Source organism: Hyperoodon ampullatus (assembly GCF_949752795.1).
Source record: "Hyperoodon ampullatus genome assembly, chromosome: 15".
In the NCBI taxonomy this organism is placed as follows: Eukaryota; Metazoa; Chordata; class Mammalia; order Artiodactyla; family Ziphiidae; genus Hyperoodon; species Hyperoodon ampullatus.
This window is the reverse complement of record NC_136928.1, coordinates 35,226,107-35,360,765: the sequence shown is the minus strand read 5'-3', so window position 1 is coordinate 35,360,765 and position 134,659 is coordinate 35,226,107. Positions and strand designations below refer to the sequence as shown.

General features: G+C 36.5%; 3 protein-coding genes across 4 annotated transcripts; 2 read left to right on the top strand and 1 right to left on the bottom strand.

Moving 5' to 3' along the window:
* The first annotated feature begins 13,314 nt into the window (after positions 1–13,314).
* On the top strand, positions 13,315–42,611 carry LOC307064478 (UTP--glucose-1-phosphate uridylyltransferase). The gene is made up of 6 exons (XM_079721073.1): positions 13,315–13,358; positions 14,430–14,557; positions 15,402–15,509; positions 40,313–40,498; positions 41,832–41,965; positions 42,476–42,611. Exons 2-6 carry the CDS (start codon positions 14,444–14,446, stop codon positions 42,498–42,500), a joined length of 567 nt encoding a protein of 188 aa, XP_079577199.1. The 5' UTR covers positions 13,315–13,358; positions 14,430–14,443; the 3' UTR covers positions 42,501–42,611.
* A 160-nt stretch (positions 42,612–42,771) lies between these two features.
* Positions 42,772–50,137, top strand: UGP2 (UDP-glucose pyrophosphorylase 2; the record flags this gene model as incomplete). Its single annotated transcript, XM_079721071.1, has 5 exons — positions 42,772–43,188; positions 44,331–44,528; positions 45,079–45,321; positions 48,468–48,572; positions 49,687–50,137. The coding sequence occupies 5 exons, from the start codon at positions 42,772–42,774 to the stop codon at positions 49,792–49,794; spliced, it is 1,071 nt and encodes a 356-aa protein (XP_079577197.1). The 3' UTR covers positions 49,795–50,137.
* Positions 50,138–51,522: 1,385 nt separating this feature from the next.
* On the bottom strand, positions 51,523–123,420 carry VPS54 (VPS54 subunit of GARP complex; the record flags this gene model as incomplete). 2 transcript variants are annotated; one of them, XM_079721069.1, is made up of 22 exons in its annotated part: positions 51,523–52,158; positions 56,313–56,407; positions 58,330–58,437; positions 67,831–67,911; positions 68,023–68,144; positions 68,724–68,811; positions 69,713–69,818; positions 72,307–72,370; positions 75,111–75,223; positions 75,824–76,005; positions 76,849–76,978; positions 82,768–83,108; positions 89,918–90,014; positions 93,242–93,297; positions 95,603–95,710; positions 96,675–96,801; positions 104,308–104,693; positions 108,078–108,209; positions 110,278–110,312; positions 113,064–113,142; positions 121,693–121,934; positions 123,285–123,420. In XM_079721069.1, 22 exons carry the CDS (start codon positions 123,418–123,420, stop codon positions 52,053–52,055), a joined length of 2,934 nt encoding a protein of 977 aa, XP_079577195.1. In that variant the 3' UTR covers positions 51,523–52,052. The 2 variants fall into 2 exon arrangements, with proteins under 2 accessions (XP_079577195.1, XP_079577196.1); XM_079721070.1 differs by having other exon boundaries at positions 121,693–121,898.
* Between the last annotated feature and the right edge of the window lie 11,239 nt (positions 123,421–134,659).

The following is a 134,659-nucleotide window of genomic DNA, read 5'->3' as shown; positions in this document are numbered from 1 at the left end:
GGCCATCATTTGGCCCTGCGCATAAAAATGCCCTAGTAGGTTTTACATCACTTTATTAACTCTAATTTGAGTTTTGTGTAATAAAGAGAATTTGCCTGCATTATTATGAAAACAGATGGGACACTTATGTCTGCCTTTAGCACTAAGCTCAGAAATGTCACTTGTCATTAGACTTTTAAATTCATGTTATGCCTTGTATGTGGTAAGAGATGCTTCTGTTCAGGTTGAATAAATATCTTAGTCAAGAATAGAGAGTAGAGGTAACTGTCAGAAGTTTGCTGGACTTTGTAACAACAATATTTAATTACCAGCAAGCCAGTATTGCAATAATATGCTAGAGAAAAGTGGACAAGTCACTTCTTTAAAAGTTAAAAATATTATTAAACTCCAGGTGTTCCTCGTTGTTACGCTTTAGCGCAGCCTACAGAGATGGTGCATGTTGACTAATGTCTCGTCCTTTGCTGTTTGTTAATGGCTAATTGTTTTCAGGAGATTCTAAATAAAGTGGCAATACCTGTGTATGTTGTTCCTTTCCCTTGTCATCACTTTTTTTTTAAAAATCAGCTTTTTATCTTGAGATTTTTGGAAAAGTTGCACATATGTCAAAACTAAGAAATTATCACAAGTACCTTACTATTAACTAAACTACAGACCTAGACTACTTTTCCATGATTCAATCCAACATTGCATTTAATTGCCATGCAATTTGCTCTAAGTGGTAGTTTTCTTTTTAAATTGGCAATTTTGCACAAAAAGATGACACCTCTCCCCTCCAAAATTTTTTTTAACACGATTTTGCTCCTGTTTATCACTGTTTAGATTTGTACTTCAAGTGTAAACTCTGTATGTTTAATTAACTCTGCTGCATTGATCAGTGATAAACTTTATTGGGTAATGATTCTGCTGTCTCCACAGATCAGTTTTTAAGTGTAAGCGTTGGGATTTTTGTCTTTGAATTTTTTTTTGGTAGCAAAGATCAAATTGTTTGATCTTTGCTGTAGCAATAATTGATATTTCCACTCATTGACACTTAGCTTGTGCCACTTCATAAGGAAAAGATGAACAAAACATTATGCCTCTAAACTGTTTTCATATGTTTTCATTTAAGCTTCACAAGAGCCCTGAGAGGTAGTAGATTTTAATCATGACCTTACAGGTGAGAAAATTTAAGTATCTTATCCAAAGTTCACAGCTAGTAAGCACTGAAATTCATATATAAATGTGTCTTAAACCCTTGTCCTTTTCAGTACCTTTTATTGCCTCTTATGTTAAAAAACTTATCAGGAACAATGGCTTCTTTCCCCAGCTAGACTATCAGTTCCTTGTGGGCAAAGATAATATTATATTCCTGGGGGAAATACAGTGTCTTGAAGTGGTGGATGCTCTGAAAGAATCTGTCATGGATGACAAATGAGAAATGCAGATTTTCCATGTACTTTTTAGTAGTTTAGCCTACATCTTTTTTTTTTTTTTTTTTGCGGTACGCAGGCCTCTCACTGTTGTGGCCTCTCCCGTTGCGGAGCACAGGCTCCGGACGCGCAGGCTCAGCGGCCATGGCTCACGGGCCCAGCCGCTCCGTGGCATGTGGGATCTTCCCGGACCCGGGGCATGAACCCGTGTCACGAACCCGTGTCCCCTGCATCGGCAGGCGGACTCTCAACCACTGCACCACCAGGGAAGCCCCTAGCCTACATTTTTGGTTGTAGTTTATTAACACCTCTAACAAATGTTGAGAAAGATAAAAGGGATGGACCTAGGTTTGAATCCTGTTACTAACAGGTGATCATAGACAACTTTTCTGAACCTCCGTCTCTACTTATATAAACATTGGGTATTAGTACTTTTGCCAAAGGGTTTTTGAGAAGCTGAAATGAGATTAATTACGTGAATGCATTTAGATGGCCAGTAAATTTTAGTTTCCTTTTTAAAACGATGGTAGCTTTTTGGATAGCATTGCCACTATAAGTATAACCGCATGTCACAAACAGAAACAATGCACCTATGACAGTTCTTTATTTTCCTATTCCAGGTTTGGTGTTCAGGCCTCCAGCAACTTGGGAGTTGATATATATATATTTTTTAAAGTATGGGGTTGGAGGGGAAAGCTTGAACAGTGATGTGAATACATAATTGGTGACAGTTTTTGTTTCAGTCCAATCAACAACTAAAATTATGAGCTCTTACAATATGCAATGTACTGTATTGGGATTTCTCCTGTATCCCTTATGGCTGGCACTTGAAATTCAGATCTGGGTATTATACCTGTGTGTTGTGTACACGTGTTTGAATGTCCTGGAACCTGGGGTTGCTATTCTCGGCTTGAATCTCTTCCCTCAGATCTAGGCAATGTGCTTTATAGCAGTGGTCCCCAACCTTTTTGGCACCAGGGGCAGGTTTTGTGGAAAACAGTTTTTCCACGGATGGGGGCGGGGCGACGGTTCAGGGGGTAATGCGAGCAATGGGGAGCAGCAGATGAAGCTTTGCTCCCTAGCCTGCCGCTCACCTCCTGCTGTGCGCCCGGTTCCTAACAGGGTTGGGGACCCCTGCTTGACAGGAAAGCTAGGCATGTCCATTCTCAAGCACTTTGTAAGTTATTAGGTGGAAATGTTCAATTAATACAAATACTTAATGTCAATAGGCAGGAGAATTCCCAGTATGTATTCCTTGGCCAAAAGAAGGTTCATCTTGCTTTGGGCATCTCCCAAGTCTTTGTTTCTCAGGCACTTAGAATTCCTTCTCATAGGAGGACTCTTTACTGGATCTCTGGCTTAATTCCTTAGCTGGTGTATTCTGCCCTCAGGTCACCTTCTGTCTGCCTGTGAAATTACATCTCCATTTGCTAGTTTTCTCCATCCCAGGGGTTGTTGCAGGGCCCACAATTTTTCTAAATAAATGTGACTACTACTTAAATGAGAAAGGGCCCCTTGTCACAGTTGGAGGTGACACCTCCTCCTGTGACCCTGCTGGGTCATCAGCAGCTGTGACTTTTGTTAAGTTAGTATGTTAGTTAGTCAGTGCCATTTGGAATTTGGCTTTTCAAAAGTTCTGAGAGCTATGGGGCAATCTCCCTACATGATTTGAAATTTATAAATGGCACTGGGCCTACTGTCATCTAGCCAGCTAAGGCCGTGTTATGTACTTATACTGTAATTTAGAGGAACTTTTAAAAATTATTTATTTATTAAAAAAATTATTTTTGGCTACATGACATGCAGGATCTTAGTTCCCCACCAGTGATCAAACCCACGCCCCCCTGCAGTGGAAGCATGGAGCCTTAACCACTGGACCACCAGGAAAGTCCCTGGAGGAACTTTTAAAAAAACTGTTTGCCTACTTAAATTATATAAAAATGTCCCTTAATATTCTTAAATTGAGGTAGTTTCTTATATTTCAAGGGAAGCCGTTTGAGTACCTCTGTGTCACTTAAAAAGTATTTCAGATTTTCCATTTGTTGGAATTCTCTTTTAGTGACTTTTTTTTGGTGATTCTTGTTTGGTCAGTGGAACGTAGCCAGGGAAGATTAGCTGAACTAATTGTAACAGGAGGGGTCTCAGATGAATACAGGGGTGAGAAGCATTCTGGGGCCTGGTTCTTCTCAAATCCTAAGACTAAATTTAGCCTGTTGCTGATTATTTAGATGACTAGGATGTTTTCAGCCCAGGAAGGTTGTGGCATGGATTTGAGGCAGGACTAGAGGTGGCAAAGCAATGACTAAGGCACACTTCTCATTTTTTAAAAATGTAGCTTAGGATTCACTATGTTGCTAGAGAGACAGGGATTTCGTTAAATTGAGAGTCACAGTTATAAATGGAAAATTAAAAGAAATTCAAAGAGTTGAGCTGATGAAAACTTTGTTTTCCAACATGGATCTTGTAATCTCTTTGGTTAAATTGTCTTTGTTCTTGATAACTGGGTCTTTCTTCTAGTAAAATGGATGATTTTCATTTGTGAAAGCCCACTCAGGGAAAAAAGAAATTAGACATTAGAGAAATAAGAAATATTAATTGGTACACTTCTTGGAAGTGCCATTTTAATATTCTGAAGATAAATTGAAAAATTAAAAGGAAATTGATGTTAATTTTGGACAGTAGGTGTTTTCTTGTAATATCAGTTAACATTCACTTCACATTCTCTGTGTATTTTTCTTCATAGAAAATTGTAGTAACTTTATGAATTGTAGTGACTTTAATTAAAAGAATGGGATACTTAATTTGTGTGAGGAAAATTAGTTGGCCTAATAATGAAAATATTCTGGGTCAAAGAATAATATATTGTAATTTTCCAGTTTCCACCATGTTGAATTTGGTACTTTTTGTGGAAGTGCAGATATTAGGAGTTCCCAAAAAGTCAGATATATCCATTACTGAAAAGTTAATATAAACAAATACTTAAAAGTTAAACTAACTCTGGATTATCTGTAAAAATGAATAATTAAGAGTTGACTGTATTAACTTTATGTAATATGATTCATCCTGATATCCAGAATTTATGCCGGTGGAGAAAATCCCAGCAATATTAGAATAAAATTGTGGGGGAGATCCTCTGAAGGTCTGGGATTTAGTGAATGTGGAAATATGATTCACTTACCACCCTTTTGATTGCTTCGGATCTCTTTAGAAGCTTGGTTTTCTAGACTGGTGTCCTTTTTACACAGCCTACGGTTTCTTTTCTAAACTATCATGTTTTGAACTTGGTGTAATCGTGTTTGAATTGTGGACATTTTGGTCTCGGGTAATTTGATGAATTGTCCCAGGCACAGTGACTATTAGTTGAAACCATATGTCTTAGGTCTCTAAAATTGTACTACCAGGCGTGCATCTTTCTATTAATAACTTACTAAATTCTTTGCAAGTTGGCTTGCTAAGTTATTGAAAGAAAATTAAACTTTATGTGTTTTTTGGTTGGGTTTATGTGTGAGAAAGGGGATAGTACTCCATTTGAAAGCTGTTTTCCAGTTCTCTTAACTGGTAAGCAAGCGTCTCCTTCAGTTCGTTGCAAAGTAATTGTCTAGGATTCAAATTCTGCCTCTGCCAACAGTCCCATTGTTTACTTTTCTCCGTCATTGCCAAATGAAATCCATTGTGCCCCCAAACCATTTTGACAATTAAGAAGTGTTTTTGAGAGCCATGGAGAAATTGGCTATGTTGTCTTAGTTAACATATAAACAACAAAATGTTTTGTTTTCCAAACCATTGCTAGATATTTGTTAGTTTTTTTAATGTAAATCAAGAAAGTTCCCTGTTTCTCTGTGATTTCTACTTGTATCTTAAAAAAAAAACCCACTATTCGTTATACTCATGTACATGAAATAGTCATGTTATGCTTAGTCTACTTTTTAATTGTTAGACTATTCTAGGGGACACTCCCTTTAACAATAGTTCCACTTGCTCTTTGGCTGCAAAGGTAATTGAAGTTTGTGTTTTTCTCTGGTTGCTGCCCTGGCAAAGACTGATGTGATTTTTCATTTATGTTATAACCCTGCCTAGAATTTTAAAGCTTCCAAAGGGTGTAGGAAAACCAAATAACACGGTTCTGCACTGTTGCGGGTTCATTTACGCCGATGGTAAAATGCTTAGGCCTGGTAATAAAATATTTATAGAGTACATAAAAGCTTTGTTCGATTTTTCATTGCCCAGAAAATAAACAATATAGAAGGAAAAGTTGAAGCGCACAAGAGAATGCTTATTCTGATATGCAGTTTTCACTTCACGCAGTAACTTCACTTGATAGACATATTTGGGTTTTTGCAGTTTTCATTCAGATTTGGTGGCATACAGCCTGGGGGTGGTAAACTACATAATGCACCACTGTAACAGAGAAAGGGAGAACTTCCTCCAGGAAGGAGAGGCAGGGCGCCTCGCAGCAGGGTTGGGATTCTTGCTTGGCTGCCACTGTGACCTTAGGCAAGTCAGCATCTCTAGGCTCTGTTTCATCTCCAAGATAAGGGAATTAGACTCACTGACCTTAAAGCCTTTCCAAGGTTAAAAATTTTATCTAAATGCACATGTATCAAATTACACGGCAGGTCTGTCAAATCATTTTTTGGTCCTTGATGGTCATTTTATGTTGTATCCCTTTTCTCTCCTCTCAACAAATGGGAAATGGATGTGATAGGCCCCTTACCATCCATTAAACTTGTTGCAGAGTGATATTATTTAACTAGTTGGCACATCTCTCCTGAATGTGCTGTCTTCCAGAAGTGATATTCTCTGGTTTTTTTTGTTTTTTGTTGTTGTTGTTTGTGTTTTAAGAGCTACTCTGTTGTATGAGAGCAAGGTTAATCTTAATTATTAATGAGAAGTCTGGTTTATGTATAAATTCTAACAGTTAAAAAATTTTTTTAAGCAAGCAATCCATGATTAGCAAAAATCTTGATTATCAAGTAGCTCTGCATGTTCAGTGCTGGAACAGTTCTCAAAAGCCTAGTACCTTTTAATTTTTGTTAATCAAAAATCATTTATTAAGCATTCATGTGGCTGTGACCCATGCAAGTGTTAGGATGTACATGGCTGAATCATTTAAAAATCTGTGTAAATGTAAACAGTCATACTATAGTTTATAAGCTAAAATAATATTGACTTTAATACTGAAAGATCATATAAAATTGTATAAGACGAACTAATTGATTTTTCTTTATGATTGAATGATACGAACTTTATTTTTCTGTGTTTTTCCTAAATGAAGCTAAATTTGAATATATAAATTGCCCAATTTTGTTTAATCTCTAAAGTTAATGAAAACACTATGGTGACATTTATACACAGTAATAAAAATTGAAAGGAAATTTAGAGGTCATTTTGTCTAAACTGACTACAGGTTTGGAATTTCTTTGACCATATCCCTGATACTTGACTGTTCAATCAGCCTCTGCTTGAGAAGCCTTAGGTACTTCAGGTACTCAAGACACAGCCCATACTTTTCTTAGCCCCACTTCTCCATGACTGGAAATCATAGCTCTTGAACCCTTTCTCTTTGGCCTTACCGGGTACTACCTCCACTGGACAGGACTCTACCTTCTTTATACCCAGCACATTGCAGTATCATAATAGGCTCTTACTCATTAATTTAATAAACATTACTTGAGTATCTACTAGGTTTCAGGCTCTGTTTTATGAATACATTGGGTATACAGTGGTGAACAAAATAGATACAATATATTCTTGGATATTGTTGGGTAAGATATACATTGAATAAATTTTAGAAAGTATGATGTCATAAAGGGGAGGTTCAAGGATCTACCATATGAGCATGTAATGGGCAACCGTGCTTAGTTTAGAAAGATTTCTAGGAAGAGATTACATTTAAATTGAACACACAAATAATATATTACTGGCTGTTCAAACCACTAATATGAGAAGTTATGTCTTTATCTCCATTATACATTATCAGGTGCCTGTACTGTGCCAGGTGTTGAGGTAGGTGTAGGAAAAAAAGTTGAATAACACTATATGGCTTGTGCCCTTAAGGTGATACAGACAGACATCTCAGCAGAGAATTAAAGTTTTGGGGGTATTTGATATGTGTCTGATACAGCGCAGATTAAAACCTCCACGTAGCCGAGTTGTGGTAGAAAGGAAGACCTCTGAATGTTCAGAAGCCACCACCTAGAACACAAGGAATGCCACCTCCACAATAGCAGACGCTATTCAACTTACAGAGTTTGAGCTTTTGGGGGCTGAGGGATCAGGGAGTTTCCCGGGTGTTGGGATGATTCTCATGACTTTGGAATTCACAACTGGGCCTTTAATTTCTATTTTTCTCTCCTCATTTCTGCCTACCCTTCTCTAAAAGTTTTGAATTACACTTGAGATATGTGTTTTGGAACAGTCTTATAATAGTTAGGATGGTTTTAATTTCATAGAGCAGAAAAATACCAACTCAGTTGGCTTAAAAAATGAGAGACTTACATCACAGGAATCTTGAAGTAGGATGTTCCAGGGTTGGTTGATTCCGTGCAAAGACTGCATCAGTCTTTTCTTCCTTCTCTTCTCTTAAGTATATTTGTCTCGTTCTTGGGTCAGCTTTCTTCAAAGTCACTAAATGGCAGAAAAAACTGAAGGTGAGGGGTAGACACATACTCATTGTGGCCAGGGATGGAAAAGATACTATTTTTTCCTCAGGTGTCTCTTTTTTCAGTGAGGAACGCCTTTATCCAAAGTCCTTTGCGAACTATATCTTTGTTGCTCACTGGCCAGAATCATTTTATGTTTCACATTTAAACCAATCCCTGGGAAGGCTTTGGGCCAGTCTGGGCCTGGTGCCATTTCTGAAGGCCTTGGGGCAGAGAATAGGTGACCAGAATAGCAATGGAGTAGGAAGACGATTGATATGCATGGCTGATACAAACATGTTCAAATAAATGGAGTAGAGTCTATATCAGAGCTACTCAAGGCAATACTGGCTGCATTCAATTATTTGAAATGCATATTCTCCGCACTCCAGACCCAGAGGCAGAATCTCTGGGAGGTTGCCCAGGAATCCATGTTTTAACAAGCCCTCCAGGTGATCTGTATGCATATTAAAGTTTTAGAAGTACTACTGAGACAGGAACTTGGAGCCTTTAGGCATTTTGCTTGAGCACTTTCTTTAGCTTTGGCTACTCAGAAAAGTACTTCAGCTTGGCTTTTAAGGTATGCCTGGCTAAGGAATTTGTATTTCTTTCCCATCAAATGAAAATCCCATCAAATGGAGAAGTGACATGATCAGAGTTGCAGTTTAAGGGAAGGAATCCATTCTGCCTGGTACCACCAGATTAGAGTGACAGATGGGTAGACTAGTTAGAAAGCTGTTGTCATCATGACCAGGAGAGTGAAATTAAAGTAGCAGTAGTGGGAATGGAAAGCGATGAATGGAATGGTGGCAGTTCAATTAGGAAGTTTGGTATTGGATTGGATGTAATGTGAGGGGAAAGGAGGGAAGAGCCAACTGTGACTGAGATTTCTAGGTCACCTCGGAGTGACTAGGAGAATGTTAATGCCATAGGGTGCCGGGGCAGGAGGGGTGGAGGCAGGGAGATGAATTTAGTTTAGATGATGAGTTTTGTTTTGGACATGTTGAGCTTGAGGTACCCAGCTGGGTATCCAGGTGCAAAAGGTCTAGAAGGCAGTAGGGAATGTGAGCCTGGAGCTCAGAAAAAAAAAGAAGATCAGGATGAGAGGCATGTATTTGGGAGTTATCAGCAAGGAGATCAATAAGGGAATAATTGAGGGGGAAAATGGTCTGAGGACAGAATCTTAGGAAACCCAGGGAGTAGGAGAAGAAAGAATGAGCCAGTTATGGAAACTGAGGCATGGTTAGAGAGGTAGGAGAAGATGTAGGATAATACTGGGCGGCTGAATCCAAAGAATAAGAGCTTTTCTAGAGGAATATTCGCAAACAACTGGTTTAAAGGACTGCAGTAAGAGCCCGGGAGAGGCTGGTTAGCTTTAATAAGTCATAAGTCTACTCAGCATATGTCCTTGGCTTTATTCGTGGTTATTTCCAGTTGCCACTACGTTCTTAGAGTTTCGTACTTATTTGGCTCACAAGTCATTTGCTGGTTTAAGATTAAGTGAGCTTGCCAATTCTATGACTTTGGGTACCTTTCATTGTGGGTTTCCAAGGAAGGTTGGGACTAATCAGATCTAACGAGTGGTGGGAGGTGGCCTGGGAGGGAGGGCTCCTCACCTTCTTAGTTGCTCTAGGTGTTATCTCTGGCCTGCTCCTTGTGAAGCTAGCTTTCTGCTTTGGAATGTGAAGTTGTTTTGTTTGACAGTATCAGGATGTCAGGGAAGGGTATTATGTACACTTCTTAGTTGCTGAAATGGATAAAATGAAATAACTGAATTAAGAAACGAAAACAATCACTTGCTAGTCTCCTACTTCTCAATTCTATTCCTTTCCTCTTCTCTTCCCCTCCCCCCTTTTTTGGCTCCAGTTGGATAGGGGAAAGTCGATGGTGTTGAAATCTTTGTTTTCCTAAACAGGAAAGAATTAGGCAGTTGAGGTGCGGGAAAAGTTACGAAAAAGCTACTGCTTGTTCTATCCCCAATTTACTAAATCGTCATTAAGTCAACTAAGACAGTTCTAGTAAACCCAGTTTCATGTGGTAGGGAGGTTCCTGTCTGTTCCACTGGGCATAAGGACATTCTGATAGACATGCTTGCAGAGGAGAGTGTTATTTGGGGATTTTGTGCCAAAGATTAAAGAGAGCCAGACTAGGAGGGAAAAAATGAGCAGGATATTTCTACCTCACTGTGGTGGAATTGGGCTCAGAATAAATTGGCTTTGCTTACAGCATTAGCCTGCTCTGTGACCTTGGGTAGGTCATTTAACTTTTCACCCTCAGTTTCCTCATCTGTAAAATGTTGAGGGTAGATTAAATGCTCTGTCTCTTGTCTAAAAATGTTTTATGATTGAGGTAATGAAATGTTTGATTTCTAAAACGCTCTTTCTGTCTAAAGTGGAGGGGGATCAATTCTCTATTGCTAGGAAGTGAGGTGGTACAAAACATCTTAGGAGGTTAGAAAGCTTGCATTATTCAGTGGATTCTTTAATTGACCTTCCATTAGAAACACAGCTGCCATTGCCAGAAGTGTAACCTGAGAATGGTAAGTCCAAGAAAGCTTCTGAGTTCTATACTTCTTTTCCTACCAGAAATTCCAGACCTTTCTTAAAAAATTCAGGATGGATAAAAGAGGTCACTGCAAAGGGAAATGGTTTCTAGCTCCATGCTTCCTAGTCTGTGCCAGGTGCTTAAGATTGAAAATTCTTTATTCCTTAAAAGCCCTTACTTATTCTTTAATCACTTAAAATCAGAACTTCATAGTAGCACTTTGCCCAGGGGAAGGGGAAGGAAAGAGCAGTGGAATGAGGTGGAAAAGGTAATAGGCTTATAACGTTTTTTGTTGTAAAAGCTGTTAAGATTTGTAGAGGGGTAGAAGGAATACAAGTTGTTCTTCATCTGCATTTGGTGCTATATCAAACCAATCAAAGTTAGGGATATTTGTCACAACTCGAGGTTTTTTTTAATTAATTTATTTATTTTTGGCTGCGTTGGGTCTTCATTGCTGCACGTGGGCTTTCTCTAGTTGCTGCGAGAGGGGGCTACTCTTTGTTGAGGTGCGCGGGCTTCTCATTGCAGTGGCTTCTCTTGTTGCGCAGCACGGGCTCTAGCCGTGAGGGTTTAATAGCTGTGGCTCGCAGGCTCTAGAGCACAGGCTCAGTAGTTGTGGCACACGGGCTTAGTTGCTCCGCGGCATGTGGGATCTTCCCGGACCAGGGCTGGAACCCGTGTCCCCTGCATTGGCAGGCGGACTCTTAACCACTGCGCCACCAAGGAAGTCCCTGTCACAACTCGAGTTTGAATCTGTGTCTGGGTTTTTTTGAATCTGTGTCTGAAGATTGGACCTGCTGCAGCTGGCAAAGATCACATGTAGTATTAAATGTGAGTCTTTCAACTAACCTTTCTTTGCTAGGCTTGGAAGGGAGGAGAGTAATATGGGTTCTGTGTGTTTTGACCTTAAATCACATACATTGATAGGTTGTTGTTCTGCAGAGGGAGTCTCTAAAGTTTGGTGGGGTTTTTTTTTGTTTTTTTTTTTCCCCTGGTCTGTTCTCATGTCTCAAACAGCTACTGCAGTTATTTTTAAACTTTGTAGTTACATTTAATTTTATCTCACATTTGTTATTTTCCCAGAATATAAAGTAAGTTAAATGTTTCTATCACTATTTGTAGGAATATGACTGTGCATGCTGGCCTTCAGGATCTAACTTCAACAACAAAACAGCAAGTCTTGTAGATGTTTTTGAGTCTAATAAAAAACTTACTTTTAAAATTGTTGTACAGTTACTTTTGATCTATTTTGATCAGTCTGTGATACAGAATCAAATGATATATGTGTTCTTTAGAGGTTTTATATTTAGTAGATTTTTCTTCCAAATCAATTCTTAAACATTAATATGGGAGTTGGTGGGGGACTTAACGTGTGACTTTAAATTACAACTAAGTCAGCCAAAGGATGACATGTATGGTTGATGTCACATTAACTTTAGTTTTAAATGTTCTGTAGGAGTTTTTAATTCCCTATCATAGTAATGATAGTAGTCCAAACCCCGAAGTGCATTGGGCTTGAACCTCTGAATGCTGTGGACCCATTAGAAGACTGGTTTGGTTTTTTTTGTTGTTTTTTTTGCAGTACGTGGGCCTCTCACTGTTGTGGCCTCTCCCGTTGTGGAGCACAGGCTCCAGACGCCCAGGCTCAGCAGCCATGGCTTACGGGCCCAGCCGCTCTGCGGCATGTGGGATCTTCCCGGACCAGGGCACGAACCCGTGTCCCCTGCGTCAGCAGGCGGACTCTCAACCACTGCGCCACCAGGGAAGCCCTAGAAGACCGTTTTTTGATTGTCACAAATTGTACTGTCTAAAAACATTCTTAAGGTGATTGTCTTAAAAAAAAAAAAAAGTCTCCAAAGACAAAATAGGAACAATTATTATAACAGAAAATAATTATGGTCGAAATGTCTGTGGTTCCTTGGGAATGCTGTGCTTTTTGTGTTTTCCATCATTAGTGCAGTTTGAATGAATGTATATAGTTCAGAGGTCTTCGTATTTGCATTTTAAAATTAGGTAAATGACCTCAACTTTCAAGCTTGAATTCATTTTTAATTTTAATTTTATTTCATACAATGTGTAGACAGTTACCTGTTCTCTGCATTTATAAGTATAAACAATATAAGTCTGTTAATTCTGTAATTTTGTAATTATGTAACTCTATCCTATCCTTAAAACATTTAAAGTAAACCCTTTATGTGCAAAAAAAAAAGTTATGCTAACGTGTTCATCCATTGTCATCATCTTTTACATGTTATAATCAAATTGCTACTTACTAGTTGAAACATATCTTTATGTTGTTTATGGAACATACAGGTGTGTGTTTCTTATGATGTTTCTTAGCTCACAAAGAAGTTATTTATGAACTACAGTGTAGGTCATTTTGGTAGTTTTACTGGAGTCCATAAACTTAAGCCTTTAAGAAAAGCAGTTAGAAAACACTATTTTAGGATTAGATTGTGTGCTTTCACCAAATTCCCTTGTATTTTTTTTTATTTTAATGTGTTGGAAATTGTGTATATACTTTTTTTTTGAAGAGCTATGATAAATAACTCATTTGTTAACATTTTTCGGTGTTTGGGAAAGGCTATCTACATTAAATTACCTCAGGAATTACATATTTACTAATTTTTAATAGTACTTTACTAATTTCTGCTCTCAAAACTATCTTTAAAATATTGATTATGTTGCCTTTAATTCTGTCTATATGCTTCCTTCTGCCCAGATAACAAATGAAGGAATTTATGGTATGTGGGAGTGTTTTTAGGTATGTTGAAATATGGTTTTGCTAAATTAACCAACATTTGTAGAACTAACTAGCTATCAAAAGAAATGTTTGAACATAAGCTTCAAAAATACATTTATAAAATAAGATTGAGTTAGGTATTGAGGATAAAGGGGGGGGTGAACAATAATCCAATTGTTCCTTATTTTACAAGAAGTAGGCAAGATAATTTCTGTCTAGATAATGAAGGATGTAAAACAACCTTGTTGGCATTTTCCTCCTAAGGTACTTGGGCCTGGGATGTTTTCTTTTTCTGCGTTTTTCTTTGTTTGTTTTCATCTAACAGGCATTTTTGTCACCTTTAGTGAGATCTATCTGTCATAGAGGTGCCCAGCTATGCCAAAAGTCCTGATAGTCTTGTCCAGCACACATGAGCAGTGAAAAGTTTGGCTGAAATTAGGAACCAGAAACAGGGAGGCAGCCCTGTGTCCTTCTCCTTTTAAAATGAAAATTTTGATGCCAGGAAAGTAGAGGCACTTTGGAATAGCCAATATCTCTCAAGGGGTTCTTCTTTAGGGAGGAATATGAACTAGAGTGGCTCCCCTTCTAAAATGGAAAGGATTCCTTAAATTTTTCATCTGTCCTGGAGGAGGAAGGAGTCAATTTGGCTTCAATTGCCAAACCCTTCAGTTCTCTTATGAGGCAGCAGTTCCATAAGGACAGGTTCTGTAAAATATGCCCTTATTAATGTTATTCCAGGTGTTCTCATTTTTTTCCGGCTTTGACAGCTAGGACGGAAACATCAGCGGAGATGGAACTATATGCTCAAATGAAGATTAATCCTTTTACTTCCACCTGCTTCATCTCCCCAAAAGTGTTTAGTATTTTAGATACACCTGTAAAGCATATAGATGTACCAAACAGATTTGAGTGCATATGATTATTGAGTCATAACTAGTTTACAATGCTAAAATCCTCCTGGAGATTGGTGGGACCAGAAGATTGAGCCCTTTTCATTTGCTGGCACACCAGAAATAAATTGGTTGTGGTTTACCAGCTGTTTGAATGGCTGTCTGAGTTCTCAGTCTGTGGTTTTTATATTTTTGTTTTAAGATCTCAGCAAAGCAATGTCTCAGGATGGTGCTTCTCAGTTCCAAGAAGTCATTCGACAAGAACTAGAATTATCTGTGAAGAAGGAACTAGAAAAGATACTCACAACAGCACCATCACATGAGTTTGAAGTAAGGACCCTACACTGTTTTCGCTTTCATCCATCTACATACTGAGTTGCTATTGCTGCTACTGATCATCTAGCCTGAAATAAGCACAAGATGTAGTGATATATTTTAAAAATTAGGATTGCTCAATAATTAAGGATTTTCAATATTTGCCCATTATAAAACCATTGTCTTTTTTATTTTTTAAATTCTGGTAAGTTTCTAAAGTTTGAAAGAATCAGAACAAAATTACAATTTATGTGATCTGTGTTTTGGTATCATTGGATGGAAAAATGGATACCAGTGTTCAGTTAAAATTGTGAGAAGTTAATTGATCAACCTTATATCCTGCATGCCTTTTCCAAACAGCCAGTTCTAACAGAACTGTGCTACTCTGACAGCTATGATAGAGGTTTCCCAGAATAGGCAGGTGTTTACTTTTCTACTTATAAGTCAATAGGTTATCCTTTTCATTTTCAAATTTCAATTTATACTTAATGTTTTGAGGTTAGCTGTTTTTTGCTCCTTCTTGTTCTTTCGGTGAAGATTAATTGTCACTTAAAAGAAGTAGAGAAATACATTGGTGAGTAAATGTAGAGAACCAGTTGGAATTCCCACAGGCCAAATGGTGTTCAGATTACATGATACAGGTGGGAGATGGGGAGTTTACTTGTATTCCTTTAAGTGTTGTTCCTATTAGCTTTTTTCCTCTTTAGTTTTAAATTGGGGTGTAAAAAAGTCTCTGCTGTACTCCATGTTTAAAGGTATAAGAATTTCACTGAAAGGTATTTTAAATGTACAATATATGTCTGTTTTTATTAAATATTAAGTATTCTGCTAGTTATAACAACGACTTCTATTCTCATAGCACACCAAAAAAGACCTTGATGGATTTCGGAAGCTATTTCATAGATTTTTGCAAGAAAAGGGACCTTCTGTGGATTGGGGAAAAATCCAGAGACCTCCAGAAGATTCGGTAAGTTTTGGATAAAATGTAGGAAAATTTAAGGTAATTTCAGACACTGGTTTAACTTTTGGGGGTGGGATACTATAGGGTACCTGTAGGAACCATCAATTCAGACATTGAAACTACAGAGATAGCCTGCTACTACTTTCCTTTCTTTTAGACCCATCTATCCAGTCCTGCGGAGCACTTATGAAAGTCTAATCTCCCTATAACACTACCTCATAACTTAACATCCTTGAATGTGAGGCAGTTCTTTTGTTCAAACACATGGTAAGAGCTTCATTATGTTTTCTTCCTTCTATCTCCAAACCATCTGATTTCTCATTGCCTATAGGGTCATGTACAGTCATTGTCAGCTACTTAAAGCTCTCCCTGTGCTTTCAACCCATCTTTCTAGCTGTATTTCCCTTGCCTGCCTTTCTTGAACCAACCCAGCATTCCCTTCACATGCATAGTATTTCCCTGCTTCTAGACTTCTGTGTATGTTGTTTCCTTGGAATGCTACGGGCTCTTCACCTATCAAAATCCTGCTCATTCTTTGAGGCTCAGTCTAAATGACTCCACCTCTGTTGTCAGCTCCTAGCAGAAAGCTGCACTGAAGAGGTGTAATGCGTTAGTATCGGAGGTTCAAATCCTAGCTCTACTGCTTTTGAGCTTTGTGTAAAATGAGAATGATACCAAATGCTTTCTGTACTTCACAGGGTTGTTATGAGACTGTCTTAAGAAACATATGGAAACATGTTAAACCATGAAACATTTTGCAGATGTTCGTGGTTATTTCTATCTTGCTGTGGTAGTAAGCCAGCCTAATTAGTAGCAGTTGTTTGTATGCATGTGTTGTCTTCTTACTAGTCTTTGAGGCCAGGAGACCATGTATCCTGAGTTGAATGATTGATGTAAATTAAGTGATTGTTTCAGGGACAGGTTTGGTTAACACAGTGACCTTTCTTTCCTTTCCTGTCAGCAGTTTTGACCACTGCTGCTTGTGGCATTTTTCACTGAAGGTAGAAAAGGCTTGATGGAGTGGAATAATTGTATGTAGATAGTTTATCTCTTATGTATCTGTAATCTTAAATAATCTAATATTGGTTTAAAAACAGGGCTGTTTTAAGCAGGAGTTTGGCAAACTACTGTCTGAGGGCTGCACCACTGCTTGTGTTTTGTAAAGTTGTATTGGGACATAACTGCATGCATTCATTTGTATACCATATCTGGTGGCTTAAGCTAATGGAGTCCCTCATATTTCTTCCAATGAGAAAATCTTAAATGTAGTTCCTGGTGAAGAGTACTTTTTTCCCTATATGTCAAAATTGTCTTTCAGTTATAAAACTTTTAAAAATTATAAAATTTTAAAATTTTATAATTTTTAAAAATTATAAATTACACGCTCATGGTAAAAAAAGAAAACAAAGCAAAAAAAAAAAAAATCCCACCTAAGCGTTCACCTTGAGGAGTCTCTCATTTTTGATGTTGAAGTTAAAATTCCTCTTGTCTGTAGTGCTTGCCAATTACAGTGTGTATATACATATATTTTTTTCTTTAGTGTCTTCTATTTTAGTCTTTGATTTCCTTCGCTCTAGTGATATACTGTGATTTATTTTTCTGCTTTTAAGTGGTAGAATTAATCATATTTTCTCCTGAAAAATTATTTAGAGCAATCTTCTGGATAGGTATATAACTTTAAAAAGGAACTAGTTGTAAATTCAGTCAGATTAAAAAAAGAATGTTTGGGAGTAGGCCTAAAATTATAATAAAAAATTTATGCGTTATGTATTTTCCCACTTTAAATACTTAATATTTTTGCTAGGTATTTATTCCTAGTTGAAATGACTTTACTTTTCTGATTAATGACAGACCTGGGGATAAAGGTGTGGTTTTCTTCTTAATTCTTGCAGACTTGGGAATTTCTTTTCTCATTACATAAACTTAACCTTTTTTTTTTTTTTTTTTCTTGCTGTACGCGGGCCTCTCACTGCTGTGGCCTCTCCCGTTGCGGAGCACAGGCTCCGGACGCGCAGGCTCAGCGGCCATGGCTCATGGGCCCAGCCGCTTCACGGCATGTGGGATCTTCCCGGACCGGGACACGAACCCTTGTCCCCTGCATCGGCAGGCGGACTCTCAACCACTGCGCCACCAGGGAAGCCCAAACAACCTTTTGATGATTGAGCCTACCTTGAAGGAAGGCACAAAAATGTATTACTTTCAGTATATTTTATGATTCAGGATTCTGCTTTGCCAATGGAGAAATCTGCCTTTGTGTATTTTGAGAGAAGATTATGATACATAGTAGGGTTTCTTGGCGTGGGGATTGGAGTGGGGGGGAGGAAGCAAGTAGAGGGATCAGAACCACCTAGGGATTTTTCCAGTTCAGTGCCACCATTCCAAACAAGGTCTTGACAGATCCTTTCAGGAGGCTATGCCCCTGCAGTGAGCTGTAGTTACTGATAGGAATGCTGAATTGATATAGAAAAAAAAAAAAAAAAAGAAAGAAATAGAATATAGAATTCTGGATATAATATGATTTTATGAAGTCTTTTCTCTTTCTGTTTATAAAAATGTAAGTCTCCGTTAAAAATATGTCTTTGGGCTTCCTGGTGGCGCAGTGGTTGAGAGTCCGCCTGCCGACGCAGGGGACACGGGTTTGTGCCCCGGTCCAGGAAGATCCCCATGCCACGGAGCGGCTGGGCCCGTGAGCCATGGCCGCTGAGCCTACGCGTCCGGAGCCTGTGCTCTGCAACGTGAGAGGCCACAGCAGTGAGAGGCCCGCGTACTGCAAAAAAAAAAAAAAAAAAGTCTTTATTTTAAAGCCTAGGTTGTGAGCATCTTTTAAAAAATGTTCTTATAATCCCATGTGCCCTTAATGTTGAGGGTTGTGAAATGCAGAGGGAAAAAATAAGTTTGCTCTTTTAACTATGTTATGAGCTTCTTGAGGGCACAAATGTGTCTTATATACTCTGTATGTTAACTATTAGCTTTAGCAAGTAGTTCTGAGAATACAAATTATAGGTTAATATTCATTCGCCTTGCTTCCGCTACACGCCTCCGGCTCCCTCCCTCTCCCCCCGACTCCCAGGCTTTTTACTCTCTGGTCATAGAGATTATATAGAGGTCAGTTTTCCTTTCAAAACACAACATTATTTAGTGAACATAGGGTGGTTTTTTTTTTAAGCATTTTTAAAAATTTGGTTTTGGCTGCGTTGGGTCTTCGTTGCTGCGTGTGGGCTTTCTCTAGTTGTGGCAACCAGGGGCTACTCTTCGTTGCAGTGCGCGGGCTTGTCATTTCGGTGGCTTTTCTTGTTGTGGAGCGCGGGCTCTAGGCACGCAGCCTTCAGTAGTTGTGGCACACGGCTCAGTAGTTGTGGCTTGAGGGCTCTAGAGCACAGGCTCAGTAGTTGTGGCACATGGGCTTAGTTGCTCTGCGGCATGTGGGATCTTCCCAGACCAGGGCTCGAACCCGTGTCCCCTGTGTTGGCAGGCAGATTCTTAACCACTGCGCCACCAGGGAAGCCTGAACATAGGTTTTTATTTTTTAAATGCAGGTGATACTGTACCCTCTTAACTAAAAAGAAATTATCGTCAGAGAATAGCCATTTAGAGTGACATTTCTCATGTCATCCTTGCATATAAACATTGTCATGACAGAGGATCTATATTTTTGTGTAGGAGTTGGCCACCTTGTTTTGTAAATAAAGTTTTATCAGAACACAACCACACTTACTCACTTACATATTGTCTGTAGCTGTTACAATGCTGTGATACTACAATGGCAGAGTTGAATAGTTGTGATGAAGACCATACGGCTTACAAAACCGGAAATACTTCCTTTCTGGACCTTTATGGAAAAAGTTTGTTGACCCCATTTTAGTATATTTATTTTTAGAAGATCTTCAGTAGTTTACTTCTTTGGTCCCCAGAAAACTGACCTCAAATGCCTTTTTCAATTCAGATGATTACATTTGAGGTAAAACTATCTTTTTGTAAATACTAGATTGGAGGATATACTTATAGAGAGACACTGAAATTTTATGTTGTCAAGTTTTACTTACTCATTCTTGCCTACTGTGTTGAATACTTCATTTTAGCTCTGTCAGTGAGCACATATATATATATTTTTAATTGAGGTATAACTAACATACAACATTTTATTACTTTCAGATGTACAACATAGTGATTTAATTTAACATTTGTATGCATTGCTAAATGATCACCACTGTAAGTCTAGTTACCATCTGTCACCATACAGAGTTAATACAATGTTATTGACTGTACTCTCCATGTTTTACTTTACATCCCCATGACTTATTTATTTTATAACTGAAAGTTTGTGCTTCTGGATCCCCGTCACTCATTTCACTTCCTCTTCCCCTTTGGCAACCACCAGTCTGTTCTCTGACATACGTATTTTTTTTTGAAAAGCCTATTGAGCCCATATTTTATTGAATTATGCTTAGAAGAAGAATGCAATTTATGGAGTTATGCCATGGATAATGCTTTGCCCCCATTTTGTGAGTGTTAATCTTGATGATTACATTCATTTAGTTATCTTGATATTTAGCTACTTAAGGAAAGTTTTTTAAAAAATGTATTAAGGTTAATGTTTTCGACTAGCAAGGAGGGACCAGTCAGCATGTACAGCTTCATTGGGCCATTTAATTGCTTTCTAGAGAGGCCGTAAGAGTGTCTTTTTCCTTGCCAAGCTTAATGTTTGAGCTTAAGTGTTGAGGATGGAGAGGGATGGGAAATAGATAAAAGAGATGGGAAGATACAGAGCCTACTCAAGAAGGTACTGGGACCGACGGGTTCTTTTGAGCCCTAACTTAAAACCTGTTATCACCTGGCTGGCCATGACCTCTGGTGACAATAAAGTACATTATCATTCATATGAAAAATATTCTCTAAAGAAGGCTTTTTCATTTAGATAGGAACACAAAGTCCCTGGTTGATTTATGATTGTCATTGTTCTTGTTTTAAAGTCCTCAAAAGGGTAAGGGTGTATTTGTGAATGGGGAGGAGTTATATAGGGTCAACTCTTTTTGTTTGTTTGAGACAGAGAATTGGCATGAAAAATATCGTATCAATGTGGTATTTAGCTTCAGCAGATTTTTTTTGTTTTGCTCCACAAAATAACTGAGAGCTTTTCTTACTCTTAGTCTTATCAGTACAAAAACATTAAAACGTGTTTAAATATAATAATAAAGCATTCTGAGAAAGTTACAGTGTACGTGTACAGAGTAAAAATACAGATTTTTAAAATTTGTCTTTTGGAAGGTGAATCATAATATATTGTGCAGCTAATGTTTGCACATCTTTTTTTTTTTTTTTTTTTTTTTTGGCGGTACGCGGGCCTCTCACTGTTGTGGCCTCTTCTGTTGCGGAGCACAGGCTCCAGACGCGCAGGCTCAGTGGCCATGGCTCACAGGCCCAGCCGCTCCGCGGCATGTGGGATCCTCCCGGACCGGGGCACGAACCTGTGTCCGCTGCATCGGCAGGCGGACTCTCAACCACTGCCCCACCAGGGAAGCCCCTTCCACCTGCTCTTTAATCTTCCTCCGTAAAACTTTTTTTTAATAGTCTCTGGCCTTTCCCCCCTGCCCCACCTTCATTTCTCCAGGGCTGCTCCAACAGTGTGAATTATATAATTAAACTAACAATGTACACTGCTTTAATCACTTTAATCACACTGCTATTTAGTACCTTAGAGTTTAAAGCTAGTATGCATCATAAGTAGGATTTGGTGTTAGAGGCTTGAGTGTTATTTTTTAGGAAATTTAGGATTGTCACAGTTATTTTGAAGCATCTTTTGTCCACAGACTAACAGGAGGGTTGACTTATAGGGGAAATGTACGGTGATTTTAGTGAAGAGCTAGTCCTAGTCACATAAACAGATTGGCTTTTGGACTTTGCATCTCTTCTGTTAGAATTCCTTTCCAACTCTCTGGTCATCACCCTTTGTCCTTTCTAATCCATACTGAAGTGGAATGTTCTTTGAAAACTACCACCCTAGCTGATAAGGATATGGGCCAAATGTCTCACAAGGTTGACTAATTTTATGGTTTTAGCTCACTTCTATAAAGGGGTGATGTACATATACCTGTTTGTAGTATTTGAATTTTTTTTTTACCATCTGTATATATTTTGCCTTTAACAGTTAAAAAAATATCTAAAAGTCTTTGAACTTCCTAGAGTGTCTATAAAAAAATTCTCAATTATAGTAAGGGTTAGGGAGCAGTTGGCACGTCTCTTCAGTTACCTCCTACTTTGTAGGATCATTTGCCATCTGTAATCACTCTGATTCTTGTTTTTGTCATTTAGGTTTTCTGTCAGTTCTTTTACTGTCATCTCTTCTCTAGTTTATCAGGTTTAAAGTATACAGTTGTAATAAGACTATTATGATTTTAAATCTCTTCAGCATTTTGGAAGTTGCTACAATTTTTTCCTTAATTTATTTATTTTTTTATTATTATTTTTTGGCTGCATTTGGTCTTAGTTGCAGGGTCTTTGTTGAGGCATGCAGGCTCTTCGTTGTGGTGCGTGGGCTTCTCTCTAGTTGTGGCGTGCTGGTTTTCTCTCTCTAGTTGTGATGTGCAGGCTCCAGAGCGTGTGGGCTCTGTAGTTTGTGGCACACGGGCTCTCTCCTTGAGGTGCACAAGCTCAGTAGTTGTGGCTCAAGGGCTTAGTTGCCCCACGGCATGTGGGATCTTAGTTTCCTGACCAGGGATCGAACCCACGTCCCCTGCATTGAAAGGCAGATTCTTTACCACTGGACCACCAAGGAAGTCCTGGAAGTTGCTACAAGTTTTAATGGGAGGGCAGTAAGTATGGGACTTTGAGAGGCAAAAATATTGAGGGTAAGAAACAAAATGCTATAGGTAGGTAAACACATGAGAATTGAATAAGTTAACAACTTACAATATGTGTTTAAATAAACTTTTAATTTTAGAATAGTTTGATTTTTGTTACTTGAATTCATTTTTAAACTTCCTGCTGAGTCAAAGGAAGCACAAAATAATTGCTAAAAGTGCTTATGGAATGTTTCTTCCATGCTCAGAAAAAAAAAGATAGCTGAGAAGAAACATAGAAATGCCAGAGGGGTACCTATAACTAGACTAAATATGGAAAAAGGCAGAAGTAAGCCATTAAACAAAGATTTCTTTTTATAGAAAGGCTTGTGAAAGACAAGTGTCTTCATTGTATATAGTCCTAAAGCCCTTGGGAGATTGGAAAGTTTTCTATTATTTCAAAAGAGCATGAAACAAACACTATTCCAAAATTTTTTGTTTTTTAATGAAGCAAAGCATTAAGGATTTTTCATTTAAAAATTTCATAAAAACCTGTGTATGTGCAGCTCTGTATTCTGTAGTTAATGCTTATTTTCAGTGTTGGGGTGCTTATGTCAGATGTACTGAATCCTTTGTGTTTGTTATCTCATTTAATATTCACAACAGACCTGGAAGATAGGTGCTATTATTATGCTCATTTTAAAAAGAGGAAGCTGAAGTTCAGAGTTAGTAATTCGTCTAAAAGGAAGAGCCCTGGTATGAACCAGGTGGCAGGCTCCAAAGACCTGTTTCTTTCATATCCTTTAGTAACAATAATGGAGCTCTTCAAGGAGTACAGCCCTATTTTCATCTCCAGTGCGCAGAATGGGGCCTACTTTATGTGCTTATCAGCAACAGTAATAAGAGCAATAACAGCAGACATTTATTCTGCGCTGATGTGCCAAGCATGTTCTCAGCTTTCACATGCATTTCCTTACATGATCCTCAGATGAGTCTAGGAGCTCGCTGTTTTCTCTGTTTCACAATTGAAAGCTCTGAGACTGGGTGGTTTACTTAACTATTAAGTAAGTGGCAGAACCAGAATTTAGGCCCAGATCTGCCTGAGACCAGGCTGTTAACCACTCTGGTATGTTATAGAGCAATCACCAGTTGCCATCCATGTTTGAAAGGAACTTGAAAGTGTTTAAAGCGTGGCTTTTCCATCATTTCTCCACCTTTCCTTGAGTAGAACTGTTGAGTAGGCTCCACTCCTTCCCTTAGAGCTTCAGATATCCTCACTTGACTTTGAAGTTCTAACAGCAACACATTTAACAAATATTTATTAAATGGGTACTGTGGGGTAAGCATTTATCTAGGCATCAGAATACAAGTGAACAAGATAGACAAGGGCCTAACACTCAGTGGAGCTTCATTCTGGTAGAAGAGAGAAAACATAAATGTGTAAAGAAATAAGATTATTTTAAAAGACTCATTTCCCATTGCTGCTGTGCTGGCCCAGGTTTACCTCAGCAGTCACACCTCTCCCCCTGGCTGAAGACAAGGGTCTCCTTTACTCATTACTTTTACTCTACAAATTTATCAAATATCCACTATTTTAATTATTGGGAATGCAAAAATAAAGACAATCACTGCTCTTAAACACCTTACAACTTTGTGCAATGCTTCCCAACCTTTCCCATGTAATAACATACACAGAAAATGAATGGGGTAAATACAAGAGGCTGTTTAAAGCTGGGAGGAGGGCTTTGGCTGCCTCAGGGTCTGTGTAGCTGCCTGGAGGGCTAAAGGAATGAACAACACAAGCATGCAATAGCAAACCAATTTTGAATATTTGGTTTAGTGGGGAGATGTTTACACAAAGTTACATTTATAGTACAGTAGGATAATAGCTATGAAGGTAGTTTCAGAGACAGTTCACTAACGCACTTCCATCCTAGAGCGATTAACTGGTGTTCTCCATTTTCTTTGAATGCTTGGGTCTACTCTTAATCATCCTAAGTTCTTCTCTTACTAAGTGGAGTGGTTTGTTCACCAAAACTTGATAGTGTTTGTTCCCAAACCTGTTCATACTAGTTATAGTTTTGTAATGACATAATGAAATTAAATTTTATGAATGAAATGGGCTTAAAAAATTTATTTCCATGAAAATTGAGTTGAATGCTTTGAGAAAGTTGGATAAAGATGAGTAGCCAAAAAGAAAAAAAAGTATTGTTAAATTAGGTGAGGGCGAGATAAGTATGAATCTTCTGCACGCAGATTGTTTCACAGTTGACTAAGATCTTGGTCCACTTTGAAGAAACAAAACTGGAAAATCACAGATGGTATCTTATTGGTGTGGTTTACATAAGTTGACAGAGCTCTGGTCAGCAGATCCATACCATACCAAAGGAAAAGATCTCTGTGAACGACTGTACTATTTATTATTTGTAAAAAGTTGAAATAGTTTATGTACCTAAAACTTCTTCATTGTTCTGTGTTTGAACTTGTTTTTTAAATCTACTGTCTACCTATCTAGAACGTTTTAGATAAGTGGGTTCCTGGTACATGTAGCAAGTGTAGCAGGAAAGAGCAGTTGGGGAGTTGGAAAGTCCTAAGCAAGTTAGGGGTGAAGAGGTGACATTAGAACTGAGTCTACACAAGGTAAATAGGGACCATGTCTACAGTTCATTGTCGATTTGGAGGGATCCATTTGGCTGAACTAAGAAGGTGCTGGAAAATAGAGGAGATGAGAGGTTATATAGCAGGCTTTATATAGCAGGCTAGTTGAAATGTGTTTTTAGGAGGTAAGTGAGGAGTGGCTCTCTCACTCTGAATTACATAGGAAATTCCGATTTCTTATAGTTCTTGGTTCCCACTGAAGAAATGGCTACTTTTAATTTTTCCTGTTTTGTTTTTCTTTTTTCAACACCCTTTATCAGGGCTAGCAGTTTAGCTTCCTTGCAGTTTAGCTTCTATACATTAATGATGTGTATTGAGCAATTTTTTATAGTTTAGAACTTCTAATCTCATGATTTTGAGCTATAATATTCTTAATCATATACTTATTCAACAGGTATGTGAGAAATTACCTCATGCTCAGTGTCAGTCATTAATATATTCCACCATTACAAAACCACCTCCCTATGTATACTGAATTCATTCTGCCTTCAGTGTACTTAACAGTTTTTTTTTTTTTTCCAGTTTACCTGTAATGGCAGGGAGGTCAAGAATACAGACTCCAGAGATTTAAATCCCAGCTTCATTACTTCTTAGCCACGTAACATTCAGCAGGTTATTTAACTGCTTTACGCCCAGTCTCCTCACTCATAAAAAGTAGACATAATGAAAGTAAGATTTTAATGAGTATTATTGAGAATGCATGTAAAGCATTTACTGTGTGCCAGGCACTCTGATAAAGACTCAGTAAATGTTTACTATTGTTGTTATACATTCAATAAATATTTACTGGTGGGGCTCCCTGGTGGCGCAGTGGTTGAGAGTCCGCCTGCCGATGCAGGGGACACGGGTTCATGTCCCGGTCCGGGAAGATCCCACATGCCGTGGAGCGGCTGGGCCCGTGAACCATGGCCGCTGAGCCTGCGTTTCTGGAGCCTGTGCTCCGCAACGGGAGAGGCCACAACAGTGAGAGGCCCGCGTACCACAAAAAAAAAAAAAAAAAAAAAAGAAAATATTTACTAAGTACCTCTTAGATGTCAGGTGCTATCCTGGACACAGTGAAAACAACAGAATTGTATTAAGGTTACAGATGGTATTTCTTTTTTAAGTTCTGTAACTTTTCTTATTTAAATATTCTTTGTCTTTGGTTATGAATATATATTTATTTGTTATCAGTATATTTAATTTGATATCTGTTTCATTTATGGTCATGAATACTTTAATTCTTTCTGTGTGTCTTATTTTTTGCAAAATATTCCATCAAGTAGGTGAGCCATAATTTACATCCCTGTAATTCTCTTGTATCAAATGTGTTGGTAGTTTGCAATTTTTGTTGTAATAGATAAAGCTCATCTATCTCTAGTGATTTTTCCTGATTGCAGAGATAAATTCCAGGAAATTCTTTAACTTTCTGGATTACAGGAAGTCTGTGCTCCTTAGTAGCTGTAAGGCCAGTGAGGATAAGCAACATAATGTTCTCTGTTATGAAAATGATTAGCTGTACTATTCTGTTTTATTAAAGAGTTTTATTGAAGATCCACGTAGTGAAAGCCCCAGGGTGGTGTATATAGATTATCTTTAACCAGCAACTCCATCCATGTTTATAGATTTTTTTTACCTACTAATCTCAAGATAGATGTGAAGCCTTGTTTCAAAGGACTATTGTAGCTATTAAAAGAATTGGGCACCCATTCTCATTTTGTGTGGACATTTAGGTATTTAAAGGATTTGTGTGTTCGTTGTGGGGTGTCAGGTTTAGTGAGCAGGGGAAGTTTTGCAGAGCGTTCTTGGCATTAGATTGTTAAAGCTTAGGTGAAATTGTAGGAAGGTTGGTGGATGACCATTATAAGATTCTTTGATCATCTATCATTGGGCGTGGCAGAAGTTGGGAATTCAAATGTTTTTTCTTAATTTTTTGATGGTAGGAAATAAAATAATGAATCTAACTCATCACTTGAAGGAAATATAGTAGTAAAAACAGTTGACAGAAGTGTGAAAGTTGGGAGTTTGTACAAGTGTATCAGTGTGTGTTACTTCTGGAAAGTCTCCTGTAGTTGGGCATGTAGGTTGACTCTTATTTTTTTCCTATTATAAAAACTCTGTAATTAATATACTTATATATAAATCCTTGCATCTCAGAATTATTTCTAAGAATAAATATTCAGAAATGATGTTGTGTTTGGAGGATATAAAGCTTTTAAAGTTTCTTATTAGACATTTCAAATTCCTTTCCAGAAAGTATATCAGTTTGCACTCCTAGTCACATTAATTTATTGGATCAACAGCTATATTTTGAGTGCCAACTGTATGTTAGTAGAGAACCATACTGATAAAGCCCTACCCTCATCTAGTTTTTAGTTCATAATCTAGTGGAGGCGTGGATAGTAAAAGACATGTAATTTCAAGTAGTGATAAGTGACATGAAAAAAACAAAGGTAAGGATATAGGGAATGAGGGAATAGAGGTAATATTTTAGAGAGGGTAGGCAGAGAAAGGAAAGGCCTCTCTGAATTAGCATTGAGTAGAGACCTACAGTCTATTGTCAGTCTTGCTACATTTATTAAAGCATTGAGTATTACTGTTTTTAAAAATATTTGCCAGTTGAGATGAAAAATATTTTAAAATTTTTATTTGATTATTAGGTTGAATTTTTTCTTTGGCTTATTTGTGTTATGTTAGTTGTTTGTATTAATTTAATATGGAACCATCCTTTTATTTGTAATAATTGGTTATTGGACTTTGAATTGCTATGATCCTTACCTTTATGTAACAAAAAGGCACAGTATTCAAGTTTGTCTCCCCCGAGAGGGCAGTATGAGACTTAAGATGAAAATAAGTGATTTTTATGATTCTAGCTCCTGGTAATAGTTCTTTCTGAGATTTTTATTAAGGTTGACTTTAGTAACTGAGGTAGCAGATTGTAGTGAAGGATATTGTGCATGAGTTATTGGGTTGGTACTGATGAGTGTAATTGTTTAGAAAGCAGTGTTGCTGCCAAGATTTCTGACTTTTTCTTTGAAAGGACCTGTTTACTTACTCCCTCTTACAAATTTTTGCTTTTGGACATGTGTGGACTCAGTGTATGAATAGGACAGTTGATTTCCTCCACTACTGGAAAAATTACCGTTTTCCTGTCTGTAAGGTCTAGTTGACATGTAATTTAGAATAATTAAAATTAATTTAAAAAGAAACAAAGATGTGGGAGTTAATATCAATAGCTGACAAAATTAAAATATGTACTTGATTTGATAGTTTGTCTTGTGTTCTTATAATTTCTTAAGTGAAAGAAGACGAAAGAACTTTCTTAGGAAATGTACTTTTCCAGGCTTAGCTTATAATGTTTAGTATGTGATCGTTCTGTTTGTTTCCTATCACAGAGGGATCATTTTATAATTACTACACTAATATTATGGCCTGTAAAAATGATTTTTTATGTAGTGCAAAGTCTTAGATTTAGGTTTTCTTTATCAGAATTGTATATAATGTTGGCTAATTCAGTACTTTTTTATAAAATTAAAATAATGATGTTTGTAATCAGGTTTCTAATTAGTGATGACACCACTTTTGTTTGAAACTTAGTATTTAATAAGACAACAAATAAGTTCCAGAGAATGGATTTCATTTATTAATAGCTGTTTGTTCCATTTATTTATTCACTTATTTACTCAACAAATATGTGAGTGCTGCTAATGAGCATGACACATAATTAAAGGTGATAGATATGGTAGGGGGAGTACCATATGGCAGTTACTGCCTTCCTGGAGATATGGAGCATTGAACAGACGATTTGGAGACAGTATAATAATTACTGATAGAAGCTGGTAGTACCTGAAGCAGGAAGTGGGGGCTTTGTCAGACTCCCTCCTGGTCATATGAGTATCACAAAAAGTGATTTTGCTATGTGGTTCTCTGACACCTTGACAGGGTGTATATGTGTACCTGCACATATACACCCACACAAAAGACTAACTTTTTAAAAAATTCTTTTAATTGTGGTAAAATACACATAACATAAAATCTACCATCTTGACCATTTTTAAGTGTACACTTCAGTAGGGTTAAATATATTCCCATTGTTGTGCAACCAATCTCCAGAACTTTTTCATCTTGCAAAACCAAAACTCTATACCCATTAAACAACAACTCCCATTTCCCTCTCCCCCGAGCTCGTGGCAACCACCATTCTGCTTTCTGTCGCTATGAATTTGACTACTCTAGGTACCTCATATGAGTAGATAAAAGACTTTTTAATCTTAGGTTTTCCTTCTGTTGTTTTGAAAATTGCTGAGTTCTGCTACCAACTACACATCCTTGGTTTTGCTTTCTTGGATGAATATGCGGGGATACAAAAGCCTGGGGGATTGTTCTGTGGCAGCATTGTTGCCAGCCGAACTGCAAGCTGACACGGCCTGAGGGAGCGCCTGCTCTCTGGCCATCCTGAGAAGTCATCAGGCAGCATGGAGCCAGGTTAGGAGGAGCAAAGTTTGGAAAGGCAGAGATATTATCAAAACCACAGAAGACGGTCTTAAACCAGGGTTTGGCAGACCTTTTCTGTAAAGGGTCAGATGATGAATATTTTAGGCTTTGTAGTCTGTGTAGTCTGTGTCGTGATTGCTAACCTCAGCCATGGTAGCATAAAAGCATCCATAGACGATATGTAAATTAACGAGAGCGGCTGTGTTCCAGTAACACTGAAAACAGGTGGCAGTTCTGACTATCCCACAGACTATAGTTTGTTGGCCTCTGTCTTAAAGTATCCTCAAGGTACACATAACTGGAGAGAGACGGGGTGGAACCCATACCTGGGAGATCACTGAGCTGGTTTGTGACTCGGAGCAGAGAGAGAAATTGAGTTTTATCAAATTTTTTTGCTGTATTTTATCAAATTTGTGCCATCGATTATAAGTTGTACCTTTTATGTACAACTAAGAAAGAAAAAGAGTGCAACCAATTAATTTTCAGATCCCGTTGGTTGTATGATGCATCCTGGTTTCAGAAATGTTCAAGTGTGGGGTGGGGTGGAGAGTGTGTCTGGATCAGTGATGTAGTGATAGCACAGCCAGCACCTGTGTTCTTACTGTGGGCCACACATTTTGCTTAGCACTTCTCACGTATTGTCTCATTTATCCTCATAACAGATCAATGAAGTAGATGAAAAAGACTTTGAACAGAAAAATAATTTGCCATAATAAGCAGTGGAATCCAGGATCCAAACCCAGGCAGCCTGGCTAAAAGCCTGTGCTCTCAGCTACTTTACTATCCTGCCTCATTCAGTTCTGGAGCAATCTTTTTATCAAATGATAAAATTCATGCTGAAATTGATGTAGTTTATTAAAATGATTTGAATCAGGTCATGGAGGAACCAGCAGCTACATCATTTCCCTTTAGCATGGCCTTGCAATTTCAGACATTTCTCAGGGCAGCCAGAGTACTGGTTTTCATCCATTACGTGCCCGCTGGTGCCCTCAAAGAGGAATTATTATTTATGAACCTCTTCTGGAAATGTTTTTAAAATGATAAAGTTTCCAAGCCAAACAAAACTTGTGCTGGAAGAAAAGTCTTGGTGCTGTGTGCACAGTAGTATCTGTGATGCCAGCCAGCACTTCTGGTCCTGCTACTGCAGAGGAGAGTAAGCACCACATACACTGTAATTCATCCTCTTCTGCATCTGTGAGCGTTGCATCAAAGATGGTGCAGTCCTGCATGAGTAAGGCAGACTTCACCGAAGATGACCTTACTGACTTTTGAAGATACAGAAAATGTATGAGCCATTGAGTTCTCGAAGTCTTGGAGAATTCTGGTGTTCCTAGCACAAGCCTGCATTCAACTGACAGAGCAAGCTGTGAGAGCTTGCCTTGGAGAGAGTCGAGGTTTTTAGTACTCAGGATCATCAAAAAAGAAAGTCAAAACTGAATGGCAGTTAAAGATGGCAGGCATCTCAAAGTCCATCTACAGTGTCAACTTCTAATTCAAGCCAAACAGAAGCCTTTTCATTGAAATTCAGTTTGGAGAGTTAGTTTATTTTTTCCTTTATTTGCATGTTAACTTTCACTGGGAAATAAACAGCATCTCTTATAGAGATTATTTTTATATTCTGTGAATGAAATTTCCACATTTGTGAAGTTTTGTTTCTTGGGGGGATGGCATTGCACTTTCCTGAAAGAGAGTCCATTAATGTCTGATTTTCACAAGTGACTGATAGCTCATAAAGCCTGAGAATCACTGCTCTGAACTGAGATGTGGAAGATGAAGAAAAGGCATTTGGTGAAGTTGAGTTTGCATGAGGGGGAAAGTGCAGAGACTTGCAAGCAAGAGATGTGGCACATTAGAGAGCCCAATGCTGCATGTCCCTGGAGAACAGTGTGTAGGGAGAGTAGGAGAGCAGAGAGCAGAAGGAAGAAAGGGCCGAATCATTACAGACCTTGTATACCATGTCTTCTGTTTGGGATTCAATCCAGCTACACTTAATAGTGAAACTCAAAATAATAGAGTAAATGTAGAGAGACACAATCCAGAGCTAGTGTGGCAACCTGGTGGTTATCAGGAACCTGCCCTTCTCTGTCTTGCCACTCTGCTATTCTCACCATATCTCCTTATGGTCCCCGGTGGCCACCTGAATGAACTCTAGTCATTGTGTCTTCGTTCCAAACAGCAGGAAGGGGGACGAGGGGCACAACCCCTGCCCTTTCACAGAGACTTTCTGGAAATCTTTCAACTCACTTCCAGTTAGTCACAGTGACCAGCACTTTGGCACAAATACCTGCAAGGGAAGCTGGAAATGTGGTCTTTTTGGGGGGGATGGTGGTGTGCCCAGCTGACAATCAGGGTTCTGAAATGGAAGGGGAAAAATGATGTTGGGGTAGGCAGCTAATGATCTCTGCCATGCCATGCCATTGCTTTGCTTTGTGAATGACGTAATTAGGAGAGAAACATCTTCAAATTTTATTTTCTAGAAGATCACCACCTGCAAGATAGAGGGTGGGTTGGAGGGAGGTAAGGGGACCATAGAGACCACTAGATGAGAGGTGAGTGGGATGCTGACTGTGACAACAGAGACAGTTTCCTGAGGCTGACAGGACTTGGTCATTGATCAGATGTGGGCAAGCTCTTGGCTTGGCAGTTGGGTGTGTCTTGGTGCCATAGAGACAGGAGCAGATTGCTGGAAAGAGGAGGTCTACTGAGAAGGGGCTTGAAAAGGAACAGGAAGAAAGAGGAGGAAAATAGAATGCGGTGTTTCAGAAGTCAAGGAGAATAGAGCATTTCAAGATCTAGGGAGTGGTCAATTGTGTCAAATGCAGCTGAGAGCACAGTTAGAGAAGTACTGATGTTACGGATAGGATTTAGCAATTAGAAGGATGTTGATGACCTTGGTAAGAGCAGTTCATTGAACTATGGGGAAAACCAGATTGCAGCACGTGAGCGAGTGAAAGGGAGGTGAGGAAGGAGAGGTGAGTGCAGCAACTTTTTCAAGAAGCTTTGCCTTTAAGAAGATGGAGAAAAGAGGGATGTCAGTGTGGAAAGGGATGAGTGAGTGTATGCATTGCTGTTTTCTTTGTTTTTTAGATGTCATATATTTGAATTTGTTCATGCTGATGGAAAGGAATAGAGAGGGAGAGGTTCATGCTGAGCCTGGGAGATTGATGAAACGGGGATCTTGAGATGGGCACTGGCAGAGAGGTTGCCTTAGGGTCGGGGACAGCTCTTCCTGTGACGAGAAGGAAGGGGGAGCAGCAAAGGTGGAGATGCAGGGAGGTCCCGAGGATCTGATCTGGTGGCAGAAGGTCGAGGCATTCCCATAGAGGATGGCTTTATTTGCTCTATGAAGAGCAGTTGAGCGTATCTCGGTGGCCGTAACTTGGTGGCAAGTGTGTTGGTGGAGTATGTGATGATGTACATGATTTGCCAGCTTTTACTGAATGAGAAAACAAATCTCTGGATTAGGTATGATTTTTCTGTCATTAAATTAATTGGTAGGAGCTTTCAAATGACCCAGATTTTGGACATTACCTTTAGAAATGTGAAGTGAAGAGACAATGTGAGCCTTGGTACACAAAGGCTGTGCAGTGAGGGTTTGGTGAATAAGCTGATGTTCTTGGAACACTTCCTGTACATATGGAGCGTCATTTCAAACTCTTTTTTACTGTTACACAGCTCTTTTCTTTCAGGCAAACTTGCTTCTGTTGAAAAAAAAAATTTCAGATTGCAATAATCACACCCTTGTGAACCGTAACAGGGCAGCACTGTTAGCTTGTCTGGCACCGTCTCCAGGAATAGCACGAATATGCTACCAAGGACCAGGTTATACTGTTGCTAATGGGAACATGTCTCCATGACGGTGTGATGAATTCAGCTTTTCTGATAACTGAAAAGTAAGTTGTGAGCAGACTTGGCAAGATACAGATCACATTAGACAGTTTTTAAACGATCTGTTTAAAATCTTTCAGTTTCTGCAGAAAAACTAGATTGACATCCTAGAGGGAAAATGTTGTTTAAAGTATGTTCTTTCATAGATTGCCAACTACTTTCTTTTGTTCATTCCCCAGAGGAAGTTGGGTGTTTGACCCATTCTTTTCTCCCAGTGAGAAGAGAACATGAGGGGCCTCGTCTCCGCTGCGCATTTTGAGGGAGTCTCATGCGGTTTGCCCCACCTCACCTTTAGGGGTTGCCCTGCTGTATATTTATGTGCAGCAGAGGTCTTCTTAGAATACTGAATTCTATTCATGTCTGAATAGAGACATGAAAGAGAAACAGGGTGATCAGGATTGAAAGCACAAAGATAGCACTAGTCACTGACTAAAGGGATTCAGAGTAACATCAAGGCCACATCTGGCAGTGCATGGTACTCCCTGTTGTCTCCCAACACCTTCCATCTTTGCCTGAATGGATGTCTTTGTGCATTCTCCTGGGGGAGCTGAGGAGAAGAAAGTGGAGCACAGGTCTAATAATGTTTCTGTGACTAGGTGTGTCCAGCATAACTTCAGCTGTTGCCAAGCAACCTTCTAACACAGGTCCCCTTGGCTTGTGGAAATAAACCGAGCTCTGTGGGATTGCTTGGTGAGGTCCCTGGTGGAGGGTGTGGATAGCGTCACCAACAGAGAGAACTTTTGTTGGCATGTAGGGTGATTTGTGTGATGGGAAGCTGAGCTTACCACCTAATTTAACCTGTAATAAGCTGTAGACCAAAAGTGTCCTGCCTTCCTGGACCCACACAGTCGGTGCCTTCCTGTGTGTCTGTGTCTGCGTGTGGGAGTGTTGTGGGTATAAGTCGAAACCTAAGTAAAAGTGGAGGCTTCGAACAGCAACACTAACTTGATGACTCTGGACATCTTTCCCCTGGCTGTACCTTGTTACTTCACACCTTGTGACTTCTTCCCTTTCTCTCCATAGTCCTTTTCTTGTTAACAGTCAAGTTCCTCAGTGGTACTGGTATTTAATTAGCTGCTTTTAAGAATTAGATATAGCAAGACAAGTAGGTGTTACTGAAAGCACCACCTAAAGAACCATGGTTCCTTGACATTTGTAGGGTGACTCCCTGCCCACTTAACTTGGGGTACAAGGTTCTAAATATGGCACTTCACAGAGAATTCTGGGCCCTAACCTGAATGGTAAACAAGTCTTTCTACTTATGAGTTGCCTGGGCCTGTACCCAAAAGTCTTCATTAGCTCAGTTTTGGAATTTAGTGTTATGCTTGGATCAGCTTGTTTTATTTCACTCCAAATATTTGAAAAGTAATTCAGAAGTACATTTTAAATTTAAACTCAAGTTCTTAAGATACCAGTCTTGGGAAGATTTGAATTAAAACTAAAAGTATACTTAATATACCTTTTGGCTGAAGGCCAAATAGCCTAGTGTTAAAATCATTATGAGGCTAAGACCTTTTATTTATCACCATTATAGAATAAATTTGGGGGATACAAGAAAAAATTTGTTTAGCCTCCATAGACTCAGTCATAAGGAATTGTCTTCTTAAAGCATTCTAGTAAAATGCATGTTTTGAAGATTGATTAGTGGGAACAAAACGTATTTTTTCTCTAAATACTTTATATTCTTTATGGTATGTGGATCAAAGATGTTTTATCATGAACATACATGACTTTGGAGGGTTTCTTTCTCCTGGTGAAACTTTAAGGCAACAAGGTTGACATTTGGTTTTTAATTCATCTGCACAGGAGGTGAAAAATCCCTATTAGTACTTTTTCTAAAAATGGTTCCTAAACCTCACTTTGTTTAATGCTTGTTAGTGTTAGTATACCAAACAGTTCTTCAAAGAGTAGAATTAAGATATAATCCAGTTTACATTATTCTGCCTGATATTATTATTATTTAAATTTGTGTAAACATTTGTTGGCTCAAAAAGGAAATTACGTTCTTCCTAAAGATATCTGATATACTCAAGTGTAGTGTTTATGTGTTTGGTTGAATGTCTTGTGATGTGATGTCAGTGACATTAAAGTGAAAAAAAAAGATTGTATTGAACAAAGAAGGATTTTGGCAGAGTTTTATTAAAACGAATTGAAACGTAATTCTCATCCCTCAGTTGATTTTTTTAATAGACCATCTAGAACTGCACATGCCACTAGCCATGTGTGTTGATTTACATTTAATATTAAATAAAATTAAAACTTCAGTTCCTCAGCTGCATTTAGCACTGGAGAGTGACAGTGAAAAAAATGCCATCCTATTGATCTTTTGACTACATACTTAAATTTCTTTTTACATTGTTTACATTTTTGTAAAGTTTTTGCCTTGAAATGACAGGCCGCCCATCCCTCAGAGATACTAGTAAATTCACAACTCAGGTGTTGAGCAGTGTCTGAAACCCCAAGCCCTGCCATTCTGTCCTGTTTTCATATGTATCCAAAAGATTAGCGTTTCCTTAGATTTATACTTTTAGAACTGTGGTTACACCTGTAGTGTTCTTTTCATTCTTTTAATTCAAAGTTAAGAGAGTATTGTTATGTTCATTAAATTCAAATAAGAGAATCCATTTTCTGATTTACTAAACTAAGACTTCAGAACATGTATTCTATTCCAGTTTTAATACCTGCAAATGGAATAAATAAGTTATTAAAGGCTCAATTTGCCATAGAATTTGCCAACCTGTACCTGTATTCCAGTTCTTCATATCAGTCCTGCCTTCTCTCAGATCTGTTGCATACACACACATTAACTTTATTAAATAAAAACATGTTTCTGGAAAAACCTGCATTAATTTGGAATCTCCTCAAACATATAAGCCACTTTAAAAAAAGAATGCTAAATAAACCTTGAGGACATTGTGCTAAGTGAAATCAGTCAGTCACAAAAAGACAAATATTGTATGATTCTGCTTGTCTGAGGCATCCAGAGTAGTCAAACTCATGGAGACAGAAAGTAGAAGGGTGATCGCCAGGGGCTGGGGAAAGGAGGGAGTGGGGAGTTGTTTTCTAATGAGTATAGCTCCAGTTTTGCAAGATGAAAGAGTTCTGGAGATTGGCTGCACAATAATGTGAATGTACTGAATACTACTCAACTGTACACTTAAAAATGGTTAAGATGGCTATAAGATGGTTAAGATGGCTAATTTTATGCTATACATATTTACTACAGTTTTTTAAAAAAGAATGTTATAAAGCTGGTTCTCCGACTTAAGGTTTTCTTTGAGAGTGTCTTGGCTCTTCCTGGCCCTTTGTGTTTTCATACATACATTAAATTGGCTTGTCAGTTACCACACAAAAAACCCTTGAGATTTTTATTAGGATTGCATTGATCAGTTTGGGGAGAATTAACATCTTTACATTAGCAAGTCTTCTAATTTACGAACATGATAAATAAATCCCTGAATTTAGTTAAGTCTTTTAATTTTTCTCAAAAATGGGTTCCGTGTATATAATCTTACGTATCTTTTGTTAGATTTACTGCTAGATATTTGCTATTTGCTATTTTTGATGGTTTTATTATAAAAGATACCTTTTAAATCAATTTTATTTTCTAATTTTTTTACATGTAGAAGCAGTTAATTTTTTACCACCTTTAAACATTTTAAAGCATACAATTCAGTATTGTTAAGTACATTCATATTGTTGTGCAACCAACCTCCGTAACTCTTTGATCTTGCAAAACTAAAACTCTCAACCCATTAAACAGCAACTCCCCGTTCCTGTTTACCACCCTGCTACTTTCTGTCTCTGAATCTGACTGTTTTAGGTGCCTCATGTAAGTAGAATCATACAAGTATTTGTCTTTTTGTGACTGGCTTATTTCACTTAATATAATGTCTTCAAGGTTCATCCATGTTGTAGTATGTATCAGAACTTCCTTTCTTTTTAAGGCTGAAAAATATTCCGTGTGTGTATATACCACATTTTTTTTTTTTATCCATTCATCTGTTGATGGACATTTGAGTTGCTTCCATTTTTGGCTATTGTGAATACTGCTGCTAAGAAGGTGAGTATACAAACATCTCTTGAGAGCCTGCCTTCAATTCTTTGGGGATATACCCAGAAGTGGAATTGCTGGATCATATAATTCTATTTTTAATTTCTTAGGAACCACCATATTTTTTTCCTTAACAGGTGCACCATTTTACATTCCCACCAACAGTGCACAAGGGCTCCAAAAGCAGTGGCTTTTTTTTTTTTTTTTTTTCTAATTTTTGACTGTGTTGGATCTTTGTTACTGTGCGCGGGCTTTCTCTAGTTGTGGCGAGCAGGGGCTACTCTTTGTTGCGGTGCACGGGCTTCTCTTTGCGGTGGCTTCTCGTTGCGGAGCACAGGCTCTAGGTGTGCGGGCTTCAGTAGTTGTGGCACGTGGGCTCAGCAGTTGTGGCTCACCAGCTCTAGAGCTCAGGCTCAGTAGTTGTGGCACACGGGCTTAGTTGCTTCGCGGCATGTGGGATCTTCCTGGACCAGGGCTTGAACCCATATCCCCTGCATTGGCAGGCAGATTCTTAACAAATGCTCCACCAGGGAAGTCCCTAAAAGCAGTGTTTTTTTGTTGTATTTTTAATACTGACCATGTATCTTCAATGTTGCTATGCTCACATTATCCTAACAATTTATTTGTGAGGTCTTTGGATTTTTCGACATGTAAAATCATATCATCTGTGAATAATGACAATTTTGTCTCTCAATGGATACGTAAACTGAATACTACATGGCAGTGAAAAGTGAATGTATTATAGCTGCATGCATTAATGTGAATAATTCTTAAAACATAACATTGAATTAAAGAAGCAAGTCACAAGAGGATACTTTATAGTATGATTCAACTTATTTAAAAGTTTAGAGACAAAATTAAGTAAAATATTGTTATCATTATGAATGCATACATAGGTGGTAAAACTACAGGGAGTCAAAGTCAAGGTGGTTGTTACTACTAGGGGTGGAAGAGGAATATGATCAGGGACAGATGCATGCAGGCTTCTACGCTATGGCAGTATTCTTTTTAAATTTAGGTTATTCTTTCTACCATGTATGTGTATTTTATAAACTTTTGTATGTGTGATATTTCACAATGAAAGTATTTTTAGGTGAAATTGGAAAACATAGGCCTGTCTCACCATATGTAGAAAAAAAAATTTGCTTCTATGTATTCTATTTTTTTTTTAAGTATTCAAAGAAACATTAAATAGGTAAAAATATTTCCATACTAAAACAGTTTTACCTAAAATGAATACATGAACTAGGGGTTTTTAGTTAAATTGATTTTCACACCCTTGTGAGGCTTCTGTAAATATCAGACTCTTTTCTGGGAAGTCAGAAGTAACTGCTAGGGACTTGCTTGGTGGCGCAGTGGTTAAGAATCCGCCTGCCAATGCAGGGGACACGGGTTCGAGCCCTGGTCCGGGAGGATCACACATGCCGTGGAGCAGCTAAGCCTGTGCGCCACAACTACTGAGCCTATGCTCTAGAGCCCATGAGCCACAGCTACTGAGCCCCGTGCACCGCAACTACTGAGCCCACGTGCTGCAACTACTGAATGAAGCCTGTGTGCCTAGAGTCCATGCTCCACAACAAGAGAAGCCACCGCGATGAGAAGCCCGTGCACTGCAACGAAGAGTAGCCCCCACTCGCCGCAACTAGAGAAAGCCCACGCGCAGCAACGAAGACCCAACACAGCCAATTAAAAAAAAAAAAAAAAAAAGTAACTGCTAAATGGAAATGGAAATTCTTGGCTTTTAAAAGATAATTGGAAAATAATTGGCTTGGTCCCATTTGCTAATAACTCTTTTGAGTAGATATAATGTGCCTAAGAAATTCTCAGTAATAGATACTTGAAGTGTATGACCAGGAATCCACATTTGACATGTATGTATTTTTGACCAAGTATAAAGGGATTTTTGCCTTCACAGCCTGATCACTGAAATGTGAGCCCATCAACTCCTTTTCCAGTCATAGACTTTATTCATCATACACACACACATACACACACGCCATCACACACACCTACATGTAGTAGAACATGAAAACAGCAAAGTGTATGATAGGGTTTTATTTTTTCAGTCCCCTCAAGTGTTATCTATCCTCCACCATCATGTAACCAAAGAGTACATTTGATGACCTATTTCATTAAAGAAAAATAACAACAAATGTTCTTCTGTAAATGGATAGAAAATATACTGTGATCTTTTTAAAAACTTTCATTCTTGTTATAAGATGTTTAGACTTGCTTGTGCCTCTTCTTTAAACAGAAGAATTTGAGCTTCCACTGTGTCATTGTTCCTTCCCTGTGAGGGATAAATTGAAGGTGAAGGTTCTGTGCTCATTTCGAACTTGTTTTACTGTTTACACAACTCATTTTCTTTCAGGCAAACTTGCTTTTGTTAAAAAAAAAAAAAAAAAAAGTCTTTCAGATTGCAATAATCACACCCTTGTGAACCATAATAGAGCAGGTACTGTTAGCTTGTTTTGAGTATTTGGCACTGTCTCCAGGAATAGCATGAATATATTACCAAGAACTGTGTGATCATATATATACTTCTCCAGAACTGAAGTAGATTCATAGTGTACCAGAAATAGTCACAGATTTGATGAGTTTTGTGCACCCTATTTGCTATGTTGATGCAAATTGAGAATTCTGAGTTTTTGAAGGTAGTCCAAGAGACTTAGGTGTTCTCACCAGCCAGACAAATATTTGTAGACTGTAACTTTTCCCCCTCTTGTACTCCATTGTACTGTAAATGAACCGCTGAACTACTTCTGTGTGCAAGGGAAGTTGCCAATGAGAACTTGATTTTGAACCAGAAGGGCCCTGGACATTAAAGGAAATGTAGTTGAAACTTTCTACAGAGAAAGCAGACCTCTTTAAGGAAGCATGGAAATAATCTTGGTATTGATTTGGTTCAACCTTTTATAAAGCTGTTTGAATTAGTCTATAATTTTTTTTTTTAATTTCAGATTCAACCTTATGAGAAGATAAAGGCCAGGGGCTTACCTGATAACATATCTTCTGTGCTGAACAAGCTGGTGGTGGTGAAACTCAATGGTGGTTTGGGAACCAGCATGGGCTGCAAAGGCCCGAAGAGTCTGATTGGTGTGAGGAATGAGAATACCTTTCTGGATCTGACCGTTCAGCAAATCGAAGTGAGTAGTAGCTGTTAGCCTTTCTCGTGAGCTAACAAAATCATTTTTAGTTTTTAGGGTATTGTAAATGTTACCTTATAAAATAACAGATGTGGATTTGAACTAGTCAAGGAGCTTGCTATCTTTAGTCTCTTTATTAGTGTATAAAAAAGGTTTGGTGTTCTAAGAGCAAAGCCTTAGGGTGATGTAAAAGCTTTTGATCTTTAAATAGCATTTGTGGCGCTGAAATCTCTGGATCTCTTCGGATTCTCCTTTGATCTCCCCACCTCTCTCCCCACCTTTCTGTCTAGTGGTAGCCTTCATCACAGCTGGGATGATCTGGCTTTATTAACCCCTTTTGGGAGGCTGGGGAGAATTTCATGTATCTGGTTGGGCACCGTGGATGCTAAGAACTGTTGTTGGCTTCTCTCTTGATCATAGTCCATAAAGTCATGAATCATAGACCATAAGCTCTTCAGGGGCAGTGGCCCTATCTTTTTCATCTCTTTATCCCTAGTGTCTCATACGGTGCCATCAACCACAATAATAATAGCAGTAGCAGTGGCTAACATTTATCCAGCACTTACTGTACACCAAGTGTTATTCTGAGCTCTTTACATGAATTGACTCATTTGTTCTTCTCCACAACTCTGTGAGATAAGCACTATTATCATCCCCATTTTACAGATGAGGAAACCAAGATACAGAGAGGTTGATTTACTTGCCCAAGGTTCCCTAGCTAGTTAGTAAGTGCAGAATCAAACTCTGAACATAGGACAGTCTGACTTCTAATACCCTATTTTCTTCTCACTCTGTTGCCTCTTAGCCCTTCCTAGAGATGGAAAAGATTTCACTTGGGATAAAATTACAATTCTTAACATGAATCCTGAGAATAGGGAGACATGTCTTTGTAACATTTGTACTTTCATCTCCACAGTGCTTTTGGACACAGAGTAAATGCTTAGTCTGTGTTTGCCCATCCAGCAAGGCCATAGGGCATTGTGGCTGGGCATACAGCTGCAGAGTCAGACTGCGGGGGTTAGGGGGGCAGTGTCCTTGTTTTGCCACTGACCTGCCACCTCTCTGGGCCTCAGTTTAACCATCCATAAAATGCAGACAGTAGTTTCTATCTCATAGGGTTGTGACTTAATGAGCAAGTAATTTTGCTAATCATGATGAATTGATTAGCAAAATGTCTTATGCTAAATAGTTATATTTTATTACAAATCTATATATTTTACTACTTATAGATGATGTTTTGGACATCTTGTGATTAACCACAGAGAGTTTATTTTACACTTTGAAGCAAAAGAAAAGTAAGTCTGGGTAGTCTGATTGTCGTTTTCTTCCCTAGCATTTGAACAAAACCTACAATACAGATGTTCCTCTTGTTCTAATGAACTCTTTTAACACGGATGAAGATACAAAAAAAATACTACAGAAGTATAATCACTGTCGTGTGAAAATCTACACTTTTAATCAAAGCAGGTACAAGGAGTAAAAAAAATTAACTCTGGGGGATGTTATTCCTGGGAAAGAAGGACTTCTTTGTTTTGTTTAAACAGAGCAGCCTCAAGATGTACAAGTGCCAAAGACTGTCTGCAAGTGTTTAATGCCTTTAAAGGCTGAACATTTGTTAATAGATATTTGATAGTTGCAATCACTCTGTGGTTATGTAACTTGGACTTCTTAAAAGAGAATCTGCCTGAGATACTGGTTCTCGCCAGTGGTAGGAAGCAGACATCCCTGAGTACTAACCTGCTGTTGATTTTCTGGGAAAGTACTAACCTGCTATTGATTTTCTGAATATATCTGTTGGTAAGAATGGACACCATTTCCCAAATAGGTTTTCAGGGAAAAGAACAATCCCACCACCAAATAAGTTTGAGAAAATTTACTTAATACGTCTCTCCTAAGAAGTCATAAAACATATTAATGTCTTAAAAATATGAGGTGTCCCCCATCTGCATGACCATGGAATACTTTTTTTTTTTGCAGCAAATATTACTATCTAGGAAGCTGATTTTTTTTGATCAACACAGATAATGAGAGATTTTCGTAAATGGATTCACTTATGGGCTTCCCTGGTGGCGCAGTGGTTGAGAGTCTGCCTGCCGATGCAGGGGATACGGGTTCGTGCCCCGGTCCGGGAGGATCCCACATGCCGCGGAGCGGCTGGGCCCGTGAGCCATGGCCGCTGAGCCTGCGCGTCTGGAGCCTGTGCTCCGCAACGGGAGAGGCCACAGCAGTGAGAGGCCCGCATACAGCAAAAAAAAAAAAAAAAGGATTCACTTATGATCAAATTACTACTGAAAGGGAGGGAAGTTTTATTTAACTTTAAATGCATTATTTTACTTGAAGGTCTGGAATGCTCTAAAGAATTGATACTGAAAAAGAACTTTTTCTTTTTAAGGTACCCGAGGATTAATAAAGAATCTTTACTACCTGTAGCAAAGAATGTATCGTTCTCAGGGGAAAATACAGAAGCCTGGTACCCTCCGGGTCATGGAGATATTTACGCCAGTTTCTACAACTCTGGTTTGCTCGATACCCTTATAGGAGAAGGCAAAGAGTATATTTTTGTGTCCAACATAGATAATCTGGGTGCCACCGTGGATCTTTATATTCTTAATCATCTAATGAACCCACCCAATGGAAAACCTTGTGAATTTGTCATGGAAGTCACAAATAAAACACGTGCAGATGTAAAGGTAAATACTGAGAGGAAGCAGTTTGGGGATTCACATCTTCACATTTCATAGTTCAAACTTTTTGTTGGAAAGTTTCTGTGTTTAGAAACTTGATAACATCATTGTAAGCTAGAGTGGGATAGTACTCTAGAGTACCCTAAGTTCCATCTGATATAACAGTGTGTATATAAACCCAGGTTTAATAGTAGTAAAATCATCTTTATTTTTTGAATAATGTGTATGGGCAATTTTAACTGAAAACAGCTCCACATATATTTATAGGATAATCTGAAACATATGTGAAAACACTTTCAGTAACTTTGTTCAAACCATTAATATTCTTCTAGTTTGGTGCTTAAGTGTTTTTTATTTAATTATTCCTTTAATGAAAATTTACTTTTTCTATTTCTACAGTATGTATTTCTCTCTGTATATTTTTTTATCACTGTAATATCTGTTGTTGTAAAAAAAAAAAAAAAAAAGCAGTTTGATACAAAGCAAAAATTTGTTTTTTTCACTTTGCATGTTTAGTGGTGATGACACTTGGCCTTTGATGGAATGGTACACAAGGTTTTCTCCTTACCCTCAGGGAGTAAGAAAAGTGGGCAATGTGTGAATACTAATATGGTTGGTCCCGGGGCTGGGTTCTATGCCTCTTGCAAATGACCCCCTCACACATGAGTAGACGTCCCTTCCCTCTTCCCACACTGCCATGGCCTCTAGGCTAAGGCCACTCAGAGGTACCTTCCCCTCCACTTGTGCCTGTCTTGACTTTACTCCCCTTATCTTAGAGGTAGTCAGAGCAGGGTTGTGAGGTGGTAGGATCGGTTGTTTGGTAATGGTCGGTGGTTTGAGAATAAGAGGAATGTCTGTTCTTGAAGGAATTCTTTGGGAAGTGAGCAAGACTCTGATGTACTCCCAGGGCTTTTATTGTGGACAAGAGGGCATGTATACAGTATGACAGACAACCTGAATTATTTTCTTTGGTTCTATTTTAATACATGTGTTGCTTTGTATCACAGATCGAATCACTGCCAATGCTTTTTATTTCTGGGGGATTTTGTCACGAGTGTCTTTTCTATATCGTTCGTAGTCTGTAAACAATGTAGTATGGCTGTAATTGGGAGAGATGTGGAGGCACTCACTCTTCTCTGCCTTTCTAGGGTGGGACACTCACTCAGTATGAAGGCAAATTGAGACTGGTGGAAATTGCTCAAGTGCCAAAAGCACATGTCGATGAGTTCAAATCTGTATCAAAATTCAAAATATTTAATACAAACAACCTATGGATCTCTCTTGCAGCAGTTAAAAGACTGCAGGAGCAGAATGCTATTGACATGGAAATCATTGTAAATCCAAAGGTAAGCCAAAGTTGCAGGCCATCAGGCTCCCTGGTTCCGATCACAGCATGCTACACACAGACCCACTGCCCACTCCCTCTGGCCCATCTATTCCATGGGTCACTGCTTTTCGCCTAGTTAGTTTCTTCAGTTCCTGGCCCTGTCTTTCAGAGTCGACACCCATCCCTTTAGTGTGCCAGGCGAGCCATGGTGCCCTTACTTGACGCTGGGCTGTGGTAGTGGCAAGAGCACTGGGCCCAAAAGTACAGGGCCCACCTCAGTCCTGTTGCTCTGGTACTGATAGGCCTTTTGGTCACAGGCATCTGTGTGGGTTTTCTGAACCTTCGGTTCTTTCTCATAAAATAGAAATGTTAACCGAGAAGAGTTATGAAGCTGAAAAAGATCACATATATATAAGCACCTGGCGTATGGTAGATGCTTGAGAAATGTCAGTTCTCAAAATCCAGTTTCCTTCAATGGATCTCTGAAACCACTCCCCAAGTATTAACTAGCCCTTGTGGAACTAAGTTGCTGAAACCTCTGTCTCTCTGTCCTGCTCCCTTTCTTACAGACTTTGGATGGAGGCCTGAATGTCATTCAGTTGGAAACTGCAGTAGGGGCTGCCATTAAAAGTTTTGAGAACTCTCTAGGTATTAATGTTCCTAGGAGCCGTTTTCTGCCTGTCAAAACCACATCAGATCTCTTGCTTGTGATGTCAAACCTCTATAGCCTTAATGCAGGATCTCTCACAATGAGTGAAAAGCGGGAATTTCCTACAGTGCCCTTGGTTAAATTAGGCAGTTCTTTTACAAAGGTACGTAATTATAAAGATGATATACATGTAGATTTGTATTTCTTAAATGTGTAATTATAAAGATATGATACACATGTGAATTGGAGTCTAATTACAGTCTTTGCTGCTGATCTATTATATTCCTCCATCTCTATTGTCTTTTAAAGGAAGTCAATCATAGAAGGTGAAAATGTAACTCATTTTTTAACCAACTGCTATTTTCAAGACATTTTATCTTATGTCTCGTCTAAGACCATTACTGTTTCCATCAGTGAGAGAATGTTAATTCTAGTTTCACAAAATGTATTGAGCCTCTACCGTGTGTAAGGCAGTGTTCTAGGTGCCAGGTATTTAGCAGTAAATGAAACAGACTAAAATCTTTGCCTTCCTGGATATTCTAGTGGGGAAGGATGATAATAAGCAAGTAAGACAAATGTATAGTATGCTAAATGATGGAAAATGCTAAATAAAGCAGGAGTAGGGAATGTGTGGGTGTGGCAGTGGTGGTGTCATTTTACATTGGGTGGCCAGAGGGCCTCACTGAGAAATTGAGTACACCATGCAGGTATCTGGGGCAAAAAGCATCCTAGGCAGGAGGAATAGCAAGTATAGTAAAACCGACCCTAACATGATAAGTGGAATCCAAAACATTTAATCACATAAAATGCTGTGAGGTTAATGAAGTGACAGGGTGAGCTTTTGTGGCTGGCATGTAGAGTCCTGCTATGCTATCCAAGTCTATTCTAGTCCTGGTTGTGGTTTAGTGTCACCTGGTGCGGATGTGCATACTTGCCCTTATATATCCGGGGCTGTGATTCTGGGTCTTACGGCTGGGCTAGAATTTCCAAGATAGCATCAGGCATTTTAGAAGTCTCCCTGGTCTTTCGTGCCTCCCTCATCTGCCTGGTTGGGCTGGGAAAATCCTGGTGCTACAAGGACCCACCATCTGCCCACATCCTGAGGTAAGATTGCTAATCATTTTCCACCTAGCCTCATCTTCTCTTCCTACTCTTTCTAGCCTCTTCCATACCCTGCAGGAGATAAGAACTTTAGCTGCCTCAATTTGAGAACAGGGCTGAGTGGGCAATGGCTACTTGCTCTGAGGAAGAACATGTCTTACGGACACTAGAGCACAGTGAGCAAGTGAGGGATGGCAGTGGGAGATAGTTGGTCAGAGAGATAACAGGCCGGATTGTGTAGAAGCTTGTAATTGAATATTGGGAGTGTGGCTTTTTTTTTTTTCTTCTGCGGGATGAGAAGCCATTGGAGAATATGAGCTGAGGGTTCAAGCTGACCAATCTGGTGGGCAAGGGTAGAATCAGGGAAACCAGGGAATAAGCTGTTGCTGGAATCCTGGCTTGGACCAGGGGTGGTTGCAGGGGAAATAGTGAAAAATGTTGATATTATATTTTGAAAGTTGTACCTACAACTTGCTGTTGGATTAGGCAGGAGGGTGAGAGAAGAGAGAACGGTAAGGATAGCTCTAAGGTTTTTGGCCTGTGCAACTGGAAACATGGAATTGCCATTTACTGACACACAGGAAGGCTTGGGTAGAGTAGGTTTAGGGGGAGCAGAATGGGGAGTTAAATTTTGGAGATACTGTACTTGGACCTTCAAATGGAGAAGCTGAGTGTATGAGTGTGGAGGAGAGATCTAGAAAAGAGGTAAATTTGAGGGTTGTCACTTTATAGCTGGTAATTAAAGCCATGAGATAAGGATCACCTAGGGAGTGAAAGGGGGGCGGGGAGTCCAAGAACTGAGCCTTGCGGGACTGTAAGGCTTAGAGGGTGGGGATGAGGTGGAGGAAGCAGCAAAGATGACTGAGGAGTTGCAGATGAAGAACTGGGCAGAAAACCATGAATGTGTGTGGCCTGAAAGCCAAATGAAGAAAATGTTTCAAGAAAAGAGGGACTAATCATTTGTAGTCAAGTGCTGCTGCCGATTCAAGTAAGATGAATGAGAACTTACCATTAGATATAACAGTTGAGAGGTTTTGGAGCCTGACTGGAATGGATTTAAAAGAGAATAGAAGAGAAATTGGAGATAGGACTGTAGGAAACTTACTCAAGAGTTTTGCTTTAAAGAAAAACAGAAAAATGGAGCTATAGGTAGAAAGGGATGTAAGATTTTACAGTTTTGTTTGTTTTTTTTTTGTGGTACGCCGGCCACTCACTGTTGTGGCCTCTCGCGTTGCGGAGCACAGGCTCTGGACGCGCAGGCTCAGCGGCCATGGCTCACGGGCCCAGCCGCTCCGCGGCGTGTGGGATCTTCCCAGACCGGGGCACGAACCTGTGTCCCTTGCATCGGCAGGCGGACTCTCAACCACTGTGCCACCAGGGAAGCCCTACAGGTTTTTTTTTTAAGTTGAGAGAATTTATAGCATGTCTTATACATTGATGGGAGTTGATACAATCAAGAGGGAAGGAACATTGAAGAGGGAGAAGGAATTGCTGGACAGTATCCTCGGGCAGTAGCCATAAGAAGAGTTAGCCTTAAGTTGGAATAGAAATGGTCCAACCCCAGTACTAGGAGGGACAGAGTAATGGGCTAGAGGGCAAGTGGGTGGTGGTGGTAGAAGCCAGTGGAAGTTTTCCTGTTGCTTCTGTTTTTCTCAGCAAAATAGGAAACAAGGCCATACAGGACTATTTCTAGTGCTGGTAAATCTAAGGAAATAATAAGAGGCAAAGATAGTGATCATTTATAATGATAATTTGTGCTGTTGCTCTTCCTGAACTATATTCCTTCTTCTCAATCCTACCCATCCCATAAAACCCAGCTCCAGTCTAGCTTGCTTCGAACCATGATGATCTCTCTTTTTCCAACTAACTCCAGATTATGTGAACCACTCATCTGGCTCTTAGCATGTTGGTTGTTTATCTTTTTATTTAATTACTGTTTTTTTAAATGTCTGATCTACTCAGCTGTAGTGTAAATTGCTTGATTGTAGGGACAATGTTCATATTTCCTAGTCTCTCCTGCACTGGATATATAAATTCTCACTGCACACACAGTGAGTGCTTAATAAACAGGGTTCCTCCCGTAGAAGGCCTGAGCTTGGCTATAAAAAGAATGTTTTACAGTTCAAGCAAACTATCTTGTTAATTTAATCCCTGTTTTTCTGTTAACCCATTTTTGAAACAATTTTTATGTTTACATTTTTCCTTCAGGTTCAGGATTATCTAAGGAGATTTGAAAGTATACCAGATATGCTTGAATTGGATCACCTCACAGTTTCAGGAGATGTAACATTTGGCAAGAATGTTTCATTAAAGGTGTGTGGTTATGATGAAAATTACAGTTCTTATAGCTTTACAAGACAGGTTTCATCTTCTAGTCCTAAATTTACCTTTATTTTAAGGAATACTTCTTAGTTTGTACCAGATTGTTTATAAGATATGCATTTTAAAAATGAAATAGCTTACTACAATATTTAGTATTAATACTGTTTTCCATAAATATACAACATAGTTAAAATATAATTGTTGTGTATAGGCATTTTGTGGAATATAGCATTCAAATGGAAAGCAAACACTATTAAATAATTGAATTGGTACTATTTTATTGAAATTGACAATATTTAAAATAGAATCACTGATAAATTAGCATTAGTTAACTAAAGATGACTATTTGAATCTGAGTGAAAGTAGAAAAAATGACAGCTTCATTTATAGTGATTATAATCTATTCTTGTTAATCTGTTATCAGTATGAAGATGTTCATTCACATTACTGTAGTGCTTGGGTACTTTGATGAGTATCATTCCAGCCTAGCATAAGAAATAGGAAGGACTATGGGTATGAGTATTGAAGCTCAGAACCAAAGATTCAACAGTTTTTTCCTAATCAAATATTTTTTTAAAATTCCATACCTAGATTTCATGTGTTCTTCCTATTAAAGCTACTTACAGATCTTGGAAAAAAACAAAACAACATATATATAATTATTGCTGATACTGCTTCATCTAAACAGTTTTACTTAAGACATGAAATATAAATCATTGAACTGTTCTTTAAAAAAAAAAAAACCCACACCTGTATGTAAATATAAACCAAGCACCTTTCAGTTTACGAAGGTAGATAATGCTGGTGACCTTGCAAGTAGTTCTTGGAAAGGGCCCGCTATTCTGCGGCGCTGGCCTGCTTCCCACTGCTCGATTCCTTGCCTCCTTATCAGAGATGGTACCACAGCTACTGCCAGTATTGTGACAGGACACATTACAGTTTTCCTTAATGTGTTATTTGTTTTTCATGTGTAATATTGTTTATAAATACACTTACTCCATTGTAAGTGAAGTTCTACATAAACTTGATAATTGTAAGACAGTCAGTTGCATTTTCAGCTGCACTTGCAAGTATACTCTTGTTTTTTGTTTTTCCTGTCACTTAGGGAACGGTTATCATCATCGCAAATCATGGTGACCGAATTGACATCCCACCTGGAGCAGTATTAGAGAACAAGATTGTATCTGGGAACCTTCGTATCTTAGACCACTGAATGAAAAATATTGTGCACTTTATACTAATTATGGGTTAAAAACAGTTTCTTACAATGAAGTGTTCTGTAGGATTATAAAATAGGCAGGTACTTACTATGTTACTGTATCCTGCAGTGTTAATTTTTAAGTTGAGTTTTCTGCGGTATGCTTTTAGTCTGTGAAAAGCACAGGTGGAAGCAATACTTTTCTTTTTGAAGAAGATCCTGAAAGTTAAATTCATCTTAAAGTGCAATATTGTTTAATCTTAAAACTGGGTAGCTCTGCTGGAAAATCTTTTAACAGAGGCCTCAGTGATGGTCACTTTGAACTGTTTGTGGTTTTAAAAATAAAGCTGTGAAGCAATCCATGTGTACACTTATACTTTTCAATGCTAACTAACTTTATGAAATGGTGAAGAAAAATGGTTTACTCTTGCTAAACAACAGTTACTCTGTCAGTTGGAAGACTTGCTCTTGGAACATTGAAGTACTCACTAGCCAGTTACCTAACAAATCCAGTTTTTGCATTTCTAAGAATCTTAACCACATAATTATTTCCACAGGAATTAAACTTGAAGGTATGTAATATCTTTCATCCAGTTCTAAAGCTGGGATGCCTGCCATGCTCTCCATAGACTCTCCATTTATTGAAACAAAGTGGTGTTTCTTTTCCCAGCTGAAGGGGGTGGGGTGGGTAGAGGTAGGGCGTTTCTTTCACATCCTTGTTCTCTAGTATAGCGGGGTGGGGTATAACCTTATAAAAAGTTCCCTTTCCTTGAAGCTTCACTTGTTGAAGCTTGCTTGTTGTTACTGAAAAATGTTCTTGAATAACCCAAATCAGGTCTGCTGGTAGTCTGAATTTCAGCTTTTCTCTAAGAATCAGTTACATTTTCCAATTCTTCCATACTTGTTTTTGAGTAAGCTGCCTGTTTAATAAGTTTACTGTATACTATTAAAAAAAAAGTTGTCTTTTAAAGTCTGGTAATTCTTTACAGCTTTATTTTAGACAGTTTAAGAACCAATGACATACCTCTGTAATAATGATAAAGGAGAGAATTCCTCTTAGGAAACCAAAGAGCACAAAATAAGACTATTTCATTGTACATAATCACCACAAGGTTAGGCACTCTGACAGGGTTAGGCAAGATTCCTGGTGTGAAGTGAGGCACAGGCACTTTCATTTATAGAGTGCTGCTGATTCTAATTTTGAAGGTAGGTGTTATAAAAGTCTTTTTAAATAACTTACTCATCACCTTATATTTCTGGCCCCAACACAGCAGCCTATATTTTAACAGTTCTATTTCTCCCTGGTCTTTGTTCATATACACATTGAAAGTTACTTACAAATAAGAACCCAAGGCAGGGGACATACTTCAATGTTATGAGGAGTTCTCATTTTAACATTTAGATAAGTAGGCAGAATATATGAAAATGTATTCTTACCTCTGCTAGAAATAAAAAGGAAAAACACCCCAACCCTGCATAGATGCTTTTATAAAAATACAGCTGTTAAACTGCAGGCTTTCATACACCACATCTGAAAAGTATTTAAATTAGTAGTTGCATAAATGAACACCAAAATCTTACTCTTTAATTATTACTTATGATCAGTCTTTCAAGTATTTAGACTATTCTGGAAGGCTTTACGCAGTTGACATACAGTGGTGATGATGATAGATTAAATATGTGACACACAAAGCCTGAAACTTGACATTGGTCACTAAAACAAAAACTGAATTCCTAAATCCAAGCAATCAAAAGATGTTTATTTTTATAGAAAGATCTGTAAAAAAATAATTTTTCAAACAGCTTTACTTTCATAGAGAAAACTTTCTACAGAGGTTGAGTAAGATTTTAATATTTTAAATTGTACCATCATTAAATAAGGTGGGACACCATATGAATTTCATTGCACTGGAAGAAATGCAAAGCATTTTTTAATATAAAGTATACAGAGCATTCTAGTCAACTACAGCTGTGTTACAGCTATGTGTTCTTTTGGATTTGGTCCAAAGAAACCTGAGTCTGTTTCCAGAGAGAATGAAAAATATTATAGACACCTGATCAGTTACTCCTCACTGAAGGAAGCACACAGATGGCATTCCTTGTAGATCCCAGTGAATCCCAGTTTCCCAACACTGATACTTTCCTTTTCCCCTTCCCTTACCCCAGTTCACTTTGGGTTCCAGGTTCAGTTCTTGAATCACAGGCATCCATATTTTCGTCACAAACATACACATCCCATGGTAAGATGAACTACCCAGTTTTCCAGTATGTCATCACCTTTTCTGTTCCCAGATCTCGGCCATATTTAGGTCCAAATCTTTAAGGCCTTTTAAGGCTTGAAGATTTCCAGTGTAAAAAGCTACATCTGCTGTGACCAACCTAAACATTGGAAAGAAAATTATTTTTAATCTCATGTTTTCTTTTCAAATAAAGTAGCAATGCTCACAGAGTAATCTGAGTCCTATCCTAGCTGCTAGACTATGATTTAAAATTTGGACCAAATGTCAATATATTTCTCTCAGCATGATTCCTACTATCATATAGTCAGATCATTTAATGTTCTCAACAGTGTTGTTTTGAAAAGGAATAAACCAATGCAGGTTGGACTGTTTCATAATTAATTCTGCCCAGTAAAAAATTTATCTTAGAACAGTATGAAATAGAGAAAAATAACAAGTTAAACTTTTTTTTTTTGATCAGTTCTCACTAGAATAGAGTATACATGTATATGACTATTGAACTCAAGGTAAAGACAGACAGGGTTTCCTGAATGCCATCCTAAGAAGTTAAATGAAGGCTGGGACTCATGTGTTAAGCGCTACTGGATACAAAACTTGCTACTGACAATCAATGTAACAATACTTGACAAAAAGTAAGAATTATACTTCAAGTATTTAGCTGTCACATTAATGCCTATCCTTGAAAAAACACTCGTGTAAAGAATTCTCAGATGATAAACAAATACCAAAGCTCCACACACAAAAAATAGGGACTTGTCTGATTAGACGTGTATGTTGACAGATTTGGCCCATGGAGAATCAAATAGGAGATCTTGATTTAGTAGTTTGTAAAAGGAGGAAATGCAGCTTTGATACTTTAAAGAGCATGTAAGTTCTGGATTGCTGGACCACAAGGGGGCAAAGGTATTTTAAGCACCCTTAATATATGTATGAGTCTAATATATAAATACATTCGTACTTATGTACTTAATGTTTCAGCTTTTGTCACATGGCAGAATTCAATAAGGACCATATTTTTGTTTGAAACTCATCTGGGTCAAGGTGCTTTAAAATCCATAAAAAGAGTCTAAATTAGTAAGTACGCTGAAACTGACAGCAATGGCTCAAAAAAGAACAGTCTTGAGGCAAGGCTCCCACATGAAAAATTAAAATTAACAGAAATCTCCATTTTAAAATATCAAGTTATGTTTAATAAATAACTACTTACAGTCTATACAAGACAGTACATAGAAAATATATGTTTTACATCAAAGTTGAAAATATTTGTTTGATAAAAGAACGTAAAAGAAAAGCAGATATTTGCAATATATATAACCAATGAAGGATCAGTTTGAGGGCATATGCAAAAATCTAAAATCAGCAAGAAAAAGATAATACCCAAGATAAAAAATGGGTGAAGAATACGAAGAGGAAAAGACAGATGAGAACACCTGAATGACAAATATGTGAAAAGATGATAAACATTAGGAAATGCAAATCAAAACAAAATACCACTGTATCCCATTAGACTGGCAACAATTTTAAAAATCTAACAGCAAATGTTGGCAAGATGTGGAATAAAGGTGGGAATATAAACTTGGTATAGCCACTTTGGAGAACATTCTGGCAAAACCTAGTAGAGTGAAAATGTACATGTGATCCACTCCTATGTACATACCCTAAGAAATGATCACACCATTACACATGTATAAGGAAAGATCTTCACTGTGGCATGATTGTAATGGAAGAAAGTAATGACCTAAAATCGATCACCAGGTGAAATGGAAACATTATGGTTGATTGATGTGGGAGAATGCAATAAAGCAATCAAAAGTAAATTTCTGTATATCAACATAAACAATGTCAAGTGGAAAAAAGCAAGCAGCATATGTACAATATACCATGTAAGTAAATTCATAAAACAGCTCCACATTTTTTTTAGATAAAGAGACAATAAATGAAAAGGACTTAAAGGATATAGACCAGATTTACTAGAAACATTGCCTAAGGGCTGGAGGAAAGAGAAAAGGACTGGAGATGGGGTCAAGGGGTACTTAAGCTCCATTTGGAATGCCATTTTTTAAAAAAAATGAACATTTTTTTTTCAACTGAAAATGACAAATGTTAATAATGATCAAATCTAAGTAATAGGAATACAAATATTATTCTTCATATGTCTATTTTAAAAGTGTCTTAAAATAGAGAAAAAAATCACATTAAAAAGAAAAAGTGCAGGACTGGGGAGGAGAAGGAATAGCGAGCAACTGCTTAATGGGTCTGGGATTTCCTCTTGGGCTAGTAAAATGTTTGGAACTAGACAGAGCTGGCAGTTGCACCCAGGTGGCGGCTGTGAAGACACTAAGGACCACTGAATGGTTAACTATAAAATGGTTAATTTTATGTTATGTGAATTTCACCTCGAAAAAAAAGTAAAATTTTAGAGCCATTTCAGGAACAAAAATTCCTTTTAAGCATGTAGTTTATTATGTCTGGCTAGAGTCAAGAGAGAAATTTTCAGGGAATTCTTTCAAGTGATCGCTCAAAGACATCGTTTGACTTACACAGTATTAGTGTCTTTAAAAGTATGTGACAACGAAGATCTCTAAGGTGGTACCAACCCCCAAATAGCTTTATTAACAAAGAAAATAATAGGTGCTGAATTAACTTGGATGCTTCAGAACTACTGGTCTGAGAAAAACCAACCTGCGAGATTTAGTTACATGAATAAAAGAAAAGTATGAGTGGAATGGGCCTTTAATTAGCTTTTTATGAATAGTTTCTGAGAGGTATTTGATATTTGTTATACTGTCTTTGAAATTTTCTGTGGCTGTGAAATTTTTGAAAATAAATCTTTTAAAAAAAAAAAGAAGAATCAGGTAATAATCAAAAGAGAGAATCAGATTTTTGCATAAAACTCTTAAATTCAGCCTGGCTGACAAATTCAGCAGTTTGAAGCTTCCACATAGTTTTGTGCAAAATCAATTCATTGTACTCTCCAACAACACAGGTTTGAAGTGCGTGGGTCCACTTATACGCAGATTTTTTAAAACAGTAAATACTAGAGCATTACATGATCTGCAGCTGGTTGAATCTGTGGATGTAGAATTGTTGACACAGAGGAGCCCTGTATATAGAGGGCCAGCTCCCTAAGTTACACTCAGATTGTCAACTGCTGGAGGGCCGGCACCTCCAACCCCCACCCCATTCCCCTCTTGCTCAAGGGTCAGCTGTACTTCTTTTCTTTTTAAGGGTAGGGCCAACTTCTGACTCCAAAAGATGTTTTTTACATTTGTTCCTAAAAGTTTGAAACTTAAGCCTGAAACTCCTTTAAAAGGGAATATAATATTCTATTCTTAAAAATCCATGGAACAGGTAACACACTACAGAAATCATATAAAGGTGTACCTACATGAACAGTGCTTTGCACTTTGTATAATCTTTAAACCCATAACTTTATCTACATTGCTCTTAACAAAAATTCTGTGACAGAACTTTTTATCATCCGTATTTTAAAATCTAAGAATAGGGCTTCCCTGGTGGCGCAGTGGTTGGGAGTCCGCCTGCCGATGCAGGGGGCACGGGCTCGAGTCCCCGGTCCGGGAAGATCCCACATGCCGCAGAGCGGCTGGGCCCGTGAGCCATGGCCGCTGAGCCTGCGCGTCCGGAGCCTGTGCTCCGCAACGGGAGAGGCCACAACAGTGAGAGGCCCGCGTACCGAAAAAAAAAATAAATAAATAAAATAAAATCTAAGAATATTAAGACTCAAGGTAAGTGATTTGCCCAGTTATAGAGCTAGTAAGTGGCAGAACTTGACCCAAGTTTTCTGATTCTAAATCTATTTTGCCAATAATACATATAATTTGTTCAATGGCTTACAATAAAATATGTATACACTTATTTTTTGTAACCCTGTGAAGGAATTAAGGCAGATTTTATGGTTCTCATTTGATAAATAAGGCACAGAGGTTAAGTGACTTTCTCACGGTCATACAAAGTAGGACTTTGAGTTCTGTCTGGATAGGTGAAGACTACTGGGTGACTTAAGGAGGTGCTAGTAATGTACACTGCCTCAAAATGGACATAAAAGGTCAGTTAACTAATTCATCATCTATAAAACACTTTAACACAGATAGATAGATATAGATATAGATATAGATATACATCACCTCCACAGAGGGAAAAAAGGCAAAAGTTTGCTGATTTTACAGCCTGAGGCCCTGGCAAGATTATAGTGGAAAAGGACAGCATAATGAATAAAAACCAATCAAACAGTTCAATATGGGAGTATGGGGTAAAAACATGTTGAAAACATACCCATTTTGAGGTCCTCCATCATTTATCACATTTAAGTGAGATAATTGCTTTTTCAAGTGGAGTTTGTAACTTGCATTAATTCTTAAAAATAACATCTGGAAAAGAAATAAAACTCAGTTTCTTAAAGGTCTATTGACATAGAAGACAAAAGTAAGTAATCACTATTATTTGCAGAAAAATTTAAAAAACCTTTTGCTTTGGCATATACTTTTAAAATGCTTCTCTGAAAGTATTTAATTGCTATTTCAGTACAGTTTTTCTCCCTAGTTGGATAAAAGCTCTTTTTGCTCTTTTCAGTAGTACTTCTTTTAGTGATATGACTTATCACTGCCTTTTGCCCCTTAGTAGAAATCCTCTGGCATGTGTAAATGGGATCAACCATACAGGTGAAAAGAATAAAAAGAGACAGAATTCTGCAATGTATCGATATTAACTAGGAACTTGATAGAGAAAAAAGTCACAATGGTAAAGGCAAGGCTACTGTTATCTTTCCCAATTACTTGGAAGTATTTTATTGCTTCACATGCAGATTTTTAATGCAATACTTCTTTGGAAAATGCCTGATCTGAAATTATATACAATTAATCTATGGAAACAATTTTGTGAAATATATTTCCCATGGGAAAAAATATATAAAGTCATCTATGGAAAAGTTTTATGGAATTACTCGTACTCAAGTGACAATAATGACATAAAATCTATAATTTGTGCCCAGCTTGACAAGAGTTCCCTTTAAATGATGATGCAGATAAAAATACATGAAATACCTATATACCCAACTCCTGGACCTGGCTAAGCCTTGTTCTAGAATTAGAACTCAAATGGCAAATCCAGAAGGTCAGACTGTCAGAGGTGGGGGATCTTACATGTGGAATGAAAAGGATGGCTTGGCTAGGAAGACTGAGAAAGGAAGAAGAGACCCTAGTGGGTGCTCCATATCTCAAGGCTCCTCCTCAGTCCTCAGAGAGCCCCAAAGGCGCTGGATGATATTTAATCATAAAGATGGTATGATTAATGAAAACCTAGGGAAGCATGAAAAAATGGTAATAGCTAGTATAGGATGGAAGTCTGAGGTGGCATGAGAAAGGAGACCAGCAGGCGCAAGAGCAGGGAAGAGACACTGAAAAAGCTACTCTCTGCTCCCAAATACCATTTCCAAGCACTCAACCAATTAGAGACAAACTGAAATATTGGTAAGAAACTTGTCTAAATAGCAAAAATCCCAGTGAAAGCTAAGATCATTAGTCATGTAACAACTAGGCTTGTACTAATTATAACATTATATCATTCTACAATTAGACTTGAATGAAATCACCTGGTATAAAGGGAACAAACTAAAGTGGGTAAAGAAGACTGGAAAAAAAGAAGTACTGGAACCTTTAAAGTACTAGGCGAGGGAATCGAGGGAAGTCACGGGTAGGAATGTCACCAAAAAGTGAAGAGAACTCTGATAATAGTGTAGGGAAGACAGTAGAGACAGGGTGGATACTTCAAAAGTAAGAGGTGCCAAAGACTACCCATTTTGCTATTTTTCCTGATCTGTGCCTACTACACATCATTTATGCTGATCTAACAAATATTAATGTTAAGGCATATTGATTGAGTTACTTTATATGTCATCTCATTATTAAGTCCATCACTAATTCCTCCCCTATCCAATTTGGATTATAATCACAGTGAGTAATATATTCTACTATTCATTGATAAATGCTAATCCTGATTTTCAAACTAATAATGTAATAAATGATGTCAGTAGAATCTGGGACCTCTGATGACCCAATGGGCAAATGAAAATCTGCTTTTTAGAATGGCTGACTACACAGCAAAGCTACGATTGCTCTGGCCTGTCAGGGCAAGGAGCACTTTGAAATCAAGTCAATATAACAACTGGAAAAAATAACAATAATCATACTGGAATACGAACTAAGCTTAACTGTGCCAAAAGTACATAATAAAAACACTCCAATTTTGCATGCATATTATGTTATATATAATAGTTTTAGGAATTACTACTCACTTGTGTTTGTTCTTCTGGAAGGAGATCAAATATAGCTTCATGCATTTTTGCCATTTGCTTACAAATATTCCTGAAACAGGCAGAAGGAACGGGAGCTTTCACTTCATACTGGCAGGGAAAAATAATGAGAATTATATTCATGTCCTCTGGATTGTATATTGTCCCCACTGTTCCCTAAAACATATATTTTCTGCCTCTACACATCTAACTCTTCAACTGTGATCTGTGCTACTCATGCAAATCTCAAAAACTTTTCATTAAAAAGCTTAATCTATTTTGAAAGAGCCAGCATAATTTAGTGGCTAAGAACACAGGTGGCTTCCCTTCTTAAGATGGACTGCTTGGGTTCAAATCCCAACTCCTAAAATTCTTAGCTATGTGAGATGGGGTGAGTTACTTCTCTATATTGGGTGAGATATTTCTCTATATCTCAAAGGGTGTGCTGTGAGGATTTTAAAAGATGGCTCATAAGAACTCAAACCAGTGCTTGATACCAAGTAGGTACTCAAAAAATGTTAGCTACTATTCTGGCTTAATATACGATAATGAATCATTAAAGTAGGTCCTCCAAATTAACAGATTATTTTTTTTGTTTGTTTGTTTTGTTTTGTGGGTTTTTTTTGCGGTATGCGGGCCTCTCACTGTTGTGGCCTCTCCCGTTGTGGAGCACAGGCTCCGGACGCGCAGGCCCAGCGGCCATGGCTCACGGGCCCAGCCGCTCTGCGGCATGTGGGATCTTCCCGGACCGGGGCACGAACCCGTGTCCCCTGCATCGGCAGGCGGACTCTCAACCACTGCGCCACCAGGGAAGCCCAACAGATTATTTTTTAAACATGATTTTAAGAATGCGTTCAACATGATCATATCTGAAATCAATATAACTGGTAGAATTAAAATGTTCTTTTTCTTTGTAGGTGGGCCAATATAGTAATCATATTTACCCTAAGGTTAAGAGAAGACTTTTTCAGGCTCGAACTTTTTCAGGTTCGAGCCCTGGTCTGGGAAGATCCCACATGCCATGGAGCAGCCCGTGCACCACAACTACTGAGCCTGCGCTCTAGAGTCCATGAGCCACAACTACTGAAGCCCGCATGCCTAGAGCCCATGCCCGGCAATAAGAGGAGCCGCCACAATGAGAAGCCCGCGCACCGCAACAAAGAGTAGCCCCTGCTCGCCACAACTAGAGAAAGCCTGAGCGTAGCAATGAAGACCCAACACAGCCAAAAATAATAAATTTAAAATAATAATAATAATAAAGAGAAGACTTTTTCAATGTTCTATACGGAAAATTTTAAATTAGGTAAATTCACTTACTATTCTTACATCTGGAACAGTATACTGATATGATTTAGATAACCATCTTTTAGCACACATTTTAGAATTCACAGCTTAAATTATATATCATTTTCATTTATAAGACAAATTTGGGCTAAATAATTATATTTTAGATGCACTAATCTTATATAGTTTATTAAAACGATGAGTTCCAATATACTGCTGCAGCAGAACCATGTGGAAGTCACTGTGTGACTGGACCAAGCAAAGTCGTGACCACTCAAGGGTTTGTCTCTCTTCAGCCTAGAGTTATATCAAACATCCCCTTATCTTTTTTATTAATAACAGTTTTAAGATATAATTCACATACCATAAAATTCACCCCTTTAAAGTGTACAATTAACTTTTTTTAGTAAACTCTTAGTTATACAACCATCACCACTAATTCCCAAACATTTTCATCACCCCAAGAGGAACCCCATACCCATGAGCAGGCACGCCCCATTCCCCCCTCCCCTCAGCCCCTGGCAACTACTAATCTCTAGAAATGGAATCATACAATCTGTGGCTTTTTGTGACTGGCTTCTTTCACTTAGCATGCTTTCAAGGTTCATCCATGTTGCAGCATGTGTCAGTACCTCATCTTTTTTATGGCTGCATGATATTCCATTGCATGAATATACCATAGTTTATCCAATCAGCAATTAATGGACATTTGGGTTATTTCTACTTTTTGGCTATTATGAATAATAATGCCATGAACATTCATGTACAGATTTCTGTGTAGACAAATGTTATCAATTCTCTTGGGTATGTACCCAGAAGTGGAATTACTGGATCATATGGTAACTCCATGTTCAACCTTTTGAGGAAATGCCAAAATGTTTTCCACAGTGGCTGTACCACTTTACAATCCCACCCAGCAGCATATAAGGGTTCCAATTTCTCCATATCCTCACCAACACTTGTTATTATCTTTTTTATTTTAGCATCCTAGTGGGTATGAAGTAATATCTCACTGTGGTAATATCCCCTTATCTTAACTATCCCCCTGTCCTGGGTTGAATAATATCTTCTCCAAATTCATGTTCACTTAGAGCTTCATAAGGTCACAGTGGATTAGAGTGGGTCCTAAATCCACTGATTGGTGTTTTTATAAAAGAAAGGAAAGGGAAATTTAGACACAGAGACACACAGAGGGAAGATGACCACGTGAAGACAGAGGCAGAGATTGAAGTGATGCATCTACAAGCCAAGGAATGCCAACAACTGATAGCAAGCACCTGAAGCTAGAAAGGGGCAGGGAAGGATTCTTTATTATAGCCTTCAGAGGGAGCATGGTCTAGGGACACTTCTATCCTCCAGAACTACAAGAGAATAAATTTTTGTGTTATAAGCCACTCAGTCTGTGGGAATCTGTTATGGCAGCCCCAGGAAACTAGCATACCCCCAAAACCTTCCTTCATCACTGCTTTCCCTCAAGATACTATCCTTTCCATCTGACCTTCACCACACGTTTCTTCAATCACTTAAACTTGATACTGTACTTCTTTATTCTCAACCCTTAAAGTTTGGTTCTTGCCACCACCCAAACTACCTTCCCTCCGCCATTAACAATCTTCTGAAATTTCTCTCTGGAAAAATCACTAAAGAGGTCCTAATTTCCAAATTTAGTAACTTTTCTAATTTCCCTTCCTCACTGCTCTGCAGTATTTCACACAATCTCACACTTGAAACACTATCCTGGTGCAGTACAATGCTTTCCCAGTTCCTCCCCTCCTAACCTTCCCCTTCTTCTATTTCCTGTCTCCTAAGTGCAAAGCTGCTTTAACATTAATACTCCCTTATCGTCCTCATTTTTCTCTCATCAACATCGTTCAGTCTCATAACTTCTAATATATCTCTAGTTCTGAATCACTTTATTATGTCACACATTTGTTACATGTTCCAATCCATAACTGAGTTTACCATGAGCTTTCCCAAACCTGCTCCTCTTACCTGTTTCAATTACTTTTCCTGGTATTACAATCCTCCTGATCACACAGCCCTGAAATCTCCAACTCAGTTTTTATTCCTTCTTTTCCTTGTTTCCTTGTATTAAATCAGTGACTAAGTCCCATCAAATATACTTTCATATTATTTTACACATTAGTTAGTACTCTAGGTCAGAATTTCTCAACCTCTATAATACTGACATTTTGGACTAGACAATTTTTTGCTGTGAGGGTTGTCCTGTGTATTGTAGGATGTTCAGCAGCATCCCTGGTCTCTACTCACTAGTTACCAGTATCATCCCACTCTAAGTTGTGACAACCAAAAATGTTCCCAACATTTCTGAATGTCCTCTGGGGACAAAACTGTCTTAGTTGAGAAACCCCACCCTAGGTGAGGCCTCAGTACTTCTCATGTGAAAAAATATAGCATTTTAACAAATCCAGATATTACTTCAACAAACACTTAATAAAACTTCCTGGCACACAGTAAGCTCTGAATAAATATTTTCCTGGATGTGTATATGTATGTATGTACATATGTGTGTGTAAATGCACATAGGTATGTACATATGTGTATGTGTATAAGTGTATGTGCATGCTTGAACAAACATGTCAGCTGAAGTGTACAAAGATGAAACAGAGATAGTCCCTTTGGGGAGCTGGCTGTCCATTGTTCCAGACAAACAACACCAAAGTTCATTGGTGTTCCAGAAAGTGGACACTACATTCTACAGGAACAGGGGTGAAGAACACGTAGGTGACAGCAGAGATGGCTTTCTAGGAGCACACTCAGGCTGCTGAGTCTTCAAAGGAAAAAAATTAAGTGAAGGTATTCCAAATAGAAGACATGCCACAACACCTCAAATCCATTCCACATACTATCTGATTAACCCTTCTAAAGCACTGGGTTGGCCAAAAAGGTCATTCGGGTTTTCCCATATGATGTTACGGAAAAACCCAAATGAACTTTTTGGTCAACCCAATACAATTCTAATCAAGTGATTAGTTTAGAAACTTTTGGGTTCTGTTTCTGTTTAAAATTTAGAAAGCTGCAAGAGAATGTCATTACTACCCTAACCACAAGAAAAAAAATGGGAATAATTTATAAGACCATAACATTTCTTGAACCTATCAGAGAACAGAGGTTACAGGAACCAAGGGAACTAATTCCAAAGAGTAACAAGGCCCCCTGAGGAGGGACGGGACACAGGGATCACTTTCAGCAAAGCATAGGAAGAAGAGGTGACCACCCTAGAAGCAAATAAGAAAACAACTAACATTTTAACAATTTCCCAAAGGCCATATAGACTAGCATATGTTCACAATAAGAGAGAACCCTAGCTACAAGGGAAGTTTCCACTCACAAGCTCTCCATGGGTCTCTAGCAGGTGTTCACAAGCAACACTGGGGTCAGGGCAGGAGACCATAGAGAGTCACTCTCAGTAACACAGGCAAGCAGGAGGTGACTGGCTGCCACCAGGGAAAAGGAACAAATACCACCCACTCCCCCAAACCTCCTTGTATACAGGGCAAAAGCTTAAGTCACTGAGAAGGGACTCTTTCGTCCCCAAGGCCACTGTGTGAGGGGTAGAAACAAAACATGCCTGGTTCTGAGGAAAGGGAGAAAAACATCTTAAGCCCAGAATCCTACACCAATCAAAGCAGAGGCTGGGTACAATTGGAGGAGGAGTGAAAACACTGAGAAGGCTCCACATCCAAGGACTCACATTACCTAATTTCAAGACTTATAATAATGCTACAGTAGTTAAGACAGTGTGTTACTAGTGTAAAGACAGACATATAAGTCAATAAAACAGAACAGAGAGTCCAAAAATACAGCCACACAAAAATAGTCGACTGATTTTTCAACAAAGGTATCAATAGAGAAAGGACAGTCTTTTCAACAAAAGGTGTTGGAATTATCCCAAAAAATGAACATTGATTCATACTTCACACTATATAAAAAAATCAACTAAAAATAGATCATGGACTTATATATAAAACCTAAAACAATAGTGCTTCTAGAAGAAAACACTGGAAATTATCTTTGTAACTTGGGTGACAAAAAGTTATTGGGATAAGACACAAGAAGCATGAATAATAAAAGAAAAAACTGATAAACTGGAGTTCACCCAAGTTAAAAACTGCTCTTTTTAAGACACTTAAGTAAATGAAAAGGTAAGCCATAGACTGGGAGAAAATACTTACTTGATAAAGAACTTGTATCTAGGATATATAAAGAACTCTTAAAACTCAATAAGAAGATAACCCAATTTTTTAAAATGAGCAAAAAAATTTGAACATTTTGCCAGAGAAAAAGTATGGATGGCAAACTAACACATGAAAAGATACTCAACATATTGGTCATTATATAAATTAAAACCACAATGAGATATCACTCAATACAGACCTACTTAGAAGACTAACATTAAAAAACAGAGAGACAATAGAAGGTGCTGGTGAAGATAAAGAGTACCTAGAACTCTTGTACATCACAAGTAGAATATAAAATTGTATCATCACTTTGGAAAATAATTTGGCAGTTTTACATTTCTATGCCACCATCAATATACTCCAAGGTATTTACACAAAAGAAATGAAAACACATGTCCACACAAAGATGTGCCCATGAATGTATATAGTGGCATTATTCATAACAGCCAGAAACTGGAGAAAACCCAAACAGCTATCAATTGATGAATGGATAAACAAATAATACTACATCCATACAATCGATATCACTCTATAATAAAAATGAACAAGCCATTAACACCTGCTATAACATCCATGAATTTCAAAAGCGTCATGCTAAATGAAAGGAACCTGGGACAAGAGGTTACATTCTGTATAATTCCATTTATAGGACATTCTGGAAAAGGCAAAAGTATATGGAAGAAAATCAGATCAGTGGTTGTCATGGTTTGGGGATGTCGGGAAAAGGATTAACTGCAAAAATGCCAACAGTGATGGTACTGTTCTGTATCTTGATTGGTAGTTCTACTACATATACATGTTAACATCCACCAAATTATATACTTAGAAAGGATGAATTTTACTGAATGTAAATTATACCTCCATAAACTTGACTTAAATTGCTTAGCTTTCCATTGATAGTCAAAGCTCTGAACTATCTTTCCAACATATCTCCCACTCCTGGGTTTACCCACCCTAATACATTAGCTAAATGGAATTACTTACCTTTGTTATTATTAATAACAACAGCAAAAGCATTAGCAGTCAACATTTATTGGAACTGGCTATAGTCAGATACATGATAAAAGAAAAGTGCTCCACATATATTATCTCATAAATCTTCACTACAAGTTTACGAGGCTTTATTATTATCCTCATTTAGAGATAGGAACCGAGGCTTAAGGAGATTAATAATTTGCCCGAGGTTCTTCAGTGACTGTGTGACAAACATGGAATTTGAATTTAGGTCTACCTGACTCCAAAACCCAACACTAAACTTCCTTCTTAGGATTCCTACCAACATGTCTGTTCATGCTGTAACCTCAGAGTATCTCTTCGCCTCAACTTCATTTGCTCTAATTGTATCTATCTTTAAAAGCAAAACTTATATGCATGCCTCATCCATAAAGCTTTCCCAGATCTCCCTCCCCAGCTGACAACCATCTCTTTCAAAACAATAAAAGCTCCAATAGTATTGAATCGATTCCTTACTTACGATATTTTAATCTACCTCCTGTTAAAGTTATTGATATAATTATCCTACTAGATATTTTACTATATGAGGACAAGATCAAAGGCTTTTTCACCCTTGTGTATCATTGTTAACCTAACACGATTTAACTCAATGAATGAATGAATGGTGGCTGGGACATTAGTCTAGCCAGTAGTATAATTAAATGTTAATGTTTCATTCTACCCAAGGAAAGGTACCCTTGTTTATTAGCTTCTTAGAATCAGCCTATATTTTATTACTGTGTTATTCTTCTTTCCCCAAATTAAAATTCCTGATAAGAAAATGAAAAGCGAAAAATTGAGAGACTAACCCAAATCAAACACTGTCTGCTATTTTGGTGTGAATTAAAAACAGGGCCAAACTCCTGGGCAATCCATGGAAGCAAGTAGGGCAGGGAGTGGTAAAGAGAGACTTGATAATACAGGGAAAATGTAACATGTCAGGGTAACAGGAAAAGTCATCAGTGAGGAAGGTAGCAGAGAAAACACTAAGTTACAAATGTCTAGGCACACTCTTGAGATTTAAAAAATGACATAAAAAATGGGGAGGGAGGTGTTTGAAATTTATAAAAGAGTTAAGAGACATAATAACCAAATGCAATATGCAATTTTGTTAGGTGTGATATAGTAGTGTGATTATATAAAAAAGTATCCCTCCCTAGTTTTTAGAAATATACACCCAAGTATTTACGGATGAAATATTATAGTGCCTCAAATTAACTATAAAATATTTTAGCAAAAAAAGAAAAATGTTAATGACTGTTAATTATAGGTGATAAATATATGGGAAGCTCATTAAATAATTTTCTTTATTTTTCTTTACCAAAAAGAAAGAAAGAGAGAAAAAAGAATGCAATGAATTGTCACAGGAAAAAGTCTAGCCATAGTCCCAATTCCTGTTCATAGACTTTGGATGACCAACATGATAGAAAAAAGTCAAGGTTTTAAGAGTACCAGCACTTTTTTGGTTTTGCTTCATTCTACTCCCCAGCTTATTACTAGTTTCACTATTTAATATTTACCTTACTCTACATTATTAGGTGTTAAATCCTCTGCCTTGTTAGATGATAAACTTCTTGAAGGTAGTCAGTGCATTATTCATTGACTTTTGGTACACAGAAGAATGTCATGTATCAAAAAGGAAACTGGTGGAATAGAACTGCTTTTGCATTTAGCTTGTACTTGGCAACCATGAAGAAAACAGAGAATTTCTAACCAATAATTTTTCTCCATACAAAACTAGAAACTTAGAAGGCATAAAATAACATAGGTATGTTTGCACATAACTATAAATTCCTTAAGATTCTTAAAAGAAAAGCATAAAGCATCTATACTATATACTAACTACGTCAGAGTTTCTCAAAGTGTGGTCTGGGGACACCTGGGAGTCAGAGGCTCTTTCAGGGAATATGTGAGGTAAAAACCATTTTCATAATAATACTAAGATTAAGATTATTTACTTGCAGTCTCTCATGATTGAATGGTGGGGATTTTTAGATGACCTGTGATGTCATTCTGAAGGCTAATCAAACGTGTGTTTATGTATTCTTGTGTTTTAAATTTTTTTTTAGTTTTAATTTCTAATATGGTACTTACTGATAAGTATATTTGCATAAAAAAAGCTCTTTGGGGTCCTCAATTATTCTTAAGAATGTAAAGGGGGTCCTATGACCAAAATGTTTGAGAACTTAACATTAAACAAATGCAATCTTATTTTCCAATCACTCCTTCTCACTGTCAACTTCAAAGATTTGGGTGTGAATGGGCACCACTTTATCTTGTCTTTTTATAATTTTTATGTGCCTGCTGCTCTTGCCATCTCAGAATCTGAAGGATCCAAGTAGAAGGAAAAGCACATCAAAGGGTCTTGCTTTATAAGATTACTCTAAAAATACTCTGGGGCAAAAGTATAAACTAAATAAACGTTCAAACTTTCAAGGTATGAGACTTCTGCTTTCTCTCTAAGACATGTACTGAATAATTTAGGGAAAGGAAAGAGTGAGGGATAGGGCAAAAGTGACTAGGGCTGATTAAGTGACATTTTTCTGAAGATACCCTCCCAGTGCAATTGAGAATTTTTTGGAAAACAGTGCTCCTTTTAATGACCTATGTGGAATGGGAAGCAAATAAGAAACAAGTACTGAAATTGAATATCTATGACGGAAGTAAGAGAGCACCTCAGGCTCTGCCTTCTTAGCCTGGAAAATAAAATAACACACTTTACCACAAATAATTTAATGTTTATTTTCTCAATTCTGTCTCTGGAAGGCTTTCAGACTAAAATATGCTTTGAAGATAATTTTCAATGCAGCTAATATAAAATTACTTCTATATAGGGTTTCTATCATCCTTGAAATCATCTTCCCCCACCCCTACCCCCAAGTCCCTTAGGAAATGAATATCAACTATTTGGGTGATCTGAACATTTGAGTTTTTCCCTAAACCCGGAACAATTTTGATTTGTTAGACAACTGTGAAAAGTCACAACGCTTTCAAGCAAAGCCTAATAATTTCCGTAAATTATTACCTTAGATAACAGCTTGTCAAATAAGCTATCCATTATCGCTACAAGCTTAGCTGATATTTCAGCTATGTGGTCATGGTAGTCCTGTAATGAGAAATAACGTTGTATTTTAAAGTCCCTGGGACACATCTAAAACACTTAACAATTAAGGAGTTAAATTTATGAAACTCCAGGAGAAAATACACGGAGAGGTACCTTAGTGATATGATCAAAATGCCTAAGCATACTATACTGCTTAGGCTGCAGTCGAGCTTCAAAATGAGCCCTGATCACAGGAATGTAGTGCACGATTAACTGCAAACAGCGTGAAGAAAGAGCTGAAGATCCGGGAGGTAGACATACCATGGAGAAAAAGAAAGGTATTAGCTGGTATTTAAGGTATTTAATTACCTATCAAATTATGTAAAAAATATCAATTAATTTTATACAGACCCCAGTTTATTACATAAATGAAGAACAGTAACAGGAAGCAACGTATTTCATATTTTTTGTTTAAGAAAATCAGTTGGTATTGAATGATGTAATGAATTATGCTGCTTTTCCAATGGACTCAAGTTGTGAGTAATACTGGCATGAGGAAGCTAATGGGACAACAGATTCTCTTCTGACATTCAGATACCTTTCACCCCATATATACATACGTACTTCATACGTATTACATTTTAACATTTTTTTACAATAGTGCAACTTTCTAGTAACTTATATTTATTGGAGTGAAAATTCCTCATAACATTTCTCCAGAAGTTATTTTTCAGTTATGGCAATACATAAGAAAGTGACATTGTTACTTTTAGAGGCTTTAGTTAGAGGCATAAAAACATCAGGTATAATAAAACATAAGTATAGTGACATCACTGTAATGCCTCAGCATGTGAATTAAATGCAGAAATCCATACCCAAATTTTTTGTAGTTATTGTTTTTAGTCCAACAACTTGCAGTGCACCAGCTCCAAGAACTAACTGGCAACTTCTTGAATTGAAGTACTAACAAAGGAAGAAAAAAAAAACCCAACAATTTATTAAAAACTATTCTTTATATGCTGGCAATGTGTTAATTCTAAAAATACATTCCTCTTTCCTCTCATTGAAGGACCAAATGAGTTTTTCTAGTAGGAGCAATTAGGATCTGTTTATGTAATGACCAAAAAAAAAAAAAAAAGGCAAGGGGTGTTCCCAAATGATAATATTTACAGTCTGGTAGGGAAAAAGTTGAGAAATTCTAAAAATCAATTGTTCAGAAATTAATCTTTAATTGGCATTCACAAAACTAGTTGTTTCAGTCATACTAATTGGATAGTCCTACTTTCGAAAGGGTAACAAAATCTTTCTGAACTAAAATATGACAAGTTAACTTTGGGACAGAATTAATTGATAGATTAGGTATTTGAATTTGAAAAAAATAAAGCGTTTTCTGTAGGCTAGCAGTTTAAAATATCTGTTAATATGAAATGGCTGAATAACACTATCACCACAGTTTCATTTTACATCAATGGTTCTGAAATAATGATTTAAGAAAAATCTCTAACCTTAGTGAGATGAATTTTGTAAAGTTCAGTGAATTCCTTCCATGCACATTTGAAACCAGTCCAGGTTTTTTGACCTAAGTGGCCTCAGTCATGTTCAGCACCTAACGAACAAATCATCTCCTGTCTCCGATATCATTAACAACTCTATGGGTGTAATGAGGAATCACTAAATGTGGAGTGAGAAGGAAGCAGGTGGCCTCCTTCAAATAACATGTTGTGTTCAACCACAATCAAATGTCACAAAATTAATGTCTTAAAGATAGCTTAACCTTGAAATGTCTTAGAGTTGGAAGATTACTCACGCCCTAATGAATTACTTCTTCCAACTATTTTTTCCATAGGAGTGAAATCATACACACCTTCAATAAATCTGATAGACGAGTGAGCATGTCAGTAGTAACAGATGGGATATTATCCACACACTGGCAATATTCAAGGATAATTCTTATCAACAGCAATACGGTTCTACAAAAAAAGAAAGATGACCCAGTAGACACTCAAAACAAGAAAAATCAAACTGATTTGGCATATAAAAATCAATATTGATCTTGGTAACTGTTAAATTATGTGTTTTACCTATAAGTGCAACAGAGTAGGGACTTAGGGTAAGGCAACAGAAAATCCCTAGAGTGTAAAATTAAGGAGGCACTCAATTTCAGGGTTGTGCAATTGCAAGGTAATCACTTGCATGACACTGAGAAAGGGTACCTCCTTAAATTTTGTGTTGTGAGCACATCACTCTCTGTGTGACATTCACACTAAGGTAAGTCTCTTCCATAAGGCAGATATCCCATTCCTTGGCCAATTTAGAAACACTGAAAAAAGCTTAACCAGTGTTTCTGATTATGTAGTAGGTCCTCATAAATGTTGAATTAACGAAGGGAACCTAGTCTAGATTTTCTTAGTGAGATGAAGGATAAACTGTGGCTTCTAAGAACAATATACTTTCAAAGAAGTTTATTGGTAAATCACAAAAGCTTCTCCAAAGATGAGAAAGTTATCAGCTCATTATCAGGACATGTCATAAGCTAAAAAGAGGCACTATCGGGAGGTTAAATAAGGTTGAAACTAAGGGAGAAAGAGCCATTCGTTACAGCACATCTAAATTCAATGAGATCCTCAGAAATGAGTGATCCATGTAAACTAATGTTTTATGAAAGTCTGAAGAGAGCAGTGATTCAAGAAGAAGAGTATCTAGCCTTTATAACAGCTTAATTGTCAGACCATATATTACTCTCCATGCATAGTCCTAGAGTCTGCTTTACTGGGCAGGAGTCCATTGCTTATCTTTTGTAATTTTCTCTCTGAAGATATAATACTCCACCTTTAGCCAGGGAGTTCAGTTTTTTGGCAGAAGCCTCTTTGCCTAAAGAGTAAGAAAGCCAGATAGCTAGAGGGGACCATTTCCATCAAGCAAGGGAAGAGTAACAAGACACAGTCCTTCCTCAGTATCCACAGGGCATTGGTTCCAGGACATCGCATGGATACCAAAAACCATGCATGCTCAAGTCCTTTATATAAAATGGCATAGTAAAGTCTTCCCTCTATATCCGTGGGTTCTGCATCCTGGTTGGTTGGATGTGGAACCCATGGATATAGAGGGCCAACTGCAATGGGTAATTAAGGAAAGAAATCATGATTAGATTGAAGGACTAAGATTATAGGGAGGCTGAAAAAAGCTCTGTCCCACCAGAAATGGAAAAGAACTCCAGAGAAGAAAGGAATGGAAGCTTTAGCTTACAATGGGTGCACTCCAGAGTTGTGGATAATATACAGGTTGAGAAAAAGCATTAATTCTATACACACTATTTGAGTGCTTATTAGGTGCTAAGAAAAATTAAAATGGTAAGATATGATCCCCATCTTTGAGGAATTCAGAGACTAACCAGAAAGTGCCATGAGAGAGGCACAGAGAGTTACAAAGAGAGGATCATTCATTCTTCCTGGAAAGGATGACTATTTCAGAAAAGACTTACTTAGTGACAAGAAACAAAGAAGTGAAAAAGAATTCTGGTGTAGATATTGGGAGCTAGATTTTTATTCTAATTCTGGCTCCATTTGGGTAATTTTATATTAACTACTTGAACTTCTAAGCTCCAATTCTCTTAACTGTAGAAAGGGAACAATAATCCCTGAAATGTCTATTGTACAAATGGTTGTAGAGATCAAATGAGATCATATATATGAAAATATCTAAACTATGAAGTGTTATTAAAATTAAAGTATGTGAAGATATTATCTTAACTACCCATTTAATAAAAGGCATATAGTACTAGACAAACAACACTGGAATTTACATTTTTCTTAGTTAACTTGAATTTGAAATACTGTTTTTGGTAAAAGACCTAATGACAAATGATGATAATGGAAATAACTACCAACAACTATCAACTTCTTGTTAGGTACTAGAACTGTGCTAGATTCTTTACATGAATTACCTGTTTAATTTCACAATAATTCTAAGTATAGTACTATTATCCACATTTTGTTTTATAAATAAGGAAACTGAGGCACACAGAGTAACTTGCCCAAGGCCACAAAGTAACAGAGCTGCTGGGACTCAAACCTAAGCAGTCTGACTCCAGAGCTCACAACTTCAACTACTATGGTGTATACTACACACTAAAGAAGTTGCAGGAAAAAAAGACAGAAAGAGCTTGAGACACTTATAACATCATGGAGCCGCTATAGCACCCTTGGATTATGAACCTCTAGGTTCTTGTTACATGAGAAAAATCAACCAACCCCTTTTTTTGTTAAGCCAGTGTAGTCCTAATGGATACAGAATACTACAAAATATAGAAAAATAAAAAGGAATCCATAAAATTTCTTTAAAATTCTTTGTAAGATTTACAATTGTTAATCCAAAATTTCCAATTCACATCAAGGGGTAAATAAAAGACCTAAGTTTTAAATACTTGATTCAACTAATGAAGAAAAACGTGTCACTCACCCAACAACAGCATACTGTTGTCCCTCGACAATGAGAACTTCAGCTGGTTTCCTTTCTTCTGTAGCTAGAGAGTAAAGCGAATAAAGAGACATGGGTATAAGATGAAACAAAATATTGGATAAAAAATTTAAACTGGACAAAACTGAAAAATTTCCTATTCAGGGCCTGAAACTATCTCATTTCTGCAAATAAATCTACTTCTTGGGAAACAATTCAGCACAAAGTAAATAAAGTATACTGCATTTGGAATCAGAGAAATCTGGATTTGAACTCCAGTACTGCCAATTACTGAATGCAAGACTAGGCCAATTACTTCTTTTGAATCTCAATATCTGTATCCATTAGACATGGACAACAATATCTACCTTTCAGTGTTGTTACTGAAAGAGATAATGCTTACGAACTGGCTATCCTCTAGGTCTGGCACATGGCAGATGATCGATAAGAAGTAAAGGAAAAAGAATGTTATTAGTTGGGAAAGGCAGAACTAGCATTTCAACTGGTTATCTTTTCTTTATTATAACCCTTAGAGTACAACTTAATTCCTAAATTCAATGGAGAGATTATGTATTACTTTTCAAGATTTTAATCCAAAAGTTACTTTATTTTCGGCATGTGGTATTTCTTATCATTAAAAAACAAAATTCAGCATATTGAGGTGAAAAGAACAGTGGACTGGATTACTGTCCTGAATCAGCCAAATTAAACAGATTACCATGCGCAAGTAAGTCATCGTGCTTCCCTAAGCTTCAAATCCTTTTGTTCTAAGACATTAAATATCTACTTCCTCATCTCTTTCAAGGAAAGAAATTCAGTGTGATATAATTTCCAATCACAATTCACTCTGTATGTCAGATTAAGTTTTTTTGAGGACAGGGGTTGTGTCTTAACCAATTCTCAATACTGCAGAGAAATGGCTTAGCACAGTAGTTAAGAGGAAGGGCCCTAAAGTCAGTCTGCCTGCAGCTGGATCCCAGCTCTACCACTTCCTAGCCAGGTAACCTTAGGCATGTTGCTTAACCTCTTTGTGCCTCAGTTTCCATATTTGTTAAATGGGAATACTAACAGTGTCTAGCTCATGGATCTGTAAATGAGATAACTATGTAAAGTGCTTAGAAAAAACTGTCTAGCATCAGGTAAGCATCAAATTAATATGAACTGCTATCCATTAAACTTCATCTCCCCAGTGCCTAGCTAAGTAGCTAGTAACTCAATAAATAGATGATGGGTGCATGAATAATAACCAAGGATCCTTAACTCTGCATGAACTAGTAAAATGTTAATGGATTTCTAATAGCATATCCTTTCTTCTTTCTCAGAGGAAAACAAAAGACAGAAGCAGGGTATATGGACTACCCTGATGGTACACTGGTTAAGAATCCACCTGCCATTGCAGGGGACATGGGTTGCAGCACTAGTCCAGGAAGATCCCACATGCTGCGGAGCAACTAAGCCCGTGCACCACAGCTACTGAGCCTGCTCTCTAGAGCCTGCGAGCCACAACTACTGAAGCCCGCGTGCCTAGAGCCCGTGCTCTGCAACAAGAGAAGCCACCACAATGAGATGCCTGCACACCACAATGAAGAGTAGCCCCCGCTCGCCGCAACTAGAGAAAGCCCGTGCTCAGCAACGAAGACCCAACACAGCCAAAAATAAATAAATAAACAAAAATTTATTAAAAACAACAACAAAAAAAACCACTTTAAAAATTATTCAAGAACTTCATAATTTCAAATCTGGTATTACAGGATGAGTTGTACATAAGTTTTTATTATTATTATTATTTTTTTTTTTGGCGGTATGCAGGCCTCTCACTGTTGTGGCCTCTCCTGTTGCGGAGCACAGGCTCCGGACGCGCAGGCTTAGCGGCCATGGCTCATGGGCCCAGCCGCTCCACGGCATGTGGGATCTTCCCAGACCGGGGCACGAACCCATGTCCCCTGCATCGGCAGGTGGACTCTCAACCACTGCGCCACCAGGGAAGCCCAAGTTTATATTATTAACCCATGACAATGCCACTTTAACTGATATACAAAAATATCTCTAGCCACTGCATGTCTTTCATAAGAGACCCAACTGACATTTGATACAAATGACAATTTTCTTCTTGAAACTCTAATTTTTTAACTTCTGTGTTTTTCTGGATTGTCCTACCTCTCTGCCCTTCCTTTGTAGTCTCCTTCATAGTTTTCTTATTCTACAGTTCTTTATATTTTGGTTTTCTCTATCATATCACTACTACATTACTTGTGATTGATAATAAATATATTTTTCATCAGACTTAGACCTTTTAACGTAAAATTATACCTCTTACCTATGTCTCAACATTTGACACATAGTAGAAGCATACTAGTGTCCAATAAAAGAATACATGTCTCTAAACAATATGGTACAGTGGTTAAGAACATAGCTATGAAATTATATAAAGCTGGTTTCAAATCCCAGATCTTTATTTGTACCAAATTCCTTAACCCCTGGAAGCCTCATGCCTCCTCACTATTAAACAAGGTAACAATAGTATCTTTATTATAGGTTGTTGTGAGGGTAAACTGGAGTAATGCATGTAAAGCACTTGGTCCACTTGGATATGGTTAATATCCATTTGGATATGGTTAATACTCAATAAATATCTGAAATTATTATTATAAATTACCACATACTTTTCCAATCAACTACTTACTAAGCTGGGAGTATTAGTTCTAAGCTTCCCAAGAGGCACTATCAATTAAAGAAATATTAAGCACTCCTACAAAATGAACAAACAATATAAAATTGAAAGAGAGTGTGTGAAAGAGTACACATACCCCCTGATTTCTTTTCAGGTAAAGCAATCTTTCCATCTGCTATAGAATCAACAAGATCCTGAAATTCTGCGGGAACATCAGCTTGCTTCCAGCGCTCATTGTCTAAGAGGAGGCTATTCAAAAGTAAAAAGAAAGGAAGATAAACTTTAATAATATGTCAACACCATCTCCTTGGGTGAAAAGAAAAGGAATAGCTGAGTGAGTACATAAGACTTTTGTTATATATTTAAGACTACATGTATCTTAGTTAAATTCAAGTAGAGCCCATGCAATACAAGGCATTGAGTTTTTAAATAATAATGGCCATTACCTGTTGTTAGTATGTAAGACTTTAAAAAGTGCTGAACACCTTAATAAACTGAAATCATTCATAAATGGTATGAATAGTTTCAGAAAATATTTCTCTTTTTATGTCTCTTAGCCTAGTCAGGAAGAGTGGTAAAACATAATTAACTTCACTTTGAGTGGGAAAGGAAAAGTCAATCTATTAGGATCTTCCTGGTAAGTACTTTAATGGAACTAAACATTCTAACTACACTTTCAAAAGCCAAGAAATGTGATTTTAATTCCACAATCTGTCTTTAATTAAAAAGAAAAAAATCTGTCAGGGGTTTTAACTGGACAATTAATGAAGTTTCCTCTTTTAAATATAATTGTGTTTTGTAAAGAAAAGGGAAAAAAAATGAAGAACAGAATGGACATGGCAATAATACCTGAGCTTGGTTTTTCTCTCTTCATGAAACCTGTTTACAAATTTATTAGCTTGGCTCTGAAGTGCTCCAAGTAATGACATGCTTTTTCTTCCACAGATCTGTTCAGTTTCTAAAATGAATGTTTCCATTAATCTGGAAAGTGTTATGAATTCTGTGGAATTTAGCTTCTCAAGAAAACCATCCTAAATTTTAAAGATAACACAAAAATCATGATAGTATAACACCAAATATGGATGAGCTATAAAACTAACTTAAACAAACATTAATATTAATTGTTTTTATAATAGTTGTAGTAATTCCTAAAAATTATTTTAAAACAATTTTAAATGAAATTTCCCAATACTTTAGTCCCAGAAATCAACCATAAAAAGTTTAAGATGTTTAAATTTTATTCTGATCCCTTTGTAATACAGTAGCTCAAATAAATTCAGATCATACTATACAATTTTCATACTATTGGAGTACAACTAATTTTCTTAATAAATTATTTGGCTAGGTATACACATATATATGTATAAAACAGCATATTAATTTCAAATTAATTATTAAGGTATTATATTTCAAAATAAGTCTTTTAATCCTTTATTTGAAAAGCATGCTTAACTTTTTCTATTTCTTTTTTTTTTTTTTTTTTTTTTTTTTTTTTTTTTTTGTGGTACGCGGGCCTCTCACTGCTGTGGCCCCTCCCGTTGCGGAGCACAGGCTCCGGACGCGCAGGCTCAGCAGCCATGGCTCACGGGCCCAGCCGCTCCGCGGCATATGGGATCCTCCCAGACCGGGGCACGAACCCGTATCCCCTGCATCGGCAGGCGGACTCTCAACCACTGTGCCACCAGGGAGGCCCTCTATTTCTTTTATTTGGATTATTTTGCATTTCAACATCTCCTTAACAGACCACACCAGTACCTTATTAAGTGTTAAAAATATGCATTATGTGGAATAGGGACACAAGCGAGGATATATTCCAGATCTTTAAAACAATGTTACTATGTATAAAATATCTAAAGTTTATCAAAACAACTAACCTTTGCTCTTGACATGAGAAATTTGACAGCTCGATCATGGCATATATCTGAGGCACTATATAATAACTCCTGGACATTATTTGCCAGCTTTCCCAGCTCTAAGTCAGTTAATTTCATGTCTTCATTGACCCTGAAAATGATAGAAAGAGATTAAGTCAAGGAAAGTTGTGAACACACTGTTCGCCATAGATGACCTACCAATAAAAAACAAAAAGCTGTAAAATTTACATTTGAGGGAAAATTCTGTGATGTATCATATACTTTTATTTTTGTGGTACAGCATCACATAAACAAGCTCAGATAACACAAATATATTTTACCCTAATCTTATATAAGAATAATTTTCTCTCTCTGCTGTAGTATTTTTAATACTTAGTTCAGACTCTGACTGGAAATTCTGCAAAAACTACAGCAAAAGAAATTCTCGTTAGGTACAAGGGCGTAGCTGTGGCAGGTTGTGCACAGGTGCCTAGGATGACATGGTGGAAGGAAGAGGAAAGGAATGGAAAGAAGGAACAAACAGGCCCTCTTTTTACTTATAATTATGAATGACTATTAATAGTCAGATCAACTGAACTAATATTTCCTGAGTATTTACTGTGCTTAACTACTATGCACTGGAGGGAATACTATTCTCAAGAAACTTACAATTAAATAGGAGTATTTATAATATGTAATGCATTTATTCCAGTTTTGAGGAAGAAATGTAAGACTTCCTGTTTTTTATACATTTTTCCCCAGGGCATGTATAAAGACCACTGATTCTGTGCCAACAAGTCAGTTTAGTGTTATCATGAACCAAGTGAAGTAACTTAGCATAATTTTTCTCCATTTCAGTTGAATTAAAATAACTTTCAAAGATATTTCAAAGAGGATCTGATGTATATTAATTTGAGGCAAACCACTACTCTCACTGGGTTAAGGTATTAAAGAAAGTTATTAGCTGCTATCCTTTAAAGTTATATCATTAAATTTAGTTACTAGTGCTTTAAAATAATGGATGGATAAATATTTTTTAAATACACTCAGATACAGTATCTTGCTTGGTTCTCACACTCTGAGGCAGATAGATAAATTTCTACTTTACAGATGAGGATACTGAATCTTGAAAGTTTAAGTGATCTACCCAAGGTCAGAAGGTTAAGAGGGTGGGACTAGAACCCAGAATTAGTCTAATTCTATTTCTAATCTGATAAGCTTCTTCTACTGTAACATTTCCTTCTATATAAACAGTCCAAGTGCTATTTCAATACCAGCTCCCATAAAACTGTTGGCTTAAATTTCAAAGTTAAAATTTTATTTCAATTGTAAATTCAATTTTCTGAAGGATTTCTAAAATTTGCCCCTACGTAAGGGAATAACTAAGAATTTGGAACTATTACCAATATGCCACCAATTCACAAAGATATAAACAGGAAATAGCAAAAAAAAAAAAAACCCAACTAAAGTCTTTAAGAAAGTAGGGTGACAATCCAAAAAGCTAGGAAGTTTGGTTTTCTAAAAAAAATCATTTATTTGTTTGTAATTTTTCTTTTTAAAAAGATTTTTAAAAATTTAAGTCTAATGGATCTCTTTCACGTTAATAGGGAAAAGCAAAAAACAAAAAACAAAACCTCACAAACACGATCCAGTAATTCTACTTCTGGCTATGTACACAAAAGAACTGAAAGCAGGATCTCAAAGAGATATATTTGCACACCCATGTTCACAGTAGCACTATTCATAACAGCCAAGAGATGGAAGCAATCCAAGAGTCCACTGACAGATAAATGGATAAAATGTGATATATACATACAATGGAATATTACTGAGCCTATAAAAAGAAGGAAATTCTGACACATGCTACAACATAGATGAACCTTAAAGACAATATGCTAAACAAAAGGACAAATACTGTTTGATTCCACTTATATGAAGTACCTAGAGTAGTTGAACTCATGGAGACAGAAAGTAGAAGAGTGGTTGCCAGGGGATTGGTAGGGAAGGAAATGGGGAGTTGTTGCTTAATGTGCATAGGATTTCAGATTTGCAAGAAGAAAAAGATCTGGAGATTGGTTGTACAACAGTGTGAATATATTTACCACTACTGGACTGTGCACTTAGAAATGGCTAAGATGGTAAACTTTATATGTTTTTATTTTAACCACTATTTAATTTAAAATAAAAAATTTTAAAAACCTACAAAACTTTCTAATCCTTTCCATTATTTTTCCTTTCCCATTTCCTGCATGGTAAATTATTTACTCTTTTGTGCCCATGTCTGCATTGGAATAAACTTACAAAGTTGTAGATTATTTTGATAATGTAAGAAAATATGGAAAATCTACCACTAACATAGATAAAAAATCAGACATCATTTCTGCATGTACTGCATCTATGACACAATTACATACTGCAAAAACACTTGATACAAGAAAGAACTAGTTAGGGTCACGTGTATAAATATACTCAATCAATCCACTGCCCCTTGGGGGTGGGTAGTTCCCAGACATTTATGTGCCTATGAAACACAGAAGAAACCACCTACAGAACCTCTATTATCATGCTATGGGAGCATGCCATTGTGGAAAGCCAGAGAAGCTCCAGAGTGTATAGTGAGCCACAATGGAGGTGGGAGGGGAGGGATAAAAACTATGAGGCTGCATTTGATTTAAAGGAATTTCAAATAGTACAGCAGATTTCTAGCTATCTTTTAATATCGTTTCTCACTTCTGCCATAATAGTTTCAGCTATCAAATAGCCAACAAGCTATAGACTATTTCTCAAGCCTCTCTTACAGCTAGATATAGACATGTGATAATATTCTAGCCACTAGGATGTGGAACTGCAAATTCTGAATTGTGCTCTTAAAAAGAAAGAAAGGATAAAACATGAACAAATTTATGTGAAAGCAACAGGGAACTAACAAATCTAAAAGGTATATGAATTTGCAACATAAATAAGGCATATTGGAAGAAGAATAAAAGGTAGGAGAAATTACCAGATATTAAGACTAATTAAAAAGTGATCATAGGGCTTCCCTGGTGGCGCAGTGGTTGAGAGTCCGCCTGCCGATGCAGGGGACACGGGTTCGATCCCCGGTCTGGGAAGATCCCACATGCCGCGGAGTGGCTGGGCCCGTGAGCCATGGCCGCTGAGCCTGCGCATCCGGAGCCTGTGCTCCGCAACGGGAGATGCCACAACAGTGAGAGGCCCACATACCGCAAAAAAAAAAAAAAAAAAAAAGCGATCATAACTAATACAATTTTACTTAATGGTACTGGTGCAAAGCAGACAAGTGAACAAAACAGAATCTAGAAACAGACTCATACATATATGAATATTTAATTTAAGACAAGAGTGGCACTATAGAGCAACGGGTAAGACAGTCTTTTCAATAAATGGTGTGAAGTTAAAAAGATATCTCCATGAGGAAAAAGACAACAACCTCACACTATACACAAAAATCAATTCCAGATGGATTGTGGATCTAAATGTGAAAGGGACAGCAACAAAGCTTCCAGAAAAAAACATAAGAGAATATCATCAAAGTCTTAGGTTAGGGAAAGATTTCTTAAATAGGACACACAAAAAAGCACAAACCATAAAAGGAAAGATTGAATCATAAGATATTAAAATTAAGAACTTTTGTTCACCAAAGACCCCAATAAGAGAGTGAAAAGTCAACCCACAGAGTGGGAGAAGATACCTGTAGTACGGACAACTGACAAAGGGCTGTGCTGGGACTACATAAAGAACTCCCATAAATCAGTAAGAAATAAAAGGTAAACCAATAGAGAAGTGGGCAAAGATTTGAATAGGGCCTTCACAGAAGAGGATATCCAAACAGCCAATAAATATATGAAAAGTGCCCTCTTACCAATCATCAGGGAAATAAAAATTTAAACTACTATACCTGTGACATATCCACCAAAATGTCTAACATGTAAAAGACTGACAATACCAAGAGTGAATGAAGATGTGGAGTGATAGGAACGCTTCCACACAGCTGATAGGATTGTAAAGGAGTACAATCCTTTGGGAAATTGTTTGGCATTAGTTAAACTGACTATTCACAATACTTATTCATTCCTAGGTATATATTCAACAGAAATACTTATGTCATGTACACTGAAGACATCTACAAGAATGTTCACAACAATCAAACTGAAAATAATCCAAATTTCATCAACAACAAAATGATAAATACATCGTGGTATAGTCAGAAGTGGAATATTTATGCACAAATAAACTACTGCTGCACACAACTACTTAGAAAAATATCACAAATATAATGTGGAATGAAAGAAATTAGAGACTAAAGAACATGATTCCATTTATGGTTCCATTTACATAAAGTTTAAAACCTGGAAAAACCAATAGTTTTAATGGTTTTTTGGGGGGGAAGTGAAAGCATAGTGGCAAGGGGGGGCTTCTAGAGAGCTGGTAATGTTCTATCTCTTAACCTTGGTGATTACACCAGGGTGTTCATTTTGTTATAATAAATTGAGCTGAACACTTAAAACTGGTCCATTTCCCTATATGTATATCACATTCCAATTAAAAGGTTAAAACAAAACAAAAAAGTAAGGAGAGTACCAGCCTTTGTCCTCTCCTTCCTGCTGCTACAGATTGAAATGAGATGATAAAACCTCCTAAGACACAGAGGGAAACTACACAATGAGATGGCAGAGCTACCTTCTCAGCTCTGGACCTCCTACCTCTGAATTGTTACAGGAGAGAAACAAAATTCTATATTGTTTAAGCTACAGATGTTTTTACATCTCTTTTAACAGCAGTTTTAGACTGAACCCTAACTAATAAATGTGAAAATATAAGCCAGAACAGAGAAGAAAAAATTTTATTCATATGTAGTTCAGGGTTTGATTGATTGATTTATGGTGGGGAGGGGGAGGTATTAGAGCTGACTTTATACCATAACTGCAACCTTTATAAGCTCCTGGGCTATAAGCTGACTTACATCAAAATGAACAAAAGTACTGAGTTCTTATTATTCTTAATAATAACAAAATACAAACAATGTTCTTGGACCAGAAAGATTTTATTGGCTCTTTTATTTTTGTTCTTCCTATTCAGAACATTATTGGGACAACTGGTGAACTTTGAATGGGGTCTGTGCATTAGATGGTAATAATGCAGCAATGTTTTCTTGATTTTAATTGGTATACTAAAGTTATTTAAGAGAGTGTTATTGTATTGAGGAAATATACACTGAGGTATTTGGAACATCAAGTCTGCAACCTATTGTCAAATAATTGAGAAAAAATTTTAACATGAGAGACAAAGAAAGGAGAGACGAAAAGAGAGCGAGAAAGAGAGAGGAACGGAGAAAGAGGGCAATGTGGTAAACCATTAACTGGGGAAGCAAGGTGGAGGATATATGAGAGTTTTTTGTACAATGCTGACAACTTTTCTGTAAATTTGAAATTATTTCAAAATAAGTTTAAAAGAGTAATATTTAAAAATATTTAAAAAGTGCGACCCACTTGGAAATTCATGTCTGAAAAACTGAAAATTGTAAATCAAACAGATTTTCACTATATACAAAATACAAAGGTGACATAGTAAAAGAAAGAAACATAACCAAGGAAATACTGACCTGAGTTCCAGGACAGGTTCTGCCACTAATGACTTTAAATAAGTCACCTAAACTCTCCAAATTGAGGGCATTTAATTAAATCGTTCCTTCCCAGCCTTAAAATTCTACAATTCTCAATTACTTCCAATGCTCATCTCCTTACCTTGCATACATTTTCAAAAAGATACGTTTCAGAAAATTAATTTATTTTTGTTAAATTAAATTCCAAAAGACCAAAGTGTACACGGTTTCTCAATAAACTGAATAATCAATCTTATTGGAACCATTAATAAGATGACTCAAAATCTTGTTAACTTGGCAGCAGTAGTCACCATACTCACATAATATCCACAGCTCCCGGAGTAACAGATGATGATGTCTGCTCTTTGCTGGATGAAGAATCAGTAGTACATTCTGGTTCGGATACCGAATCACTGCTGCAGGGCTCACTATTTGGAGATGCATTTCTTTGAGAGGTAGTGTCAATTGCTATAGGTGTTAATTCACTCTCACTGAATGCATCGCTTATAAACATGCCTTCATGGATTAAATAAGCCACCTCTGTGTCCAGTGAATTGTCTTTTGCAGCATTCTTCTGCTGCGAAATCTCCTCCAATTCTCTAGTCCTTTGGTTTTTGTCAAGAACTGAGAGAACAACACTGTGAATGATATTTAACGTTGCCTACAAGAAAACAGGATACATTTTTAAAGGATTTAAAATATTTTGTACCTAAAGGTTCCAAAAGTGAACTGTGTATGTACTTTTGAACATCTGACAAATGAGTCAAGGTCATGCATATCAGAATTTCTTTTATTACACAGTAAAGGTGACTTGTGAAAAAGAATTGCTCAAGAGAGATGGGTTCCCTAAAGCTTAGACATAGGGCTCCATTTACAAATTAATTTTGTAAATGGAAATCTCTCTAAAATATACTGCATATTTCTCTAACTTCTTAAATAGGTTACACTAAACATAACTTGCCTGTCAGAGGATCATATTCGTTAATTGATGTGCTTTCTTTTCTATTTTTCTTAAAGGGGGGGTGTTTGGAACAGAGCAACCAGTATTCAATCATCTATGCAACAAATATTCACTATGTTTTTTTTAATTAATTTATTTATTTGGCTGCATTGGGTCTTCATTGCTGTGCACGGGCTTTCTCCAGTTGCGGCGAGCAGGGGCTACTCTTTGTTGCGGTGCACGGGCTTCTCGTTGCAGTGGCTTCTCTTGTTGAGGAGCATGGGCTCTAGGCGCACGGGCTTCAGTAGTTGTGGCATGCGGGCTCAGCAGTTGTGGCTCACGGGCTCTAGAGCGCAGGCTCAGTAGTTGTGGAGCACGGGGTTAGTTGCTCCACGACATGTGGGATCTTCCCGGACCAGGGATCAAACCCATGTCCCCTACATTGGCAGGTGGATTCTTAACCACTGCACCACCAGGGAAGTCCTGCTTCTTAAAAGTGTTTTCTTAAAAGGAAAAAACAATCCGTATTCCTTACCATACCTACCCTTAAATCCATCTCTCTCTCCTCATCTTACACCTTTTTCTCACTCATTCACTGCTCTCCAGAAATTCTGGTTCTCTTCCTATTCTTCTAAATTCCACTGTTCCCATCTCAGTGCCTTTGTTGTTTCCTCTGCCTGGAACGTTCTTCACCTTGATGTTTGCACACGTTTCCTTCTCATCACTCAGGTTCCTGCACAACTGTCACTTCCTCAAGAAGCCTCCGGGATGTCCCTGGTGGTCCAGTGGTTAAGACTCCGTGCTCCCGATGCAGGGGGCACGGGTTCGATCCCTGGTAGGGGAACTAAGATCCCTCATGCCGCACGGCAAAAAAATAAAATAAATAAATAAAACTGAATCAAAAACAGCAGAAAAAGAAGCCTCCTATGACTCCTTCCAGCAACCCTATCCCATTCACCAGTTTTTTTAAAATAACAGTTACCACTATCTTTTTATTTTTTTAATTCTAGGTCTCTTTCCACTACAATGTTAGCTCCATGAGATATTATATCCTACTGCCTAGAATAGTAAGTACTGGGCACATAGGAGGTACTTAATAAATACTGAAAGCTAGATGAATTAAGAGTAAATTTATGTAAGTCAATGTCTTCATGGACTACTAAGAAGCAGGGGCTGCATTCCTACTTTAACATTCATGGTTGCGTTCTTGTAATTTGTTGCCCTTTTCTCAAAACTCTTGATTTCTTTTTTAGGATCTACATGGTTCTAGGCAAGCAGACTCCAACTTTAAGTCTCCAAAGATAGGATAAGGGTCTAAGCTAGTCCAATCAGCTAATGGAACCACCTGAGCTTAAAGCTAAAGAAGATACACAGAAGACAGACTGAGAGAAACACAGAGAAACAAAACCAAGGCTTGATAACATCATCAACCTCTCTATCAAGCACCTAAAGGCTGACCTACCTATGGATATTTTTCAGTTATATGAACTAATAAACTCCCTTAATTGTTTAAAACACTCTGTGTTTCCCATTATTTGGAATTAAATGCACTCTAAGTGATACAATATTCCATACAGTATATGAGAGATTCTGAGCCTTCGAGTGTCTGTGGATACTGCATATTTTCTTTCTCCATTGAACAGTAACTTCTCTATTGTCACAAACTTGCTCCTTGCTACACTCCTCCATTGCTGCTTTTAATCCTCACTACTGTCTCATCTTAATCTTGATGTGCTTTCTCCCCCATCTTCATTTTGCCTTTCTTCTTCCTTATTTCTTCTCTCTTGATGATTTTCTTTCTTAAAAAATTTTTTAATAAAAAATGGTCATGGTCTTTGGACATGGTCTTTCTCTCCCCAACAACTATTCTATACCTCCCCCATAGGAATACAGCTATGCAAAACTGAGTCCACCTTCCGGCTTCAGGTGTTAGTCCTGTGTATCCCACACAGTATACTCCCAACCTCCTCGCCACAGGATTAGTTCAAAAGTGAGAAGAAAATCCAGACCCAAAGCAAGCAGTGCACAGCATTGTCCTGACCACAGTAACCTAAATCAGCCCAGTGGATTAAAACCAAGGACTCTGATGATTGAAGAAAAAAAAATCTTGTTCTAGGAAGTAGAGTATACAAATGTGGAAGACCTAAAACTGTTATATATAGCCATTTTGCTATAATTACGTTGGGTACTTTGAAGGTGAAGCCAACAAAGAGGAGGTAGAAGTGAATTAAAACAGAGAAACTAAGCAAGAAAACCATGACCACGTCATAACTGAAGCCTATCCTCGTTTTGGACTATTTTAAGTTCCCCAAGCCAATACATTTCTTTTATTGTTTAAATTAGTTTCATTTGAATACTCTGTCCCTTTTAACTGACAACATCTTAGCTAATACAATAAACTTTCCATATACAGTGTAGCAGGTGTTCTCTTAAGGGTTCTTCTTCACTGTTTTCACCATACCTACAGTTTTAAAGGTTTGCTGATTATTTTTTTCCAAGACCAGAGCCATTCTTGCTTAAGGATGCCAGAAGATTTTACAATATATAGTAGATTCAACAGTAGGTACGTGATTTATTCTCTGAACTTTCATATTGCAGCAGTTTACAGTCAAGTTCATGTTCAAAGACCAGAACCACTAAAATAAATTTTTCCAGTCTTGAGAATAATGAATGAAATAATCTGGTAAGCATATTGATAAATCTTTAAAATGATAGTCCAGAATTATTTGTCCACATAACAAATTGAAAATTTAAGAGTTAAAAATTTCTTTAAAAAGAATGTAAGCTTGCATTTAAGGATTATTTTCTTTTTTAGCTATACAAATCATCTTAAACTATGGGATATAAACAATAAACAAGAATTCTAATAAAAACACAAAATACAATTAATGCCCAGAGATAAACCCATGCACTCATGGTCAATTAATCTACAACAAAGGGCAAAATACAGCAAGAATATACAATGGAGTAAAGACAGTCTCTTCAACAAGTGGTGCTGGGAAAACTGGATAGCTACATGTAAAAGAATGAAACGAGAACACTCTCTGACACCACATTAAAAAAAAAAAACCTCAAAATGGATTAAAGAACTAAATGTAGGACCAGATACTGTAAAACTCCTAGAAGAAAACATAGGCAGAACAGTCTTTGACATGTTGTAAATCACAGCAATATTTTTGGGGACCTGTCTCCTAGAGTAATGGAAATAAAAACAAAAATAAACAAATGGGACCTAATTAAACTTAAAAGTTTTTGCACAGTAAAGGAAACCATAAACAAAATGAAATGACAACCTATGGACTGGGAGAAAATATTTGCAAATGATGCAACTGACAAGGGATTAATTTCCATAATATACAAACAGCTCACACAGGTCAACATCCAAAAAAGCCCCAGACAACCCAATTAAAAAATGGGCAGGGCTTCCCTGGTGGCGCAGTGGTTGGGTGTCCCCCTGCCGATGCAGGGGACAAGGGTTCGTGCCCCGGTCTGGGAAGATCCCACATGCCGTGGAGCGGCTGGGCCCGTGAGCCATGGCCGCTGAGCCTGCGTGTCCGGAGCCTGTGCTCCGCAACGGGAGAGGCCGCAGCAGTGAGAGGCCCGTGTACCGCAAAAAAAAAAAAAAAAAAAAAAAAAAAAATGGGCAGAAGATCTAAATAGACATTTCTCCAAAGAAGACATACAGATGGCCAACAGGCACCAGAAAAGATGCTCAATATCGCTAATTATTAGAGAAATACAAACCAAAACCACAATGAGGTATCACTTTACACCAGTCAGGATGGCCATCATCAAAAAGTCTACAAATAGTAAATGCTGGAGAGAGTGTGGAGAAAAAGGTACCCTCCTACACTGTTGGTGGGAATGTAAATTGGTGCAGCCACTATGGAGAACAGTATGGAAGTTCCTTAAAAAACTAAAAATAAAGTTACCATATAATCCAGCAGTCTGACTCCTGGGCATATATCCAGAGAAAACTCTAATTCGAAGAGATACATGCAACCCAATGTTCATAGCAGTACTATTTACAATAGCCAAGACATGGAAGCAACCTAAATGTCCATTGACAGATGAATGGATAAAGAAGATGTGGTACATATATACAATGGAATATTACTCAGCCGTAAGAAAGAATGAAATAATGTCATTTGCAGCAACATGGATGGGCCTAGAGATTATCATACTAAGTGAAGTAAGCCAGAAAGAGAAAGACAAATACCACATACCACATGATATCACTTATATGTAGAATCTAAAAAAACTGATACAAATGAACTTATTTACAAAACAGAAATAGACTTACAGACATAGAAAACAAACTTATGGTTACCAAAGGGGAAAGAGCTGAGGGGGTGGTGGTGGTGTGGCCGGTGGGGGGGAGGATAAATTAGGATTTGGGGGTTAGCAAATACAAACTACTATATATAAAACAGATAAACAGTGGTCCTACTGTATAGTACAGGGAACTATATTCAATATCCTGTAATAAACTATAATGGAAAAGAATATGAAAAAGAATATATATATGCATAACTGAATCACTTTGCTGTATACCAGAAACTAACACAACATTGTAAATCAACTATAGTTCAATTAAAAAAAAGTAATACCTCTTTTTGTAGAAAACTTAGGAAAAACAGAAAAGAATGAATCACTAATTTAAATTATACATAATCCTACCACCTGAAGATAACCACTAAAAAGACAAGCTGTCTCTTTGTCTATGGAGATGAAGAGGTAAAAAAATCTTTCTAACACAGCTAAGAGCAGACTATATATTTAAGTAGGTCTCTGTCTTGCTTTTTAACTTAATGTTATAATGTATGTATGCATTTTCTTCAATCATTAAAAATCCTTGCCTGCATGATATTCCATGATAGTGAATATACCAGGCATAACTTATTTTACCATTCCTCTATTGTTAGACATCACAGTTCTTTCCAATTTGTAGTTATTTAAAAATTCTTCATTAGGGCTTCCCTGGTCGTGCAGTGGTTGAGAGTCCGCCTGCTGATGCAGGGGACGCGGGTTCGTGCCCTGGTCTGGGAGGATCCCGCATGCCGCGGAGTGGCTGGGCCCGAGAGCCGTGGCCGCTGGGCCTGTGGGTCCAGGGACTGTGCTCTGCAGCGAGAGGGGCCACAACAGTGGAGAGGCCCGCATACCGCAAAAAAAAAAAAAAAAAAAAAAATTCTTCATTAAAAATGTACAGCTGTAATTAACATTATTTTTCAGCAAAATCATGCCCTCAAGGAACCACAAACTTTTTCAAAGAAAAAAGTACTATATTTAAAGATTAAACATCATCTTCAAAGATGTTTTACAACAGTTTAAGTGGCCTAAATGTGAAAATAAGAAGCTACAATTAGGACAAATCACTGTTCCCATATTGTACATACATCAAATAATAATGTGGCTTAGTTTAACTGATATAGAACCTAAAAGTAAGATAGCTACTTAAAAATAACTGGCAAAAAGTTGGCCAGTTCTAACTATGCAATGTAGGAGTTCTATATATCCAGACATGTGTGTGATAAGGTCATGGTAGGAATCTAAGAAAAAGTGAAAACAAGGCCTCGTTACTGTGCAATCCACAGATAAAGGTTTGCTATCTATCACTATCAATGGATAGGATCAACATTTTGGTAGGAGCCTGAATTAAGTATAGTGAATCACATTTTATAAAACTTTTCCCACTCTGACTAGAAAGCTTATGTATGTAACTTAGAGCATGTCAATGTCAATAAGGAAGTCATATCATAGATAAGTACAAAAGTCCCCCAGATCATTTTTAACATGAAACTCAGGAGATGCCAGGGATGTTAACTAGGACATAAATACAATACTGACACCTGATAATTCAAAGAATATCACATTTCACAAACAACCTGTTATACTCAGTAATTCCTAATAACTGTCTTATTAAAACACAGTTATGACATGTTGGTAATCCCAACCAACATGTATTAGAGTCTGTGCCTTTTTTCTTCTGAAAAATGCTGTGTGGCATGTGTTCTTTTCCTTATAATGACTAGATTAAAATTAAGTTGTTTGACCAAAGGGACAAAGTAATTAAATCCATTCATGATACATGAATGGATTCCAGATTGAAAAATGAAAAAAAACCCTGCAATAAAGAACATTAGTAGAGCAATTTAAATATGAACCATATGTTAAAAAATACCATTAATCAACATTAAATTCCTAGAAAAATTAAGTGGTTTGGGATAGATTTTTGAGTGTTTCACAATATTGTAATTCTAGATAATCTACACAGATTCAAGCATCACAAAAGGAAATATTACTGTATAATATTTAATGCCAAGTAAGCATCATATTTCTTTTAAAATAAAACATATCATCCAAAATTATAAAAAGGTACCAAAATACTCTGAAGCACTTCAAATCTAATTTAAAACCCTTTAGAAAAATTACAGAAACAAAGAAATTTTGTTTTATTCTAATTTTCATATCTAGAAAGATGACTTAACTTTAGGGATATTCTGGACAAACTGATAAACACATAAGCTTACCTTAACTCTCCGTAGGAAAATTGTAAACTTAGAGAAAATATCCTTTAGCAGATCAAACCACTGAAGAAAATTCAACATTCTCATCTGATCTGCAAGCCTAGAAAAAAAAATTCAAACAAAAATAATGACTGTCTTCAGGCCAACATGGTATTATCTACAAATTGGAGGAAACTACACTAAATACTAGCAAGAAAAGAATAATAAAATGCAATTTCATCTAGATACCTAGCTAAAATTGTAAAATTGAGATGAAGATGTCAATTACTAAGCAACTTCTCCTTGTTTAAACATCTCTAAGACTAGTCAAGTACACTGACTTATGAATCTTATCATGTAGTAATTCCATGTGAACATGCTTCGTGACCATTCGCTGAAAAAGCATAGAGAAATAAACTAATTTTGGTTAAATATGGAAAAGATATATTCTGGAATAAAAATAGAAACATAACATCTCCCTTAATAAACAAGCCTCTTCAATAAGTGGCGCTGGGAAAACTGGACAGCTACATGTAAAAGAATGAAATTAGAACACTCTGTAACACCATACACAAAAATAAACTCAAAATGGATTAAAGACCTAAATGTAAGGCCAGAAACTATCAAACTCTTAGAGGAAAACTTAGGAAGAACACTCTATGACATAAATCACAGCAAGATCCTTTTTGACCCACCTCCTAGAGAAACGGAAATAAAAACAAAAATAAACAAATGGGACCTAATGAAACTTAAAAGCTTTTGCACAGCAAAGGAAACCATAAACAAGACCAAAAGACAGCCCTCAGAATGGGAGAAAATATTTGCAAATGAAACAACTGACAAAGGATTAATCTCCAAAATTTACAAGCAGCTCATGCAGCTCAATAGCAAAAAAACAAACAACCCAATCCAAAAATGGGCAGAAGACCTAAATAGACATTTCTCCAAAGAAGATATACAGATTCCAACAAACACATGAAAGAATGCTCAACATCATTAATCATTAGAGAAATGCAAATCAAAACTACAATGCGATATCATCTCACACCGGTCAGAATGGCCATCATCAAAAATCTACAAACAATAAATGCTGGAGAGGGTGTGGAGAAAAGGGAACCCTCATACACTGTTGGTGGGAATATAAATTGATACAGCCACTAGGGAGAACAGTATGAAGGTTCCTTAAAAAACTACAAATAGAACTACCATACGACCCAGCAATCCCACTACTGGGCATATACCCTGAGAAAACCATAATTCAAAAAGAGTCATGCACCACAATGTTCATTGCAGCTCTATTTACAACAGCCAGGACATGGAAGCAACCTAAGTGTCCATCGACAGATGAACGGGTAAAGAAGATGTGGCACATATATACAATGGAATATTACTCAGCCATAAAAAGAAACGAAATTGAGTTATTTGTATTGAGGTGGATGGACCTAGAGTCTGTCATACAGAGTGAAGTAAGTCAGAAAGAGAAAAACAAATACCATATGCTAACACATATATATGGAATCTAAAAAAAAAAAATGGTCATGAAGAACTGAGGGGCAAGACGGGAATAAAGACGCAGGCCTACTAGAGAATGGACTTGAGGACATGGGGAGGGGGAAGGGTAAGCTGGGACAAAGTGAGAGAGTGTTAGTGTATATATGGACATATATACACTACCAAATGTAAAATAGATAGCTAGTGGGAAGCAGTCGCATAGCACAGGGAGATCAGCTGGGTGCTTTGTGACCAGCTAGAAGGGTCGGAGAGGGAGGGTGGGAGGGAGGGAGATGCAAGAGGAAAGAGATATGGGGATATATGTATACGTATAACTGATTTACTTTGTGATAAAGCAGAAACTAACACACCATGATAAGGCAATTATACTCCAATAAAAATGTTAAACAAAATAAAAATAGAAACATAACATCTCCCTTAATAAACTTAATAACCTACTTTTCTAACTACAAACTAAAAAGTACTCTTCCATATATGAAGGATCATGTGGCATGGTGGCTAAGAGCATGGGCTCTTAAGCCACAGTGCCTTGGTTCAAGTTCCAGCCCTGACACTTACTAGTTGTGTGACTCTGGACAAATGACTTAACTCCTCCATGATCTAATTTTCTCATTTTAAATGGGTAGAACCTACCTTATATGGTAGCTGTGAATATAAACTGAGTTAATACGAAGTACTCAGAACAATGCACAGTGCTATTTAAGTATTAGCCAATATTATATTGCTACATATATAATATATACTAAATATTATAATACATAATAGTACAGCCAATATTTTTATAACTGACATCAATCAACTTTAAGATTAAAAATTAATAAAAAATAGAATTCCATAAAGATATTTTAGAGTACTACAATGACTTATTACTCCATATTTTTAATTAACGGTGCTACACCTAGGACTTTATTCTCAAAAGATACTCCTATACACTTGAGATATAGGATGTTCTCTAAGCTGAGAAAATTCCTTAGGGAAGAAAAATATTAAAAATAACTGACTCTCCATGTATATAGGGCTTTCAGCAAAGGTCCAGTAACTTAATTTTTCCAGCTACTAGAGATCCCTGCATTATTGGCATTGCTTCAACTAATTCTGAAACAGCTTTCACTAGGTAATAGTGTGGAAATTAAAACTCCACAATCCTCATTCTATGAGTTTGGCCCAGAGAAGTTTTACAGTTGTCCATATTACTATTCATATCTTAGACCAGTTAATAAAGTTTAGATACCTACATGAACAAGAAATTCATAGTCATAAAATATTTATCACTATTCTCCTTAAAATAAGAATAGTTATTTCAAGGGGAAAACAAAAAATTACAGACATGAAAAATTCAAAATCATGTACTCAAACTTTTCAAAGCTAACTGGGTTTTAATTATATAGCTAAATAATTTAAATTTAACACTGCTATTCTTCTTCAATTTCCATCCTCCATATAGCGTTGTATCCTCTCCACCCACTCTCTGCCCGGGGAGGCTGACCTGCTGGGCTTGGCCAGTGAGGAGCCCTTACAAAAGACTGAAAGGAGGAAAGGTGCTAATAGTCCGTCTCCATCTCTGAGGGGTTACCTCAGGATGACCGCCTCCCTCCACTGAAGATCACTTCAACTACTAAAAGACTTTTTTTTTCAGCTACTTACACCTTCTTCTCCTTCTGAATTCCATTAACTGCTCTCTTTCTTTGTCCCTTAAAGGTACTGCACTATCACTTGTGATTTTCCCACACTCTGCCCACACCTTAGCAAATAATTCCTGAACTAAATCCTCCTTAGATTATTCTAATGCGTTATCTTTTCCCTGACTGGTAACCCCAACTTAATATTTATACTTACTTCAAAACAACATCTGTGTCTATGTCTTCTATTTGTGAAACTTTATTAATCACACACTGCAAAATTTAAGAAAAAAATTTGATTAACGTCTTTACAACTGTAAGTACTACATGTTCATTTGTATATTAAAAGGGCCTCAATGACTATAATTATTTGACCAAACTTCTCCTGTCTCTTAGACCTCAAGGTGTTTAAAAAACTGCAGCATTACCTTTACCCTATTAAATAATTATTCCAGGGTATGCTTGAACTGTATTAATCACAATTTCCTACTATTTAAAACTGTTCACACACAAATACACACACAACAAACACACACGCACACACACAAAACCCCCATAGAACTATAATACTTAGGACATGGTATAAGCCCCATACTAAAATTCCAAAAGAAATTCATTTTGGAGGTCACACTTCCTTGCAACACGCGCAACAGTTTAAGGTTTTAAAAAATAAATGCTCAGACTTTAGAAGTCTAGGAATTAAAACACAGCAGTTTTTAAAAACTGCTTAAAAGTATAATATACATACAGAAAACTGTACAAATTATGTTTATAGCTCAATAATTTTTTTACAAATGGAGTGCACCTATTTAACCAGAACTCAGATTATGAAACTGAATATTACCAGGAAGTCCCTCCTGCTCCCCTCCTGGTCACTACTTCCTCCCAAAAGACATTACTATCCTGATTTCTAACACCACAGATTAATTTTGCCCGTGTTTGAATTTTACGTAAGTGGAATCATACAGTGTGTACTCTTCCGTGTCTGGCTTCTTTGGCTCCACCTTATGTATGTGAATATCCATGTTGTTCCATGTAGTTTATTCATTCTCATTGCTGTATAGTATTCAATGATGTAAATATGCTACAATTCTATTTATCTTTTTTACTGATGATAAAATTTGAGTTTTTCTGGTTTTTTATTACAAATATGCTGCCATGGAATGCTTGTGCTGTCTTTGGTGAGCCTAGGTATGAATTTCCGTTGGGTAAATTACCTAGAAGTAGAATTGCTAAGCTATAATATACATGTATATTTAGTGCTAGTTATCAACAATTTTTGGAAATGGTAGTGATAATTTTAAAATACGGTGTTTTAGTCAATGTTTGAAAGAGGTAAAAGATGGGGCGATTGTAACCTTTTTCTTGCTTGTTTTATTTGAACATTAAAAACTAAGAAATGTACATTCAACCTAATGATGATGATCAATTAAGCCTAAGAAATTCATTCAAAATTGTTCTTTTTCATATACAGAAAAACTAAAGTTCAGAGAATGAGATTTATCTGAATAGAAAAAGTCAAAACAAAAATCAGGGAAGTGTATACATATAGCTGATTCACTTTGTTGTACAGCGGAAACTAACACAACATTGTAAAGCAATTGTACTCCAATAAAGATGTAAAAAAAAAAACTGCTTATGGAAAAAAATTGTATCTCATGAAATATAGCAGCAACTTGAATTTCACATCTTTAAAACTGAAATAACCTTAAAATGTATATCTACTTTGTAATGAGTAGATGACAAATACTGAAACTTTGATAGCATTGTAGGTGGTAAGCTTTTTCTTTTAATTTCTAAAAGTAATGCAGATGTAAAATGACAATTCCACTTTATCACTTTATGCCAATTGTGTTGTAATAAATACCAATTAGCTTGGGAAAAAAATCAGGGAAGACTAAAAAAAAACCAAATAGATTTTAGTTTACAATTATAATTTCTTAGAGATCAGAGTAAGAAGAAACGCTGGTGAAAGTATATACTATTGGTAAAATCTTTTTAGAAAAAAAGCAATTCAGCTCTATGTATCAAACAACTTAAAAATACTTTTCACTCTCTGACCAATAGTTCCACTTCAGGAATCAGTTACAAGAAACCAAACAAACAAGACTTTATACCAAAGCATACCAAAGATGTTTGTCACAGTGCTCTTTATAGTACCGAAATGAAAATGACCTAAATATTTAACACAGAGGAAAGCTTAAACAGATTTAACTAACATAATGTTGATGGAATTTTATACAACCATTAAAAGTGATATATCTGAAGGCTTATGAGCGAATGCTTATGTTATGATTCAAACGGAAATATATATACAATTCAAAATTATATATACAGTATGACAGCACCAATGAAAAATTCCATTGAGAGTCCGCCTGCCGATGCAGGAGACACGGGTTCATGCCCCAGTCCGGGAAGATCCCACATGCCGCGGAGCAGCTGGGCCTGTGAGCCATGGCTGCTGAGCCTGCGCATCCGGAGCCTGTGCTCTGCAACGGGAGAGGCCCACATACCGCAAAAAAAAAAAAAAAAAAAAAGATTCTAGACCAAAATATACCAAATAAAAAAGTATAATTACCTGTTTAATGATATTCTTTGCTGTAATAATCATTTCTTCACTATATATTTCTAAAAAATTAAGTTTTCTTTGTTTTAAAAGTCCAAATACAAGAGATACTAGTCTTTCCTGTTAAAATAAAAGAAGGGTATACAATGTCAAAATTCAAATACAAAATAATCTCACTTAGAGGCAGAAATAATCAACGTCAAGGGTTTTATTGTCTGACCCTCAAATCTCTATCCTCCTTTTGGTATTTTCTAAAAGTCTTAAAAACCCCTTTCCATAGCAATCTTGTCATCAGATTTTTGGAGTCGTTAATCTAAAACAGGTAAATCCTATCCTACTATAGTGGATCAAATGAAGCTGGTTTGGGGACAAAACAATATGAGTATATTTTGGTCTAGTTTCAGTAAGTAGCTAGAAAGTATTCTTCTCAAACCCTGATGACCAATAAATACTCTATGAGCCCGGTGCTTTCTAATTAGTGGTCTAGAAGACTGGAATGATGACCTGGATTATTTGTGGAGCATTAACTGCTAACATTTACAAAAATCTCTTTAATTACTTAGGCTGCTATCAGGGTTTTTTGGATTCTTTACAAGTTCTTGGCAATAATCAGCATTGAGAAGTTACTAGATAAGTTACCAAATATGATATATTTGTATATGCATATGCATAAAACATGTTCATAATAGGTGCTCAGTGAATGTGAATGACTGATAAGTTACCATATAATAATGATCACTTTTTATAAAAGACACACTCCAATACATGCATATACATGGATATAAGTTAATTCATCCTATATCTATATTTGGAACTTGGGTAGTAAGCCATATAAAGACTTCATTTTAACTCCCATTTCTAATTAAGTTATAAAATTATTTATTCTCTAATTTCACAGGATAATAAACAATTATGTGCTTCCTAAAGTCACATAGTTAGTGAAAGATTTCATAGGTCTCACAGGCTTGATATTGAAGATAATTTTGCTCACTATAACCTGAGGAGAATGTGTTCTAAACTAAGGCTGTTAGGAAATAACACTAAACAATGACATCAATTTCATTCTATAGTTCAAAAGACATACCTCTTCTAAAATTTGACAGTCATCTTCCAATGGTCTATTTAAGTCACTGTGAGAATAAGTAGAAAATTCTGCAATCATCATTTTATCTATCAGTTTTTCTAATTCACAAAGCTGTGATCCCAAATGCCTACAAAGGAAGAGGGAAATGTTACCTCATTTATTAAAAACCCAGATTTACTCCACGATCAAGGGAACCCATCAGCAAAACTTTTCTAGCTGACAGTACTTGTGCAACAAGGTGATGTTTTAGTAAAATAGAGTCTTTTAACTTAACAAAAATAACTGCGACAGTTTCACGTCATCTCCCAAATTCTATTTTTCTCTGTATATCTTTAACCTACAAACAGTTAAATATACTATAGGAAACTTGGTTCTAGAAAACTTCATGACTGCTTTTTAGTCTGCTTTTCACAGACAAAATATCCAGATATTCTAAGTCCTTTCCTCATTAACCACTTACTGAATATAAATGTCAGTAGCTCCCCAGCCATTCATTTATGCAATAAATACAAGCGCTTACTATGCACCAGGCCCTGTTCTGGGTACCTATAAATATTTGAAGGACTATAGGAGAGACTGACTCAGCTCAACCTCTGTCAGGATCAGTTTGAGTTATTGTGCAATATCCCTCAGGCCATTAAAGTCATTAGAACACATGAGTGAAGATCTAAAGTCACTGAGCTATAATCTATCCATGGAACTTCTTCTCATGAAATATGATGTTCCTTTTTAGTCCACCTCTTCAGTACCTGCAGATCCTGGCTAGGGTTAAAGTGAGCAGGACTCTAACTTTGGCAGAGTTGTGGGGGTGGTGAGGGCAAGTATTACTGAAGAGATTTGGAACCTTTTCCCTAGAAAAAGCAAGTACTGTCCAAGTGACAAGAGTGGTCCCAGGTAGTTAATCCCTGCTCTGAAGGGCACTAAGGATGAATACCATCATATCCAAAGGGATTTTTGCCACACAATCTAATAGTTTCATACAAACAATGGGTTGAAGAAACCTAGGTAATCTAGTTGGTCCAAGGCATTTCAAAACTTAAGTGAAATTTATCTTAAATGTAAACACTTATAATTAATTATAAAAACATTTTAAAAGTTTATGTTACATTTACTTGAAAAACAAGCCCTTAATGTTAGCAACTGTCTTTGCTATGACCAGATATAGCACATTAAAAAAAATTAAAGCATGTGACCTTTTAGAAAGATCCGTTGTTCTTCTTTTATGAACAACAACAATATGGTAAGTAGTGCAGTGATACTTTTAGAAAAAATCTGATAAGTGAAATAACATAAATTTGCTTTTTGCAATATGAAAATTATATTTCTCACAGCTAATTAGAAGTCTAATAAGGTTCTCATAAATGGTGACAACATCTCACAATAAACTAATTTATAACATATCCACTCTTACAAACTAAAACACTGCCATAAAAGGAATTTGGCAGTGTCTTGCAAAATTACATAGGCAATTAGCCTTTGACCTAGGAATCTAACTTCTCAGAATCCATCTCAAAGATACACTGGTAAATGACAAAAGAACATACATTCATTGCACCACTGTTGGTAATTGCAAAGGAATGGAAACAACCCAAATGCTGACCAATAGAAGGCTAGTTAAATATATCATAATAGACCCTATACACTTTTAAAAGAATCGAGGAATACCAATTAATATACTATATACTGCTACAAAGCAGTTTCTCAACTACTGCCCCCCTAAAAAGTGTTTTCAGACATTTTTATTCCTAACCACTCCCCATGAAGTTTTAATATCACAGATATACTGTAAATCCATTTATGTACCGTGGCCTTTGGAGGGCCACAAACCATTGTAAAATCCAAGAATTTTTTTCACCCTTCAAGAACAAACTTTTCCCTCCTTTGGGTGATATCCCCCATTGAGAATGCATACTGTAGCATGATCTACAGGGTATATACTGTAAGGTAAAAACCCCAAGGTGGAGAAAAGTATGTACAGTATGCTAATGCTTATCTAAGATGAGGGACAGACAGAGAGATGGATAAATAAACATAAACTAAAATTTTTTAAAATGACTTATAGGAGTAGGTACAGAGGAAGAGAACCAAGACAGAAGTTAAATTTCTCTGAATATCTTTTGTTTTATAGATTTGACTTTGGAACTATGTAACTACTTAACATAGTTGTAAAACAATATTACATTTAAAAACAGCAATCCTTGAATATCAAAAGCAAATGAAACAAATGAACTTAACTATGTATCAAAGTACAGGCAAATCTACACAAAAAAGAATTACTTCAAGTGACTTTAAAACACAGTAATTTATCCATTCATACCACAAGGGATATACCTTAAGAAAAAGAGGGAAAATTATTTCCTAGCTCTGCCCACTAAAAAAGCCTAGAGATCATGACCAATCCAGTAGCAAGGAACACCTCTGATACCTAGATTGTAATTTCTAAATACCATTTCCTACTAAAAGAAACTAGGGCTCCTTAGAGAAATGGCAGTTTACAAATATGGAGCAGAAAATGTATAATATGAATATCCTGTCATAACATGAAGAAAACCATTAATGACTACTCATAGAATCAAAAAGACTTGAGGAGGTTCCTACAAAAGATAGGACAATATGAACATCGATTTAAAAAAAAACTTAATACTTCAAATATATATAAATCCATGTGCTTATAAAACATTTGGAAGATGCTACATTTTTCATTATTTTAAAAACTGTTAAATAAAGGAAAAGAACCTAGACTTTATCTTGCCTATCCTTGTAAGAACTGTCCTTCAGAATTACCAAATAATTGTTATGGAGAAATATGGCTTTATAGAAATATTCCATTAATAAATGAATAAGGAAGTTTAGAATTAGAATATCATGATTTGCAACCCATAATGAGATGATAAATCTAGGCAATGTATCACCAAATGGCTGCTAATTTCATGAAAAAAGAGACAACCAGATATATGCCTCTTGGCTGAAATACACCTATTAGGTACTCTTACCAAAAAGAAAAACTTAAATCTGATCAAGGCTTTAAATCTAACTACCAGTTTATAGAAAATACAAGCAAAAGGAAAACACACTAAACATGGGGATGCCGTTGGCAAAATCCAGACTGTGAGAAGCACTACAAAGACAACTCAATTTCTTCAATAAATATTTTGAAAGGGAGAAAATGAGAAGAATGGAGAATGATATATCAAAAGACATTTGAAATATATCAACCAATTGTAATATACAGTTGTTATTATTTGGATTATTATTTCAATACACTGTGAAAAGAATTTTGAGAGAAATAGGAAAATCTGAACATTGACTAGCTATTTGAAACTATGAATGATATTTGAGTTATGTTTTCAAAGATCCTTATCTTTCAGAGATACATAATGAAATACTTATGGATGAAATGAAATGATGTTTTGGATTTGTTTCAAAATAATCCAGGAGTAGGGGGAGGCATATAGAGAAAACCAAGTTGGCTATGAGTTGATAACTCACAGGTGATATGCAATTTATCCAGCTTCATATAACTCTCTTCATATAATTTCCTCTATTTTTGTGTATGTTTCAGTTTTCAGTAAGTTTTAAAAAGCAGTAATAGGGTAGGACATGAACCCACACATAAGTTTAACACTGCTTTGTTCTCAGTTAATTGATTTTTATAAAGATCAAAAATTCCTTTTAAATGCAGACTAGAGGTTAACACCCAAGTATGTGTTACCTTCAGGTACAAATAGTCTTTTAGCAAATCCCAACAAAGAATTATGGTAGGAAGTCCATAGGACTGTATCTACTGATGTTTGGGCATCAAAGTAATAAAACTCTGTCATTTCAGCCTAATAACTTAAATGTGAGGTTCTATTTAACTTCAGCTATTGTCAAAAATAACTGAGTAGCTTCATTTTTACGCATCTTAAGTAATTTTAAAGTCTGACAAATATAATAAAGAAGAGCAGATATCTCAATACTAACATCAAATAGTATTTATTATGTACTCACAGGTATATGATAACATATATAAAAAGATTTGTCTAAGCAAATCCCTAAATAAAATTTCTAGAATTAGTGTTTTATAGAATTCACCTATTCATCCTTGCTCTGTTTTTAAAATATTTTTGACTACTTTAACAATAGATGCAATTATACTGGCCTGTATATTATTATTAACCTTACCAAAAATATTTAATAGATAAATCTGCTAACAGTTCATTTTAAAAGTATGTATCCTGGGCCTCCCTGGTGGCGCAGTGGTTGAGAGTCCGCCTGCCGATGCAGGGGATACGGGTTCGTGCCCCGGTCTGGGAGGATCCCATATGCCGCGGAGCGGCTGGGCCCGTGAGCCATGGCTGCTGAGCCTGCGCATCCGGAGCCTGTGCTCCGCAACGGGAGAGGCCACAACAGTGAGAGGCCCGCATACCACAAAAAAAAAAAAAAATAAAAAAAATAAAATAAAATAAAATAAAAGTATGTATCCTAATAATCACATATAATACTTTACAGTGGTGAAAGAAATCTGCTGAAATGACAGACAAATAACTAAAAATCACTTTCTGAAAAAGTACATAGGCTCATATATCCAGCTTAACAAATTGGAGCAATTCTAATACTTTCTACTTTAATATGCCTCAATTTGTATATGAAGTTAGATCTTCTACTAAGCTGTGGGTTCACTATAATGACCTTTGTGTTGCTTTTATCACAGAAACTTACATATCAATAAACCCTACGGTAATATTAGTTTCATCAAATAGCAGAAAATCTGTTGTTTTGGCTTCACCTCAGAGCACACAATGTGGATGTTTTCATATCATAATGTTTTCAAGATCTAAATTATGGGAGATTATATAGGAGCAAAGAAGATGTTAAATACCTTTTATTACTTCCAATAATAAAAATCCCTTAAGTGGAATACCAAGGTGGCCTCTGATCAATGAAATCATGATAAGCTGGAACCTATAATTAACTCTGAATGTTTTCCACCTTTCCTTTCAAAAAGAAGAAGAAGAAGAAGAAGAAGGCGTACGACTAGAAAAACTAGTTTCATTAATTTTTATCCTAAAATCTATTACTATGGTAGATTCCTAGCTCAGCAAACCTCTAACTCAGTTGCCCACAGTTTAACATCTATTGCACTAGAAAATTAGCACTGATGTTCAGACTGATCTATTTGAGGTCTTACAAAACCTCAATCAAATATATTAAAAAGTATACATAACTCTTGGGTCTGATGAGATCTGGGTTGAATCTTGACTCTACTGTTTTATAACTTGCTGTATGACTTGGAGCAAGTTATCTAAGATTTTCAATGCTCCAGTTTCCTTATCTATTAAAATGGGGATAAAACTATCTATCTCATAGAAGGGTTTTTTTGGAGTGGGGAGGAGGAATCAAATAATATATGCAATATTCTTAGCACTGGTACAGAATACCAAAGTATTCAAAAAATGTTCTTAGGTTTTGTAGTGGTGGTAGTAGTAGAGTAATGGTGGTAGTAAGTAATAAAGAAAAAAAATTAACAGTGGTGAAAACTGAAGTTTCTACATAAACCTTTACAGTAAGAAACAGCAAATAACAACATTATATCCCTGAATTTCAAGGTAACTGAATCTTTTCTATATGAAACCTGCAAGATATCAAGGTTCAAATATATTTTCATATATATTATATTTTATATGAAGAATAAACACTCTTTACAAATGTGCAGGTTCTAAAAAAAGTAGATATTTGAGTAAAACATAGATAATCAGAATATTTGAAAGTCTTTTAAAAATCATATACACTTTTTTATGAAGAATATTTTGTCCTTTGAGTTAAGGTACAAACAAAAAAAGTAAGGATGAAAATAAAGGTAAACTCTTTCTTGAGCTCAAGATAATTACAAGATTATAAAATTTTCATTCTGCCTTCTGATAAATCATAATCTACTGGGAATAAATATCCAACCTGTTCTTAAATATTTTCCAGATAGCTTTGGAGAACTAAACTTCTCATCAGTATTATTGGGCATAAAGTTATGAGTCAGGAAAATGAAATAAAATAAACTGCATGACCTTTGGAGTAAAAATGAGAACAGTTTCAGAATTTGTGTTTAGCAGGCAAGCATTTAATCTTTGTTTCTATTGCTCTATTCAGAGGATAAAGCACTCTACTTTGTAGAATCAGCTCCCAATATTCATCAAATTCGTATAATATAGTGGTGACAAGAAAAAACACAGCTTCTGTCATTACAGAAGTCCATTTTGCTAAAATACTGACAAAATTAGTATTATTTATTTTTAAAATATATGCCATATACACATTCAAAAAAGAGAAATATTTAAAATTTCAGAGGTATAGGGGAAACTAAAAATCATTTAGTCACCCTGGGTTCCCATGCTGAGAAATCCAAAGTAGGCTTCAAAGGACTACGAACCACCCAAAATTGATTGCAAAATTTTATGTACAGGTATATTTTTATGGAAAGAAGGTCCATCCACAGCTTTCAACAGATTCTCAAAGAGGTTTGTGATCCAAGCTTCTTCTGTAAACATCCAAGTCTGGATAAGGTTTTTCCCCTAAGGTTAGGCTCCATAGCAATCTGTACATTCATCATCATACTGTACTGTACTGTATAATAACTACCCAGTAATTTCTGTCTCCCTCCTACCAAATAAATTGTAGAAACAGAGCAGAAAGCATCTCTGCTTTGTTCATGGCTATATTCCCAGTATTCTGCCTGGTGTCTGTCATGTAATCAACAACTATTTCTTGAATAAATGAATCAATCATCATTTGCATAATTAAAATTGGGACAACTTTTTAAAAGTGCTTTCTAAATAAATATTCCAATTACATATCCTTAGTCAATAAGAACTTATAATTCAATTAAAATAAACTTATATTGAAGATAACCTTTCCAGAATATATTAAGTTACAGAGCACGTCTTCCATAAAACTTCTTTGTAGTCACTCAGTAGTATAAGGTTTCCCAGCAGATAGGAACTTCAACAAGGAAACTGCAAGCCTGCTTAACTGAATGAAATTTTGATGGCTTACAATTGGTGTAATCTGTAAATTAAACATATGACATGATCTCACATAAAATAACTAAAACCCTAATCTTAAAGGTATTTTCAAAATAAAAACTTACAAGAAATTGGGTCTTTTCCATCATCGTGTGGAATTTTTTGCAATGTGATAGATTGTAAATGAGAAATGAATTTTAATAATTATCTAATTTAAACTTATTCAATGGCTTTTAAAATGAACTTAATTTCAGCTATACTAGTATTCCTTTTTCCACCTTTATCTATTATCTTGACACAAAACTACTTCAACATTTTCAAAATATAATTTTCAAAAAAAATATATATATATATAATTTTCAAAGCTGTGACTGGCCCTTCATTGATTTCATCTACTAGAAAATTTAATTTTACTTCTTTATCCAAATGTCTCTGTAAATATTGGTCCTTATGATTTTTGTTTGTTTTAGTAAGACTAAAATATCAGAATGATAACATTATTAAACAGATCAATCTGGAAGAAAAAAATACCCTTGTAACTCTAACACATTCATACATTTTCAGCTAACATTACACACTAAAATTTGTCCTTTAGAAATTTCTAACATTATTTCTAATGGCTTACTTAATGGACATACCGGAAGCTGTGAATGCCCTGAAGTTCCTGCTGTAGAACCTCTTGCGTTGTTGCTATTAAGTCCAATGCTCCGACAAATTCAGAAGTAGATAACAACACCTGTACTGTAGGCTGAGTCTGGTGTACAGTGGCCATTAATTTCAGTTTATTGTATACTTTAACACAATTATTTCTGGTAAGTGCCAGTCTTAAAATGTGTAGTGATCCTTCACACATTACTTTATCAATCTGTGCAATTTTATCTCGAAGCATTTTTACAGCCTGGGAAGTTTTCTTGAGGTAGTCCTGCAATTCATGTTGAGAGGTCATTGCATGAAAAAATGCTTCTGAACGTAGAGAGATCTGGTGAGCAATGTTTACTTCCACAATATCCAGATAATGGCTCAGCTTAAGAGGAAAGGAAAAGAAAAAAAAAATCACAGCATGTTATAAGTATACCTTAACTATCCAAATACTTTCTGAAAATGATACAATATTTCTACATGTATTTTAAATCCCATTGTGTGAACTGTTTGATTATGTGATGCTTGATACTAGGTATACAAAATAGAAGGGAGATGAAAGGTAGAGCCCCAAATTAATAAATGTAAGACAAAAGCATAGAAGGTGATTTACCTTCTTCCTCTGCTCCTGCCATTACTGTTCTCCAAACACCAACTACTTTCTAGAAAGTAAAAGTAGCCCACAGTCATCTCAGATTATAATCTAGTTTTAGAAGTTCCAAGATCTGAGAGAGAATGATTGATTTCCTTAACCTCCACACATCACTGCCATCACCAATATCATGTATCACTTATCTGACTGAAAGATGATTATAGTTACCATTTACTGACTTTCTATGTACCAGGCACTGGTATTTTATATATATCATCTACTAATTTTAACAATCTTGGAACATAGGTATTATCATTATTTTATTTTACAGATGAGGACAATGAGGCTCAGAAACATTAAATAACTTGAAAAAAGTCATATGATTAGTAAGTAGAAAAACTGAAATTTGAACCCAGGTTTGTCTAACTCAAAAATTGAAGTTCTTTCTACTGTACCATGCTGCCTCAAAACGTTAGAGAATTCATGAAAGACAGATTGGTGATCCAGCCACAAATTACAGAGTACTAGAATTCACCTGGATCTTTTTTTTTTAGGCTGTTAATTTCACATTTCAACAATTATTCTTTTATCAATTTGTAAAACTCAATTTATTTCCAATGCGTTTTCCTCTTAAACAGTTGACTGAAACAATTAGTTCATATATATCTTATTTGTAATACTACCAAAATTAATTCCTGGAGTAACATGTATTAAGAATGCTTTCTAATTTCAAATATGGACTTCTAAAACTTGAGTTGTCTTTTCTTCCTTCATAACTGCATATGCCTTTTTTGACTACATTATTTTTCCATTTCTCTCCCACTTTTCTACTTCTAGATTCTTCAACCTATAGCTCAAACTTTAAGAATTATCTCTGAACATCTCAGGAGAATTTGTAGTGTTAAAGGGTTAATGGGCTTTCAACATTTAGGACTCATAAAATTAGAGGATTATTTGGTCACCAAGCCTGTCTCATTAAAACCATGCAGGATCATGCATATCTTCAATACAGCTCCTTCAATAATCTATTATAATATATAATAGGTTACAAACAAGACATTCTTCTATAGTTTAAATCTGTTGCATTTATACTCTTTTGCTGTTGTTCTTTTTACCTTCAACAGCTGTTCATTTATTTACCTAAAAAGCAATATGGGGATGAAGGTACTTAGGTACATCACAAGCTAAAGTAGACTCAATTTTCAGAAAATGGAGAAAAAGTAACTCCTGTAGGACAGGGGTACTCAGAATGAAGTTTATACGCTGCTGCCAGTTTGTGAACTGTTTAACAGGTCCATGATGAAATGAGGAACTCTGCTGGAAATTAAATCAACTTCATCACTAAGCCCACAGTATTGCTTTTTCATAGAAAGACTTTCTTAATGAAGGAAGCAGTGAAATGATTTATGTTCTAGAGCAAACTCGTTATCTCATCACAGACCAGCACTTTGGGTAGCAGTACTACAATAGGACAAAAATTTCTCTAATCCTGGTTGTAGCATCCCCTATTTAAAACTAGCAAGATAAAATGGGTGCTGTCAATCATACAGTGAGTTTGAATCCTGTCTTGGAATCCTGTCTTCCATTCCTTTTCTAAGAACAGAGAAGAATGAGGAGACAAAATGTAAATGTAATAAAGCTGATTCTGCAACTTACCAAAAAAAAAAAAAAAAATTCCATTACTTTAGTCACTTTAAACATTTAGCATGAGAAAATTGTTTCATTTGAATTTCAAAGATTTCTGCAATTTATCAATACTCCATTGATCTATTCTTTTCAAAGGCATAATATTTTCATAATTCATTTCCTATTAAAATTCTATAAAGGGAACAATTTTTAAAGTATTCCTAAAAGTATCTGTATAGATTGGTGAAATTTTTATTGGCTTTTGTTGTTTTTCTCTTTTAAGGTATTATTCTACCAGGGGATATACTTGGAATGTGAAAAAGTAGTCTGGGAGTGAGCCTGTGTCTATATATCCATTGTTTTCATAAGATTTGTGAATTTATTCTTACTCAAGGAAAACCTTTATAGATGAAAAAGCTGCCAAAAAAAAATTCATTTTCATTTTCAACTGTGAGAAACAGAATACTCACAATTCTTTCCCCACATTTTTTCTCCTCTCCTCCCTAAGTAGCCCTTTCTTCAGTTGCTGAGGAGGACTGGACCCAACTTATTGAATAGTCTATCTGAGGCAAGCTTTCAGACTGCCAAGAGCTGTCACCAGACTCAAATGAAATGCTTTCATCTCAGTTTAGGAACCACAGTCAGTTTTAGCAAAGCTCTAAACTGAGTGCTAAGAAAGAACAGAGATCAAAGGTCTTTACTTCCTATTCCAGTTTTAAAAGATTCTTGATCTGTGAGTTATGTTTAAAGTTTTACATTTTAAATGGCTTTCAAGATGTTGACTTCTGAAATATAGAACATTGTAAAATTTTGAAAAACTGCTGACTAATAACACGCAAAAGGCTATGCTTTGCAAAGCTTTGCAAAGCTAAAGGAACACTGCATTTTTTAACTATGATATTTTTGCTTCAAAATAATCATCATGGGCTTCCCTGGTGGCACGGTGGTTGAGAGTCTGCCTGCCGATGCAGGGGACATGGGTTCGTGCCCCGGTCCAGGAGGATCCTGCATGCCGCGGAGCGGCTGGGCCCGTGAGCCATGGCCGCTGAGCCTGCGCGTCCGGAGCCTGTGCTCCACAACGGGAGAGGCCACAACAGTGAGAGGCCCGCGTACCGCAAAAACAAAAAAACAAACAAAATAATCATCATTACTATGTGTAAACGAGGAAAAATAGTACCTCAGGAAAAGTTAATTTTCTGTGCTTTAAATCATAAAGAATATAAAATTAGCCAATATACTGTTTGGAATAAATGTAAAACAATTAATTGTGTTATTAATACATCCTTTCAATTGAGATTGATATCAACTGCTGTTTCAGATAAGAAGCACTCAAACAATAACCATTTTCTTTTTCAACAGCACAACTTGTACTGCATTGAAACAAAGTGCTATTACTTTATCAGTTAAGATCTGAAGGCTTCTAATTATCAGCAACAATAAAGATGAAATTAAAGGAATTAGTGCCTACTAAATAACTAACTCTGAACTCACACAAACAGTACCACTTAATTAAAATAGTTTTCTACAAGGGAAAAGTAAAAAAGAAACTACCTTTTCTTGTAGCAACTTTGAGGAAGCTGCATCACGATTTCCTTTTCCACCAGCAGTATTAAAATGAGACCATGGTAAAACTGAATTAAAAGTTAAGGAATCATCCAAGGCAAAATCTGGTTTCATAAAAATCTATTAAAAAAATGCATTTCCCTCAATTAGATAAACATTTTCTTTACATCCATTATCCCTTCCAACATCATAAGACCATTAAACAATAATTAACTTGAATCTCAGGCATATACAGAAAAAGCAAGTGATAACAAGCTGAGTTATTTATACAAAAATCTGTAGAAGAAAAATATATAAATAATGTTTCATCAAGCTAAAAATGCTCATGAAATATAGAAAAATGTTTTTCTTGCCTTTACCAATAGAGATGGTCATTCCATTACTACTTGGTCAAACTCACGAATGCAGTCCCACTGGGCACATACGAAAGGGAGATATCATACTTATCCTAAAAATTCTGTATTATTTCCCACTGATAGTGGTTTTTAAAAAAATGTCAAATATCAATATGTCTATACTTATATTTGTATTTTCTCTTGCTCAAAATTCTTTCAAACTTTCTTTTTTAGATTAGACATACACTAAATTTTAAAACCAAAACAAATTCAATTTTATGAAGAGACTGCTCCTTTCCCTTATATACCACATCCATTTGGGCACCAAGTACTACCCTTAATATTTCCTCATTATCACTTGAATCTCCTCTCTACTCTATCTCCACAGTATTTCTGCAGCTCCTCATTATCTCTGGATCATAGTAAATGAATACTTACTGATGTCTTTCCCTAATCTATCCTCTATATATCTTTAAAATGCAATTATAACTGAATTAACTTCTCTTTTTAAATCTCTCAATGGATTCCCATGACTGACAGACCAAACTCTCTTAGAATGGCATTAAGAGTTTTATTTATCTCATACTTCACAAAATTTATTTAACCCCATCTCTAAACACAAGTATACCATGTATACTTATTTATCTCATACTTCATAAATATTTTTACTTAATATGTATATCTCCCCCAGACCATATGTTCCTATGAGACTGGATTTATAGATTATTAATCTTTCTATTCCAGCACATAGCATAAGGCCTGAAACATGGTTTAATCGATTAATTTCTATGTTATATTTTATTATATTCACTGATTCATATGACCCATATCCAAAAATTAGTATGAATGTGATAGGGAAATCCAACTAGGGACATGAGTATATTTTCTAGTCCCTCTAGTATAACTGAAAGTATTGATTAATTCAATAAATGTTGACTATCTATGATTTTACTCTTATGCTAGGCACTAAGGTGGAAACAAAGCTAAATTATTCCAGAGGTCCTAATCTCAAGGATCTTTAGCCCAAGGGATGTGATAAAATATATACATAAATATTTTATAAGGGAAAGAGTGACAAATGCTTTAAAAGGGAAGGCAGGGGTCTAGATAAAATGCTATGGCAGTTTGGCAAAGGGGCCAATGATCTTCATTTGGAGGAAATGTATTCATGTAAAGTTGTCATTTAAGCAAAAAACTGTAAAGGATTAGGTATGGGGAGATAAGAGCAAAGTCTTCCAGGCTAAAGGAACACTGCAAGTAAAGCACGGAGCCAGCAAAAAAGTCTGGCTGAAGTAAAGAATGTGTAAAGATTAGTAGGCAAAAGTTAAGAGTGTGCCTGTGATGGAAGTGCATAATTAAGGGCCTTAAATTACAGAGTTTGCATTTTATTTTGTAGGAATCAAAGCACTTTAACAATGACTGCCCTTTCCTTCCTGTTTCTGTCTTTCATCCTTCTGTCTCTTCTCACACCAAAGAGCAATTATCACAGACCTCTTTGAGAATATGATGAATGCAATGGACTCCTTCCCCAGAAAAAAAAGAAAAACAAAAAAACACTCATCTATCACACATCTCTACAAAATTCTTCATACAAAGAAAATATCCCTAATGATTTGGAGGGGTAATAAGATCAATAAAATTATATTTTAAAATGAAAAGATTTAAACGTATTTGTAGGTTTTGGTGATAAAGAAGAGATTGATCATGCAAAAGAGAGAGAAGAAAAGTAAGAAAGTCCCAGAAGAGGCAAAGCGGTCAAAGCATCAGAAAACAGCCCAGTGAAAGCTTCTTACAAGGCAAAATTAAAGATCAAATATTAAAAAGCTGTATTCTCATTTTTTAGGTTTTATTACCTTAGGTACTTGCTCCAGATCTGTCCTGGATTTATCTATTTTAAAAAAGGAAAAGGGAAAATAAGATTTTTTTTTATAACAACTTTTTTTTTATTAGTTTCTGCTTTATAACAAAGTGAATCAGTCATACATATACATCTGTTCCCACATCCCTTCCCTCATGCATCTCCCTCCCTCCCACCCTCCCCATCCCACCCCTCCAGGCAGTCACAAGGCACCGAGCTGATCTCCCTGTGCTCTGCAGCTGCTTCCCACTATCTATCTACCTTACGTTTGGTAGTGTATATATGTCCATGCCTCTCTTTCGCTTTGTCACAGCTTACCCTTCCCCCTCCCCATATCCTCAAGTCCATTCTCAAGTAGGTCTGTGTCTTTATTCCCGTTTTACCCCTAGGTTCTTCATGACATTTTGAAAATAAGATTTTTTAAACCTTGTTTTCATTTTATTTCCATAAAATATATTTTGACAGATTCAATACTATACTAGGTCACAATTAAATAACCATTTAAGTTTCTTTCTTCAACAAATATCAAACACCTTCTGTATACCTAGGAGTAGGCAAAGCAGTGAATAAAACATATGTTTCAAATAATTTTAATCAATTGTTTAGTAGCAATAAAACAACTAAATGTATTCAAGTCTTTTTTAAATGGACACAGAAAGCTTGGTGCTATCTTACAGAAATTTTTATTGTTCAAAAGATCCACCATCCCATCCAGTATTTCCTATGATCAAAAAAATTTTTAATGCCATAGTAGTTTTCTTCTTAGACATCTTAGTTTGTATCCTCTACAAACTTCTTGCAAATGAACCTCCTTTATCTTCGTCTCACCAATCAGATTTCAGACAAGGTACCCTCCTTTCCAAAACTAAGCTTTCTGTACTCGGACTCCATCCTCTCCTGCCTCTTCTCTGAGCTCCCATCAATTACCCTGCCTCTCCATATCTTTAACATTTTAATAGCTGTTTACTCTCTGCATATAAACATGCTCAGTCCTCTTCCATTAAAGAAGAAGAAGAAGAAGAAGAAGAAAGATAAAACTCAGGGCCTAGAGTAGGCTGAGGCAAGGGAGAACCTCAGGTGCAAAATTTAAGGAAGCACTCACTCTCAGGATTATGCGATATCTCTCTTGCCTTATCTAATCCCGGCCATGCAAAAACCTTCTTCTAGCACAACTGCTAGTAGAAACAAACCAGAGGGATTCTGTTCCCTCTAGTCAATACCTTAACATTTCAAATCTTCAAGTCACATCCATATTGGCAGTCTCCACTTCTTACTCTTGTACTCACGCCTTAATACATAGTATTGAAGTTTCTGTAACTACTACTCCAGTCTAAATGTTCTCCCTAAGATCTCCCAAATTGCCAAATCTACAGAGATTTCTCAGAGTGCAAACCTGATCTATCCCTGAAGTATTCTGACACTGTAGGCTAATTATTCGCACTTCTTTGAAATTCTAACTACCTTCCGTCTCTAAGGTGGAACTCTCTCTTGGTTGACTCTCCTATCTCTCTGACTACTTCTTTTTAGTCTCCTTCACAGGTACATTTTCTACTCCCTCTTAAATGTGACAGCCTCCTAGTGTTCTATCATCAGTTCTTTTCTCCTTACTACTCACATCCTCCCGGGTGATCCCACCTGTGCCCTTGGATTCAACTACCATGCTATTGTCTAGCATACTGTCTATGATAATGTCTATCATACTTGTATCTCCAGCCTAGATCTCTTTCCTGAGCTCTGGGTTGCATACCAGACCTCTCCTTCTATGCAAAACTTCAATTAAACCAGCCTCTATCTCCTCCAAACTTCCTTCTCCAATACTACCTCTCTCACCTAGCCAGCTGCCCAAGCAAGAAATGTGGGAATCATCCTTGAAGCATCTTGCTCCATTTCTAACAAATGACTGACCACCAAAACCTGTGCCTCCATTTCTGCCGCATCTCTTAAAGACCTAATTTCCTCTCCATCCTCATTATAACTGCTATTAGGAACACATGATTTCTCGCTTGTATTACTGCAATAGGCTTCTACTGTATTCTTGCCTCCAGTTTTATCATCATCTATAAGTTTACTACCCACAACTTCTTTCACAGTGAAATATATAATCATAACTCTGATCATGTCTGGTTTAAAATATTTTGTAACTTTATACTGCTTTTAGAAAAGAGAAATGTCTTAGCATGACATACAAGGCTCTTCATGATCTGACTCCTACCTACTTCTTCAGCCTCATTTCTTGCTCCCAGTGGAGCCAGCACACTGAACTCTTGCAGGTCCCAGAACATGCTAATTTCTCTCTTGACTCTACGGCTTTGCATAAACTGTCCCCTTTCCTGGAATGCCTTTTTGCACATAAATATTTCTTGATAGTTAGTTTAAAACACAGACAATCCTCATCAACTCTAGTTTTTATAAAGCCAAGTTAGGAACTCTTTACAATATTACCATGCTGAACTTACTGCCTGATATACAGTGTTGGTTTGTTTAACCTTGCTCAGGAGACCATCAGCTTCTTGAGGACAGGGACTATGTCTTACTCATCTATTTTTAGGCAACAAGCAAAGTACAAAGCACCTGAATATTAAATAACTATTTGTTGAACTGAAGGATAACACTACCATCAGATCCATGATTTTTCTCTTTAAAGCTTTTAGAAAAGATTATGATTGCAGGCTATAGAAATTTCACTGAAATAAAAATTAGATATGATAGTCAACAAGGTCCCCAAATTAAGATTTTGTTCATTAATATTTATGCTATGCTACAAATAGCACATATTCATACCATGAGTATGTAAGAGAGTCCTGTCAAAGGTATCTTTAGGAGGACAAATTTTCTTGCATCTCTCATGAATCTTCTCTCTCTAATAAAAAGACAAATAAATAATGTGATCAATGCTGTGTGGCAATATGAGTATTCAAAGCATTAAAATATTTAACAAAACAGAATATCAGAATATACCAAATAAGTTCTAAATTTTTCTAATATGAAATCACTAGCCTCTTGAACTTAAATACAAGTAACAAGTATGCTTAATAAACCAAATACCACTGAGATGTGTGAATGTCTTTATACTTATACTCATCCCATTTTATACAATTATAGTAAAATCTCCATAAACTTAGAATGAAGTGGGAAAGCAAATACAAAATCCTTATTTTTATAACAGAAATCAATTAAGAAAATAACTTTTTTAAAATAAGCAAGAAAATTTTAAACCTATATACCCAAGATCGAAAGACAGATTAGTAGTTAATACTTCCTCTGAGTCCAAAAAGAAAAAAGGAAAGACAGAAAGAAACCCCATTCTGAGTTCAGATTAGATGACCACTAACAACACTGTTATCTTTTCAGATACCATACACAGGACATATGGGAAAGTGGAGTGTGGTAAGGAAAAAACCCTGGGCTAATAGTATTAGCCCTGTAGAATTCTGATAGCAGTTCTATTAGAAACTACAGGACTGTCTCCAAAGTGGCTGTACTATTCTGCATTCCTATGCACAATGAAAAAGAGTTCTTATTAGCCACATCCTTGCCAGCATTTGGTCTTGACAGCATTTTGGATTTTTGTCTTTCTAAAGGACGTGTAGTGGCACCTCGTTTTAATTTGCAATTCCCTATAGACATATGATGTCGGGCAATTTTTAATATGCTTACTAGCCATCTGTATCTTTTCTTTGGTGAAATGCCTGTTCAGATCCCTTGTCCATTTTTTGTGGTGAAATATACACAACATAAAATTTACCAGTTAAAACCATTAGTGGAGGTGGCCAAGATAGTGGAGTAGGAAGACCTTGAACTCACCTCCTCCCACAGACACACCAAAATTATAACTATTTACAGAGCAACTATCAATGAGAACCTAAAGAATAGCAGAAAAGATTTTTCACAACTAAAGACATAGAGAAGAAACTACAGCAAGACAGGTAGGAGGGGTAGAGGTATGACCCACTCGCCTGGGTCAGGGACCCACAAATGGGAGAAATATCACAATTATAGAGGTCCTCCCCAAGGAGCAAGGGGTCTGAGCCCCGCATCAGGCTCCCCAGTCCAGGGTCCTGTGCTGGGAAGATGAGACTCCAGCATGTGTGACTTTGCAAACTAGTGGATCTTATGTTCAGGAGAGCTGGAGAGCTATAGGAAACAGAGTCTCTGCTCTTAAAGGGTGCATGCAAAATCTCACATGCTCTGAGTCCGAGCCAGAGGCAGTTGTCTGAAAGGAGCTTGGGGCAGACCCACTGGACAATGTTGGAGAGCCTCTGAAAGAGGCAGGAGGCAACTGGGACCTCCCCAGGGAATAGAGATGATGGGAGCAGCCATTTTGGGAGCTTGTTGCACTGCAATAACACCAGTGCTGGTGAGCACCATTTTGGAATCCTCCCTCTAGTCTATTAGCACTGGGAACCCAGCCCTGCCCACCAGCAGGCCAGCACCAGCCCTGAACCCACCTGAGGCTGAACAGATAGCCACATGGGGACCCAGCCTCACCCTCCAGAAGGCCCATGGCCACTGCATGAGGCACAGTCACAAAGCCATCAGGCCGGAGGCCAGCCATGCCTACCAGTGCGCCCACAGTAGTTGACCCCCCAACAAAGAAGGGCACATGCAGTCCCACATAGAGGCTACCTCTATAGGATATAGCTCTGGTAACCAGAGGGGAGCATGTTGCTGTGTCCCACAGGACATATCCTACTTAAGACCACTTCTCCATGATCAGGAAATGTAACTGACCTAACACACAGAAATAAACACAGAGAACTGGGCAAAATGAGGAGACGGAGGTATATGTTCCAAACAAAGGAACAAGACATAACCTCAAAAAAAGAACTAAACCAAGTGGAGATAAGCAATCACCTCCACTAAAAAGTCAAGGTAATAATAAAGATACTCACCAAACTCAGGAGGAGAATGAATGAAAACTGTGAAAATTTCAACAAAGAGTTAGAAAATATAAAGAACCAAACAGAGCTGAAGAATACAATAACTGAACCTAGAAGGAATCAACAGTAGATTAAATGATACAGATCTCTTCAGCAGTCTCAAAGAGGAAGTAGTGGGAATCACAGAAGCTGAACAGAAAAAAGAAAAAAGAATAAAAAAAAAGTAGTTTGAGACCTCTGGGACAACATTAAGCATACTAACATTCACATTATAGGGGTCCCAGAAGGAGAAGAGAGAGAAAAAAATGGCAGACAACTTGTTTGAAAAAATAATAGCTGGAAACTTCCCCAACCTGGGGAAAGAAATGTATATCCAGGTCCAGGAAGCACAGAGAGTCCCAAGCAAGATGACCCTAAGAGGTCCACACCAAGACACATTAAAATGAAAATGGCAAAAAAAAAAAAAAAAAAAAAAAAGATTGTAAATACAGAATCTTAAAAACAGCAAGAGAAAAGCAACTAAGTATGTATGAGGGAACTCTCATAAGACTATCAGCTGACTTTTCAGCAGAAATTTTACATGCTGGAAGGGATTGGCAGGATACACTCAAAATAATGAAAGGAAATAACCTACAGCCAAGAATACTCAACCCAGCAAGGTTATCACAAACCTGAAGGAGAGATAAAGAGTTTAACAGACAAGCAAAAGCTAAAAGCTAAGAGTCCTGCACCACTAAACCAGCTTTACAAGAAATGTTAAAGGGACTTCTCTGAGTTGAAAAGAAAAGGCCACAACTAGAAATATGAAAAGTATATCCTATGATAAACCATAATGGAAAAGAATATTTTTAAAAGAATGTATATATACACACACATATATACACACACACATATGTATAACTGAATTGCTTTGCTGAACAGCAGAAATTGACATAATATTGTAAATCAACTATACTTCAATTAAAATTTTAAATTAAAAAAAGAAAAGTATTAAAAAACTCACTGGTAAAGTCAAATATACAGTAAAGGTAGTAGATCAACCACTTATAAAGCTAGTAGGAAGGTTGAAAGACAATAGTAGTAAAATCATCTATATCCACAATAAGTAGTTAAGAGTTACACAAAACAATAATATGTAAAGTATGACATCAAAAGCATTAAACATGGGGGTGGGGTGTAAAAATGTAGGGTGGTTAGAATACGTTCAAACTTAAGAGAGCATCAACTTAAAATAATCAGTGTGTGTGTGTGTGGGTGTGTGTGTGATATTTAAAACTCATGGTAACCAAAAACTACAAATACATACACACTAACTAATCAAAGATAACCAATAACCTGCAATACATACACATACAAAAAAGAAAAAGGAATCCAAACATAACACTAGGGACTTCCCTGGTGGTCCAGTGGTTGGGACTTCAGGTTCAATCCCTGGTCGGGGGGCTGGGATCCCACATGCCTGTGGCCAAGGGGTCAAGGCACAGAACGGAGGCAGTGTTGTGGCAAATTCAATAGAGACTTTAAAAAAAAATGGTCCACGTCAAAAAAAAAAACTAAAAAAACCCAAACAAACATAACACTAAAGATAGTCATCAAATCAAAAGGGAAGAGAGCAAAAGAAGAGGAGGAAAAAAAAAACCTACAAAAACAACCAGAAAACGATTAACAAAATGGCAATAAGGACATAGCTATCAATAATTACTTTAAAAGTAAATGGACTAAATCCTCCAATCCAAAGACATAGAGTGGCTGAATGGATATAAAAACAAAACCCATATATATGTTGCCTACAAGAGACTCACTTCAGACCTAGCCACACGCAGACTGAAAGTTAGGGATGGAAAAAGGTTTTCCATGCAAATGGAAACCAAAAGAAAAAAAAAAAAGAAAAGAAAAAAAAGCTGGGTAGCAGTGCTTATATCAGACAAAGTGACTTTAACACAAAGACTGTAACAAGAGACAAAGAAGGACATTACATAATGATCAAGGGATCAGTCCAAGAAGAAGATATAACAGTTGTAAATACATATGCACCCAACATAGGAGCACCTAAATACATAAAGCAAATATTAATGAGAAAAACTGAAAGTTATACAATAAAAATAGGGGACTTTAACACCTCACTTACACGGTTGGATAGGTCATTCAGATAGACAATCAGTGGTCTTAAATGTCACATTAGACCAGATGGAACTAACAGATACGTAAAGAACATTTCATCCAAAAGCAGCAAAATGCGCATTCTTTTAAATGCACATGAAACATTCTCCAGGACAGATCATATGCTAGGCCACAAAATAAGTCTCAAAAGGGACTACCCTGGTGGCGCAGTGGTTAAGAATCTGCCTGCCAATGCAGGGGACAAGGGTTCAAGCTCTGGCTCAGGAAGACTCCCACATGCCGTGGAGCAACTAAGCCTGTGTGCCACAACTACTGAGCCTGTGCTCTAGAGCCCACGAACCACAAGTACTGAGCTCACGTGCCACAACTACTGAAGCCCGCGTGCCTAGAACCCGTGCTCGGCAGCAGGAGAAGCCACCGCACCACAACAAAGAGTAGCCTCCACTTGTCACAACTAGACAAAGCCCACACGCAGCAACAAAGACCCAATGCAGCCAAAAATAATTAAATAAATAAATTTATATTTTTTAAAGTCTCAATAAATTTAAGAAGATTAAAATCATATCAAGCATCTTTTCCAACCACAAGGCTATGTGACTAGAAATCAACTCCAAGAAGAAAAAATTCAAAAACACAAACAGGTGGAGTCCAAACAACATGCTGCTAGACAACCAATGGGTCACTGAAGAAGTGAAAGAGGAAATTTAAGAAATACCTAGAAACAAATAAAAACATAAACATAACAATGTTTGTTATGATGCGATGCAGTAAAAACAATTCTAAGAGGGAAGTTTATAGCAATACAAGCCCACCTCAGTAAACAGAAAAATCTCAAATAAATCTAAACTTCCACCTAAAGTAACTAGAAAAAGAAGAAAAAGCAAAACCCAAACTTAGTAGAAGGCAAGAAATAATAAAGATCAGAGCGGAAATAAATAAAACAGAGACTTAAAAAACAACTGAAAAGATCAATGAAACTAAGAGCTGGTTATTTCAAAAGATAAATAAAATTGATAAAGCTGTAGCCAGACTCATCAAGAAAAAGAGGACCCAGATAAATAAAATCGGAAGTGAAAGAGAAGTTAAAACTGACACCACAGATACAAAGGATAAAAGATTACTACAAACAATTATACACCAATAAAGTGGACAACCCAGAAGAAATGGATAAATTCCTAGAAACATACAATCTCTCAAAACTGAAACAGGAGGAAACAGAAAATATGAAAAGACTGATTACCAGTAATGAAATCAAATCAGTAATTAAAAAAAAAAAAACTCCCAACATACAAAAGTCCAGGACCAGATGGCTTCACAGGTGAATTCTGTCAAACATCTAAAGAAGAGTTAACACCTATCCTTCTCAAACTACTCCAAAAGGGATGCTTCCAAACTCATTCTACAAAGCCAGCATTACCTTGATATCAAAATCAAAGACATGACAAAAAAGAAAATTACAGGCCAGTACTCCTGATGAACATAGATGTATGAATCCTCAACAGAATATTAACAAACCGAATTCAATAATACATTAAAAGGATCATAAAATATGATCAAGTGGGATTTAACCCAAGGGTGCAAGGATGGATCAATATCTGCAAATCAATCAATATGACAGACCACAATAACAAATTGAAGAATAAAAATCATATGATCATCTCAATAGATGCAGAAAAAGCTTTGACAAAGTTCAACATACATTTATGAGAAAAACTATCAACAAAGTTGATATAATGGGAAAATACCTCAACATAATAAAGCCATATATGACAAATCTACAGCCAACATCATACTCAACAGTGAAAAGCTGAAAGCATTTCCTTAAGATCAGGAACAAGACAAGGATGTCCATTCTCGCCACTTTTATTCCACATAATATTGGAAGTCCTAGCCACAGCAATCAGACAAGAAATAGAAATAAAAGAAATCCAAACTGGAAAAGAAAAAGTAAAACTGTCACTATTGGCAGAATACATGATACTATATATAGAAAATCCTAAAGAAGCTACCAAGAAACTATCAGAACTAGTCAATGATTCAGTAAAATTACAGGATACAAAATTAATAAACAGAGGCTATTGTGTTTCTGTACACTAACAATGAACCATCAGGAAGAGAAATGAAGAAAACAATCCCATTTACAACTGCATCAAAAAGAATAAAATACCTAGGAATAAATCTAACCAAGGAGGTAAAAGCCTTATACTTGGGAAACTATAAGGCACTGATGAAAGAAACTGAAGATGACACAAACAAATGGAAAGATATACTGTACTCATGGATTGGGAGAATTAATAGTTAAAGTGACCATACTACCCAAGGTGATCTACAGATTCAGTGCCATCCCTATCAAAATACCAATGGCATTTTTCACAGAACTAGAGCAAAAAATTCTAAAATTTGTATGGAAACACAAAAGACCCCAAATAGCCAAAACAATCTTGAGAAAGAAAACCAAAGCTGGAAGTATCATGCTCCCTGATTTCAAACTATACTATAAAACTACAGTAATCAAAACAGAAATGGTACTGGCACAAAAACAGACACATAGATCAATGAAACAGAATAGAGAGTCCAGAAATAAACCCATGCTTACATGGTCAAATAATCTATGACAAAGGAGGCAAAAATATACAATAGGGAAAAGAGCCCCTTCAATAAGTGCTGCTGGGAAGAATGGACAACTACATGCAAAAGAATCTAACTGGACTATTTTCTCATACCATATACAAAAATAAACTCAAAATGGATTAGAGACTTAAATGTTAAGACCTGAGGCCATAAAACTGCTAGAAGAAATATAGGCAGTAACCTCTTCGACATCGATCTTAGCAAATTTTTTTTTTTTGATCTGTCTCCTCAGGCAAGGGAAACAAAAGCAAAAATAAACAAATGGGATTACATCAAACTAGAAAGCTTTTGCATAGCAAAGAAACTATCAATAAAACCAAAAGGCAGCCTACTAAATAGGAGAAGATATTTGCAAATAATATAACCAATAAAGGGTTAATATCCAAAATACACAAAGAACTCATACAACTCAACATCAAAAAAACAAACAACTCAACTCAAAAATAGGCAGAGGACCTGAATAGACATTTTTCCAAAGAAGACATACAGATGGTCAACAGACACATGAAAAGATGATCACTAATTATCAGTGAAATGCAAATTAAAATCACAGTTGAGATACCACCTCACACCTGTCAGAATGGCTGCTACTAAAAATACAACAAATAGCAAATTAAAAGTCTTGGTCAGGATGTGGAGAAAAGGGAACCCTGGTGAACTGTTGTGGAGATAAATTGGTACAGCCACTATGGAAAATAGTATTGAGGTTCCTCAAAAAAGTAAAAATAGAACTGCCATAGAATCTAGCAATTCCACTTCTAGGTATTTACCTGAAGAAAACAAAAACACTAATTCTAAAAGATATATGCACACCAATATTCACTGCAGCATTATTTACAACAGCCAAGATAAGGAAGCAACCTAAGTGTCTATCGATAAATGAATGGCTAAATAAGATGTGGTATATATACACAATGGAATATGACTCAGCCATAAAAAGAAAATGAAATCTTGTTATCTGTAACATCGATGGATCTAGAAGGTATTATGCTAAGTGAAATAAGTCAGACAAAGACAAACACTGTATGCTCCAACTTAACATGTGGAATCTATAAAACAAAACAAACAAACAAAGCAAAAGGAAAACAGACTCACAGATACAGAGAATAAACAAATGGTTGTCAGAGAGGAGGGGAGTTGGGGGGTTGACAAAATAGGTGAAGGGGATTAAGAGGCACAAGCCTCCGGTTATAATATAAATAAGTCATGGGGATGTAATATACAGCATAAGGAATATTGTCAATAATATTGTAATAATTTTGTACGGGGACAGACAGTTACTTGACTTACTGTGGTGATCATTTCATAACATATGCAAATGTCAAATCATTATATAGTACACCTGAAACTAACATACTATTGTACATTAACTACTTAACTTTTTTTGTAATTACAAAATAAAAAATGAAACATTAGTAACCTTGACCATCTTTTCATGTGCTTATTGGTCATTTGTATATCTTCTTCAGAGAAATGTCTACGCAAGTCCTGTGCCCAATTTTTAATTGGGTTCTTTGTTTCTTAGTGGTGAGTTTCACATTGATTCTTAGAACTATTAGGAATGTATAATTCTGAAAAATCATTACTGTAAGAGAAATATATTTACATATATCTAAGCAAAGAATTAAATACAACCCAGGACAATAGAATGTATATGAAAAGAAAAGAATACCATAGGTTCATCAAAGATTATTGGTCAGAAATCTATAATAAATCAAACTATAAATATTTCTTTTACTTTTAACCTGACTATAACTAATTTCAAGATCAGATATTACCTGAGAGACTTCCTGTTGATATACTGTAAAATGTTCCTTGCTGATCTGTGGGAGGTAGAATGAAGGTATGACTTCAGTGTCCACAAAGTCCAATCCCCATGTTTTTGTGAAGAAGTCAGATTCTCTTTTTGCTAATCTAGGATCATTTAATGCTGCTGGGAGATTTACTTTGGAATGATATATAGTCCATCTATGTTGATCTGTAACTAGAGATGGGGCAACACATAAACTATTTGAATCACCTGCAAAAAGTAAACAAGAGAACTCTGTAAAGTAAGTTTTATGTTTGAAAGCACATTCTAGAAAAATAAAAATGCTTAGATTATACAAAGCAACTAAACTCTCCCTTCTATAGCAAATGCTTTAAACTTCAGCTTTCAGCATCAACTGCCAAGGGGAGGAAAAACATGTACAAGATAAAGGATATGCAGAATTTGAGGGTTGTAGTTGAAGGGTGGGGGGAAGAAAGTCTTTCATTAATTTCTTTCCTTAATGTACAATTTATCTTTTTTCAACATCAAAACTCTTCTACCTTCTATTGTATGTCTTCTATCCTTTAATACTCCAGGTTTTTTCCACAGGTAGGCCTTTTTTCTATTGTTTTATGGCAGACACACCTGGTTCCAATATCCTTTTTTTCAGCTTATAATTAGATAACCAAAATGCTGCTGTGACATTAACCATAGAGGAGAGAAAAATATACAGTCGGTTCTCGTTATTCACAGTTTTGTTCTATAAAGTCACTGGAACATATAATAAGCAAATACTGAACCTTTGCTCCTATGGGAAATACAGGGTTACGTTCCTGCAAATCTCTGCAACTTTCATCATCTAATCAATATATAATCTTGTTTTGTGTGTGTTTCTGTTTAAAGATATCTTATTTAATATATATTGTTCATTCATTAACATTGAACTCATGGCTAACACCACTATAACTCACACCTGAATGAAGCTTATGCAACATATGTATTTTCCTCATAAAACACAATATAGCCTTCCTGTGCTTAGAAACACTAGAAAGCACTTCAGTACAACATTTGGAAACCATTATGAACAGCAAAATCACCAACAAAAATACAAAAAAATGTGGCACTAAAGAGACCACAAAAGGGACATGTGTTTACATCATGAAAGCTGAAAGAAGGCAAAGTGTTGCTTTGTTCAAAGTCAGGTGGGAACGTGCGTATCAGGCGATTCAAATTTTTCACTCCTTTGTGCTTGTCTACAAATGACCACAAATGTGCCACAAGTATTGATTTAGGGGTTACAACTAAATTTTAGGAATTAAGCAAATTTGCAAATATAGAATCGGCAAATAATGAGGACTGACTGTACTATGTTTAACTGAAGAGCTTTCAATCTGTACCCTCATTTTCAAAACTTTTCTTTCAGTTTATATAAGTGACTTCGTTTATGGAAATGTATGAAAAGAACTATATTCCAATTTCTTAATCAACTTATTTCCAAATTATGTCTTTAGTTTTCACATCGTAAAATTTATTCTTTTGAGTTAAGTATATGATATCTGACTTCATTTAAAGATAAAACAAATCCTCAATAAAATTCCTCAAAAAAAAAAAAGGTATTACCTGTAGGTTCCTTGGGACACACATCTGGCAGTGACTGCACAGGTCGAATGTGTTTTGTCGGGTCTACCTCTTTTTTAAAGAAAACATCACTGCTGCTTCCTTGAGGCACTGGTGAAGAACTGTGGCTTGAAGCCATTGCATAAAATCACCACTCAGCTGAAAATGAGCAACAAATAATCATCAAGACACTTAATACAAATCAAAACTCATCTGTAAGTACTATGCATGTCACAAAAATTTTCTTTCAAAAACAGACACATTATTTAAAATCCCTCAAGGTGTAAGTACATAATTTGAATACTCACTATTAATTGTGGGAGTCATTCACTATATTTAGTTTGCTAAGAAAGTTATTTGTCCTTGTTTAAAAAGTATTCTCCTCAAAGTGAAATATCCTTATTTAGTCTTTTATCCAAAGTGAAAATAGATACCAAAACTGTAACCAATATATATTAAAAATGAAAACATTCCATTCATTCAGCAAGTATATACTAATTACACATTATAGCAAAATGGATTAAGTGCATGGGTTTTTGAAATCTGACTGTCTGGGCTCATACTCCAGCTTCACTTACCAGCAATACAACCTTGAGGAAATTTACTTAATCTTTGTGTGTTTTACTTCATGTGTAAAAATGGAGATGAAAAGAGATCCCATCTCATAAACATTTTCTAAGAATTAAAGGAATGGATATATGTAAAGCATTTAAAACAATGCCTGCCTCAAAGTTAGTGTTCATAAATGAACATTAGTTATCATAATGTTTACAATTACTATGTGACTGTCACTATATTAAATGTTTATAAAAGAAGTATCATTCTTCAAGGTACTTGCAATTACATTAGGTAATCAAAAAAATCAAAACCCTAAACAAAACACAAGTTAATCTATGTCTATACTTTTTAACAAGTAAGAAAATAATTTGTGGGGCCAAGACAACATAATAAAGGCTACAATGTCAGCTAACACTTTACAAATGAAGCAGTACATAACCTGGATAATGAAGAACATGTATTATTTTACTATCAGAGGGTAGAAACTCATATTGCTGATCATATCAACCAAACAGCAGACATTCAATAAATACTTTTTAATGAAGGAATAAATAAATGAACATAAACAGAAGCTTATAGCTGAAAAGGAACTTAGAGATCACCTAGTCTAAGTTCCCTGATACTAGAGATAAGTATAACAAGGCCCAAAAGGATTAGGTAGTTTACAAAGATACATGTGGTTTAACAAGTTTTTTAAAAAGCCAACTTAGGAAACCTGGTGAATAGAAAAGTAAGAGTAATAAATAAGGAGAGATATAAGGCTAGGACTGGTGACAAAAAAGTCATCCCCTCTAACTCCTCTATAGTTTGATGGAAAGCTAAACATTGCATTTCCCAGACTTCTTGTATACCTGTCTCAGTCCTTCTAACACAAAGGAAACACATCCAATTACACCATTCACTGAGACCATAAGAAACAAGCTGCTAAGAAAAGAGCAAAGATAAATAACTTCCTCAAAGTTCCGGAAAAAGCAAAAAACAGCATGAACAAAGGTTAAGGGACATGGAACAATCATAAGACTATGCGGAAACTGACTTGGCTGGAGTGAAATGTTTGCTGACAAAAATGCTGACAAAAGTACTGACAAATAAATCATATTTACATACACACACACACACACACACACACACACACACACATACACACAAAGACAGTATGGTCAAACTACAGGAGCCAGTAGAGGTTTGGGGGAAAAGAGTACTACGATGAAAATATCCGGGAAAATTAATCAGGGTATTGGTTTGAAAGCCATCACCAGCCCATTGCATTTATATCCATATATATTAAGTGTACAGTTGTTTCCGTATAAAAGCATTTGCATATTTAAGAAGAAGAAACATTTAAGAATGTTTCCTAAGGATAGGAAACACTGACAGCACAGAAGCCTGTACATTCAGTGCTTGGTAAAGACAATTCTACATGTGACATTAAGTCTGTTTAACTTTTTTGTTAATTTCATCAAATAAAATGGCTAAAATAAACACATTTTGACACTTAAAGTAGGCTACAAATATATGGAAAATGTGTTTATGTCAAACACCCATTGCTTGATGTCAGATAAATTAAACATTGATTCTGACAATAGCACACTACAATTTCAATGTATTCTATTTACCATCATGTTGTTTCAACAGCAAAAGAAAGCCTAATTGACATCTTAGGAATCTAGAAATACTTGGGGAGATGGGGACTTGTGGAAAAACATTTCTAGACTCCTATAAGTTACTTCTATATCTGGGTGGGGAAATAAAAATGGCTTATCTAGTCCTTAAAGATTCTGAATTGGGAAACATGCACAAGTTTTCTGTTTTTTTTCCTACACCCCTCCTAATTCTTATGAAAAGAGGGACAATCTCTAGCTATAAAGGGATTATGTACAATTAGGGTACTGCCTACATGGGTGAGACCCAATTTCTATCCATCTGACTCTCAGATCCTCTTACCACCCTGTGTTTATTAAGATGATCTCCCCACAGTAAGAACCAAATTTTGTATTAATAACCACATAACACGTATGACGCAGATACTTGCTAAGTGCAATCATTGGTAATAAAACATGGCAGATTTATTCACAAAGCATGGATGTATAAACAAATAAGCAAATCTACATGGCCTCTAAACCAAACAATTTCAGCAAAGAAATAATCTTTCATAAGAAAGTTTTAGTGTAAGTGAAGAATAGTTTGCCTACCCAGAAAAGAAAAAAAAAAAAAACAAACAGAATACAGGAAAAAGGAAAGCTCTCAGCACTAAATGTAGGCAACCCCCGATTTTTAACACTTCCACTTGTAACTACCATCTAGATACAAATTGGGCATTTGACCAGTGGTCACCAATAATGAGAATCTATAAATAGATCCACCCTTCTTCACATGGTAATCTTCTCATAATTATATCATTACATACTCAAATATTTTCTCTTGAAGTCTTTGGTTTCTTACACTTAGTCGCTGTTTATTTCTATTTTTGCACCAATCATACTGAAATTTTGGTTTTCATATCGGTCTTTCCTATTAGACTGTGAACTTCTTGATGTTTCCATTTTCCTGTGTATTCTACATGCCTAACACAGTTCCTGGCACACAGAAAATATATTCTATAGATGAATGAAATGGGTAGTATGTAGAAAAGATCAGAAGAGAGAAACATTAGTTAGACAACTACCAATAATCCTTGAGTGAGTAGATAGAAGCATGGGTCTGGGCTGATAAAGAAAGGAATAAACAGACTCATTCATTCCAAAAGAAAAAAACTGCAAGGATGTGTAAATCAGAAACATTTGATTTTCTTTCTTGTAGCTCAAAATATCTTTTTATGCTAAAAGTTTAGTTAAGAGCTTCTATTTAAAAGGCCTAGAAGCACTGTCACTCCAGAAGCAATGAGCACACCAAGTGCTCAGACCCTGGTTTCTAAATACCATTCCCCACAAAGAAACAATGGTTCTTTAAAGAAATAGTTGACTCCAAACCTGAAGCAAAGAAAGAACAATTTGATCATGAGAACACTTGTGTCAGAAAGGAAGGAAATGCTCTAAGACCAGTAGGATCTATCAAAAGGACCAAGGACCAAGTTAAAGGGGCTCCCACTGACCACATTTAGAACAAGTTGAGCCCTCAAAAAAAAAAAAAAAAACCCGAGTGTAACATATTGAACAAATACAAAATAATGAATCTATAGTGTTACTTGGGGGGAGGGGGATGAGGAAAAGGGGTGAAGTGGGAGAGGGGAAAGGAAATCTCTTATTTATAGAAGAATGCCAGTAAATGTGAAGAAATGACTGAAATAGAAAATCACCATCTTGTAACCCCCAATGTAAAAATCAATTTAGGCAAAAATCATCAATGTATGCTAAAGCTATTAGGTGAAAGGCTGTTCAGAAACAGAAAATTCACCTAGTGCCAAAGTATTACCTCACAGACTACTTTGCAATGCAAAGGGGAAAATGTATCTCTAAAATGGAAAGATCTGGCTGTCACCACCTTAATTAACTAAGTCATCAAACTTGGCATCATTCAGAATGATAAGACAACTTGATATTATGTGATTCATAAATAACAATATGAAATAAACATCATCGCCTATGAAGCATTCTCACCAAAAATGTTTAACCCAATCTAATCAAGCCTCTAGACCAAGGGTTAAGCCTTTTGTCCTGTGGATTCCTTTGGCAGTCTGGTAAAGTCTACAGAACCCTTGCCAGAATAATGTTTATAATGCATAAAATACATAAGATTACAATGGACAATTATACTGAAATATAGCTGTCAAACTATCTTCTTAAATTTTAATATAGTAATATTTTTGCTTCTTGATTATGCAAATTTATCCTAATTTCTAAGCAATAAATGAGCATAAATATTTTGAGATAAATTTAATATGATATGAAAACATCTGAAATTTCTCTTGGTGACAAAGTTACAGGTAGTGCTAATACCCCAGTGAAAGGTTTCTTACATTCACAATTAAAGGAAATGCTAAAATTCAGTTAAGGTATGGCTGCTCAACCATGGCACCACTGACATTGACATTCTGATCTAGATAATTCTCCCCCTGTACATTGTAGGATCCTTAGATGCATCCTTAGCCTCTATCCACTTGATGCCAATAGCAGCCTCGCACCCAGTTGTGATAACCAAAAATGTCTTCAGGCAAAGCCAAACATCCCTATGCAGGGGAAAAGAGGAGAGAGGACAAAAATCGCCTCAATTGAGAACCACTGAATTAAAATAAAGATGTAATTTTTTCCCCATCCAAAGTTCCGACTCCCTGTATTCTATTCACAGACCCTATAGAGTATGTGAACTGAAGGTTAAGTACCTTTGCTCTAGACCTACCTTCCAGTCTAAGAAAACAGAGGGGAGTAGGATAGTGAGATTTAAACCACAACATGGGGAAACAAATAAACTGAGAATATGAGACACTCTACAAGAAAACTGGCCTGGACACTTAGATGAATGTCATTTTTAAAAGCTGGGGAACTATTCTATATTAAAATAAATAAAGAGACAACAGCTATAGGCAATATGCAAGCCTTGACGGGATGCTGGTTAAAAAAGAAAAAAATGCCTCTAATACACTCTTGAAACAATTGGGAAATTTTGAATATGGATTGGATGTTATATGAGATTTTGGAATTATTATTAATTTTCTTAAGTGGATTCATGGTATTGAGATTATGGGAGAATGTCCTTATACTCAGGACATGAACAATAAAGTATTCAGGAATGAAACATGATGCCACCTACAACTTACTTTCAAATGATTCAGCAAAAAATACACACAGATAAATACGGCAAAATGTTAAAAATGGTTTATGTAAGTCAAGTACATATGACTCTAACATGTTCTATTCTTTCACTTTTCTGTATGTTTTGTAGGCTTCACAATAAAAAGTTGGGGGAAAGAAACTACATTTTTCAAACATTAAATAGATAAATAGTGCAAAATATAAATATCAGAGAGAAGGAAAAACATTAAATTTGTAACTGTTAATCTGCCTGAAGATGGCATTCTTGTATAACTTCAAATATGGAGGAAAGAAAATCAATAAATTTCAATCAAGTTTTAATGCTGCAGAAGAATAATACCGTATATAGAAACGAATTCCTTAGAAGCTGAATGAGAAGGCAGATGAGATGGACATTTACCACAGGCATTACCCAGATACTGTGTAAAAATCTCTTCCCTTGCTTCTACACTATAATATTAGCTGCTTACAGAGAACAATGATATTACAAAATCATTTACAGCCAACTCTGAACTATCTATGAAATTGCCTATTACAGGTAAAGTAATAGCAAAGGTCTTCTTTTTCCCCCTCTACCAAAGTGGTTAACACAGATATACTAACTAATCATTTTACTTCCCTTCTATTCTTCAGAAGTGATACCCTACTTTATAATATACCCTACTTTATAAAACCTAAACTTGCCTGCCCTCTATCGACCTTCTATCATACTGTGGTCCTCTAACTGGTCTCTGCTTTCAGTCTAGACCATTCTGCACATTGCTTTAGGATTAATCTTCTAGAATGTTTTCATTCTGTCATACTTCAGCTCAAAAACCTTTGCTTTCATTTGGAAAGTTATTCATTACTTTCCAAACAAGTGCCAAGTTTTACAAGCTGGTACTCAAGGATTTCCACAATCTGATGTTTACCTTCCTTTCTAGCCTGATTTCCTATTACCCATGGATAATCTCTATTCTGGATAGGGTGGTCTAATTGTCCCTCTAATCCATCACACTATCAAGGCTTCTTTGTTTTTGTTAAGGCTGTGTCCTTCCTAGAATTTTCATACCATCATTCTACCTATCCAATGTCTCTTCTTCCTTCAAAGGTCATTTCAAATTTCATTTCTAGATTACATATATTAAGAAAACAAATATACAAACACTCCAAAATATGAACAAAAATAACCTCAGCATTATTTTTAAGAGTGAAAAAGCTGAAACAAACTCCTAAATAAGAAGGAATTGGTTATTTAATAAGCTACAGTATAGCCAGTGGATTACACTGTCATTAAAAATAGGATTGGGCTTCCCTGGTGGCGCAGTGGTTGAGAGTCCGCCTGCCGATGCAGGGGATGCGGGTTCGTGCCCCGGTCTGGGAAGATCCCACATGCCGCGGAGCGGCTGGGTCCGTGCGCCATGGCCGCTGAGCCTGCGCATCCAGGAGCCTGTGCTCCGCAATGGGAGAGGCCACAGCAGTGAGAAGCCCGCGTAACGCAAAAAAAAAAAAAAAAATAGGATTGCAGGGGCTTCCCTGGTGGCACAGTGGTTGAGAGTCCGCCTGCCGATGCAGGGGGACACAGGTTCGTGCCCCGGTCCGGGAGGATCCCACATGCCGCGGAGCGGCTGGGCCCGTGAGCCATGGCCGCTGAGCCTGTGCGTCCGGAGCCTGTGCTCCGCAACGGGAGGGGCCACAACAGTGAGAAGCCTGCGTACCAAAAAAAAAAAAAAAAAAAATAGGATTGCAGACTTCACATCCACTAGGATGGCTACTATCCAAAAAAACAAAACACAAAACCAACCAACCAAACATCATCAACAACAACAAAAATTGTTGGCAAGGATGTGGAGGTACGAGAAGCCTTATGCACTGTTGGTGGGAAATAAAATGGTGCAGCCATTTCAGAAAACAGCATGGCAATTCCTCAGAAAAGTAAAACTAGAACTACCATATGATGCAGCAATTCCACTTCTGTGTATATACCCAAAAGAACCGAAAGCAGGGTCTTGAGGAGTCATTTGTACATCCATGTAATAGCAACATTATTCATAATAGCCAAGAGGTAGAAGCAACCCAAGTGTTCACTAACGGATGAATGGATAAACAAATGTGGTATATATGCACAATGGAGTATTATATTCAGCCTTAAAAAAAGAAGGAAATTCTGACATTTGCTATAGCATGGATGAACCTTGACGACGTTATGCTAAGTGAAATAAGCCAATCACAAAAAGACAAATACTGTATGATTCCACTTACCTGAGGTACATAAGCAGTGAAATTCACTGAGACAGAAAGTAGCATGTGGTTGTCAGGGGCCAGGGAAGGGAAAACAGGGAATTGCACACTTAAAAATGGTTAAGATGATAAATATTATGTTATACATATTTTTTACAATTAAAAATTTTTTGAAATACGATTGCAAAATATTTAATAACACAGAAATGTTTAACATATATTGTTAAGTGGAAACAGTTTTCAAAGTAGTATGCCAGTATGATCCTAATTTTCTAATTTAAAATAAGCATACATATTTCCAAAAAAAAATTGCACGGACATATACCACAATATTAACAATGATTACTGCCAAATGACAAAATTATAAGAAATTTTTATTTGTTTGTGCTTTTTTGGAATTTTCCAAATGTTTTCCTATGAAAACTTATTACTTTATATTTATTAGTCAGGGTTCTCCAGAGAAACAGACCCGATAGGATATTTATAAGAGAGTTATTCAAGGAATTGGCTCACCACCCAGTTGTGGAGGCCAAGAAGTCCCACAATCTGCCTTCTGCAAGCTGGAGAACCAAGAAAGCCAATGGTATAACTCAGTCTGAGGCCAAAGGCCTGAAATACAGGCAGCTGCTGGTATTAAGACCCGGAGTCCAAAGGCCTAGAACCAAGAGCTCTGATGTATGAGGGCCAGATAATTCGAATGTCCCAGCTCAAGAGGAGAGAACAAATTCACCCTTCCTTTGCTTTCTCTGTTTTATTCAGGTCTTCAAAGGATTAGATGATGATGATGCCTGCTCACACTGGCAAGGGCAGATCTCTTTACTCAGTCTACTGAATTAAATGCTAATTTCATCCAGAAACACCCTCAAAGACACACTTAGAAATAATGTTTTACCATCAATAGTGGGCATCCCTTAGTCTAGCCAAGTTGACACATAAGATTAACTATGACACTTTATTATTCAGGAACGATGCTATTATTAAACTGCAAAAGTTCAGTTTCAGCCTTATTCCTACCTCCACTATGAATCTTTCTAATGACTATAACCCTCAGAAAACTAGCTTTCCTTTGAAGTTGGAATACTTACGATCTATATCAGCAATTTACAAACTTTTTTGATCCTGTATCCCAACAGTTAAAAAAATTTTAAGCAATCATCATTTACAAATTATATAGGGTACAACTGTATTAATGCAGGTAATATAAAATTGTGCTAAATGGAACTTTTTTAAAGATAGAAAAGACTTTTAAAAATAATCTAGTTTATTAATTAATGGCAAAAAGTACCTTTTTACTCTATTTTTAATCAATAGCAATGTGATTTCACTATACCTCATTATTATTAAAAATCTTGATTTAAACTTTATGAAATGGTGATTCAAAGGTTTGGCTCTAAGTTCAATTTATTTTTATACCTGGCTTTTAATGCCTATTATAGAAAATTTTAAAAGATACTCACAAATATATGTAGAACCAAATGGAAGAAATCACTGATCACACTTCCTAAACTCTCTATTTTGAGATTTTTAAAACAGGGTAGAAAACTCCAGTCTGGGTTTTTAAAGGGTTCATCATTTAACAAAATAACATAATGATGGAATATTTCCAAACATCTGTTTTCAAGACAGATTTACCATAGCTTGAGTGTTTCTAGAAGATCAACTACTATTATACATTTTCTTATTCATTATTTAAAAATAAAAACAAACAAAAACACCCTGTGGAAACAGATTTAATGTGTGAGTCTGTCTGTCTGTCTGTCTGTTTTGTGTCTGTGTGTTTCACTATCTGTTTGGTTAAATATTACTGACAGTCACATGCCATTTCTGAAAAGATCGGCAAATTTGGAATGTTTTTTTTCTTATTTAATAAGAAAAAATTTTTTTTCTTATTAAAAAAACAAAACATACATAACATAGTCTTAAGTTTGATGCCTAGTTTGAGTACTTTTATGTATGGAAGAGCTTGTACTAAGTGTAGGAGAATCCAACTCTGTGCTTTATTTGTGGTTCCATTGTTAGTATTCATCCAAGATGTGATTTCTCTTCAGGAATCACTTTAGGTTAATTAAACATTTTATAAGAGTTGGTTTAGTTAAAACTAGATAGCATAATTTGTAAACCCAATTAACTATTCATGTAAGGCTATTACATGACAAGGATGAACTAAGTGAAGGATACCACTCTTAATCCCTTGAGCTTACTCACTTATCTGTAATTTGACTATCTGATAAATAAATATACAGACTGATTGAAGATGCTGGTATCAATCCTCATAATAAATATTAGTAAAGGTTCATTTCTTTTTTCTTTAGATAAAAAATGAATATTCCTTAAGCTGGGTGGAATCTTACAAAGAAGTTTAGACTTAATCCACAAGACTGTAGTGAGTCATAGACTTAAGACATGAATGTTGAATAGATCACTCTAGGAGAGTACTAGTGAGGAGGGCCAAGTATAGAACCTAGCAGGACTCCAACACTTCTGAAGAAAGAAGTGAAAGAAAGATATAAAGAAAAGCTTGTGATAAAGACGAGAAGGAACATCCAAGAAGGTTGGAGAAAAAACAGGGAAGGAAAATCAGCTCAGAATTGGCAAATAAAACGCTAAGGAAAAAACCTCCTTTAGATTTGGAAATTAGGAAGTGACCACATCACATTGGGAAACAATATCAAGTCCAATACAGGGGGTGAAAGCAGAATGCAGAGGTTAGAGTGAAATAGGTAAGGAAATTAACACACAATGGCTATTGTTTCAAGAGACTCAATTATGAGATTACAAAACAGAATATATAGTACAATCTCATTTTGATATAAAAACTTTATATAGCTATACATAATGTATGAAAAAGTATATGACAAAATGTTAACGGTGGTTATATAATAGGCTTTTCTGACCACAGTATCTAAGCACATCCTCCCCTTACTCTATCTCCCATTCAACACACATATCCCTCTTATTCTCTACTAGTAGCATTATGGTTTGTGTACTTTATAGTACTTTCTCAAATTATAACTATTTATTTACCTGCTTATTTCCTGTCTCTCTCTCTACATCATAAAATTATATTTGTTTCATTCATCTTCCTATACCACACACAGCACAGATGAATGTTGGATGAATGAATAAATGAATGACTCTCATGGAAAAGGAGGTAAGCACACACAAGCCACTAACAATGTCTCATATAAGTTCATGTGTATTCAAAACAATCTAAAAACCTAAGTCGAAAATACACTACCTTGTTTGTATAACATTACCTAACTTTCTAATATTTGATTCTAGATTTCTACTTTTCCTGTAACACAGTGTAATATATTGGTTAAGAAAACTGGCCATGAAGTGAGTTAGATCTCTGTCATTTATTAGTTGTGTGACCTCTGACAACTTTCTTACATTCCTCTCAGTTTCCTCGTTTATAAAATGGGACAGCAACAGTGTCTTCCTCATAGGAATGTTGTAACATTTAAATGAAATATAATTTACATAATCTATGTACTTGGCACATAGTAGGCATTCAATAAATAATTGCAACTACTACTATTTATTGTTATAAACATCTTAAGCCTTAACATTTGGACTGTGTCATACAAAGTTTTAAAATAAATTTAAACTTTCGGCTTCTAAGCCTCCTCTATTGGTGTCCCTTGCTTGAGTGCCCCTAGTTTGGGTTGGGCGGGGGGAAGCAAACCAATATAGGCAGATATAATTTACTGTCAGAAAAGTAGTCAAAGCATAGAACAGTGGTCCTCAAAGCCATGCCAGTAAAAGGAAAGAAAAAAGAGTAGTGGAAAATAATGATGAAGCTAGAATAAATAGTAGCCTAAAACAGAACCAATTTTTGATAAAAACTGT

What these genes read in the sequence shown, in the direction of transcription:
- LOC307064478 (XM_079721073.1), top strand. Translation starts at nt 14,444, where the DNA reads ATGTCTCAGGATGGTGCTTCTCAGTTCCAAGAAGTCATTCGACAAGAA. An exon ending in CACCATCACATGAGTTTGAA is followed by an intron (nt 14,558 to 15,401) that starts GTAAGGACCCTA and finishes CTATTCTCATAG; the next exon opens with CACACCAAAAAAGACCTTGA. An exon ending in AGAGACCTCCAGAAGATTCG is followed by an intron (nt 15,510 to 40,312) that starts GTAAGTTTTGGA and finishes TTTTAATTTCAG; the next exon opens with ATTCAACCTTATGAGAAGAT.